This window comes from Rhinichthys klamathensis, unplaced genomic scaffold, assembly GCF_029890125.1.
Source record: "Rhinichthys klamathensis goyatoka isolate OS25496 unplaced genomic scaffold, OSU_Roscu_1.1 h1tg000429l_1, whole genome shotgun sequence".
Taxonomy (NCBI): domain Eukaryota; kingdom Metazoa; phylum Chordata; class Actinopteri; order Cypriniformes; family Leuciscidae; genus Rhinichthys; species Rhinichthys klamathensis.
Window position 1 is genome coordinate 615,588 of NW_026606925.1, and position 144,179 is coordinate 759,766.

A 144,179-nucleotide genomic window follows, 5' to 3' on the forward strand; every position below is an offset into this window, starting at 1 on the left:
TATGGCCAGATGCACTTTTATGATGGATAGATGCACTTTTATCATGGACAGATGCACTTTTATCATGGACAGATGCACTTTTATCATGGATGGATGCACTTTTATCATGGACAGATGCACTTTTATCATGGACAGATGCACTTTTATCTTTGGACAGATGCACTTTTATCATGGACAGATGCACTTTTATGATGATAAATGCAATTTTATCATGGATGGATGCACTTTTATGATGAATAGATGTACTTTTATCATGGACAGATGCACTTTTATCATGGCCAGATGCACTTTTATCATGGCCAGATGCACTTTTATGATGGACGGATGCACTTTTATCATGGATGGATGCAATTTTATCATGGACGGATGCACTTTTATCATGGCCAGATGCACTTTTATCATGGCCAGATGCACTTTTATCATGGCCAGATGCACTTTTATCATGGCCAGATGCTCTTTTATGATGGACAGATGCTCTTTTATGATGGACAGATGCACTTTTATCATGGACAGATGCACTTTTATGATGGACAGATGCACTTTTATGATAGACAGATGCACTTTTATGATGGACAGATGCACTTTTATCATGGAAAGATGCAATTTTATGATGATAAATGCACTTTTATCATGGAAGGATGCACTTTTTTGATGGATGGATGCACTTTTATGATGGATGGATGCACTTTTATGATGAATAGATGTACTTTTGTCATAGATAGATGCGCTTTTATTCAGATTCAGATACCTTTATTAGTACCCAAGGGGCAATTCAGTTTTACAGCCAACCCATCCGTAATAATAATTAAAATCCATTAGAACACAATCAATAAAAGAGAGAAAAAAAAAATAATCACATCCACACATTTACACATGGGCCAATTAGTATCACACACACACACACACACACACACACACACACACACACACACACACACACACACACACACACACACACACACACACACACACACACACACACACACACACACACACACACACACACACACACACACACACACACACACACACACATTCACTTGCCAGTGACTGAACAGAGCAATGGAAAGCAAGAACCAGTTCTGAGTAGTTATGTATTTTCGTTTAGCAGTCTTATAGCAGAAGGAGTGAATGAGTTGGCATAGCGGTAAGTTTTCCGTATTGGCACATAATATCGCCGACCTGACTACATGATAACAAATCCTTTACTGAGTACATGATCTGGTAGGCACAATGCATCTCCGAATGACGAACGTAGACCCTTCGTTCCGTCTAATAGCAATAATCCATTTCTTTTTTTGGTCTTCATTCAAAGGATACCCGTGAAAAGATAAATAAGGTTGTTTTTGCTTAGAATTGCTGCACTGAGGGACACTACAGCAACACTTATTCTTGGACTCGGCCATTGTTGTTGTCACCGGAAGTTTACCCGGCGTCGGTGAGCACCGGAAACACAAAACCCGGAAGTGTGAAAAAGGCTTATAACAGTCAATTTAATTTATTAAAGGAAATTACTATAGCTATGTTGTATTTTTCTTAAATTTGTACTTCAAATATAACTAACAATATAACTATAATAAACTAATAATGAACTAATAACTAATAATTAACTCATAAATTCAACACAATCTCAATTGCAGGTGATAATTATTTTAGATTTTGTTGAATTGGTAGCTTGAATGAATTCGTACGATTTCATTTGTACATTTCTGTATGATCTGCTTAAAGAGATAGTTCACCCAAAAATGAAAATTAGCCAATGGTCCTAAGTGTATATGACATTCTTCTTTCAGATGAATACAATCAGAGTTATATTAAAAGATGTCCTGGCTCTTCCAAGCTTTATAATGGCAGTGAATGGCCGTATATGATTTTGGAAGTCCTTAAGAGCGCATTCATCCGTGATAAAAGTGTTCAAAACGGCTCTGAGGGGTGAATAAAGGTCTCCTGAAGTGAAGCGATGCGTTCGTGTAAGAAAAATGTCCATATTTAAAACTTTATCGATTAAAATAACTAGCTTCCGGCAGACGGCCTACACAAGTCGACTAACGCCACAAGAGCAACACTTGAGGATGTGTGACGTGGATGTAGGAGTAGCGTAAGCTTTGAGCTTCTCGTGGTTCAAACGCACAGCGCTGGGCAACCGCGTTCGTCATTATGTTGTGCGTCAAGGTCAAGCTTGACCAACTTGACCTTACCAGAGTAGTGTGGAGGACTTTTATGATGGACAGATGCACTTTTATGATGGATAGATGCACTTTTATCATGGACAGATGCACTTTTATCATGGATGGATGCACTTTTATCATGGACAGATGCACTTTTATCATGGATGGATGCACTTTTATCATGGATGGATGCACTTTTATCATGGATAGATGCACTTTTATCATGGACAGATGCACTTTTATCATGGATGGATGCACTTTTATGATGGACAGATACACTTTTATCATGGACAGATGCACTTTTATCATGGACAGATGCATTTTTATCATGGATGGATGCACTTTTATCATGGATGGATGCACTTTTATCATGGACAGATGCACTTTTATCATGGACAGATGCACTTTTATCATGGACAGATGCACTTTTATCATGGATAGATGCACTTTTATCATGGATTGATGCACCTTTATGATGATAAATGCAATTTTATCATGGATGGATGCACTTTTATGATGGATGGATGCACTTTTATGATGGACAGATGCACTTTTATCATGGCCATATGCACTTTTATCATGGCCAGATGCACTTTTATTATGGCCAGATGCACTTTTATGATGGATGGATGCACTTTTATCATGGACAGATGCACTTTTATCATGGACAGATGCACTTTTATCATGGATGGATGCACTTTTATCATGGACAGATGCACTTTTATCATGGACAGATGCACTTTTATCATGGACAGATGCACTTTTATCATAGACAGATGCACTTTTATGATGATAAATGCAATTGTATCATGGATGGATGCACTTTTATGATGAATAGATGTACTTTTATCATGGACAGATGCACTTTTATCATGGCCAGATGCACTTTTATCATGGCCAGATGCACTTTTATCATGGCCAGATGCACTTTTATGATGGACGGATGCACTTTTATCATGGATGGATGCAATTTTATCATGGACGGATGCACTTTTATCATGGCCAGATGCACTTTTATCATGGCCAGATTCACTTTTATCATGGCCAGATGCACTTTTATCATGGCCAGATGCTCTTTTATGATGGACAGATGCTCTTTTATGATGGACAGATGCACTTTTATCATGGACAGATGCACTTTTATGATGGACAGATGCACTTTTATGATAGACAGATGCACTTTTATGATGGACAGATGCACTTTTATGATAGACAGATGCACTTTTATGATAGACAGATGCACTTTTATCATGGAAAGATGCAATTTTATGATGATAAATGCACTTTTATCATGGAAGGATGCACTTTTTTGATGGATGGATGCACTTTTATGATGGATGGATGCACTTTTATGATGAATAGATGTACTTTTATCATAGATAGATGCGCTTTTATTCAGATTCAGATACCTTTATTAGTACCCAAGGGGCAATTCAGTTTTACAGCCAACCCATCCATAACAATAATTAAAATCCATTAGAACACAATCAATAAAAGAGAGAGAAAAAAAAAAAAATCACATCCACACATTTACACATGGGCCAATTAGTATCACACACACACACACATTCACTTGCCAGTGACTGAACAGAGCAATGGAAAGCAAGAACCAGTTCTGAGTAGTTATGTATTTTCGTTTAGCAGTCTTATAGCAGAAGGAGTGAATGAGTTGGCATAGCGGTAAGTTTTCCGTATTGGCACATAATATCGCCGACCTGACTACATGATAACAAATCCTTTACTGAGTACATGATCTGGTAGGCACAATATTCTGTCTGCCTTTTGGACAGCTCGTGTTTTCCATCATTTCATTTGGTACCAGTGATTTTTGAGCATACCTTAAAGGGTCACTTCACCCATTTCAACATTAATCTTTATTGAAAGTGGGTCATATATGTAGTCGAAATGTAAAAGAAATTTTGAATTTGGTGCCCTCTTGACCGAGAAAAGACAGAAAATAAATTTTGGGGGCATTTGTATGTAAGACAACAACTCCCACAATGCACCACGTTGCACAGCTCCGCAAGCCACTCCCACTAATCCAGAACAGCACAAACATCAGAGAAAAGAAATCACTCTTCCGTCTACAAGGCTAGCTGCCAAAAGAGTTTGAAATTCATTTCACACAAAATGTCTAGTTAGTTGGCTGTGGTGAGCAGGACGAGGGCGAGGGACGTGAGAGGACGGCGCGAGTGATAATGAATGACACCTGTGAGATGCAGCGGTCTCATATCTCTCACGGAGGAGCGGAGGCATAAAAGGAACAGGCCTGATTTTGTTATGTTTTGTTTGTTTCTGTTGTGTGTGGCCAGCTGGCTTATACTTTTGTTTTGTATTTGTTTATTTTACTATTAAAATGTTTAAATGTTTGCCGGTTTCCGCCTCCTTCCCACAACAACGAACCCGTTACATTGGCAAACTCATTAGCAAATTACTCCTCGTTTGTATTTCTTTCTATATGGTGAATTATTGCATGATACCGGGATGTTCAGTCGGTGCGAAACTAGGATGGTTCACATCACAACTCAAACGTCCGTGTGCTCGTCTGATTCAGAGATTTCGTCCAGGAGAAATTGCCATCGTTGAAATTCTCTGCAGCAGACGGACTCTATCGGTGTCCGTACAGCGAGAGCACAGGCACCAGCAGTCCACCCAGCTCGAGCCAGTCCGGGCTCCTCGTCCGCCTCCAGTCCGCCCAGCTCGAGCCAGTCCGGGCTCCTCGTCCGCCTCCAGTCCGCCCAGCTCGAGCCAGTCCGGGCTCCTCGTCCGCTCCAGTACGCCCAGCTCGAGCCAGCCGGGGCTCCACGTCCGCCTCCTGTTCCTCCATCAGCCTCAGCTCGAGCTCGTCCGGGCTCCTCGTCCGCCTCCTGTTCCTCCATTAGCCTCAGCTCGAGCTCGTCCGGGCTCCTCGTCCACCTCCTGTTCCTCCATCAGCCTCAGCTCGAGCCAGCCGGGGCTCCTCGTCCGCCTCCTGTTCCTCCATCAGCCTCAGCTCGAGCTCGTCCGGGCTCCTCGTCCGCCTCCTGTTCCTCCATTAGCCTCAGCTCGAGCTCGTCCGGGCTCCTCGTCCGCCTCCTGTTCCTCCATCAGCCTCAGCTCGAGCCAGTCCAGGCTCCTCGTCCGCCTCCTGTTCCTCCATCAGCCTCAGCTCGAGCTCGTCCGGGCTCCTCTTCCGCCTCCTGTTCCTCCATCAGCCTCAGCTCGAGCTCGTCCGGGCTCCTCGTCCGCCTCCTGTTCCTCCATCAGCCTCAGCTCGAGGTCGTCCGGGCTCCTCGTCCTCCTCCTGTTCCTCCATCAGCCTCAGCTCGAGCCAGTCCGGGCTCCTCGTCCGCCTCCTGTTCCTCCATCAGCCTCAGCTCCAGCTCGTCCGGGCTCCTCGTCCGCCTCCTGTTCCTCCATCAGCCTAAGCTCGAGCCAGCCCGGGCTCCTCGTCCGCCTCCTGTTCCTCCATCAGCCTCAGCTCGAGCCAGTCCGGGCTCCTCGTCCGCCTCCTGTTCCTCCATCAGCCTCAGCTCGAGCTCGTCCGGGCTCCTCGTCCTCCTCCTGTTCCTCCATCAGCCTCAGCTCGAGCTCGTCCGGGCTCCTCGTCCGCCTCCTGTTCCTCCATCAGCCTCAGCTCGAGCAAGTCCGGGCTCCTCGTCCGCCTCCTGTTCCTCCATCAGCCTCAGCTCGAGCAAGTCCGGGCTCCTCGTCCGCCTCCTGTTCCTCCATCAGCCTCAGCTCGAGCTCGTCCGGGCTCCTCTTCCTCCTCCTGTTCCTCCATCAGCCTCAGCTCGAGCTCGTCCGGGCTCCTCGTCCGCCTCCTGTTCCTCCATCAGCCTCAGCTGCTCTTCACTATACGGCGGCTCGTAAAGATAGCCACGAACATCGGATTCGAGCAGCAGAATTTCAAAATCCTCTTCTTCCATATCATGTTTAGTTTCTTCCGTCATTGTCATAACTTCTATCTCCACAGCGCTTGTTAGCTTAGCTTATAAACAAGATGGCTGATATTGATTTCAGTATCTACAAGGTAAGTCCCACCCACTGATCTGTGATAGCTCTGTTAGCGCATTAGGTCCAACCCCCTATGGGCGGGTTTGAAAGGGTGGGAACTAGTGCTGTAGTCTTTACAGAAATCCCCCCCTCTTACACTTCCTCCTACAATGACGTAAAATGACGATTTTTGCGTCATTGTAGGAGGAAGTGAAAAAGGTAAATAGTGGATTTCTCTCGTCTCAGGGGAAAATGAGAGAGTGTTGCACGACCATTCAATAGTATGACTGGGTTTCTAACAATGGAAAGCTTAATGCAAATGGGTGAAGTGTCCCTTTAACAATGTCGCTCAAACTTTTTTTATCTTTCACAGCTAGTCCATTAAACCAACACAGGAAAGAAAATGTTAATATGCTCTCAGGCCTGATAGTATGTACATACAATTCTTTTACAGACCCCAAAAGAGTTAAGCTTCCTCAGGAAGTATATTCTTTGGTTTGCTTGCTTAATAATGCTATCAATGTTCTCACTGAATTTCAGTTGCGAGACAAACACTGTGCCTAAGTATTTATATGTTTGAACTATTTGAACATTTTCATTATCTACTACACTCGGTTTTGGTTCATCACTCTGCTTCCTAAAATCTATGAATACTTCTTTAATTTTTGACACATTTAAGTCAAGGAAGCTGTCATCACACCATCTGACAAATTCCATAAGGGCACTATTGTGATCAGATTGGTTGCCCTGTAATAGGGACAACAGGGCTGAGTCGTCTGAAAACGTCACCAAATGGCTATTCTCCCAAGATGACCTACAGTTGTCAGTGTATAATATAAAAAGCAAGGGTGAAAGCACACAGCCCTGAGGACAGCCTGTGTTTGATACTAAATACGATGACAGATGACATATTACCATTTACATAGACCTGCTGCCTTCTATTTGTTAAAAAATTTAAAACTAATAATAAGATCTGCTCCGGGAACTTAAAATGTGAGGCAAATCGTTCAATTAGGATGTGGGGCTGCATTTTGTTAAAAGCTGACCTAAAGTCAGCAAATAAAATTCTTATGTGTGATGCAGATTTCTGAAGATGTTTATACACCCTGTCAAGAATGAAAAGCTTTGCATCCTCTACCCCCTTGCCTGCTTGATATGCGAATTGTAGTGGATCTAATTTGTCTACAGTTAGGAGAATGATTATGTCCTTTACGATTTTTTCAAAGCATTTGTAACACCCACTCGTCAGAAGTGTATACAACAAAACTGAATGCTTGACTCAATGCACTCAACAGGTAGCAACTACAATTTGGTTCAATACAATGAGCCAGATCAATGGGCCAATCAGAAGATACCAAGCTCGAAGGAGGCAAAGCACACGCAAAACAAAAGTTTGTGGTTTTAGATTTTTTTTTTGTTCTATTTGCTGTTCTGATTTTTTTATTTTTTTTATTTGTGATGATGCAATGAATGTAGTGAACCGTAAATAATAAATAACAAAGATAAACCAAATGAAATGTCAAACTTTTAAAAAAAAAAAAAAAAAAAAAGGAAAGAAATACAATATGATCAACCCAAATCAAGTTCTTATTTGAAAGAAATTGCTAAACCCCAAAAAATACAAAAATAAAATCTTCAACAAAACGCTTTCTTTCTTGGCTCTTTGGTTGATAAATTTCCTCTTTTTTCAGCTTTTCTTGGTTTCTCTAATTTAAATTTGACTATTTGTTGTAAATTATTAAGTTTAGTTTCGATTTAAGGTCCTAATTTTCCTGTATTTACTGTAGTTTAAACCAATTGCTTCAAATACAAACTCAAATCAGTATTTTAACCCAGATGATTCAATTAGAGCTACAGATTGACATGAATTTACCTAAAAAATGTACAGTATGTAACCAAATAACACTTCTTTTTAGATATATATATATATATACAAACCAAACTGTAAATAAGGTCACACAACTGCAAAAATAAAGATTATACACACTTCAGTCCCTTCGATAAATCCAGTTCAGGAAAAATATATTTAAGTGGATGAGAAGGTAAGAAGTAAAATATCCAAATTCAGTCCAGGAGGCTCGCCATCTTACTTTTCTCTCAGCACTGCTTGATGAATCCTCATGCACGTAAATGCCAAACTTCCACACAAACAACAAAAACTGGCCTGTACACACAGGATAACATTTTTAGAAACTCATTTTTAACTCTGTTTCAACAGTATTTACTATTCAAACCATCATTAATGTTCATTTACAACATGGGCCATACTTCATATCACTTAATTTTAACACACATATACAGTTGTAATTCATCACACATATGAAAATAAATCCACAACTCACCGCTTCCTCTGAATTAACAGTGTTCTGCTAATATTTTCTCCAGATTACTCCACGAACTATAGCGATGACTCAACTAACTTTGGCTCGATATTCTGGATCAACAAGGCCATAACAGGTAAGCTCTTTCACAAAACTTCTCAAATTGACACTTAATTTAACTTTAAATAACTTTTATCTGCTTGGTTTAGTAATCGTTTGCTGATTATTTCTCAAAATTAGATCGTTTATCTCAAATTTATTAAGCATTTGTTGACATGCGTTTCTCTGTCTCATCTCCCTTTCAATCTCGTCCGCGTCTCCAGTGGGCGGAGTTAGCATCGCTGCTGATCACACTCGATTGGAAGATCTACATCTGCAGTGCAGATTCCAACTCTAATTGGATTAATTTTACTGCAGTAATTAGCATATTACTAATATAATTAATAAAATCATTTTTATTTATCTCAATTTTCTTTTATCACCGTCTTTTTTCCACATAAACAGTTTTACTGGAAAATATTTGTTTCTATTTACTGCAATTTGACTAATTTGAGTCTGGGTTACACATTTCATTACCAGGGAAGTCAGTGCAATTGGTCTAAATTCATTGAGGTCTTTAGGAGATTTTGTTTTAGGGGTATTACTGTTGATGTTTTCCAAATGTCAGGTATATCCACACTGTCATCACATTTTTGAAAGATAACTGTGAAAACCTCACTAAGCTGCTTGGTGCAATGGTGCAGTGTGCAGAGATGGCATCAGGACCAGCAGCCTTTCCCTTTTTTGTATTTTTAAGTAGTGTTATGACTTTTGTCTGTTGTATTTTTATCCCTCTCTGAGGGGTTCACGTCTCTCTCAATGTGACTATACTATCTGAGAAGGACCTTTCAAACCTGCAGAAAAATGTATTAAACGTATCTGGCAAATCGCCGTCGTCTATGCCATTCAATTTTATTTGTTGCCTTGTTCTGTGTACACAGGCTGATTAATGGCTGCCATAGTTTTAATACCTTGCCAAGCTGCCTTTAGATCCCCACTGTTATATTGATTTTCAATTTTGTTCTTATACTGAATTTTTGCTTTCCTAATTTCATTTTTGAATTCTCTTGAGACAGCTTTTTTCTCTACATGGGGCCGTTTTCACAAAGAATTTCATCTTACCACTAGGAGTACTCCTAAATCGCACTAAAATATTTTAGCTAGGAGTTTTCTCTTAAAAGTTATTCACAACGCCTTTCAGACCTACTCTTAGTAAGGAAAAATGACAACTCCTAAACTAAGAGTGAGTCTTCGTTGCTATGGATGACGTCACTTCTCATGCACGAGCTTCCTCGCAGTGATCACGGTGATTGGTTGTTAGATGACAGGGCCATCATGCGGAACACAACACAGACGCAACAAATCATGGAATTACCACATCTAAATATGTCTGTGTCCTACACAAAATAATAATAGTAATGACATCGAAATGCATATATAATGACATGTTTGTGCAGGCCCCAGTGAAGTGTGATTCTAAAAAGGCAGAGAGAGAGAGAAAAGTCGTGAATTAAATTAAATTAAATCAAGGTAGCCTAATACCCTAATGAAAACCGCCTCTTGCCTAATAATGAAAAAAACGACACTTGCATTAACACTTGCTTGGTTAATTGACATCCTATTAGCCTAAATAGACTACTTAAAGCAAGGAAATGTTGCTCCAATTGAAGTAATGTAGTTGAATGACGGTGGATTATGAACTCGCCAAAACGGAAAAGACTGGACGCAGGATCAGTTACTGCTGCTGGCCCAGCTGGTGCTGAAAAAAAAAACATAATAAAAGTGAAATTCGGCACTGGGATATCAAGCAAAACTAAGCGTGAGACATGGGAGAGGATTTGTTTGCAGAATGCAGCATTCCCGCTTGTGTCGCGGACCCCGGACGACTGCGAGAGGCGGTGGGATGCGCTACAATCCTTTGTGAATTGGTCTTAGTGAGTTAGGAGTCCTTTCGACTTCTTTTAAGCTGTCCCAGACTTAGGTGCTACTTTTAGGGCTTAAATGCTTCGTGAATTACTCTTGGTGAAAAAAATTAGGAGTCCTAAAGTTAGGAGTGACACGCCCATTATTTTTAGGAGTTGCTATCAGAGTACATAATAATCAGTATATAATCAGAACCCAGAAACAACCATAAAATGCTCTAAAATAAAAACATTTAACCTTACCACTGCAAAAGAAGAAAAACTGTTTTAAAGCAGCGTTTATCATCAATGTGACCGTAATCATCTAAAGCGCCACACATGTCTATGCCCAATGAGTTATCTGGTTGTACTACAGCCCATGGCAGAGGGGAATAAAGGCTTGTGCGAGTCTGATTCAACCACTTCCACGAGTCCCTGAACAGACCGATCCAGGCACAAGTGTGTTGCTGGATCATGTCGGTTAGCTGTAGATTCACATCCCTGTTCTTCACGGTGAACAAGTCTGAGTAGTTTTTTCTGCAGTAACTCTGAGCTTCGTTCCAGGACATCAGTGGATCAGTAACTAGTACCGGGTGTCTTTCTGTAAAACATCAGAATAACTGATTAAGGTCGTTGGAAAAGGCTTTTTTACTAACTCCAACATCCTTGGTGCAGCGATGACGTCAAAACCCGGAAGACTAATTTGCAAGTGGTTTTCCTATGGGGTTTTATAATGGGTTTTTTTCTTGAAGGTTTTGATCTACAACGTAAATAACACAAACCCATATCAAAAACGTGAATTTTGAATCTGTTATTTTTATTTTTAAAAATGTATATTTCTAATACGTAATTAGAAAAGCATGTTTGGGGTGTAAGTGTTTGCAGTTTGTGTCGAAAACGATCAAGTATAGACCTTATTCACAGCAGCGGGAATGAAAGTGAGGCTGTGAGGGATAGACACACATCTCATTTAATGTGTTTTTAGATTGTTCTGCTGACGAAACACTGCAAAAAGATCTTATCAAGAAATTTCACTAGACATAAGACTCTAGACAGCATGAGCTGTGGGAATTTTTTTTTACAGCGGATGCCATTAAAAACACTTTAAGTCTATAATTCCTTACAGAGTTGCTTTCATTCCCATCGTGGCGCTGCTCTGAATAAGATTTATTGTCAAGTTGTGTTTACCACAGGATTTATTTTACTCATAAATTAAAAATACCCCTATTATAAAACCCCATAGGACTATCACACAGCATATTGCCTCAATTCACTGTTTGCCCTTAGTGCAGACAATATTACTGTATTTGTTGCTATTTGTACTTGACGCAAACACTATTTGCACCATTACACTGAATACAATTTAAAAAAACTGCTGTAGGATTTACTTAGACACCATTCTCATTTAGAAATTGCCAGTAAATAATAACTAAGAATCAGCAAGTAAAACATTGAATTCAAAGTGAAGTGTTGAATAGGGGTGTAACGATATTTGAACCGAACCGAAAAACCGCGATACACCACCCACGATACGTATCGCGATACTCTCATGGTGAACCGAACGCGCCCCGCCCCCTGCGGCCCCGCCCAGCCCCGGCTCATTGCACCTCATGTGTTATGTGTACACAACGAATACAGGGCTGTTGCCTAACCACCATTAACCACATATAATCGCAATAAGCTCAGTGTTTTGTTACTTTTGATAATAAGCCAGGTGAAATCTTTCAAATTATGTCTATTTGATCACGAAATGCAAACAATAAATGCCGTTTTGGCGCTCTTAGATATGGCGTGACAGATATCACTGTATGCATGCGGCAGCGCGGAGCGCGATCATCTCTTCCTCAGTAACAGAATAAACATGAATGGACACCCGAAGGTATGTTGAAAGATACAGTATACTTACTGAAAGGCATCATAACTCGTGTAAACACTCAATCAGTGTTTCAACAGCGGAAATACGTCAATAAAACGCTTAGTTTTTCACATAGCTTTATATTTACCTCAGGCAAGTCATTCAGTGTCCACAGCTTGCTGGTTTGCTAACTATTTCACTAAATAAATGATATATATTAGCCTATATATTATATTTTACTTAACCTGTTTATGATGTCTTGATTATTTAATGTATGTTTAAAATAGTTGTCATGAAAATAACAGCAACTGTGTAAATTATTATATGACAATAACAAATTAGAGTAAAAACATGTTAATGCAAAAATTGCCTTATGTGCAGTTTACATGTTTTCATACAATTTGTTATTTGAGTGTTGATTATTATTATATAATTTAGGTTAAAAGTCTAGGCTCTGTTGTTAAGCTTTAATGTTATAGTAATGTGCAAGTAAGGGCTGTAGTTTACAGCATTAGCAGATAATTTTGTTGTCCTTGAGAAACGTTTACTTGTAATTGAATTAATTTAAAGACAAGGACACAATTTGTTCATTAAAGCACTGTTTAATAAAAAATAAAAGCAATTTTAGCTTTCTAACCCCCCCCACCCCACCGAAATGAACCGAACCGAACCGAACCGAACCGAGACCTCAAAACCGTGGGACGAACCGAACCGTCTGGTTTGTGTATCGTTACACCCCTAGTGTTGAAGTAGAAAGAGTGAAATGGTATTTTCTTGTAAAAGTATATGAGTCTTTCTTACCGCTTTGACAAATAATGGGACATCTGAGATTACAGCCTTTGTCTTGGCAATATCCATTTGAATTAAGAATTGCACAATATTGGTTCCCTCCATAATTATTTGGCTGAGCAGAATCCCATTTCGTGAATGTGACTTTTTCATCTTGAAAAGACCAACGCCAGCTGTTCACATCATCATACAGTCCGATCCACGAGTGAAACTGTAGTCCAGCTCTTAACTCGTTTAATTCGCTCCACTCTTCATCAGTCTGTACAGTGGCCAAGTCAATGTAGTTCTGTCGACAGTAATCTTGAGCCTCGTCCCACGTTTTATACTCTCGGATCAGAATATATTCACGCGTGCCGCACAGAATCAGTGAGAGAAACCCTGCTGAAGAAACAAGAAATTTCTCTAAAAGCAACTAATTATTCAGCATTCAGGTGTGACTTAAATAGAATAGACAGAAAATTCAGAGTCCATCTTGCATGTGAAAAATGAAGACAAAAATCATGGTGTACAAAATCTCCTCAGCTAATGACGCGCAACAAATGAGTTTTTACACAAATGCAGACAAAATCAGAGAAAGAAGGGAGTGATTTGCATGGGAAATCATCAACACTTCAAGTCAGTTCAAAGCTAGACTAAAAACACATCTCTTTGACCTAGCATACACATAATACATTATCGACTTCTATAATTCAATGTTAGGCTGCATAGATTAGGTCAGCCGGAACTGGGAACACTTCCCTTAAATCCAGATGTACTTGTTACATCATAAGAAGAATGGCATCTACGCTAACTTTAGTGTCTTTGTTTATCCCGAGGTTTTCCCGCAGCCTGCCGGATCCAGGCCGTATCCAGATCTGACGAAGGAGATTCGCCTGGACCCGATGACAATGCAGTGCTGAAGTGTCAACTATCCTCTCCCTATGGAGGATCCCTATTCCACTCTACAGATAAAGCGCTGTGAATTTCGGTTCGCGTACCTCGAAGTGATAAAATAAAACAAAATTCTTTATCAAATGTGTAGGCAAGACAAGTAGTTTGTTTAGGCATGGTTTGTAGGGAATTACAAACCTGCGCACATATATTCAAAAGCACATACCGTAAAACTTCAAATAATAGCCGAGTCCCAAATAGACGCCTGTCTCTATACACACCTGGTGTGGCTGCAGGTTTGGGTAAATAAAGGCCGGTCTCAAATAGAGGCCGGGTCTGTTTTTTAGTTTCGGGTTGTATTCAATCCTCTAAAACTGCCAGATCGCCCGCTTTTTGGCGGCCGCCAAAGCACATTTTTGTCCCTCCAAAGCCTTTTTTTGATCGATGAGTGATGTAGATAGAATGACTGCTGCGCTTGACAGGGCGCGTTACGAGCAGAGAGAGGGAGAGAGAGAGAGAGAGAGAGAGAGAGAGAGAGAGCCCCAGCCGCACGCGCACTCTCCCGTCTTCAAACAACACGAGCGCTGTCTTGTTCTCTCTCCCTCGCGCATATTAATCCAAATCAATTGACGCGATAGTAAAAGGTCGGAAGACCGCAGTTTCACGTGGAGCATTTGGAGATTTTTAGAGATTAGAGACAGGCCTATACACTCAATGAACAACATCTCAACACTAAATTATAAAGGCCTGTCTCATATAGACGCCTGTCTCAAATACAAGCCGGTGCAGTTCGACGATTTGGGTAAATAAAAGCCAGGGCTACTATTTGAAGTTTTACGGTAACTATAGAATCATTTCTTAATGCGCACGTGAACGCCATCAGCGTTTATCACAGGTTAAGTTTAAAGTCTGTTTAGAGAGAACGGTGTCGTCTTACCCCCAATTTCCACCAACTGCGGAACGGCTGCGTTCCGACTCCGTCCCAGCTCCGGCGACCGCAGCCCTCCGGAGCAGATACGCAAAGTTTCTATTTTTGCCGGATGCCGGAGAGCGCCGCAGGAAGTCGAGCACAGAAACAAAATAAAACATCCGGTAATTTTCAAAATAAAAATATACTTTTTCCTTTTCCAACAAGAACAATAGTAAACTTTATTTACACAGCCTACTACTTTTCCAATTCATTCAAAAAGGAACCCAAAATAAACATTTAGCATTTTATAAGTTGATTATATAATTATAAACATTGTAAATCTTTAAAAAATATGAGTGAAGCTCGACTAAACTTGGATAGCTCTAGCGAATATCAGATTGTAGGGATTTAGTGTGTGAGTTACACGCGTGCATGATCTTTTTTTTTCATGATGCACGAAACGGGAGGGAGGGGCGAGCTAACTTGGTTTGTTTAGGATCTCGCTTCAAACACAAACAGAAGTGACGTCACCCACAATCGCTGATACAACCTTTAAGTTTATCTCTGTAAAGCTGCTTTGAAACAATCTACATTGTTAAAAGCACTATATAAATGAAGATGACTTGACTTGGGCCCCGTCACAATATGAGCAGCAGCACTATGAAGTGAGTGTCATCTAGTGCATATACACTCACCTAAAGGATTATTAGGAACACCTGTTCAATTTCTCATTAATGCAATTATCTTATCAACCAATCACATGGCAGTTGCTTCAATGCATTTAGGGGTGTGGTCCTGGTCAAGACAATCTCCTGAACTCCAAACTGAATGTCAGAATGGGAAAGAAAGGTGATTTAAGCAATTTTGAGCGTGGCATGGTTGTTGGTGGCAGACGGGCCGGTCTGAGTATTTCACAATCTGCTCAGTTACTGGGATTTTCACGCACAACCGTTTCTAGGGTTTACAAAGAATGGTGTGAAAAGGGAAAAACATCCAGTATGCGGCAGTCCTGTGGGCGAAAATGCCTTGTTGATGCTAGAGGTCAGAGGAGAATGGGCCGACTGATTCAAGCTGATAGAAGAGCAACTTTGACTGAAATAACCACTCGTTACAACCGAGGTATGCAGCAAAGCATTTGTGAAGCCACAACACGCACAACCTTGAGGCGGATGGGCTACAACAGCAGAAGACCCCACCGGGTACCACTCATCTCCACTACAAATAGGAAAAAGAGGCTACAATTTGCAAGAACTCACCAAAATTGGACAGTTGAAGACTGGAAAAATGTTGCCTGGTCTGATGAGTCTCGATTTCTGTTGAGACATTCAGATGGTAGAGTCAGAATTTGGCGTAAACAGAATGAGAACAAGGATCCATCATGCCTTGTTACCACTGTGCAGGCTGGTGGTGGTGGTGTAATGGTGTGGGGGATGTTTTCTTGGCACACTTTAGGCCCCTTAGTGCCAATTGGGCATCGTTTAAATGCCACGGCCTACCTGAGCATTGTTTCTGACCATGTCCATCCCTTTATGGCCACCATGTACCCATCCTCTGATGGCTACGTCCAGCAAAAAGCTCACAAAGCTCGAATCATTTCAAATTGGTTTCTTGAACATGACAATGAGTTCACTGTACTAAAATGGCCCCCACAGTCACCAGATCTCAACCCAATAGAGCATCTTTGGGATGTGGTGGAACGGGAGCTTCGTGCCCTGGATGTGCATCCCACAAATCTCCATCAACTGCAAGATGCTATCCTATCAATATGGGCCAACATTTCTAAAGAATGCTTTCAGCACCTTGTTGAATCAATCCCACGTAGAGTTAAGGCAGTTCTGAAGGCGAAAGGGGGTCAAACACAGTATAAGTATGGTGTTCCTAATAATCCTTTAGGTGAGTGTACATGAGTGAGTGAACATGAACACTGAGGTCATGAGCTCAACTGGCACAAGCATTTCATCTAATCTTTTAGAAAATGATTTAAAATAAATTAAATTGTCAGTGGTTCCATTAATGGTATGGCAACGCCCAATAATATTTTTGTTCATAATGATTAAAACAAATAATACAAAACTGAAACATTGAAAAGACTTAATATTTAGTTTTTATTTTAGTATCTTAACCCTATAAAACCTGCTTTATTATATTTGATAAATTAATTTCTAAGGCCTGAACGACGTGAAAGAGAGTTCACATGCGGTCTGATCGGCGGCTTTCTGTGTGCGCCGACAGAAACCATGTGTTTGAGAACTGAGAGAACCAAGAGAACTGTGTTTAGAGTTCTGCAAAAGTTTGTTTTACACATGCAAACTTGAGAGTGTAAAGCATATAAAGTGCTTGCAGTTCTGCAGACTTGCAATGTCACTCGATGCAATAGCTCTCAATCAACAAATATGTTGTCATCTTCACCATCACTGGTTCTTATTTGTATAATGGTGATAAATGTTACACAAATAAAACTCTTTTCTTAAGCAAAAGGGCAGGGAAATGAGCCTCAAGTGCTCATGCAAAGTAAATGGGATGGTTCAATGTAGTCATGAACTCATCATCGGTGTCCACAAAAATAAAAAACAAGAATTTGTACTACATGTGTGTATATAGTCTGTGCTATTCAACACTGAAGCAGGAGGGAAGATGCGTGTGGATTTAAATGACAATAAAACAGACTGTATGTGTTCTTGAAATCGTGATGAAACAGAAGTAGCAATGATTTTTTCCTCCTGTATTGTGATGTACATCTGAGTGAAGCTTATGTCGAAAAATAATGAAATGTAGGGCGGGGTCTTGGTTCTATATACCAGCTGTTGATTGGATGTTGAGATGTGGGCGTGGCTCAACAGAGGCGGATCTGAACACAAGCTATCAGTCCATTGTGGGCGGGGTCTAAGCAGACTAAATTATTGGAGGTTATTTTTTTAAAGAAACATGCAGATTGACCACAATAAGACCAATAATATGCATTTACTGGGTTTCCATGATCAGATTAATCAAAACAAGCTGTGAGAAACGGCATGTCTCCACTTGTGAGCTGATTCAACAGCAAGAACATGAATCACTTGCTTATGTTTATGTAATAGTCCACATTAACTCTTTTTTTTTTTTTTTTTTTTTTTTGCGAAATGACTTAAAAAACCCTCTAGACCAATTTCTATTGGTATTGAAAGTCCAGGTAAACTCCATGCTGGTCATAAATTCATTTTAAATGATCTGGAATCTGGTTTATCTGATTGCAAATGTTATGCCTGATAGTGATTATGGCCGCTCTTTGAGTTTACCTTGATGGTAAATTTTGTCTAACAATATAATATACAGGTCCTTCTCAAAAAATTAGCATATTGTGATAATGTTCATTATTTTCCATAATGTAATGATAAAAATTAAACTTTCATATATTTTAGATTCATTGCATACCAACTGAAATATTTCAGGTCTTTTATTGTTTTAATACTGATGATTTTGGCATACAGCTCATGAAAACCCAAAATTCCTGTCTTTTGCATATTTCAGCCGACCAATAAAAGAAGTGTTTTTAATACAAAAAAAAAAAGTCAACCTTCAAATAATTATGTTCAGCTATGCACTCAATAGTCAATACTTGGTCGGGAATCCTTTTGCAGAAATGACTGCTTCAATGCGGCGTGGCATGGAGGCAATCAGCCTGTGGCACGGCTGAGGTGTTATGGAGGCCCAGGATGCTTCAATAGCGGCCTTAAGCTCATCCAGAGTGTTGGGTCTTGCGTCTCTCAACTTTCTCTTCACAACATCCCACAGATTCTCTATGGGGTTCAGGTCAGGAGAGTTGTTGGCAGGCCAATTGAGCACAGTAATACCATGGTCAGTAAACCATTTACCAGTGGTTTTGGCACTGTGAGCAGGTGCCAGGTCGTGCTGAAAAATTAAATCTTCATCTCCATAAAGCTTTTCAGCAGATGGAAGCATGAAGTGCTCCAAAATCTCCTGATAGCTAGTTGCATTGACCCTGCCTTTGATAAAACACAGTGACACCAACACCAGCAGCTGACATGGCACCCCAGACCATCACTGACTGTGGGTACTTGACACTGGACTTCAGGCATTTTGGCATTTCCTTCTCCCCAGTCTTCCTCCAGACTCTGGCACCTTGATTTCCAAATGACATGCAAAACTGAGCAACAGTCCAGTGCTGCTTCTCTGTAGCCCAGTTCAGGCACTTCTGCCGCTGTTTCTGGTTCAAAAGTGGCTTGACCTGGGGAATGCGGCACCTTTAGCCAATGTCCTCCACACGCCTGTGCACGGTGGCTCTGGATCTTTCTACTCCAGACTCAGTCCACTGCTTCCGCAGGTCCCCCAAGGTCTGGAATCGGTCCTTCTCCACAATCTTCCTCAGGGTCCGGTCACCTCTTCTCGTTGTGCAGATTTTTTTGCCACACTTTTTCCTTCCCACAGACTTCCCACTGAGGTGCCTTGATACAGCACTCAGAGAACAGCCTATTTGTTCAGAAATTTCTTTCTGTCTGACCCTCTTGCTTGAGGGTGTCAATGATGGCCTTCTGGACAGCAGTCAGGTCGGCAGTCTTACCCATGATTGCGGTTTTGAGTAATGAAACAGGCTGGGAGTTTTTAAAAGCCTCAGGAATCTTTTGCAGGTGTTTAGAGTTAATTAGTTGATTCAGATGATTAGGTTAATAGCTCGTTTAGAGACCCTTTTCATGATATGCAAATTTTTTGAGACAGGAATTTTGGGTTTTCATGAGCTGTATACCAAAATCATCAGTATTAAAACAATAAAAGACCTGAAATATTTCAGTTGGTGTGCAATGAATCTAAAATATATGAAAGTTTAATTTTTATCATTACATTATGGAAAATAATTAACTATCACAATATGCTAATTTTTTGAGAAGGACCTGTAGTATAGTGTCTTATTTTGTCTTGGCCAAGAAGACACTCTTGTAAAAGAGTTTTTATTTTTCTGGTAAAATACAGGTTAATGATAATTAAGTAAATTGATACTTGTGATGTACACTTTTATAGTATACAACGTTTTCTACATAAATAAAGGTAAATAAAGCAATAAAGGTAAATACATTCATTCATACATACACAGTGTTGTGGGTAACTCATTACAAATAACTTGAGTTAAAGTAATCAGACTACTTTTTCAAGGTAACGAGTAAAGCGTTACTTTTAAATTTACAACAAAATATACTTTTTCCATTTTAATGTACAAACATATATATATAATTAATTTGTGATATACCCGTTTTATAGTTTTTAACTTGTGATTTTACCATCTTTTTTCATGCTTTTTGTATTACGTCGATCTGTTATACATCTGTAAGATGTTCCTTTGTTTAAATCCTTCCACACACACACACACACACACACACACACACACACACACACACACACACACACACACACACACACACACACACACCATGTTGGCTGTTGTTATGTATGTTATGTTGGCCTTGGTTTTCGTTGTATCTGTCACTTGTAACTAGTATTTGTTTGCATTGTTAAAAAATATTAAACCAGTTGCTTAAAAAAAAGAAACAAAAAGAATGATTCCCCCTTCTATGTATAGCGCTTTGAGTGCCGAGAAAAGCGCTATATAAATGTAATGAATTTGTATTATTATTATTATTGATACATTGGCATACGAAACGTTTGAATGCAGTCTATTTTCTATTTTCATGCTCTCTGATGCTATTTGAATAAAGAGCCTTATATTGCAGTAATCAGTCTCAGTGTTGTACATACAGTACTAGACTAAATGTTTTGCATAATGTAATAAAGAGCTATTAAAAGGCAAGTAAAAAAAGATTCTGTGAGCAGAAACTTATATGCGTGTGAGAAGCATCAGCCTTCAGTTGTCCGAAGCAGGTGAAGTTGGTATTTTTTGCAATTCTACATTGCATTTTTCCAATTCAATACCTTTTCTACATTATCAATACAAGGCTTTGAGTTCAAATGTACCTGAGCTGATGAGGAAAACCCTCTTGATCATGATTTCCAGTGCGATGGTCTTGTGATGTTTTCAATGGTCTTGGATTTGATCTAGAAAGAATCTGGCTTATGAAACGTTTGAATGAAGCCTGAGAGTGTTTCTACTAGTAACAATGAGTTGCAGAAAAACTATCCAGCATTTTGTGATCTTGTCGTTTCTTTCTTTCAGTGAACAAACCAAAGATGATGCTGTCGAGGATTCAGCTCGTTCTGGTGCTGGGTGAGTGTTAGTGTGGGAAACTGCTGTCAGGTCAACTTACCACCGCTGATTTTCCTGCTGTTACCATCGACAGGAATGCTCTCGAAGACCTTGTGCGATCCGTATCACTTCGTTCTGATCGAAGAGCTGAAGACCTGGCCGGAATCGCAGTCGTACTGCAGAGAGAAACACCTGGATCTGGCTACGGTTCAGAGCGACAGAGACCGAGAGAAACTGAAGAAAGCGGCAGACGCTGTGAACTTTGGCTCTTTTGCCTGGATTGGCTTCTACAACGGCGTCCTCACTTGGCGTTGGTCTTATCTAAATAAGGTGATAAGCTATGAAAAGTGGGATTCCAACGAGCCGGACACGTCCCGCACAAACGAGGCCTGTGCATTTGTTAACGCAAACAAAAATTGGGGTGATACAACCTGCCTTGATGAAAAACACTTTTTTTGCCAAACTGGTAAGAAACAATGCAACACATTCACTGACAATCTGGATGTCTGCTTAGGTTCTTGTGCAAAGTCGTTTCCCTCATAATATTTATCCTTAACCCGATCTAAATACGTGTTTAAAATCTTGCTTTTCAGCCAAAACATCCTTATAATGAGATGCATTTATCTGAGAAGCAAAACTGCACTGGATATTAACACTTATTTTAGCATAAATAAGTTCAAATCTTCCACTTGTTTATGCTTGAGCAGCATAATCTTGTTTTCCAGCGAAAACATCCATAAGATACAATAAGTACATGTACTTTAGAAGCAAAATTGCATTGGATTTTAACACTTGCTTTCACAGAAAATCTCAAACAAATTGGTGCTTGAAATCAAAAATATCTGCCAGTGCAACAGAGTCCAAGCAAATGTTTTGAAGGCAAATCCCAATATAAGACCTGCCCATACTTATTTTTCATGAAGTTAAGCTTCGAAACCTACTCATGCAAAGCTCATGCAAACAAAGCGCAACATGAAGCAGTGGCTTGTCATTTCACATATGCTTTTAAAGTAGGAATGCACCGATATGAACATTTTAGTCGATACCGATAACCGATAATTCTTTATATTTGAAAGCCGATAACCGATACATTGGCTGATAAATCTGAATCCACATTTTTATATAATTTTTGAGAGCCTGATTACAAAAACAAAAGTCTCACCATCAAAATCCATTTCCCAAACACACAATTATAATGTTCTTATGCTCATTTTATGTAGCCGATATGACAGACTTGCACTACTTTACCGTATTTTCCTGTTTTGAAATGATTCTGATCATATTTCAAGCAATTCAAAACCATCATGTTGAACAGTCATATCTGAAGACTTTCAGCTGAAGGAAATTATTTATAAGCTTTAATACATCTGCAAAATTTTCTTATACATATATCGGCCGATATCGATATATCAAGCATCCCTAATTTAAAGCATTGAAAAAACATTCAGCATGCACTTTTTATTCAAAGCAATTTGCAATTGATGAAAGCAATTTATCATGAGAGCCAACAATGTAAAGTTGCAAATACAAGCTCGATTAGTACAAAATCTCAGACTCTTCTTGTGTATTTCAGAAGAGGTGAATAAAAAACAGACCATTCAACACTAATCACACACACACAAAAAATTCTAACTAAGCAATATTCTTTTGAGGATGAGTTTTAGGTCATGTTTTATCACACTCTTTCTTCAGATTGTCAAACATGTTTCAATGTCCTGACCACACATCTGACTGACTCCTTACAGACAAGAACAAAATCGCAGACAAGTTTAAGTACATCCAAACGAACATGACGTGGCGTGACGCTCAACTTTACTGCAGAACCAACTACATAGACATGGCCACGATTACAGAGGACGCGGAGAACAAGGCCCTCGCAGACATTATTACTGAACACCGCGGTCTGGACGCCTGGATCGGCTTGTCCAAGAACTTGTGGCTCTGGTCGGATCAGACAAAAGTGTCGTGGTCTTCGGTCAGATGGCAGACTGGACAGCCCGATAACACTGACGGCCAGGAGGAGTGTGTGTGTGCCGGGACTGAAGGAGAGATGGCGGACGTCTCCTGCTCGACTCCTCGGTTCTTCTACTGCAAAACCCGTGAGCTCCTGTGACTCTCTCATGTGCAGTGTGTGGACGCAGTACACCATCTGTATGCGGTATGAATTATTAATTACAATAATATGTGTTTGTTTCTCTTAGCTGAGGTTAGGAAAATGAAGCTTGTCAGAGTCGCAGTGAAATCAGCTGGATATCTGAAAGAATCTGCTGTGATGGCGGCTGTCGAAACCAAGGTGAGTCGTTGCTGCATGATCATTGATATACATGAATAGTTTTTGTGAATATTTTGTGAATGGGTTTTTATTTTTATATTTTCCATTAATTTTTTTTGGTTTTGCCATTTTTATTAGTTATATCTATACACATACACACAAATACACACACAATATCATAATATATTTATACACTGTTTATATATATACAATTTCAGTTTTAGTTGAAGTCGTTTTAGTACTTAACCTTAAACCAAAAGAAAAATATATATAAAATATATATAAAATTACGGCTGTCAAAGAATAAGTGTTTACAAGACACCGTTTTCAACTAAAAACGTAAAACTTTTTATGTGTTTTAGCCGTACATTTACACGACAACGGCGCTTTAAGGGTGCCTGAAAACAACATAGAATTTATTACACATAAACTTTTAGGCTTCAACGGCCATCATTTGTTTGTTCAGAAGCTGCATCTGAATTGGTATTTAGATATATTTGCAGGCCAAAACAGCTTGGCTAACAACATTCTTCAAAATATCTTCTTAAATTATATATGCAAAAGAAAGTCATACAGGATTGTAAATATTAAATGAACTATCCCAAAAATATGAAGTTAAATAAATTATACTCTAAGAAACTAAAACTGCCATACGGGACGGTAAATGTCTAAATGAGTAAGTCATTCATTCGATTCGTTCAAACGGCTGATTCATTCAGGAATGAAGTAAATGGCTCTGTTTGTGAATGAGTCATTGAATCATTGGCTTACCCATTCAGTGGTGTGTTTCCCGAAAGCATCGTTAGCCAACTATGGTTGCAAGTTCCGCCGTTATCAGCAGTTCAACGAGTCGTGTTTCCCGAAACCATCGTTCCAACAAACATTCACAAACAACACCTGCGTGACATCATTGACCGACGTGGCTGAACGACCAACTCGTGACAATATGGAAACAGTCGTGACTATAGTTGATTTCTTCAACGCTGCATCGTACTGTGACAGTGAAGCATCGAGTTACGGCTTTGTACGGGAAACACACCCCAGAAATGAACAGAGACAGTTCTGCTCTGAACAGTTCTGCTCTGGCTTTCCAGGTAATGTTTTCCCTCAGTCTATATTCACTGATCGCTGATGAACTCTGGCCTCCAGGTGAAGCAGATGCTCTCGGACACCGGATCCACCGTAACATGGCGAGTCCGTCCTGATGAAAAGATCTTCCAGATGCAAGAAAATAACACACAAAAGACGACAACCGCATGTGAAGAGAGAGATCCGTGAAACGCTAGACACGTACAATAACTCCTACAAACGGTTATGAATCTTTAGAGTAATATAATGATATTAATATGTTTAATCAATCACATTGTTCATGCTTTGATGCTTTACATACTGCACAAATACACGAATAAGAACTTACAAATAAGATTAAATACATTTCAAGTTACTGATGAACTTTTTTCTTTCTCATTGTATCATTGCTTTAATTTGTTTACGGAAGTTATAATAATCTAGTCTTGGGCTCCTCTAAGTACCAAGCAATTTAGTGTTAAATTTTTTGTGAAAACCTTGGAAACACTGGATAATAACATTTGAAAATAACACAAAAACGAATGATTTAGACTATAAGTATTTTCCAGTTTCTGTTTTTATCAATACATTCATCAAAAGTGTATTCTTTGTCCTGCAACTGCTTTGTGAAACCTGTATTATATTAGAGGAAGGATAGACATTGAGGTCTTTTAGTAACTCTGTCATGGAAACTAGCATCTATAAACCTTAATTAAACAATGCAATAATCACGCTGTGCAATAATCAAGTTTGATATTACGCTGTACCCACATTGGACAATGCAATAATCACGCTGTGCAATAATCAAGTTTGATATTACGCTGTACCCACATTGGACCGGTTTGGTAACTGGATTGATTCATTCGGCACGACCCTCACAGTGCATTATGGGTATTCTCTAGCATTGAGCGTACTCTAGCATTGCTATTGTGGTGCATTGTGGGATTGAATGAGTGCACTTGATAATGTCCACTATGGTTTCGGACACCACTACAAATGGCTAAAATAAAGTACTATTGAACTGTTAATGGGGGGAATTCAGACACAGCCAATGTCCCTGTGGCTTCTGAACCGAACATATGCCAGGACACAGGATTTATCATTCTGGGGGCCCTAAGCAGAGTCACGGCTTGAGGCCCTAACATCACCTAAGTTTACTTTGAGCTGCACAACAGTAATACTGGATAGAATTGAGACATTTAAAGGTGCTGTATGTAACTTTTTCACTCTACCAAAGCATAAAGATATCATAATATGTTTGCAGATATTGAGGAAACATGTTAAGTTCACATACTCGTTTCTCTGAGAAACACTTCTACAGTCAGTGATTTTACTTTGAAATGTACGTTTACAGGTTTGTTATTGTTTTGGTCTGTGGGACTGTACGTTGCCAATTTGCCAATTTTCATTGCCCATTGCACTCGTTCCTGTTTGCTGTGCTCAAACTGGCGACCCGTGTGAGCGTCGAGTCTGAGGAGGCGGGGTGGGAGAAACGACGAACTCCGATATTTTGATTTCGACTGCAGTACCTATTTCCACCACTAGTTGTCATTCTTACAGACTGCACCTTTACGTTTATAAAAACCAAACCAAACCAAAGCACAACCCCGCTTGAGAGCCAGTTTACCAGCCACTAGTTAAAGTCCCCCTGTGGTGAAAATCAAGTTTTTAAATTTTGTTTATGTGTCTATGTGTTGTTTTTAATACGCTTTAAGACACTCCATGTGCAAATTCATAAGTCGACAGCTTTGCTGAGTATTTTCTGCTTAAAACTGCAGTGAACCAAAGACAGTCTCAAAAACACGGTTTGAAATCGCTGGTGTTTCTGACGTCACAAACGAACTTGTAACCAATCAGATCAACGTGTGATCGTCAACCAGTGGATCTCTGAGCTGAGTGAGTGAGTGGAGGCGGGGCTCATTTGAATATTTATAGAACCGCACATACTAAATGAGGCAAGGGTGTCGAGTTACATTCAAGATATTTTAAGGCATAAAGATGTTGTTTTTCAAGGAAAAAACATTTGGTTTCACTTTATTTTGATGGTCCCTTTAACACATTCTGTTGACTATAAGTAACGTTGCACCTACAGGTCAACTAACTCTCATTAAAGTGTTAGTTGAGTATTAATAGACTGGTGGGGTTAGGGAATCAAGTTGACATGTAGTTGCAAAGTTACTTATAGTCTGTAGAATGTCTGTTGGAGGACCATCACAATAAAGAGTTGGCAGATATTAAGCAGACAATCTACTAATACTCTGATGAGAGTTAGTTGACATATAGTTGCAAATTTACTTATAGTCAACAGCACGTTCAAAAGGGACCATCAAAATAAAGTGTTACCAAACATTTAAATATGTCATTTTGGTGATCAGAGATGAGATTTAAGGGATAAAATGATCGACTCAGGGGGACTTTGAGTTTCACAACAGGCTACTGGTCCTGGGGGTTTATCCAGTTTATTTGGAGTGGTTGGCCTCCATACAGTTTCTGACTGAATCAAAACACATTTCTATAGTAAACAACTAAATCAAATAAACAAATTTTATTTTAATATGTCTCATTGAGAACAACCAAATGAGATTACTTGACTTGTCATGTGCATCCATCGGATCAGAGATGATTTCCATGTTTTTTGCTTTTGGCTAATGGGCTTTAGACTGTAGGAAAGAGCAGATCCATCACTGTCATCGGGTAATGAAGTGCTTTGCATGAGGGCTAGATTATTACAGAACGCCTTATGTGCTTTAAACTCGAAAACAATTTACCACGGCCAGTTACTTCAGGCAAAAGACCCTTCCATCAGCTGTACTGAAACCAGTGGCATTGCAACACTACTTCTCTTTGCTCATTATTAAATCTCTGGGTGAAATGTGATTTATATAATTGAAATAGTGTTAGTTTGTTTACAGATCAATTACATTTTAAAATAGCTAACCAAAAATATGTTCTACGAATGTTTTGCTAACGATCCATTAAGTTGTGGAAACGGACGTTCGTTTTTTTTTTCTTGGTTATGCGAACGTTAAGTGAAAACTATTTTTTTCTTCAAACATTATGGGAATGTTTCCTTTAGATGTTCTCTAAATGTTCTGATACAAGTAGTAACATTGAAAAAAAACATTAGATGAACGTTTCAGAATGATGTATAAACATGAATTCGGTTAAGTCAGTTTTCATATATGACATAATTCTCAAGAGAAGAGGGTGAGATTTTAAGCAAAAACAGTCAGTGTGTGTCAAACTTTTCCTCCTTTCCCACGTTGTTCAGCGCTTTGAAAACTACATGTCGATCAATAACGGATTTTGCAGATACAAATAAGTGTCACATCCACAAACAGAGAGGAGAGTCTCAGCGTTTCACTTTCCTCCATCACTGCCGTCACACACTGCAAACCTTCTGGTGTAGGATTTACTTCGAGACCATTTTCACTCAGAAATGAGAATGAGTCACCTGTGATTTTGCGTAATGGCCAGAGGCAGGTGCCAACCTCTCATCATTATACAAATGTGCTCTGACAGGTGAAAGAGCAGATGAGGTGTGCAGAAACACATTCATTCACTGCAGAACACTTATTCAGGAGCTTATTATTATTATTTACAGCCTTCTCATGTTTACTAAGAAATTTATAAAAAAAAAAAAAACGGTGAAAAAACAATCTGCAATGTGTAGATTGCGCATGAGCCGTTTCCATAAAGTTAGCAATTGTTGAAGATGAACATATAAAATACCACAAAATTATACACTTTTTTTAAACTTTTTTTTAATAAATTTAAAAAAGTTTTAAAAATGAAAACTTTTTGAAAAAAAGCCACGTGTTCAATTTATGACCTACAGAATTGTGTTTTGAAGCGGTCCAAGTTAGTTTCTCAAGCTGGTTTTAAACATCATGACAGTAAAGGTGTTACGAGCACTGCTGAAGTTTTGCATGTTAAAGAGAATATTAAAGCTGAGGAAGACTCATAAAACCATGAGAGGAGAAAAGAGGAGGAGAACATCACAGGTTTGTGTTTTAAAAAACATTGGACAATAATCAATCAGTAGGGGTAAATGCATTTATGCTGATATTGAGAATATTGTAATCTTGTCGTTTCAGATAATGGAGCACAAACTATTTACACTCCTCGTTTTAATTGGTAGGTTTTCTTCAGTGTGTGTGTGTGTGTGTATGTACAAAAATATCTTCTAAGAGCGTTTTGCTGACATGTTATTTCTGAATGTTCTCTGAAAGTTAAAAATTTCCAGTTTTTTTAAATGTTTAAATGATTACGTGAACATTAAAACGTTTTAGAAATGTTTTCCCATGAACATGAATAAATAATGTAAATAATGTTTTTGCGCTAAAGTTTTGAGAACATCATTAAAAACCAGATTGTTTTGATAAAGTTGTAGATCCACTTGCAGGCTTTATTAACAAGAAGAGCGTAGTCAATCACCAGCAAACAGTAACAGAAGGGCCAGGCAATAGAGTATTCCAAACAGAAGAGATTCGAAAAAAAACCATTAACTCAGAATAAGTGGCCGTGCTATTAGAAGTATAATGTTTGTTGTAAAAATCCTTAAAGCGGGCATTAATATCCTTGGGGTTCGTTAACAAGATTCCATCCTTAGGTTTATCCCCCGTTTCAAAATGTCTCATTCTCAAGAAAAGGTTATTTATTTGACCACCAAGAATGCAGCTGTACTCGTATTTAAGCTTCATTATTTTGTTATAATCGTCAGATGACTTTGACTCCTGATATGTCAAGTCAAGGGTCGGAAGAACACTTTGTATCTCTAAAAGTCGTTTCTCTCTTTCCTTTTTGAAGCAGATAATCTATCCAAGTAAGTCTAAATAACTATTCAAATCTCCCCCAATTATTATATTGGAATTATTCCCATCAGGAAGTAGGTCGAAAACCTTCTTGAGAAAATGAGGGTCATCAGTGTTTGGACCCAAGGGGGTAATCCACCAGCCGGAAACTGAAGTCTCCCCGGGCGCCGCCATTGGCTAGCAGACCATCACCTGCTGTTAGCATCCCATTGACTCCAGTTCATTTTGGCGTCACTTTGACAACAAACAACTTTACATCTGAGGCGTTTAAATACTCCATTTGTCCATTGTTTATTTCTAAAGAAACACGACAATGTATAAAAGGCTCCATTACCTTGTATCTTACGTTATGGCCCGGTAGTTTTTGTAAAAATAGGCTAACTTAAAAAATTGCGTCATAACTAATGCCAACTCTGCCGCACAGTAGAGAAATTACCGTATAGACAGAAGTAGAAGCTCGCGCACAATCGTGGGGACGGAGGCATAAAGTCGAGGGAGAAGCCCATAGAGTCATAAAGTGTCTCCTGCTGCTCATGGACAACTCCTACTCACGCTCTCCGCCTCTGTGAGATCCGGAAGGGAATGATTCAGATTCCTCTTGGCACAGCTACTAGAAGACTTACAGCTGTCAGACAGGCTCACGTCACATCTCCGTCGTCAAGCTCAGTGTGAGCCGGCGCAGTCGCTCAGCCATCAGGAAGAGAGTGCTTCTAATGGGCTTCACTTTTCTCCGTTGAAATCTATGGGGTTGCTCTGTCCATTTCTTTTACTGTCTATGGTTGGACCAAGCGTGCCGCACAAGCCCTGCAAAGTGAAGCCGAAACGTCTCGATCGCCCCCCGGTGGCCGGTCCTAGTATAGGTCATAAACCCCGCCTCCCTGTGATATTCAACGGGACGTGAGACCAACTAAACAATTAAATTACATTTCAAATATCTTTTTTCCAAAGGTGGTTTCTGTCGTTTGCTGTCGTTTTTATCACGCTGATGTAAGTTCAAGTGTTTTAAAAATAAGTTTGTTGTGAGTTAGTTACGTGATGCTATAATAACGGTCGTGTGACATCATGATTGACAGCTGTGATTGACAGGTTCTCTGAGCGAAGTATCACTGAAGCACCAACAGACTTTTTTCCGGGATCTTCGGAGGACCGAGGAGATTGTATTTTCTTTATTTTAACAAGCCTCTTGTCGTAGTGCAATCAACAGACATCTTTTTTTACAGTCTATGGTTTGGACCATAGATGTTCAAGAAAGTCAACAGAAACGAGTTTATGGTTCCAACATTTTAATCTGTCATATTATTGTCATGTTACAGTGAATCCCACCTATGGGGCATGTTGTCACATTTCACTTCCATTCTTTCGGGGTAAATCAAGAAAAAAGTAAACACTGCATTAAAGGGATAGTTCACCCAAAAATGAAAATTAGCCCATGATTTACTCGCCCTCGAAACCATCCTTGGTGTATATGACATTCTTCCTTCAGACGAATACAATCAGTTATATAAAAAAATGTCCTGGCTCTTCCAAGCTTTATAATGGGAGTGAATGGCTTGAGAAAATTTGAAGCCCAAAAAGTGCATCCATCCATGATAAAAATACTCCACAGGTTCCGGGGGGTTAATAAGTGAAGCAAATGTGTTTTTGTAACAATTTATAACTTTATAATCTAAAATAACTAGCTTCTGCCAGACAACCGTACGCATACTACGCAAGTCGACTTGCACCAAATTTAGATTAAGATTTAGCGGCCAATATATCGGCCATCAGATATAAATAATTATCGGTTATCGGTATCGGACAAAATCTTCATATCGGTGCATCCCTAGTGCAGTCAATTTTATTTTCATCCTTAATTGGCATTTTTTTCTAGGTTGTTCCACCTCACCAGCCTATCAGCAGCCTGAGAACGTCTACTACTTCGTGTCGGAAGCGAAATCGTTCTCTGAAGCGAAGCTGTACTGTAAAGAGACCTACACAGACCTGGCAACTGTCACTAACACAGATGATCTGAGGACACTTCAGACCGAACGGGTCCCGTATGAGGGCGCGTGGATCGGGCTGAGGGAAACCAAGGCTCCTCTCTGGCACTGGGCTCTGGCTGACCCTCGCTTTTACAGAGACACTGAGACACAATACAGAAACTGGGCAGCTCTCGAGCCCGACAGCGGTCTGAACCAAGACTGCGTCATCATGACGTACAGGGGGGAGTTCGAAAACACCAACTGCCTCGATATCTTCCACTTCATTTGTTATGATGGTGAGTAATATGTCAAAAATATTATATCAGGATTGTTTCTAGGCAGGATCAGGATTCTGTTTCATGTTGGTTTTTAAGACCAGGTTTTTAAGTTTCTGAGACACTGAGCAGAACAGCCAAAATAATTACAAATTACAGCCCTATGGAACAAACCATCTGAGAAACAATCCTGTTTAATATTTAAAGAAAATCACTAAAAAGTACTAAAATGACTAAAAATCACTTTTATTATCATTAACTAAAACTAAAACCATTAAAAATCGTTTAATTGCATACACATAAAATAAACATTACCTGAAATAAAATATTTTTTAAAACATTTAAAATTATAGTTTAGCTCATTGCCAAGGCAACATTTATCGTTTAGTTCAACTTGAAGTACTAAATGCCAAAACCAAAATTTCTTAAAACTAAAATGAAATCTAATTCAAAATGATATAATCATTGTCAGGGTTTTGTTCTGTTTTGCTTGTGTTCACGCTCTGTTTGCTCATTTCAGTCGACGCAGTGTTCAAATGTGTTTCTTTGATTCACCTATTCACATATCATTTTGTAATTTTCGTGTTTTTGTCACTTTTATTCGTTTTTCTTTATGTGTCTATTGTTTTAGTTAAACCTAATGAAAATGAGAAATGATAGACATTTAGCTGAAATATTTCAGTTAAAATTTATTTTATTTCAAGCAACAAAGTTTTTTGGTAACACTTTAGAATACGGTTCCTTCGTTAATGAATAACTACACAGGAACAAATGAGTAACACAATATTAACAATCTAGTAACTACTATTAACTAAAAAGAAATTCTGATTAACAAATTAGTAAGTAATAGCGCACAGATGAAAGTGGTAGTTCACTATTAAATAATCAATAACTACTTTTTTTAATGCTTCCCAGAGAACTACTGTAAGAATCATGGTAACTAACTAGTAATGACTCAAGTGTTACTACATACTTCTAAAGGAATGACTAATTATTTGGATCCGTATTCTAAAGTGAAGATCATGGTAACTAACTAGTAATTACTTAAGTGTTACTACATACTTCTACAAGGAATTACTAATTCTTTTAAGCTTTGAGGTTTTTGGTGAAGTTTTAGATAGTAATTCCCATAGAAGTATGTAGTAACACTTGAGTCATTACTAGTTAGTTACCATGATTCTTACATGAAAAGCCAATCCTAAAGTGTAGAATCTAATCCTTCACAAGATATTTGCACACACGTATATGAGCTAGGAGACATAAATAAAAACATATTTTTTTTGCGAGGTAGGTTAAATAATAAAATCACTGTATATGATATTTGGATGGCTGATAACTCAATATGTTCCAGCCGTCACCGTGACTCTGGACAATTTTCTGGCATTCCTCTGGACTGGCATTGAATCACTACAGGACAAGTAAGGTCCCGACAACTGCATTTAAAAAGCCATTTCTTTAAAATTATTCAGTTGATAAATAGTTCTCTAGGAGAGAGCATAGGCTAATTATTTCCCAAATCATAAGTCTGCTATGCTATTACATATTGATAAACCTTGTGTATTTGTTTACAGTAGCAGTTAATGTTAATGTAGTGCTAGTCATTTGTCCTGCATTAGTTATTGATTAGTTTTGCGTGAATTATTAATCTTTTTCAGTAGTTATCTGGGAAGCATTAAAAAAATAGTAGTTATCAACTAGTTAATAGTGAACTACCACTTTCATCTGTGCGCTATTACTTATTAGTTAATCAGAATTTCTTGTTAGTTAATAGTAGTTACTAGATTGTTAATATTGTGTTACTCATTTGTTCCTGTGTAGTTATTCATTAACGAGGGAACCGTATTCTAAAGTGTTACCAGTTTTTTTATGCTTTTAGTTTTAGTAAACTATAATAACCCTGGTAACCGTTGTTAACCTGCCTCTTCTGCTCCTATAGCCGCCGACATTGAGCAGCAGTACGTGTACATCAGTCTTCTGTTCACGTGGAGAGGAGCTCAGAGTTACTGTAGACAGTTTCACACAGATCTGGCCAGCGTCAGGAACCCGGACGAGAACCTTCAGATCAAGTGGCTCATTCCCAAACTAGGGTTCGCTTACATCGGCCTTTTCCAGGACTCTTTCAGCTGGACCGACAGAAGCGAGTCTGCCTTCAGAAACTGGGATTTGTTTCAGCCAGATTTGTTTGGAGAATGTGTTGCAATACAGGAGGACAAATATTGGAAGACTGAGCTCTGCGGGAAACTGAAGCCATTTTTCTGCTATCGCAGTGAGTGTTTCCTCACTAATTATTATTATTATGATGAGCCGTGTCATAGCTGATGGTGAAGTGTCGTAAGGCGACAGTTCAGACAAAAAAAGGATAATTTTGCTGTAATTTTCATAATTTAAAACTCTGGTGCTGTTCAGCCATTTTCGACTGAAAATGTAACGTGTTTTTTTTTTTTTTTTACTTCATCGGAATGGTACGAAACTTGGTAAAGGTTTTGGCACTTGCTGTGTGAACACAAATAAATCATGGACGTGATTCGAACAGGTTAAATAGTCCTGAATATAATAGTCACACTTGTACCGGAAGGGTAATCTGTCCAGTTAATATTGGTTTCTATACTCTATGTAAAGCTAGATTTTCTACACTTTATAATTTCAAATTATTTTATTACATTGTAAAATCCTTTTTTTTTTAAGTGCCGTTCAAAACCGGTTTGACTGTGTTCTGTGAAACAAGATATTTTAAGAAAGCAGCATCAATATCTTTGAGTGTGAATCACTTTAACTTACAGTTTTAGAGTGTTTTTAGTCAAAACTATATTGTAATGTTTAGTTCCCTCTCAGTCGAGAACGGAGGACATAGTCGACGTCGACTGAATGGGAATCACGCCAGGGAGCCAATCGTCTTCGAGTACTATTGATCGAGCCAATGGAATTGGCGTGCGTGACTCACATCACACACTCCGCCCCCGCGACACGGGTATAAATACGGAAGTGGATGCACGCATTAGTTGCCTTTCGCTTCGGAGCCGATCGTTTGATGTCTCTGAAGAGTGCTGTTGTTTACAACGAGCGAGTGTGTCTGTGTTCTTCTGGAAGACCCTCCCAGTGCTGGTGGTTTCTACAGCGCGAGTGCAGAGGTGATTGCGAGCTTTGAGCTCTTAACTACTGTTTTAACAGCAACACATTTCTAAATGTTTGTGTTTGTTGACGGCTGGTTAGAAGGCGGAAAAGTGAGTGCTTCACTGTTTCAGTTCACTGTTCAGTGTTGCCGCGGTCATTCCCCTGTGTGCTCCGGCACTGGTGATGGGTCCTATTTCCTGAAAGAGCAACACGGGTGCGTTTGCGTCTTTTTCAAGATGTCATTCCACCTGTGTGTTTCTGGATGCGGTCGTTCCCTTTTCCTCTCTGACGGTCACAATTGTTGCATCACGTGTTTGGGCTTTATGTTCCCATTGCGGGAATATGACTGTCGCTGTGTTGAGATCGAGACTCACCTTCTTCCGCGAAACAAGAGTCCCCATTACCACGCCCCGCCTTCGGGTACTGCGTGGGATGGGTGATAGGAGGATAGTGTTGGATGTCTCGCCCGGTCAGGCCCGTCGCCAAGGGGGGGCATTAGGGGGCCGTGCCCCCCCAGATGACACAACGTGCCCCCCTAATCATATGGTCATTGAGCAAACTTACTATTGAGAGTAAAAAACGTATCCTATCCACGTATTCCATAACGAAATGTCGTCAGCAGCATTTAGCACACATGTGCACAGTGCACTAATCTCTGTAATTTTAGATAACACATTGTCTTCAGAAATATGAAAATTAGTCGGAGCGTGTAAGGCTCTGCGCAAGGTTTACCTTCCCCTGGCCAAGCGGGCTTGTTGAATTTTCTGATTCATTTGCCTGCTAAAAACAGCCTCTTTCCACGTAAAAAAAGGTAATTTTTTCTCAGAATTGCGTGATATAAAATCAAAATGGCAAGTTATAAAGTCAGAGTTGAGTGATATACAGTCACATTTGCGTGTTATAAAGTCAGAATTGTGAGAAAAACTCTGAATTTAGAGAAATCCATGTGAGAATTGTGAGATAAAAAGTCGCAATTATCTTTTAATTTTTTTTATTCCGGGGCGAAAACAAGCTTCCATATACTTCTGATTGCTTTTAGAGGGAAAAGCTGTCCATAAATGCTGGTCTAGGATCAGTTTTCTCCGTAATAAAAGAATATTGGCTAAACTCCGGTGTTTTGAGCGGTGAGTGGATTAGTTCTACGCGTGTGCAAATCCTCTCGTTATAATAAGCAGTTATGCTATGCAAATAAGGCATTATTGTGTATCAGCTTTACCGATAGCCTAGGAACTTTTTGAGATCGCGATGAAGTTGTATAACCGCTTTTTAAAGATAATAAAATAGGTGCTCTTTGCGAGCTTTCTGCCATGTCAAATCCTGCATATAGCATAGTAAATGTTTTTAAAGGGGAAGCGCATATCCTCATGGTGTTGGTTCACCCTCCGCCTATGATCAGAAACTTAATATTTTGTGTTTTGGTGTTGTTTAAATATAGAATTTGGTCTATTTCAGTTATTAGACTAAATAGAGGATGTTATTGTTTTTGTGACTGTCTGTTTTTTAGATCATAAAAAGTGTACCCCCCCCCCATGAAAATGAAATGCCCCCCCATTCTATATGTTCTGGCGACGGCCCTGCGCCCGGTAACCATTCCCTGTGGAATGCCTGTGGAACCATTCCCTGTGGAAACCATTCCCTGTGGAATGCCTGTGGAACCATTCCCTGTGGAATGGTTACTCCTCATACCGTAGCCGTTGGAGTCCCCCGTGGAGCGTGCTGGTCCACCTATAATGGGTGGGTTGGCCATTCCACCCGGGGCACCCCCAGAGGACAGGATGCCGATTGCAGCATCGGAGGGTGAGCTGGCCTCTGGAGATGATGACTCGACTGCGTTATCTCCCTCTGGGAGCGTAACGTTGCCCAAGCCGGATCCAGAACTGTCAGCTATGATGAATTGGGCCGCCGAGGCTGTCGGGCTCGAGTAAAACCTTCCACTGTGTCTCGTTCAGTCTCGGTTGGATGATTGGTATCTCGGTTGGTCGCTGGTTCTCAACCCGCCACCCCAGTGCCCTTCTTTCCCGAAGTGCATGGAGAGCTTACTAGGTCGTGGACGGCACCTTTTACTGCCGAAAACTGCCTGAGTGGTTCTCCCCCCCTCGCTACCCTTGAGGAGGAGCGGTGAAGGGTTATGAGGCTATCCCTCCAGTGGAGCGGTCCGGCCGCTGCTTCTGGGGGATCCTTGTCTCCCCTCGCAGGCCTGTGAGCTCGCATCAGGTTTGACGGTCAGAGCTTACAAAGCTTGCGGGCAAGCCGCCTCCTCTTTGCATGCCATGGCGTATCAGGCCAAGACACTCATGGACATGCACAAGGGTAGTCTAGACCGAGTGCTCATGAGTGAGATCCTCACTGTTGCTGACCTCGCCCTCACGGGCATGAGAGTCGCAGCGTGCGCGGTCGGTCTAGCGATGTCCACCCTAGTGGTCAAGGAGTGCCATCGTTGGCTCAGCCTGGTTGAGATGGCAGATGCGGACAAGATTCGGTTCCTGGTCTCCCCAATTTCCCAGGTTGGGTCATTCGGCGACGCGTTGGAGAGCTGCACCCAACAGCTCTCTGCCGCCCAGGCGCAGACGGAGGCCACCCGCCACTTCTTCCCCGGCGGCCCGCTGTTGCCTCCACCCCGTGGCCGGTGGGAGTTCCTCCGCCTGCCTGTCGCCGAGGCAGGCCCTGCCTCTAGCCATCTCTAGCCTCCGCACCACAGGCTATCCTGCGTGTTGCGTTTGAGGGTTCGAAGTATCAGTACAGAGTCCTATCCTTCGGGTGCTCCATAGCCAGTTGGTACTTCAGGTCAACTGGGAGAGAGTAATCTCGCCCACAGGCTGAGTATCTCTTTTCCGGTATGGAGATGGATTCGGCCCAACATGCCTCTTCAAGAAGAGTGTGCGTCTGGTCAGTGCTATATAGAAGTGAGAAAGGGTCCCACTGAAAGTATTTTCAGAGGCTCCTGGGGCATATGGCAGTTGCAGCTGCATGGCTTCCTCCATATGAAGACCGCTTCAGCACTGGCTTAAGGTCGAGTCCCGAGGTGACCGTGGCAGAGCGGCACGCCCGGTGTGACAACAGATCAGCCCGGACTGCCGCCAAACCCTCAGCCCGTGTTCAGACCTTTCATTCCTCCGGGCCAACCGCTGCTAGAACGAGGTACACTAACACCGACTGAGGGGCCATATACAAATCACGCACGCCAATTCCATTGGCTCATTCAATAGTACTCGAAGACGATTGGCTCCCTGGTGTGATCCCCATTCAGTCGACGTCGACTACGTCCTCCGTTCCCTCCTTCAGGGAATGGTGGGTTGCATATGCAACCAGGACGTTCCGGGTGAGAAGGTTGATCTTGTGTGCTGTTGTTCAGGTGAGGTTGTGATGAAGAGGCAGATACTGAGACTGGAGGTGAAATCTGCTCTGAACGTGAACGATCCTGATATGAAGACGGCCATCTTAGCCGAGGCGAGTCCCACACACACTGCTGATGACTCAACACACACTGCTGATGACTTCACATATATGTGTTTGCTATTTGTCTTGAAAACAAAGAGTTTGATTTTGTTATTCATTTCTTGTTATGTTTTGGAAAGTTTTTCATTCATAAGTGCAGATGGTTTAAATCTAAACCCAACTTTAATCAGTGGATGAATGAGGTTAAACTCTAAAAAATTAAAACCAGAAAGCACTTAAATAGATGTCTCTTGGGTACGTTTAAATTAATTTTTATTAATTTATTTTTTTAGTGATTTTTATTCATTATTTGTTTTATTGTGATTTTTATGTTTTGGTACTATCTATGCTCAACCTAAGGCTGCACAATTGCGGTAATATTCAGAAATTAGATTTGTTTGTGTTGTTGAAGAATAATAAAAATAAAAATAAAAAATTAAATAAAAAGCATAAATGTGTGGGATATTTACAACTGAATATTTGACCACTGCACCATTAGTGTGTGACTCTGTGTGTGTGTGTGTGTGTTTCAGATCCAGCAGAGGCTGCAGACACTGGGAGTGAGGAACATCACGGCACTGGAATGGAGAGAAACAGTGGATGGATCGGTTTTCCAGAAGAACCGGAGTAGAACCGCTGCAGATCCGATGAAAGGGAAGAGATGAGATACATATATATACAGTCAAGTCAAGCTTCATTTATAGAGCACAAGTTTAACACAACGAAGTTGATCCAAAGTGCTTTACAATACAATACAATAAATCAATAAAAAGAAAATGAAGAGAAAAGGAGTAGGAGAAAAAAATATATATCTATATATTCATATTAAGCACTGTCTTAAAATATAGTATCCCTGAATCTCTATGAAGATATAGAATAACTTGCTTAGATTATGAAATGACACATGAAGGCCTGTATGTATTTATTTATATTTATTTACAACAAATGTAGTGTTGTATTATGATTTCTGGTTATGGATGTTCTGCGTAATAAAGTATGGGAGTAATTGTGGACATTTCATGGTCTTGTGTTCAGAAACTAAATGAGATGTAGAGTTAGAATAACAATGCTGAATGCAAATAATAAAAAGCAACTAACCAGATAACAGGTTTATACTCAATCTAAAACTATTACAAACAGCATTTTGCTTCTGTATTTGCTCTATAAGTATTATTTACATTTATGCATTTAGCAGATGCCTATATTCAGTGTCACAGAGCTCTGGATGCGTAACACACTACATGACCAAAAATACATCAGTAGCTGAAACACACAAACAAGACTCACTCTCTCTCTCTCTCTCACACACACACACACACAAACATAGAGACAGTCACTCAACGCCACCTACTGGAGTAAATGTGTGTCTGTATCAAACACACACACACTCACTCGCTCACTCACATACACACACACACACACACACACACACGCGCGCGCACGCACGCACGAACGCACGTACACACACACATACATAGAGAAAGTGTCTCAAACACACACACACACACACACACACACATACCTACTTAACCACAATGTGAGGACGTATGACTGGGAACCCTACCTTTAGGGACACCCCTTTCTGAAGGGTCTAGAGACAAAAGAAAGACATGACTGCACTTCTGGAGAAGCTGTCATCACACTTATCACTTGATTTTATTAATAAAAGTCTTCCTTAAAGACCTGACATTTTGCCTTCACTTTAGGGACAGTATTTTTTATGTCCATTTTGGGGACATTAAACACAAACTCTGATCAAGTCATACTTTGAGGACCATGGTGATACACAGACTCTGGTTAAGTCATACTTTGAGGACCATGGTGATACACAGATTCTGGTAAAGGTATAATATCAGGACTTTGTTGAGATGGTATATATTTAGTGAGTAAACAGTTTTTTATTTTTATTTTTATTTCGTCAAGATCACAGAAAATGGGTAGCCAACATTTTTGTCTGATTTGTAGCTTGAGATGAAGTGTCCTTCACTGCTCAGTTGGGGAATGACAATTAACATTCAGAAATATTATTCATTTGACTGTATTTGATTGATTGACTATCAGAGAGAACCAAAGATGGAACTGAAGACAATAGTGTCATTATTCAGCTCAATTCTATTTCAACTGTAAAACAGCTCTACAGAAGTCATTTAATAATTGCTGAAATTTTACAAGTTATGTGCCTGAAGTAGAGGTCAGCACAGGCTTTAAACTTAAGCCCAAACCCGGCCCGTACCCGAAATCATTTAACCTGACCCGAACATTACGGTTATATTTTAAGCCTGAGCCCGACCCAAACCCGAGGTCCGTTTCTCAGTAAATTGCTTTTTTTTTGTGCAATATGCTGTATTTTATGATTGCTTGCCACGATAATTAAAAAAATAAGCTACATGTACAAACACCGTTTCACCAAGGCACATCGGCCCCTCATCAGTCAGCACACAAGAAAAAAAAGAGAAAAAGCACAGAACTTACTAATTACGAAACTTTGATGAGGTTGAAAAGGTGAAACAGTCATAAATTCCCCTGGAACCCAAACATTAAACTTCATAAAGTTTGCGCAGTTGCACAACTATTTACACAAATATAGCCTATCCTTCTCAGTCCGAGTTATGAATGAAGGGAACAGCATCGCGAGCTGATGTTTCAGCGCATCCTCTGACTGCGTGTTGTGACTGAAATTGTGTGTGCGGGAGCACATGCACAAAAAAGTTTTGTAAAATGATATATGATAAAATAAAAATGATTCATATATCATTTTACAAAATTGTTTTGTTTGTTATTTCGATCACATCACAATCAGAGGAGGACGGCTGAAACTGCACACATCTACTTTCTCTCTCGCGTGATCGTATAATTACGATCACAACACAGCAAGCAGCCGAGCACACGGCACGCAAACTAATATATATATATATAGCCTAAATAGTTTTTCTAAGACCACGGCCTGCATCCCTCTAGTTAATTTAGCATCGACTGCAAAATAATCATTATCACAAAAACATCTTGAGTCTTTGGCTACTCACTGGTAGCCTGGTTCTACCAGACTCTCGTACATTTCATTTGTACAGAGAGTCTGGCCTCGCTCCATTGAGAAACGTTTACTTCCTTGTAGGCGGGTTCTCTGTTAAAGTTCAAAACTATTGGATCTGCCCAGCGTCACTCAGGATCTGCCATAGCCAATCGCTAACGTGTGGTCGTGACGTATGTCATGCGCCGTAACCGGCTGGAAACAACAAGTCCGAATTCCATATTCATAAATCTAAATATCTAAATGCTAAACCTCTCTTTCTTATATTTGTGAAAGAATTTTAAAAATACCTCTTTTCAATTAAGTTGTCTGAGAACAAAAAAAGCCTTAAAAACATTAACTGTTTGTAATTATTTTCCTTTTTCAGTGTCATGTAATTCTCTTAACTTGTTCATGTTTATTTTATATTATCCTCCTACTGTTTTATTTTTGTTTTGTTTTTATTATTATTTTTTGTTTGTTTTTGTATTATGTTTTCTGTTATTACTTGTGTATTGTTTTAAGCAATAAAAAAACAAGTCCGAATGATCAGAGGATTATGTTTAGAATAAGATGTCTGTCAACGAGAGCTGCATGTTTTGTTCATCGAATTTAAGAGTTCAAGGAACAATTCTAAATTCTAAATGTTTATTTGACACTAAGGACAGTGATGTATTCAGTCAACTGTCGAAGCTGGGTGTAATCATTAACAATACGCCGCTGCGGTCGTTTCGGATCTGCCGCAAATGCTGTACAGTGATCATCGTGCACGCCGAGCTGCCCAGCACCAACTCCTAACCTTTCTGCCTCCCTCACTTGGTCCTCCATTAGTGCAACAAGAGGAGACGACAACAACTATCGGCTTTGCATCCTATCGTTCGCCTTAGCTAACTCATTCACCACTAGCGGAGTGAGCTGGAAAATTAAACTTTTCCCGAACCCCTTGGGGAGGAGGGCCACAACATCATGGCCACCAACAACACTTAGCAAACATTGATCTTGCTCCGGCTTTAACTTCTGGATATTCGGCAGTTTTGCAACAACGGACCGAATAGATTTTCTCACGTCTTTCTCCGCTGCCATTACTGAACTCCAACTCAAACTGACGCGCTACATCAACGTCATCGTTCTCAGCCACTCCCTCTGTTCGCTGATTGGACCGGTAAAAAAATTATTTCTGGAAACCAAAGTCTACAGCACAATCCCAGACGTAGTACTGAAGGAAAATAAAATTGAGCGGAAGTGCGTAGGAGGGCGGAGCCAGGCTAACTCACTGGGGCTTTAACACATTAGTCATGTTCTTCTGTAAAGTGTAGTAATTGTCCAAAAAACAAACAAAAAAAACACACACTTCAATTAAATGACTCTTTGGGGACTTGATAGACACACACACACTCCGATTAAATGACTCTTTGGGGACTTGAGAGACACACACACTCCGATTAAATGACTCTTTGGGGACTTGAGAGACACACACACTCCGATTAAATGACTCTTTGGGGACTTGAGAGACACACACACTCCGATTAAATGATTCTTTGGGGACTTGAGAGACACACACACACTCCGATTAAATGACTCTTTGGGGACTTGAGAGACACACACACTCCGATTAAATGACTCTTTGGGGACTTGAGAGACACACACACACTCCGATTAAATGACTCTTTGGGGACTTGAGAGACACACACACTCCGATTAAATGACTCTTTGGGGACTTGAGAGACACACACACACACTCCGATTAAATGACTCTTTGGGGACTTGAGAGACACACACACACACTCTGATTAAATGATTCTTTGGGGACTTGAGAGACACACACACTCCGATTAAATGACTCTTTGGGGACTTGAGAGACACACACACACACACACACACTCCGATTAAATGACTCTTTGGGGACTTGAGAGACACACACACTCCGATTAAATGACTCTTTGGGGACTTGAGAGACACACACACTCCGATTAAATGACTCTTTCGGGACTTGAGAGACACACACTCCAAGTAAATGACTCTTTGGGGACTTGAGAGACACACACACTCCGATTAAATGACTCTTTGGGGACTCGAGTGACACACACTCCAATTAAATGACTCTTTAATATTAACAGTCTTGAACACATTGTGTTGAAAGTACACATTGCAGTTAATGACAGAAATTCAAAAACATAAAAAAAAAAAAAAAGAACAATGAAAAATCAATTAACTTGGAGGTGGGAATGATTCTCAGTGCACAACCATCCTCGATATTTCCTCCATCCACCCATCAAAATCTCTACCTCCTCCTTTACCTTCACTCCTCCCTCTTTACCTTCACTCCTCCCTCTTTTCAACCTCTTTACCTTCACTCCTCCCTCTTTTCCATCCTCTTTACCTTCACTCCTCCCCATTTTCTCCCTCTTTACCTTCACTCCTCCCTCTTTTCCATCCTCTTTACCTTCACTCCTCCCCCATTTTCTCCCTCTTTACCTTCACTCCTCCCTCTTTTCCATCCTCTTTACCTTCACTCCTCCCTCTTTTCTCCCTCTTTACCTTCACTCCTCCCTCTTTTCCATCCTCTTTACCTTCACTCCTCCCCCATTTTCTCCCTCTTTACCTTCACTCCTCCCTCTTTTCCATCCTCTTTACCTTCACTCCTCCCTCTTTTCTCCCTCTTTACCTTCACTCCTCCCTCTTTTCCATCCTCTTTACCTTCACTCCTCCCCCATTTTCTCCCTCTTTACCTTCAATCCTCCCTCTTTTCCATCCTCTTTACCTTTACTCCTCCCTCTTTTCAACCTGTTTACCTTCACTCCTCCCTCTTTTCAACCTGTTTACCTTCACTCCTCCCTCTTTTCCATCCTCTTTACCTTCACTCCTCCCCATTTTCTCCCTCTTTACCTTCACTCCTCCCTCTTTCATCCTTTACATTAGCTGTGTTGGACATGGGCTGTGGCTGGATGTAACCGATCGGTGAGAGTTGCCGTGTGGAGGCGGGAGGAGCTGAAAACTGAGACGTGAGTTTGACTCTTTCTGCTTCCCGTAGTGACGCTTGCGCTGTGTTTGCATACTTTACCACAGCTGAAGTGGAATAAATGCATTATTTGCCAAATACACCGATATTTCAGAGACATTTTGATTCAATACATGTACTGCTTAATACAGCGTCTGTTTGTACAAGAATATAGTTCAACATAAGCCTAAATCCCAATGAAGTGGGGTCTACATTGTATCAGTTTTATTTTGATAACCATGACAATATAACATCGCGACTACATGAAAAGAGCTTTCACTGTTATAAAAAACAGATTTGTGCGGTGGATTCGGCAAATCGTGGATCAGTTGTGTCGTCATCAGAGCTCGTGAGTCGCTCTGGAGAAACTGCTCTGGCTGAGTCCTGCTCTCGAATCGCTCTCGCCGTACTCTGAGACCATACGTCACAGTCACGGGGCGTCGCTGTCTGAAGCCGTACACAAGCTCTAACCGTCATGCACTGCTCAAGTCAGCCGTCTGTGCAGCGCTGTCCAACAAGTTCAACAAGCATAAAGCTCTCCTCCCTCTTTACATCATCTTTATATTCTCCTCCCTCTTTACATCCCCTTTACATTCTCCTCCCTCTTTACATCTTTTACATTCTCTCCTCCCTCTTTACATCCCCTTTACATTCTCTCCTCCCTCTTCACATCCCCTTTACATTCTCTCCTCCCTCTTTACATCCCCTTTACATTCTCTCCTCCCTCTTCACATCCCCTTTACATTCTCTCCTCCCTCTTTACATTCTTTCCCCCCTCTTTACATTCTCTCCTCCCTCTTTACATCCTCTTTACATTCTCTCCTCCCTCTTTAAATTCTCTCCTCCCTCTTTACATCCTCTTTATATTATCTCCTCCCTCTTTACATTCTCTCCTCCCTCTTTACATTCTCTTCTCCCTCTTTACATTCTCTCCTCCCTCTTTACATTCTCTCCTCCCTCTTTACATTCTCTCCTCCCTCTTTACATTCTCTCCTCCCTCTTTACATTCTCTCCTCCCTCTTTACATTCATTCTCTCCTCCCTCTTTACATCCTCTTTACATTCTCTCCTCCCTCTTTACATTCTCTCCTCCCTCTTTACATCCTCTTTATATTCTCTCCTCCCTCTTTACATTCTCTTCTCCCTCTTTACATTCTCTCCTCCCTCTTTACATTCTCTCCTCCCTCTTTACATTCTCTCCTCCCTCTTTACATTCTCTCCTCCCTCTTTACATCCCCTTTACATTCTCATCCCTCTTTACATCCTCTTCTCCCTCTTTACATTCTCTCCTCCCTCTTTACATCCCCTTTACATTCTCTCCTCCCTCTTTACATCCTCTCCTCCCTCTTTACATTCTCTTTATATTCTCTCCTCCCTCTTTACATTCTCTCCTCCCTCTTTACATTCTCTTTATATTATCTCCTCCCTCTTTACATTCTCTCCTCCCTCTTTACATTCTCTTCTCCCTCTTTACATTCTCTCCTCCCTCTTTACATTCTCTCCTCCCTCTTTACATTCTCTCCTCCCTCTTTACATTCTCTCCTCCCTCTTTACATCCCCTTTACATTCTCATCCCCCTTTACATTCTCTCCTCCCTCTTTACATTCTCTCCTCCCTCTTTACATTCATTCTCTCCTCCCTCTTTACATCCTCTTTACATTATCTCCTCCCTCTTTACATTCTCTCCTCCCTCTTTACATTCTCTTCTCCCTCTTTACATTCTCTCCCCCCTCTTTACATTCTCTCCTCCCTCTTTACATTCTCTCCTCCCTCTTTACATTCTCTCCTCCCTCTTTACATTCTCTCCTCCCTCTTTACATCCCCTTTACATTCTCTCCTCCCTCTTTACATTCTCTTCTCCCTCTTTACATTCTCTCCTCCCTCTTTACATTCTCTCCTCCCTCTTTACATCCTCTTTACATTCTCTCCTCCCTCTTTACATCCTCTTTACATTCTCTCCTCCCTCTTTACGTTCCCTCCTCCCTCTTTACATTCTCTCCTCCCTCTTTACATCCTCTTTATATTATCTCCTCCCTCTTTACATTCTCTCCTCCCGCTTTACATTCTCTTCTCCCTCTTTACATTCTCTCCTCCCTCTTTACATTCTCTCCTCCCTCTTTACATTCTCTCCTCCCTCTTTACATCCCCTTTACATTCTCATCCCTCTTTACATCCTCTTCTCCCTCTTTACATTCTCTCCTCCCTCTTTACATCCCCTTTACATTCTCTCCTCCCTCTTTACATTCTCTTCTCCCTCTTTACATTCTCTCCTCCCTCTTCACATCCTCTCCTCCCTCTTTACATCCTCTTTACATTCTCTCCTCCCTCTTTACATCCTCTTTACATTCTCTCCTCCCTCTTTACATTCTCTCCTCCCTCTTTACATCCTTTACATTCTCTCCTCCCTCTTTACAATCTCTCCTCCCTCTTTACATTCTCTCCTCCCTCTTTACATCCCCTTTACATTCTCTCCTCCCTCTTTACATCCCCTTTACATTATCTCCTCCCTCTTTACATTCTCTCCTCCCTCTTTACATTCTCTTCTCCCTCTTTACATTCTCTCCTCCCTCTTTACATCCCCTTTACATTCTCTCCTCCCTCTTTACATCCTTTACATTCTCTCCTCCCTCTTTACATCCTTTACATTCTCTCCTCCCTCTTTACATCCTTTACATTCTCTCCTCCCTCTTTACATTCTCTCCTCCCTCTTTACATCCCCTTTACATTCTCTCCTCCCTCTTTACATTCTCTCCTCCCTCTTTACATCCCCTTTACATTCTCTCCTCCCTCTTTACATTCTCTTCTCTCCTCCCTCTTTACATTCTCTCCTCCCTCTTTACATCCCCTTTACATTCTCTCCTCCCTCTTTACATGCTCTTTACATTCTCTCCTCCCTCTTTACAGTCTCTCCTCCCTCTTTACATCCTTTACATTATCTCCTCCCTCTTTACATTCTCTCCTCCCTCTTTACATTCTCTCCTCCCTCTTTACATCCTTTACATTATCTCCTCCCTCTTTACATTCTCTCCTTCCTCTTTACATTCTCTCCTCCCTCTTTACATCCATTACATTCTCTCCTCCCTCTTTACATTCCCTTTACATTCTCTCCTCCCTCTTTACATCCTTTACATTATCTCCTCCCTCTTTACATTCCCTTTACATTCTCTCCTCCCTCTTTACATCCTTTACATTATCTCCTCCCTCTTTACATTCCCTTTACATTCTCTCCTCCCTCTTTACATCCTTTACATTATCTCCTCCCTCTTTACATTCCCTTTACATTCTCTCCTCCCTCTTTACATTCTCTCCTCCCTCTTTACACCCCCTTTACATTCTCTCCTCCCTCTTTACATCCCCTTTACATTCTCTCCTCCCTCTTTACATCCTCTTTACATTCTCTCCTCCCTCTTTACATCCTCTTTACATTCTCTCCTCCCTCTTTACATCCTCTTTACATTCTCTCCTCTTTACATTCACTCCTCCTCTTTACACCCCCTTTACATTCTCTCCTCCCTCTTTACATCCTCTTTACATTCTCTCCTCCCTCTTTACATCCTCTTTACATTCTCTCCTCCCTCTTTACATCCTCTTTACATTCTCTCTTTACATTCACTCCTCCTCTTTACATCCCCTTTACATTCTCTCCTCCCTCTTTACATTCTCTCCTCCCTCTTTACATCCTCTTTACATTCTCTCCTCTTTACATTCTCTCCTCCCTCTTTACACCCCCTTTACATTCTCTCCTCCCTCTTTACATCCCCTTTACATTCTCTCCTCCCTCTTTACATCCTCTTTACATTCTCTCCTCCCTCTTTACATCCTCTTTACATTCTCTCCTCCCTCTTTACATCCTCTTTACATTCTCTCCTCTTTACATTCACTCCTTCTCTTTACATCCCCTTTACTTTACAGATGTAAAGAGGGAGGAGAATGTAAAGGGGATGTAAAGAGGGAGGAGAATATAAAGATGATGTAAAGAGGGAGGAGAGCTTTATGCTTGTTGAACTTGTTGGACAGCGCTGCACAGACGGCTGACTTGAGCAGTGCATGACGGTTAGAGCTTGTGTACGGCTTCAGACAGCGACGCCCCGTGACTGTGACGTATGGTCTCAGAGTACGGCGAGAGCGATTCGAGAGCAGGACTCAGCCAGAGCACTTTCTCCAGAGCGACTCACGAGCTCTGATGACGACACAACTGATCCACGATTTGCCGAATCCACCGCACAAATCTGTTTTTTATAACAGTGAAAGCTCTTTTCATGTAGTCGCGATGTTATATTGTCATGGTTATCAAAATAAAACTGATACAATGTAGACCCCACTTCATTGGGATTTAGGCTTATGTTGAACTATATTCTTGTACAAACAGACGCTGTATTAAGCAGTACATGTATTGAATCAAAATGTCTCTGAAATATCGGTGTATTTGGCAAATAATGCATTTATTCCACTTCAGCTGTGGTAAAGTATGCAAACACAGCGCAAGCGTCACTACGGGAAGCAGAAAGTGTCAAACTCACGTCTCAGTTTTCAGCTCCTCCCGCCTCCACACGGCAACTCTCACCGATCGGTTACATCCAGCCACAGCCCATGTCCAACACAGCTAATCACTCTTCACTTTATCATCTTTACATTCTCTCCTCCCTCTATAACAGAAATATCAAAAAGTTTAACATGACATTCCATCCAACTTCATTGCAACTGAACAAAGAAAACTGAATAAATGAAATTAGACTATATTACTATCCTCTACTTCTTCATTAGCTTTCTTATACTCTAACTTTTCACTTTATATTCTGTTTCATTCCATCCTCAGAATATTTCTACACCTTTATCCTCATTTCTTTTAATTAAGCTCAATTTCTTACAAAAAGAGCATAATATGCAAAGTGTTGAAGTGTTGATGGCTCCCTACAAACCACCCTTTCTTTTAAGAGTCGTGATCCTGTTCCGCACATAATTTTTCACACCAGTCCATGTTCGCTGCTTCAAAGCTTCTGGCTCTGCGTGAATGCATCTTTCACAGTCTTGCTTACCAGGAACTTTGCATGTCTTGATGAACTTCATCATGTGTCTCTCTACTGCTTTTACCTCACTGTCCTCCCATTTCTTTTTTGGAGCGTGTGAAGAACCTATGAAATAGTTAAAAAGTAAATTCTCATTACAACTAAATCGGTGAGTAAAGACCAAATCAAGATTGTGTCCTCATGTGTTGATTATTTGAATTTGGCTGGATATTGCTGCTTGGAGCTAATTCATGTTTATTTGATTATTGTTGTTTGTGCAGTTTAGAGATTTTTCTTACATTGATCCACCTGTGAAACAGATTGATCAGATTGAACAGGTTGAACAGGTTGATCAGATTGAACAGGTTGAACAGGTCGATCAGTCTCTGCTGGTGCTGTTGTCTGAGATAGGTCACTGTAGTCCTCCTCATCACTTGACATGGAATCACCTTGGGCCTCAAGTTGCTCTAAATAATTAAATGACAATAAAATTAACACTATATTGCTTATACTTAGTATCTGTGACATGATGTGTTTTGCAAATAAGTACAGCACAGATACACACAGACTAAATATACTCATACCATTTGGGTCAATTTCAATGTCATCAAGTTTCTTTCCTTTGTAGTCAGACAGTGTTCCTTTCTCCATGGCCATTAGGACTTTACTCATTTTTGCCAGCTGCAGTGTTCCCTCTGGTAACCGGTAATACTGTCTGTGGATTCTGATATCGTGACCAAGGAAATCAGCCAGTTGGTCTGCTTCATTCTCATCAAGGTTAAGAATTTTAGACATGGTTGCTATGTGTTTCCTGAGCCTAGTTGATGACAGTGCTTCAGGGTTCTTTATGCCACATTCGCAAGCAGCTTTGTTGATGCACTCTCCACCTCTGTAGGCTGACATTGCTCCACATCTGGCAAACATAAAGGGATTCTCTGCTGGAACACCACAAAGCTCCCGCGTTTCAACGAGCAGCTCCATGGCAGAAACCATGGAAGGCTTGAGGAGCACAGGAACCTTTCTGCCTCGTTTACCCCGGATCTCAACTCTTGTGAAGTGCAGACACAGCTTCCTCTCAAACTCAGACAGACAGATGGCAATGTCTTTGTGTAGCTCAGAAGAATCCCTACTTTTAAAAGCTGACAAAAGCATCCGGGATACCTCACCTTCTCTCCTTCGGTTGAACAGGATGACCTGGGACAGTGTGACCTTGGCTAGAGCAGAGTAGCTGTCAGCAGAAGGGCAAGTTCTGAGCTTACTTAGGAGCCCATCGTGTTTCTTTTCAAGATGTGTGTGCAGGACTTTGACATCCTGAGTGAAAGGAATGATCTGTGGTGTGTTCCACTTGGCTTCTTTCAATGTAGTTATAGCACCAGCAGAAATGTACTCATTCCACCTTGCCTGGTGTATTTTCCTGAAGTCTCGGGCGCATTCAGCACGATCATGATCTCCATACATCATGGCATTGCTCTCAACAATGCTACAGACCTTGTTTAAAGAATGCCCAAGTTTGAGAGCTAAAGAAGGAATGCGGTAGGAGTTTTTCTCTTCATTGTAGCCACATAAAACTTTAACAGCTGCTATGACATGTTTGAAGTTTGCTGGTATGAAGAAGTCTACCATTGTTCTCAGTGGGGTAATCTTCCTTGCTTCAAGAAGAAGTCTGCCTACTTCTCTCATCTTCTGTCTGATGTAGTCATGTTTGGTCACATCAGACCCCATCCTGTTGAACATGTGCTCCCCCAGCTGCATGATGCATCTGTCAGTATGAACTACACGCGAAACTTCATCATAGTTCATAAAGGACAGTATTTTCTTGAAACCTTTGCTCACTTCTAAGCCAACTGGTGTGTTTAAAGCACACAGAGATCGAACTCTTTTCCTGCCCTGGGCATCATCCTCTTTAGGTTTAAGGGGACAGTTTTTGATATGCTTCCAAAGGCTATGCTTGTTGTAAAGCCCTTGGCAGTAAATGCAGTGAATAAATTCTTTGGCTCTTTGTCTATTTTTTGGACGGTAGCAGGCAATCATCTCCCCATGTCCTTGTCTCACCACATCTGTGTTGTGGGCAAAGTTGCCCCTTTTTCTAAGGAGGTTTAACTGGACTTGTCTTTCTTTGGAATGTTTTGGAAATGCTATTGCCTTTACAACCCCCACTTCGTTGCGATGGACAAATTCAAGGTGTCTTGCCATTTTTGAATATGGCTTAGAGCAATAAAGGCAATACTGCTTCTTGTTGTACGCCTTGCGTTCCTGCTTTGGTGATGGCATTGACTGAATAAAAGTCTTTTCACCAGACAAAGTGTTTGTCTCTTTAGATTGGCATTTCATCTTTTTTGGTGATGGTGCGGTCATAAATTGATCAGATGAACTACCTGCCTCGTTGGGAGATGTTGGATGTATCAAAGCACTTTTGACCATGTCATGTCCAGAAGAACTACCATCCGATTCATCGGAGCTGATTTTTGGTATGTAGTCAACATCGCTGTAGTCTGTGACATCGCTGTAGTCTGTGTCACAGACGGAACTTCCGGAATACTGAATGAGAGAATTTAACACTTACTCAAGGCAGTGGTTGCTGTAACATTACGTTTCATCATATTGCGGATACTATTATGCAAGCCAATTCATAATTATGCAAAAAAAAATTGCATATAAAGTATCACATGGCAAGTCACATACCTGTCTTTTTCTTGATGGCCTTAAAGAGGATATCTGGAAGAGGATGAATACAAACCAATATAAATGATATATAATTTCATATAATCTATTGTTAGTTCTACCAGTGCAATACACCCCGACCATCCCAATAATTCAGCAAATGAATCTACCCACCTCCCATGAGAGTGTCTCAGACACCTGTGATGAGTGAACCACTGGTGTTGACACAGCACAAGGTGAAGATAAGGGTGGAGCAGGCGAGGATGAGGATGATGAATGCTGCGCATAAGGCGATGAGGGCTTCACAGGCGAGGATGATGAAGGCTGCACAGGCGAGGCTGATGAAGGCTGCACAGGCGAGGCTGATGAAGGCTGCACAGGCGAGGCTGATGAAGGCTGCACAGGCCAGGCTGATGAAGGCTGCCCAGGCGAGGCTGATGAAGGCTGCCCAGGCGAGGCTGATGAAGGCTGCCCAGGTGAGGATGATGAAGGCTGCACAGGCGAGGATGATGAAGGCTGCCCAGGCCAGGCTGATGAAGGCTGCCCAGGCCAGGCTGATGAAGGCTGCCCAGGCGAGGATGATGAAGGCTGCCCAGGCGAGGCTGATGAAGGCTGCACAGGCGAGGATGATGAAGGCTGCCCAGGCGAGGATGATGAAGGCTGCCCAGGCGAGGATGATGAAGGCTGCCCAGGCGAGGATGATGAAGGCTGCCCAGGCGAGGATGATGAAGGCTGCACAGACGAGGCTGATGAAGGCTGCCCAGGCGAGGCTGATGAAGGCTGCCCAGGCGAGGATGATGAAGGCTGCCCAGGCGAGGCTGATGAAGGCTGCACAGGCGAGGCTGATGAAGGCTGCACAGGCGAGGCTGATGAAGGCTGCCCAGGCCAGGCTGATGAAGGCTGCCCAGGCGAGGCTGATGAAGGCTGCCCAGGCGAGGCTGATGAAGGCTGCCCAGGCGAGGCTGATGAAGGCTGCACAGACGAGGCTGATGAAGGCTGCACAGGCGAGGATGATGAAGGCTGCCCAGGCGAGGCTGATGAAGGCTGCACAGGCGAGGCTGATGAAGGCTGCACAGGCGAGGCTGATGAAGGCTGCCCAGGCGAGGCTGATGAAGGCTGCACAGACGAGGCTGATGAAGGCTGCCCAGGCGAGGATGATGAAGGCTGCCCAGGCGAGGCTGATGAAGGCTGCACAGGCGAGGATGATGAAGGCTGCCCAGGCGAGGCTGATGAAGGCTGCCCAGGCGAGGCTGATGAAGGCTGCCCAGGCGAGGCTGATGAAGGCTGCACAGGCGAGGATGATGAAGGCTGCCCAGGCGAGGCTGATGAAGGCTGCCCAGGCGAGGCTGATGAAGGCTGCCCAGGCGAGGCTGATGAAGGCTGCCCAGGTGAGGCTGATGAAGGCTGCACAGGCGAGGCTGATGAAGGCTGCCTAGGCGAGGATGATGAAGGCTGCCCAGGCGAGGCTGATGAAGGCTGCACAGACGAGGCTGATGAAGGCTTCACAGGCGAGGATGATGAAGGCTGCCCAGGCGAGGCTGATGAAGGCTGCACAGGCGAGGATGATGAAGGCTGCACAGGCGAGGCTGATGAAGGCTGCCCAGGCGAGGATGATGAAGGCTGCCCAGGCCAGGCTGATGAAGGCTGCCCAGGCGAGGCTGATGAAGGCTGCACAGGCGAGGATGATGAAGGCTGCCCAGGCGAGGCTGATGAAGGCTGCCCAGGCGAGGCTGATGAAGGCTGCCCAGGCGAGGCTGATGAAGGCTGCCCAGGCGAGGATGATGAAGGCTGCCCAGGCGAGGCTGATGAAGGCTGCCCAGGCGAGGCTGATGAAGGCTGCCCAGGCGAGGATGATGAAGGCTGCCCAGGCAAGGCTGATGAAGGCTGCCCAGGCGAGGCTGATGAAGGCTGCACAGGCGAGGATGATGAAGGCTGCCCAGGCGAGGCTGATGAAGGCTGCCCAGGCGAGGATGATGAAGGCTGCACAGGCGAGGATGATGAAGGCTGCACAGGCGAGGATGATGAAGGCTGCACAGGCGAGGATGATGAAGGCTGCACAGGCGAGGATGATGAAGGCTGCACAGGCGAGGATGATGAAGGTGACGTGGGAGGTGTTGATGTTGATGAGGACAGGGCAGGAGGGCATGAGGTTGATGAGGCCATTATAGAGGTGGACACAGCACAGGGTGCTGATGAAGAGGGTGCACCAGATATGGATGCGACTGAGGATGACTGTAACAGTCTTGATTGAAACCGCTTCTGCAGATATATAAAGAGATATTTAGCTTAAACAAGAATAAAATGACATTAAAAATATTGAAAACTGTGGCACCCATATAAAACAAAACAAACACACTGTAGGGGTAAACAAAAAATAAAGAAACGTGTTTTGCACACTTCAAAGCAAAGATCATTAATAAAATAAAAAACAACAAAATTGTGACAATAGTCAAATTAATAGTTACACTGGTTCAGACATTAAAACTCTGAACCAATAACTACTTAAATGATTAGTTCACTTCAGAATTAAAATTTCCTGATAATTTACTCGCCATCATCACACCATCTAAGATGTTCATGTCTTTCTTTCTTCAGTGTAAAAGAAATGAAGGTTTTTGAGGAACACACTCCAGGTGTTTCTCCATATAGTGACTTCAATGGGGTCCAACGGGGGGGCTTGTTTGTGTGATAGACATTTTGAACAATCTTTAATGACTCGTGACTACTGAGTTGTCTCAGAGAGTGATTCTTTAATTTTGTGTTGACTGCGCACACACAACATCCTATAGGTTCTGTACTGGAAACAGAAATGATTAGTTAAATCACTCGAGTCTTTGGGTCCTTCGTTCTTCCCATCAGTCCCATTGAGGCTATGCTGTCAGTACTGGAAAGATAAATGATTAGTTCACCTCTCAAGTCCTCGAAGACTCAAAATATGAACTAATCAATTCTGCATCCAGTATTGACTGCATAGCTCAATGGGGCTGCCACGTGATGAACGAATGACTTGAACCCGAAGTCGATAGACTCGAAACGTGTACGTATCCGGTACTACAGACTGCATAGCTCAATGGGGCTGCCACGTGATGAACGAATGACTTGAACCCGAAGTCGATAGACTCGAAACGTGTACGTATCCGGTACTACAGACTGCAAAGTTAAGTTTATGAGGATGTCACAGGATGAACGAACGGCTTAGATCGGGAGGTGAGGTAACTAACAGACTGCATAGCCTGAAGACCCAAATAAATTAATGAATCATTTCCGTCTCTCATAATTTGGCCTTTTCCTTGCATCGCACTTTTTTTCTTATTCTAAATGCGATCAACATTTGATGTGTTTGGGGAATTTGGCTACCATTTTAAATACATTCTACTGAAATGAACAAAAGGTTTTCGAAAAAAGATTTGTTAATTTTGATGAACGAGATTCAAAGATCCAAGTCAGTAAAATGATCCGAACGTGCCACAACTATTACACACGTGTGCTGGATGAAGTGGATATGCACCTGTAGTCAACTGGTTGCCTGTGTTGTTCATTATTTTGGGGGCGGAGCAATGAAGGGAGGTGTGTGTTTGTTTGGCTGTCGATTTTAAATATCAACAGTGTTTATCAGAAATCACTGACTGCACTTTTAACTAGCTGGCAGTAAACATCAGTAGATCGCTGCTGCATGTATGAGATGGTTACCGTTTTATTCCTTGATGTTCTTGCTTTGCCTGACAGCTTATGTGGACCCTTGCTGTTCACCTTGTCCAATTCAGGAAAGGGAAGAGAAGCTGCACAATGGGGCTAAGAAAGCAGGAAATATTTGTGAAGGACAGAAAAACTTGTTTATGTTCATTTCTCTAGCTGTCCTACACTTTAACTATCATTTCTTTCACACACATCTCTAAGCTGAAATAGTCAATAATATAATGATACAGATGTTTTAAAGTGGACCTACCGATTTCTGCGGGCCCAAACTGCTGGCTGGCTTTTTATCAGTGGATTCTGCTGATGCTTGATTTAAAGGCTTCAGAAATATGAGACCACAATCACATGGTAACTAATCAGAATGACAGTAAAAGATTATCATGAATTACTGATCAATCTCTTTAGCATTTTCTTGATAGTACCTTGACTCGCCATGGCCAATCTGAGTCTCCATAATTGTAAGTGATTTCTTCTCCTGGTAGAATGTCTCGTACAGCAAAGAGACACAGGTGAGGTTTTCTGCTCACTTCAACGGTTCTCATTTTGCAAGTAGGATTTCTGGTCTGATCGTTTACAAGTCTTCCCAAGGACAACCCGTCTTCTTTAGATGCATCCATGCTATAAAGACATCCAATTATCACTCAATACTTGTAATCTTAGTATACATGATAGAAATGTACAGTTATTTTCTATAAGTGGTTCTGAACCCCAGTCCTGGGAACCCACCGCTCTGCATATGCTGTATGTCTCGTGTTTTAATCCAGCTGATTCAGATGAGGAGTTTATCATCAGAACACGGCTCTATGAACTCAACTGAGTGTGTCTGGTGAAGGAGACATACAGAATCTGCAGAGAGGGTCTGAAAACCACTGATATATATGATAGTGTACTGCAACATCCTCTCAGCTCTCAGATAAAGCCATCTCAAATTAAAGGGATACTTCACCTCTGCGAAGATGAATATGTATTTAAAATGGGTCATTTATGTAGAAGAAATGTGAAATTATTTTTGAATTTGGAGCTTTCTACTGTAGACTGAGAAAAGCCAGAAAATGTATTTTTGGCTTATGTGGATGAAAGACAACAACTCCCAGAATGCACTTGCTTCGCTGCCCTAGGAGGCCACGCCTACCGGTAACAGAGCGCAGTAGTTAAACAACAAGTATAGGCTACTAGTGAGTTCGAAAATGTGTTTTGAGATCGCCCAAAATGTTCGGGATTCGGCTTTTGCGTTCTACAGTCACCATTCATTATGTTTACTGTGGCGAGCAGGACGAGTGAGAGCCGCGGGAGAACGACGCGAGTCATGTTTACTGTGGCGAGCAGGACGAGTGAGGGCCGCGGGAGAACGACACGAGTCATGTTTACTGTGGCGAGCAGGACGAGTGAGGGCCGCGGGAGAACGCGCGAGTCATGTTTACTGTGGCGAGCAGGACGAGTGAGGGCCGCGGGAGAACGGCACGAGTCATGTTTACTGTGGCGAGCAGGACGAGTGAGGGCCGCGGGAGAACGGCACGAGTCATGTTTACTGTGGCGAGCAGGACGAGTGAGGGCCGCGGGAGAACGGCACGAGTCATGTTTACTGTGGCGATCAGGACGAGTGAGGGCCGCGGGAGAACGGCACGAGTCATGTTTACTGTGGCGAGCAGGACGAGTGAGGGCCGCGGGAGAACGGCACGAGTCATGTTTACTGTGGCGATCAGGACGAGTGAGGGCCGCGGGAGAACGGCGCGAGTCATGTTTACTGTGGCAAGCAGGACGAGTGAGGGCCGCGGGAGAACGGCGCGAGTCATGTTTACTGTGGCGAGCAGGACGAGTGAGAGCCGCGGGAGAACGACGCGAGTCATGTTTACTGTGGCGAGCAGGACGAGTGAGGGCCGCGGGAGAACGGCGCGAGTCATGTTTACTGTGGCGAGCAGGACGAGTGAGGGCCGCGGGAGAACGACGCGAGTCATGTTTACTGTGGCGAGCAGGACGAGTGAGGGCCGCGGGAGAACGACACGAGTCATGTTTACTGTGGCGAGCAGGACGAGTGAGGGCCGCGGGAGAACGCGCGAGTCATGTTTACTGTGGCGAGCAGGACGAGTGAGGGCCGCGGGAGAACGGCACGAGTCATGTTTACTGTGGCGAGCAGGACGAGTGAGGGCCGCGGGAGAACGACGCGAGTCATGTTTACTGTGGCGAGCAGGACGAGTGAGGGCCGCGGGAGAACGACACGAGTCATGTTTACTGTGGCGAGCAGGACGAGTGAGGGCCGCGGGAGAACGCGCGAGTCATGTTTACTGTGGCGAGCAGGACGAGTGAGGGCCGCGGGAGAACGGCACGAGTCATGTTTACTGTGGCGAGCAGGACGAGTGAGGGCCGCGGGAGAACGCACGAGTCATGTTTACTGTGGCGAGCAGGACGAGTGAGGGCCGCGGGAGAACGGCACGAGTCATGTTTACTGTGGCGAGCAGGACGAGTGAGGGCCGCGGGAGAACGGCACGAGTCATGTTTACTGTGGCGAGCAGGACGAGTGAGGGCCGCGGGAGAACGGCGCGAGTCATGTTTACTGTGGCGAGCAGGACGAGTGAGGGCCGCGGGAGAACGGCACGAGTCATGTTTACTGTGGCGAGCAGGACGAGTGAGGGCCGCGGGAGAACGGCACGAGTCATGTTTACTGTGGCGATCAGGACGAGTGAGGGCCGCGGGAGAACGGCACGAGTCATGTTTACTGTGGCGAGCAGGACGAGTGAGGGCCGCGGGAGAACGCGCGAGTCATGTTTACTGTGGCGAGCAGGACGAGTGAGGGCCGCGGGAGAACGGCACGAGTCATGTTTACTGTGGCGATCAGGACGAGTGAGGGCCGCGGGAGAACGGCGCGAGTCATGTTTACTGTGGCGAGCAGGACGAGTGAGGGCCGCGGGAGAACGACGCGAGTCATGTTTAATGTGGCGAGCAGGACGAGTGAGGGCCGCGGGAGAACGGCGCGAGTCATGTTTACTGTGGCGAGCAGGACAAGTGAGGGCCGCGGGAGAACGGCACGAGTCATGTTTACTGTGGCGAGCAGGACGAGTGAGGGCAGAGGGAGAACGGCTCGAGTCATGTTTACTGTGGCGAGCAGGACGAGTGAGGGCCGCGGGAGAACGACACGAGTCATGTTTACTGTGGCGAGCAGGACGAGTGAGGGCCGCGGGAGAACGACACGAGTCATGTTTACTGTGGCGAGCAGGACGAGTGAGGGCAGCGGGAGAACGGTGTGAGTCATGTTTACTGTGGCGAGCAGGACGAGTGAGGGCCGCGGGAGAACGACACGAGTCATGTTTACTGTGGCGAGCAGGACGAGTGAGGGCCGCGGGAGAACGACACGAGTCATGTTTACTGTGGCGAGCAGGACGAGTGAGGGCCGCGGGAGAACGACACGAGTCATGTTTACTGTGGCGAGCAGGACGAGTGAGGGCCGCGGGAGAACGACACGAGTCATGTTTACTGTGGCGAGCAGGACGAGTGAGGGCCGCGGGAGAACGACACGAGTCATGTTTACTGTGGCGAGCAGGACGAGTGAGGGCCGCGGGAGAACGGCGCGAGGCCGGTGGCGTGATTACTGATGAGCGACACCTGTGAGACGAAATTTTCTTAGCAATGTTAAAATGCACATCAACCGATCACTTGTTTAGCTTTCATGTAAACACTACATTCAGATTCACCAATCGGAATGAATTCAGTTAGATTAAAAACAAAAGGTGTGCATGTAAACAATGAATGGCGACTGCAGAAAGCAAAAGCTGAATCCCGGACATCGACGGCCGGACATGTCCGGGAAAAAGAGGATGGTAACCCCTACTACTCAGCTTTCGCCACAGAACAAGAACCTGCTAGCTTAGCTTCCAGAAAAAGATGTCTGACACTATGTGTACATTGTGTGAGTGAGATCCCACCCTCTATGGGCGGGTTGAGAACATGCGGGACAGCCCCTACTACTGGCTGTAGTCTTTAGCCTCTGGCCAAAAAATCCTCCGATGACGCAAAATGACGAATTTTGCTTCATCGGAGGATTTTTTCCAGACAAAAAATACATAAATCTCTCGTCTCAGGGGGATATGAGGGTGGAAAGCATGGTAATTCGAAAATACTACAGGTTTTCTACTAATACAAAGCTTAATGCTAAATCCTGAACTATCCCTTTAACCATTTTGTTCTCTTTAGGGAATACAGAGAAAAACTCTGGTGCGGTTTGAATGAAATATGAGCATAACATGGACCAGAGACATATAAACGAACCAAAAACAGGAAGATGTGACCCTAAAAAGGACAAACTGGTCAAGCATAACAGGTTTGACGATAGAAATGCCAATCTGAACACTAAGCAGACCCGGACCAAACGAACCAAGCGAACAGAACTACAGGCATGAACACACCCTGAGTATTTTACAGTTCCAGATATTTTATCATCACTACTACATCAATCCAACAGTTCTTTACTCACCACCAATTTCTGCCATGCCACTGAAAATCAAACAGGAACGTGTTCTCAGCTTCAGTGTAGTGTTCAGTTCGAGCAAGACTCTCCTCTGAACTCAGAAGTTCACCTCTGTATTCAAGAACAAAATCCCCTCTGAAGAAAGCTCCAGTGGTGAAAACTCCACGCCCTGAAGAGGAGAAATTCATTAGCAGCAGTTTCTTTAATGTCAACTATTATTTTGATTATTACTAAAAGTTCTTAACCATATGATGTACATTATATGATGTAAAAGGGAAATTACTGTAGGAAAATAGTCAATAGCCAGGCTAATCTCAAAGTATGCTTTGCTTTTTATACTTTACATTATACTTTTAAAGGGGTCATGACATGAGACCAAATTTGCCTTGATCTTTTGGTATATAAGAGATCTATGTATTATTAAAACTTCCTGCAAGTTTAATAGCTTAAGATGCCCCCCCCCCCCCCATTATAAACGAAGCATTTATTTAATCAAGCTCTAAATACAGCTCGTTGTGGATCCATGGTACGAGGTGACGTCACGGTACGAAGTGACGTACCAGTCGTTTGCATATGACCGCCTCCAGCACAAGACAACTATGCCTCATTTCGCATCATCGCATGCGTTGTCATGCAGCGAGTGGGTCTGTTTACAAGAAGATTGCGATGCCACGCAGACGTGCTGTTCCTGGCTGCGGACAAACAACATGTTTGAATACGCCACCGAACGATCCAGGCGTCAGGGAAAGCAGTTGGATGCAGTTTATTTGCCCCGCCAAACAGGGGTGATTCTAGGATTTTATAAATGGGGGGGCCACAGGGTGGACCAAGGACCAGTCAGGGGGGCCCATGGGAAATCAGCTAGAAAATTCAACTAGAAATAAATACTTGTTTAGAAAATATTAAACACGAATTAAAAAATCTTTGCAATGCCCAGTGCCCTAATATAGATGGTATTAAATGTGGCACTGAACAAGAGCCTGAAAATCATTTTGTATTTAACATGGATTGGACCACACAGTTTTGTTCTTATAAATAAAAAAAACATCACCTAGGCATTAATTAGTCATCTAACATGCATTATTCTCAACACAAACATTGAATGTGTGTGTGAGTGTCGGTGAACGTTCTCTGCATGAAATCGGTCTCTAAAATGATTTCTTAAAGAAATCTTGGATGTCCTGTTGCGGTGTATAAATAAACAAAAACCCATTAAGTATCTAAATTACACAGTTGCATGTAGCTATGGTGTTAGTTAACATTCTCACATTTTAATGTTCACCACGGCACGACTTTTTTGGAAAAAGATTATTGTGCCTTTAGTATTTAAAACAACAGATAGAGTAATCTATTAAAAATCTATAAAAATTATCTATTTTATATTTATGTGGTCGTGCGCTGCCACGGAATCTCTATTCAGTCTGCCGAAATTACGTTAGCTGATCTAACGGTACTGGCTTGATCAGTCACACATGAAAGTAATCAGACTAACATACGGTGCAATATTTACAATGACGTGTCGAGGTATCTCTCTCTCTCTCTCCTACTGTTTTAAAAACGCGGACCTGTGATTTCGCTTTGCGAATCGCAAATCAAGCAGTGATTGACAGCGCTCTGATCCAATGGCGTTGGGCATTGTCAGGTTGACAGTAAATCTAGCCCAATGATGTTGGGGGGGCACCAGGGGGGGGTCAATCATATTCCAGGGGGGCCAGTGCCACCCCGTGCCCCCCTTCTAGACACGCCCCTGCCGCCAAAGCCTTATTTGATCGGTGAGTGATGTAGATGAGTGTGACAGGGCGCATGTTACTGAAAGAACGAGCAGAGCCCCGGCCGCGCGCGCGCCTTCAAACTGTCTTGCTCTCTCTCTCCCTCCCTCGCGCATATGCAGGGATGCAAACACATGTATGGTCCAAAAAGAGAGAGGTAATCGAAGCCCTCGCCCCGCAAATTTTCTTATAGAAAATATCCAGAAACTTACATTGCCACCAACCCCTGCCATCCCCGGCCCACCCCTATAGGCACATATAGTAAAATTAAATTCGAATAAAGTTGACAAAAAAGGTTTTATAAAAAGATAAACCTCATTCTTTTTATAAAAATGATTTAAAGGCTGAAATATACGAGTAAAAAAAGACAAATTACTTGACATGTACATTAACACTAGAACTCCCAAGGCAGTCATTTTGACTGTTTTAAAATTTTGCAATGTAATAACTTTGTTGAAATAAAACCCATGTAACTATAGGACCCTGACTTTTCCTAAATGTGTCTATATTTTATTCTATCATTGTTATTTTATTAAAATTACAAGACACAAAAGACTGAGTTTTGAGTATTTCTACCTTGAATGGTCATAACAGTCATACTGACCGTATGCATTACAGACCGTGTGTCGGTTGCTCCTTTTTCCTGCTCTTGAAGATGCATCACCGTTGACTAGCAACAATTTCTCTTGTTGTTTGTTTAGTCTATTGCAAAGCTGAAATCTAGCTTTAGCTTCGAGCTAAAACCAAATTGAAATATTGAAAAGAGAATATCAGAACAATGTCAGCAAGAAGAATGACTGCCACAGAGGCTTTAGCCATGCTTCAGAGCCTTGATGAGGCTGAGTGGTTGTTGGTTAACTAATACAATTTTACATACATCATAATTAAAATGTAGTGTTCTGATGTTTATTATTACCTATCCTAACATAACAGATCCATTTATTCTTAGATTTGATATAGCTTTTTGAAATGATATGCAAATAATGTATGAGCAGTCAGAATGACTGCTATGGCCATTATAGTAGTTATAGAATTCTGGGAGTCCTAGTGTTAATGCATATTAGCTTATATTTTATTATTAATAGTAAAATAACAGTCTGATTTTCCCGTGGCGTCTGTTGTTGCTATGCAACCATGCACTGCACTCTCCACAATGACAAAGAAGTTTTAGTAGGATTTTGACTGTACCACTTCTGCATGAGATGAGAACACTTTTTGAGAACACTTTTTAAGATGTTCTTGGGTCAAGAAAACGCTCGCTCTGTCTGGATGTGCTTAAATCCACAATAAGGACACTTTCCAGTCACACATGCTCACTTCAATAAGCCACAGAACGCAGGTTAATGTGTTTACATGCTGGGCAAATCTGGAATAAGGGGCAAAAATCTAGCGGTGTCGATTGGTTTATGCTTATGCCGTTTATGATGACCTTAGTCTGCGTTTACATGACCACACGCACTATGGGCTTATTGTGCATAATTGGGCTAAGAATGCGCAAATAAACACTGACTTTGGGTTGATGGAACCAGAAATGCAAAAATGCAACTGTTTTTGTTTTCGGGCTAATGCCTGCAGAACTCTATTCAGAAATCTTGACTGCACAATAAAAATAAATTATATATTAAATTATCAGTTTTGTAGAGTAACGTTATTACTGCTTATTCATAAATACTTGCCTTTATATTTGCTGATGAACTGCTCTTGAAGCTCAGGCTTGTCGGTTTCACAGGTAATGTGATGCTCAGCGTCCTGCAGAGGTTTCTTACGTCTTTTATTTCCCAGCATGGCGACTTACTTTCTTGAAATGACTGGGAAAAAAAAAAATATATATATATATATATATATATATATAATGTGAATGAAATAAACAAGCATATTTAAAAAATCTTGTTGATCTTACTGGAATTGTTCACCCAAAAACATACGTAATTAACATACAATTATGTTAAGTGTTCCAATTGAACCTCATGTTGTTCCAAACACGTGTGTTTTTTCTGTTCAACACTTAAGTATATATTTATATTATATCACAGAGCTCTATTCAATGACAGCACGTGTGACCAGTCTACAACAGGAATTTAGATTAAAAAAAGGCAATGTCAATGATGCCAAAAAACATTGGTTCTTGTGTGTCTTGTGACCACAATTGACATGAATCTACTATATTGATTAGCTACAGCATACAGGATATTTTCAGTCAATAACCAGCTAGATTTATATGGACTATTTCTAATGTGCTTTTTGTCTGCTTTGGACATTGAAACACACAATAAAAATACTATAAAGTGTCTATGTACCATCATTGGGCAAAAAAAGATAAAAAAGATAAATAATAAATCTAGAAAAAAACATTCCACTGAAAAAAAGATTTTTGGGCAAATATTGTATTACATAAAATTAAAAATATATCAAATAATAATGATATAAAAATATATAATTAATATTTTAAATCACAGTTGCAATTTGACAACACTTGAGAAAAACAATGATATAGTAGGCTATCACTGACTCGTTTTTTTTTTAATTTGTAGAATCTAAAGTACTATTATATAAGAAATAACAAAATTATATTTACTGGTCAATGCCTACAAGTAGGCAATATACTTTTTTCCTTATTGCAACAAATTATCAAATGAGAAACAAATAAAATACAATCGAGAAGTAAATAAAACCCTAAGCAAAAAATAATTAAACCACTAAAATAAACATACATCTTACTAACTTTCATATTTCACAATGTATTTAGTTATCATGCATTTTCAGGACAAGACTTCATCTCACCTTTCCTGCGTGGTGGAGGGTGGAGGGCTGTCGTCTGACTGTTTCGCGTCCCATTGTCACGTGTCTGCATTTCCCGGGAAAATACATCCACTGTCGCAGACGTGCGTAAATGACGTAGTTACGTATTTGGATTTCACGTTGCAATTGTGACTATTTATTTGACCGAATAGAAAACTCTCTGATGACAAGAATCTTTTTTTTTTTAATCGCAGTAGTGTTTCTTCTTCTTCTTCAAAAAAAAAAAAACTGTCGTGGATCAAGTCTTTCTAGTGGACAGAGCACATGATCACTTGTAAACGAACTCACCCGACTCGAACTAGGAACCAGTGCGCATGTCCGAACAAGCACAGGTTTAAAAGAGCAAAAAATGCAAAATGAGCAACCTAGATATCTTGAACAGACATCTTATTTTCTACTAATAGCATTTATTAATCAAAATAGTAAACTGATGTATGCAAATACACAGCAGGGCTGATATTCAAGCTGGTATAATATGTCTCTACTTTTGGAGTCTGTGTTGTTGTCAATTTATTCGAGTTAAGATGGGGGATGGGTGTGGATTATTTCGAGGCTCTAAATTAAACTTTAACAAGTACTTTAACAGCATTATCTTCTTTGTATTTCTTTCATAAATTAATGGTATTTTACATTACAGGGCGGAGAAGCTAATAGACCTTGTAAAAGTGCTTTAAAAACGCATAGCCACGACAGTTTGTGATCTTTTGAGCAGCACTTCTGCTTAGCTATCTACCTGTAACTGTCAGTCTGTTAGTTCAGCCAGAGACAAGTTCAACTCTCTGTCACTCCAGTCAGTCTCAGTGCTGTGGGGGAAGGGCGCGCGCGCGATCAGTCTCTCTCAGTGCTGTGGGGGAAGGGCGCGCGCGCGATCAGTCTCAGTGCTGTGGGGGAAGGGCGGCTGATCACAGTGTGAGCAGATCTCAGTCAGACTGACAGTCACAGGCAGAGCTAGGGTTAGGGTTAGGGTTAGTGCAGATCCAATGGCTTTTAAAATCAAATTAAGTACAAAATAATTATGTAAACAAACATTTAAACGTGTCAGCTTGATTCATGATTCTTTTAAACACTTTTTTTCTTTTGTATGACTATATGTAACTGCTCTGCCCCCCCCCCCCCCCCTCTCTCTCTCTCTCTCTCTCTCTCTCTCTCTCTCTATCTATCTATCTATCGATTTATATATATATATATATATATATATATATATATATAGGCTATATATATATATATTGAGAGATAGATAGATAGAGAGAGAGAGAGTGAATGTATGCTGTAACTGCTCTCCTCTATAAACAGTTCTTATCAGTCGCTTTGGTACATTTCTTGAATCATCCTTAAGATTTGCAAACAAGGAAAGTGCATTTCGTACAAACAGCAGAACACAATAGGATTACATGACAGCATTTTGACATTCTTGTTTGTGACACAAGGCACTGATATGTTCATTGATATATATTGTACTAAGGATTTTTAACAAGTTACAGGCTTTTGATGGTTGTCAATATAACTGTATCAGTATTTTGAGAAGTAAACACTGGCTACGATTTTGATGACAATGAAAAGACTGCACATTATCTGTATGACACATAAACACATGTACCCATTATGAGACTGGACTCACAGATACACTGTTGGTCTGTTAAAAAATGACAATGCCATTGCGATGAACAGACTATTCAAACACATACTGTATATGTGTGTGTGTTACATTATGTCTCTATCAAGTATATTTATATAGCGCTTTTCACAATATAGATTGCATCAAAGCAGCTTCACAGTATCAATCAAAACATAATAACAATGTTCGTTTCTTAGTGGAAAAACATCCACGTTTGGTAGAGCTGATCAATGGTATTAATGATTGGTTAATTAATTTGAATATCCCCAACTGAGCAAGCCAAAGGCAACAGTGGCAAGGAACCGAAAAACTCCATCAAGTGACCCGATGGTGTCCTAAAACTCCATCAGGGACCCAATGGAGAAGAAAAAAACCTTGGGAGAACCCAGGCTCAGTGGGGGCCAGTTCTCCTCTGGCGTTTATGAACTAGAGGCCGGATTTACAGTAACTGCAAGGTAAAAATGTATATGAATGTCTCTAAACAGACTTTAAACGTGAACCTGTGATTAACGCTGATGGCGTTCACATGCGCATTAAGAATTGATTCTATAGTTATGTGCGTTTGAATATATGTGCGTAGGTTTGTATTTCCCTAGAAAACCATGCCTGAACAAATTACTTGTCTATAAATTTGATACATAATTTTGTTTTATTTTATCACTTCGGGGTAGGTACGCGAAACTAGATTCACAACGCTTTATCTGTAGAGTTTATTGTTTATTGTTTATTATTTAGATCCCCATTAGCTACTCCATTAAGCAGCAGCTATTCTTCCTGGGGTCTTAACAATTTTTCAACAAAATATTAACATCAAGGCTGTACAACAATGAAGACAAATACAGAAGTGCACACAACATCATTTAAGATATCTAATTAGTGGGAAAGGGATCTCTATCACGTATTTTTACTGTCTCATGTAAAATGCAAGTAGACTCCACTGTAATACAGTAAGTCTACAGCTTATGGTGAACAGTACAGTATAGTGAACACTGTCTGATTACACGCATGTTCTGTCTATAAAGACTTGAATGTTTGAGGACACACACGGTTGTTCTCCCAACATTCAGCTCAGCTTTCAACCCGCCTCGGCCATGAGGTCATGAACATGATCTACAATATTGGCCCCTATTTCTTCAGAAACCTACAATCTCTCTGTTTTACCTCTGTATCCTTCCACCACACATCCTTACTCCTCCTCTTCTTCTTCTCGGCTGTTACCCTGTTGTTCTTCCATTCTCAGAGTGTGTATGTGTTGTGCTCTGTCTATATGGCTTCCAGAGGAAGCTTCATGAGATGCACTCTGAGCGATTATAGAGAACTGGTGATCATTGATTGATCTAATGCTTTACATTCCCCTTCATTAGTGAAATTCAAAATTCACATCTGCAATTCAGGACAAAAAAAGTATAATAGAATTGTATAGAAAATATGTTTGACAGTTTATGACAACTAGTAATTTAATGCCTATATGTTTTGAGGGGTAAGACTATTCAACAGAGAACCAGTATAATACATTTTGATCAACATGACATAAGCAATTGATAATGTAAGAAACAGCAGACACTTACATTTATTGCATGAATGTACCAAAGCATTTGCAATTTGTTCAAAAGAATGATAAACTGCTTTCATGATGTGCACAAGTGACTAGATGATGTGGAGGTTGAACAAGAATTTTAGTTGTGATTTGAGAAATGCACCAAAGCGCCTTAAAAAAACGTATGTAATTAGTGTAAACATTTAATTAATATAATAATATAATATGAGAATGTTTCATGCAGCTGCTCTCCTCTATATAATATAATATAAAATAATATAATATATACTACAAAGAGAATGTTTGCTGTAACTGCTCTCCTCTTTATATAATATAAAATAATACAATGCAATATAATATAATAAGAATAATGTTTGCTGTAACTGCTCTCCTCAATATAATATAATATAATATAATATAATATAATATATAAAGAAAAAAGTTAGCTTGTTTGCTGTAGTGAATGTGTTGCTGTGGTAACTGGTAACGGAGTCCTGTCCTGCTCGTGCGGGGGGTGGGGGAGGGGCGGTGGCCACTCAGGGAAATCACTGATATTATGAGAGGAAACGGCAGAACGCAAAGTAGGAGAAAACACTTCAAACAAATAAAATCACTCATAAAAGCAAGCGATTTAGCATGTTTTCACATCTTTTGGTGGCTTGTGTGTTTTTATTAAACAAACTTGGATGAATAAATCATCACATCCATATTGACAGATTTAAACAGCTGTTCCTCCGCTTTTGGAAGAAAATATGTACTTTGTAAATTCACATGACGTAATGTCTCTGTCTCTTCCCCGCTTCAAACTCGTTCCTACATGATTAATAAACTCCTATGTAAGTTACTGTACAGCTGTATAGTCTCGGTGACGCGCAGCAGCGCGATCTTCACACACACATAACGTTACACAGAGCAGACTCCGATGCGAGAGCAAAACTGCGAGGATTAAAGTTTAATAACATGCCCATATACATCGTGAGAGCTCCTGCTGCTCAGGGTAAATTAGTCTATTTTTATTTAAATAATAATTATTGCGAATTTATCTATTATTGAATGTGGATTATCTGTCAATTCATTCATAATAATGATATCGCCTCCGCTCCGCCATTTTTGTTGATGACGTGATGGCCTCAGATTGGTCAGATCATTAAGTCCCGCTCTCATAGTGGCTTCCTGCGCTCTGATTGGTCAGAATCCCCGAAGTGTGTATCTTTTCCGGAAGTGCAGTACTCCTAGAGGGCGCTGTGTTATACACACTTTAGTGGGGGGGCATACACACTTCACATACACAAATCACTTAAAACTGATTTTTTGGGACAAGTGAGATTTTAAGTCTGGACACCATTTTAGAGTATGCTGAATGCCATTATATAGTCAAACAAATGAGGACATACAAAATGTCCTCAATTTTTGAGGTGGTCCTCAGTTTACTGGTGTGTATCCTGGTGAATGTACCCAAAAGGGACATAAACAAACACACACACACACACACACACACACACACACATACATACACACACACACACACACACACACACGCACACGCACACGCACACAGACACACGCACGCACGCACGAATGCACGCACACACACACATACATAGAGAAAGTGTCTCAAACACACACACACACACATACACACACACACACACACACACACACACACACACGCACACGCACACAGACACACGCACGCACGCACACACACACATACATAGAGAAAGTGTCTCAAACACACACACACACACATACACACACACACACACACACACACGCACACAGACACACGCACGCACGCACGCACGAATGCACGCACACACACACATACATAGAGAAATTGTCTGTATCAAACACACAACACACACAGACGCCACACTGTTGTGATCTGATGGAAAACACATTTCTAGAGCAGAACAGTGTGTGAATATGATGTTGTTGATATGTTGCACTCTAGACTGCAGGATCATTGAAAGATTTTACTGCAAAATTAAAATTATTATTATTACAGTAACAATTTAGTGTTATTATATATACTGTACAACATTTAATCTCGTTGGCAGTGAATTTCCATCATCACCAGATTGATTTCCATCTCGACCTTCTCAAGGACAGTCCTGAGGCGCTTTATTCAAAGACTAGAAGCAAATCCTCACGGGTGAGTTAGGGAAATGAGTTAACTAGCCAACCAAAACATTCCTGATGACATCATTACCTGTAATGGTGTTCGCCTGGTGTAATTCTACACACATTTTGCATATGAGGACACTGATATCAATATCTGAAGCTCTATAGCATATAGCTATTGATAGTTAGACATAATGTTGTCATTTTACTCATTACATTACTTCACATTACAAAAAATGGGGTAATTCCTGGTATTCTTGGTTGGTTATTGTGTAAATACAGTTGGTTTATTATTAATATTATCATTATTATTAATATTGTAATTAATTTTACTCTATTCTATTCTTATATTTTGTATCTTATTGGAGCTGCTGTAACAATGAAATTTCCCCAGTGTGGGATTAATAAAGTTAATCAAATCAAATCAAATTCTGTGTCTTTTGTCCATCATAAAATGTAAAAAAAAAAAAAATATTAAGTTTTTAAAAGAGATTTTGTAATCATGATAATCGCATTTGAAAAACATATTCTAGTCAAGCTGAGGTAAATGCGTTTAACCATTTTATTTACTACATTATTGATACTTTAGTACATTTTTATTGTCGCTGAATTGATAGTATGTTTTTATGAAATTATTGTACCAAAAAAAAATGCTTAACAGGGTGGACAAACTGATAATAACAGTGGTATAAAGATGGATGGATAACTTTCTATCGCTCACATACAGCCAGCTACATAATTACTGTAGTTTGAATTGGATTTAGATGGGAAATGTATGGAAACTTGTTTCCGCCACAGAATAAAAAATAAAAAAGGTAATTATGACTTTTTATCTTACAATTATGACTTTTCTTCTCGCAATTGCAAGTTATAAAGTCGGAATTGTGAGATATAAAGTCAGAATTGTGAGATATAAAGTCACAATTGCAAGTTAAGTCAAAATTACGAATTATAAAGTCACAATTGCGAGTTATAAAATCAGAATTATGTGATAAAAAGTTGCAATTGCGAGTTATAAAGTCAGCATTGCGTGATATAAAGTCAGAATTGTGAGATATAAAGTCGCAATTGCAAGATAAGTCAAAATTACGAGTTATATTTTATTTTTTATTTTATTTTTATTTAACCTTTATTTAACCAGATGATCTCATTGAGATTTAAAACCTCTTTTTCAAGAGAGACCTGGCCAAAATGGCAGCATATTAACAGTGCACAGTTACAAATGCGAACACCAAGCACACGCACAACAAGGAACATTTAAACAAGATCCTCAAGATACATCAACAAACAACATCAGACTACTTTAAAGTACAATACCTACCATAGGTTTAAACTATTTAGTTATTTTAAAAACAATGTAATGTGTAATGTGTTCCAGGTGGCTGGGGCTGCATGACTAAAATCCTTCTTATCAAGCTCTGTACAGACAACAAGTACAAGTTACCAGAGCGTAAATTATAAGAACTAATGTTACGTGACATATAGGAGCAAAGGTAAGAGGGAAGCATATCCAGCATAGACTTATAAATAAAAGTACTGTAAGCCAATGTAGATGCCTCCTCACTGACAATGAGGGCCAGTTTGTCATTTTGTACAAGGTACAATGATGTGTTGATGCCTTACATCCAGTCACAAATCTTAATGCATTATGGTCAGGGCCGGCTCTAGCCCTTTGGTTGCCCTAGGCGAGATTGAGTTTTAATTTTCTCTCTGTTAAATTTGCACACTGAATATGGGTTGGAGCTTTTAATTTTGAACTCTCAAAGTGCACCAGATTGATGAATTTAACACCTGTCCTTTGGGATTCTCTGCCTCTTGAACTTAACCCTCCATGGGTCAAGTAACCATATTTAGTCACTTCCGCACACATTTAAAATGCCCTCCCCCTGTCTCCATTTGGAGTTGTAGAGTCATATGGTTTTCTCTCAGCCAATCAGGGGAGATCAAGGCATCTGACCAATCAGCAGTGGCCTGGAACACCTCAAACACAGCCATCTTGGAGAAATCATAAATATTGCTTTTTTGAACCTGGCTTCTCCCACAGCTATAGTAATAACATCATAACTAAACATGGTAAGTTGATGTAACTCACAAATTATTTGGTTGAATAGTTGTGTTAAAGATTAAGATTGTTTTTATTTCCATAGCATTTGTAAAAATTAGCTTAATGTTCGGCAGAAAACTAAAGACACCATAGTTGATCATATGCCCCGTTCACCTAAGTGGCACAAGTGTCCATTTTTAGACATATGCCTTATGAATGTATGTTTTTTTATTATAGGTAAATGGCATACACAGGTGCTTATTGTTAGTGTGAGGCCTATACTGTGTGAATTGATTTTAATTACTGAATATTGGTTTGTGATAAAACAGTTATGAGCAAATATAAGTGGTACTAACAATAATTATAATTGTATTTTCTGTTTTTATTGTGTTTTTATATTTTCTATGTCCATACTCTTTTCCCATTAGATCTACATTACACTGTTACTGTTTCTCTCAACAAATAAATCAGAGCTGGTTTAATATTGACTAAGCATATTACTTTTGCAGCTGTCTGCTCGGTTATTTTATGGGAAGAGGGAAACCATTGTTGTTCCCGTAAACCCTGCCATCAGCGATGATGATAGCTCAGAGGAAGAAGACAGATACCTCAAGACATAGATGTCTCTAAATAAATGTTCCTTGCAGTTTGTGCCTATAATATATAAATGTTCCTTGCAGTTTGTGTGTTTTTCTCATATTTTGTTAAAATTCACTTTCTGTAATTTATTTTAACAAGACGGGCAAGTGCTCATATATGGTAACTTCATTGACCTTGATTTGCAATGCAAAGATGAAAAAAAAAATTGAGAATTTCTTTTTTTTTTAATGTCCTGTAACATCCCCCATTAGCTTTCTGAGGTTAAAATTTAGAATTTCCAAATATTTAAATGAGTGCCCTATAAAGGGTTAAGGAAGCCCAGTTAAAGGTCAACTTAAGACATACTTTTTTAAACTTGCATTCACTTGTTGATGTGTTTTTTTTTTTCAACAATTGTCTATTGTTTAGGCCTATACAGCGCTTTGAGAAGCTGCTTTTAAAGGTGCTTTATAAAATAAAGGTTATTATTATTATTTTGTTACAGTGTATGTCTACATTACACTACTGCATAATAATAGTTATAATAATTATCCCATGACAGTAATAGCCATATATTGTAAAACAAATGCAATAATACAAATAAAAGAAACTTTCATAGCCTAATAAGTTTTGTACACATTTCTATACTTGAAAGCAAGTTATAACCCAGCGCCACCAATTAATTCAATTCAATTCAATTCAAATTTATTTGTATAGCGCTTTTCACAATACATATTGTTTCAAAGCAGCTTTACAGAAAGTGCATTTCAGAAATGTACATAGAATAATATAGTTATTCAAAATTAAACAAAACAAAACGAATGGGCCGCAGATGTACGAGTTTTATGGGCCGTTCAGACAAAAAATAAATAAATATATAAAAGTATTCGAGATGTATCGGCCCAAAAAGCACGTCGGCCCACCGGGAATCTCCCGGTAGTCCCGATGGCCAGTACATGCCTTTGCACAATACTAAGTAAATTTATTTCGTTTGACACCTTAATGGCTGAGATGAGAAGACTTACCTCTATACTGGGCTTTCTTTTTATCTTGTTCCTTTCTCCTTTTCTTCCCTGTGCACCAGAGGGTTTAGACCGCTTCATTTTCGATCAACGTGCCAGCACTTGCCTTGCCTAACCTAACGTAACGTAACGCAACGCAACGCAACGCAACTCCCCCTCCCCCATTAGGAAATGATCGACAATAATCATCAATTCAATCTAATAATCAAGTTGACAAGTAATTAAACGTGTGGCTGAGGGGCGCCTTAGGATGATCATGTATAATAAACATGTTTTATTTCGCTTGTCATTCTAATTGATAAATGGGAAGTAGGCAAAGGGCGAAACTAGAGGGCGCCTGCGCCCCCAACACATTTGCCGCCCTAGGCGATCGCCTAGTTCGCCTACAGCAATCGCCGGCCCTGATTATGGTAGAGAGTATCCAACAAAGACAAACATCGATCAGGCGCATTTCTATAGAGCAACTCACCGTAATCGAGTGCAGTGAGAAAGGTTGCAGCAACCAATCTCCTCCTTTTCCAAGAAAAACAGGCTTTGTTTCTAAAATAAAATCCCGTTTTTAATTTGAGCTTTTGTACCAGTTTATCAATGTGAAACTTAAAAGAGAGCTGATAGTCGATTAATATAGCCAAATATTTGTACAATTTGACTTGTTCGATCTGCTCACCATGTATAGTAAAAATACTTGGAAGACTGTCCAAAGACGACTTAGATTTTGAAAAAAGCATAATCTTAGTTTTCTCAACATTCAAAACTAGTTTAAGCTGATACAGTTGTACCTGAACATGGTTAAAAGCAGATTGTAAATAAGAAAAAGCTTGGTGTAAAGTAGAAGCCTTACAATAAATAACGGTATCGTCAGCATAAAGATGGAAATGAGCCTGTGAAATGTTATCACCCAAGTTATTAATATAGATAGTAAATATAATTGGACCCAAGACTGATCCTTGCGGTACACCACAAGATACACTCAGAGTTGCTGATTTGAAATTGTCAAAATAAACACACTGAGTTCTATCTGCCAAGTAGTTGGTAAACCAATCAACAGTATGGACAGCAAATAAAGTCAGAATTGTGAGATATAAAGTCGCAATTGCAAGTTATAAAGTCAGAATTGTGTGATAAAAAGACACAATTTGCGAGTTATAAAGTCAGAATTGTGTGATAAAAAGACGCAATTTGCGAGTTATAAAGTCAGAATTGTGTGATAAAAAGTCGCAATTGCAAGTTGTCAAAATTACAAGTTATATAGTCAGAATTGTGTGATAAAAAGTTGCAATTGCGAGTTATAAAGTCAGAATTGCATGACATAAAGTTGCAATTGCGAGTTACGTCAAAATTACGAGTTATATAGTCAGAATTGTGTGATAAAAAGTTGCAATTGCGAGTTATAAAGTCAGAATTGTGTGATAAAAAGTCAGAATTGCAAGTTATGTCAAAATTACGAGTTATAAAGTCAGAATTGCGTGATATAAAGTTGCAATTGTGAGTTATAAAGTCAGAATTGTGTGATAAAAAGTCAGAATTGCAAGTTATGTCAAAATTACGAGTTATAAAGTCAGAATTGTGTGATAAAAAGTCGCAATTGCAAGTTAGGTCAAAATTACAAGTTATAAAGTCAGAATTGTTAGATATAAAGTCGCAATTGCAAGTTAAGTCAAAATTACAAGTTATAAAGTCAGAATTGTGTGATAAAAAGTCAAGTCAAGTTAAGTCAAAATTACGAGTTATAAAGTCAGAATTGTGTGATATAAAGTCGCAATTGCAAGTTATAAAGTCAGAATTGTGTGATAAAAAGACGCAATTTACGAGTTATAAAGTCAGAATTGTGTGATAAAAAGACGCAATTTGCGAGTTATAAAGTCAGAATTGTGTGATAAAAAGTCGCAATTGCAAGTTGTCAAAATTACGAGTTATATAGTCAGAATTGTGTGATAAAAAGTTGCAATTGCGAGTTATAAAGTCAGAATTGCATGATATAAAGTTGCAATTGCGAGTTAAGTCAAAATTACGAGTTATATAGTCAGAATTGCGTGATAAAAAGTTGCAATTGCGAGTTATAAAGTCAGAATTGTGTGATAAAAAGTCGCAATTGCAAGTTAAGTCAAAATTACAAGTTATAAAGTCAGAATTGTGAGATATAAAGTCGCAATTGCAAGTTAAGTCAAAATTACGAGTTATAAAGTCAGAATTGTGTGATAAAAAGTCAAGTCAAGTCGCAATTGCCAGTTATAAAGTCAGAATTGTGTGATATAAAGTTGCAATTGAGAGTTATAAAGTCAGAATTGTTTTATAAAAAGTCGCAATTGCAAGTTAAGTCAAAATTACAAGTTATAAAGTCAGAATTGTGAGATATAAAGTTGCAATTGCGAGTTATAAAGTCAGAATTGTGTGATAAAAAGTCGTAATTGCAAGTTAAGTCAAAATTACAAGTTATAAAGTCAGAATTGTGAGATATAAAGTCGCAATTGCGAGTTATAAAGTCAGAATTGTGTGATAAAAAGTCGGAATTGCAAGTTAAGTCAAAATTACAAGTTATAAAGTCAGAATTTTGTGATAAAAAGTCGCAATTGCGAGTAATAAAGTCAGAATTGTGTGATAAAAAGTTGCAATTGCGAGTAATAAAGTTGCAATTGCGTGATAAAAAGTTGCAATTGCGAGTAATAAAGTCAGAATTGCGTGATAAAAAGTTGCAATTGCGAGTAATAAAGTCAGAATTGCGTGATAAAAAGTCGCAATTGCCAGTAATTAAATTGCCAGAATCACGCAATTCTGACTTTATAACTCGCAATTCTGACTTTATAACTTGCAATTGCGACTTTATATCACGCAATTCTGACTTTACAACTCGTAATTTTGACTTAACCTGAAATTGCGACTTTTTATCACACAATTCTGACTTTATAACTCGCAATTGCGGCTTTTTATCACACAATTCTGACTTTATAACTCGCAATTGTGTCTTTTTATCACGCAATTCTGACTTTATAACTCGCAATTGCGAGTCATAAAGTCAGGATTGAGTGTTAAATAATAGGCTATATTTTATGTGTGATCTAATGTTCAGCTTTTCTTTTTAATAGTCAACTTAATTTCATCCGTTATCAAGCTCAGCAAACACTGACACAGACACGAAGATGTACCTTTAATTTCCCCAAAACACCACAGTCATCATGTTTTCAAGTCATTTCAAGTTTGATTTTGACATGACACAAATCGTTAAAAGATTGCAATCTTGATTCAAACACCCACGCAATCTCATTCCTAAATGACCACGATTCTCCTGCGTCTATTAAAGCTTTGACAGAATCACAAAACTGCTGCTGACCCAGAGAGCCAGAGTTAATGTATAGGCATGAATATACAATATGAATATTCAAATATTTAAATGATCACAGAAGTACTGAGATAAAAGTTTATAGTTCGGATATAAACATTGATGATGTCTACGGAGGCGATCAAAATAAAGCAAATCCTTTTGAAAGTGACGACGCTTCATATAACGATTGTGTCAAATACATTGTTACACCAGTAGGTGGAGACAAGTGATTGTTAAAAATGTGTTTAATTAAATCATTCTTTAATCATTCAACCCAAGAGATTCATTGAAAAACACTGATTCATCCATTAATGATTGAGTCATTGAATCATTCACTTTAAAAAAAAAAAATTTGTGGCGAGGGGTATGGAAGTAAAATAATGTCAAATGTTTTTGAAACAAAAAGCATGTTGAATTGCACCAATTGAAAAAAAATATGCATTGCGTTAACCATGCTTGCATTTTAATCCATTGTATTTTTAAGGCTTGCATTTTTATGGGCTGAAATTCAACATGGTTGAATATTTAAGCTGTGAATATTTCAATTAAAAACATTTCAAACACATTTTCATTATTAAAAATTCAATAATCCATATTCACCTTTCATATTTCACTTCCAAAAGTTGCAAACTGTTTAAAAATACAACCTATAATATTCAACAGGCAATTTTCGGTCCTTTTTATTTCGCCCTGAAAATTCGCTTCCACAAATTCAGTGGTTCAAATTCAACAGAAAATACTACGTTGACATCCAGGAACTGCAGAAAAAGCAGTAGATTGCCGAGCATATTCTCCATCTGCTGTTAGTCGGCTTCACCAGCAGGGGGTGCAAGCGCGTGTTGACAAGCACCAAAGCAACAGCTAGAGACGAGAGGCCTTCACAAAACTTAAATTGCTGAAATGGACAGAGCGGTGAGTTTGTTTGTTGTTGGATGTCATTTTACTTTTGTTTCATTCATCTGGCCGGCAAGACCGTGGTACTTAACATGCCATATTATATATTTCCCTTTAGCAATTGCTTTTGGATTATGTTTTGGAAAGACTCCGTTCACGCTTGGAAAATGCTGTTGGACGACTGCCCCTTGACATGGACTACCTGGAGTTTATCTGCTCGCAAGAGTTGGTCTTTTTAAGTGCTGTGTCCAATTTAGTTACCATCCCACGTGATGTTTTCGAGGGCATCACAGAACTGCTAAGACTAATTCGACTAAACTTGTCAGACGTTGAGACGCGCACTCCGACTATTCTGCACCAGTCAGGATCGATGGGAAGGCCACGTCTTGTAATCTCACCGGACTATATCACCAATCTCCAGGACATTAACTGTTCTGTTTCAACCATTGCTCGCATGATTGGAGTAAGCAGGAGCACAATATTTAGACGAATGGCTGAATGTAACCTCTCCATTCGGGCAAGATATAGCAGTCTCTCGGATGAAGAGTTAGATGAGTGTGTGACAGATGTAAAGCAACACATGCCTCACTGTGGATACAGAATGATGAGAGCAGCTTTAAAAGCGCGAGGACACCAAGTGCAGTTTGACCGAGTCAGGGCAGCAATGCACCGGGTTGATACAGTGGGAGTCATGTCCCGAATGGCACAATTGGGCTGCGTAGTACGAAGGACATATTCAGTTTCAGGTCCTAGGTCAATAATGCACATTGACACCAACCATAAATTGATTCGGTAAGTTTGGTTTGTCAGGCTTGTTCACTCAGATATTGCATGTTGCAGACCTTATGATAGATAGATGTGGGCTTTTTAAAACATTTGCATGAATATTCTTCTTTCAGATACAATATAGTCATCTTTGGGGGGGTGGATGGCTTTTCACGCAAGGTAGAGGCCACTCCTAACTACTTTTTTTTAATCTATATTGACATATCACGACATGACACATTTTTTTTTTGACAGATAATGTACCTTGGTGCTTCATCTAATAACCTTGCTGCTACTACCTTGGATTTTTTCCAAGAAGCGGTCGAGACATTTGGCTTCCCTCTCAGGTAGGAGACAAGTCAGTAAGAATTGGATGCCAAATCTTGTCATGTTTATTTAGTTCAGTTAAGGTTTTTTTTCAAGTTAAGTGAATGAAATGATTTACATCAACACTTTTTATCAGCCTTTCTATATTAAAACACGATGAGAAACGTTTGCGCTTATTGTAACGTATAATATAACCTAACATAATTTATTACATGTAAACAGCATTTTTTTTCCATCCCAAGGGGTATAACTATATTTGTGAGAGCGTTTGTTTCCTTAAATTTCCATGTGTCCACTACAAGTAAGTAGTAATGCTGCTACAATACTGGTGTTGCCCTCTCTTATGTCATACCCCAGAATTCCCCCGGCTTACTTAAGGCACACACTAATCAAAATATATTATAATGCATTGCAGTCTGTGTATTTACCTGGCCAGTGACCACAGAAGCTCCCGTAAGTATGAATGAATGAATTTTAGACCAAGTTTACATCTGATGATTTTTTTTTTTACTCCGTACATTTACTGTCTGAATTTTACATTGAGTAAGTAACATTTTTTGAGAAATGTGTTCCAGTCGCTGTGCTAAAACACCCCTGTTCTTAGGGTACGAGGAGATCAGGGCGTCGAAAATGTGGACGTGGCTCGTCTGATGTTCACAGTTCGTGGGACAGAAAGGGGCAGCTTTATTTCAGGAAAGAGCGTGCACAATCAGCGGTGAGTTGTAATTTTCAAATAATGTACTTTGAATTGAGGTTTTGTTGAAAATATATTTAATTTTTTAATTAATTATCAACTTGTGCATAATACCTGTCTGAAATTCTTATATTTAATTGATGTATTTCTTTTCAGACATTGAATAAACATTTTTATGTTTGAAGCAGTTTATTCTCTGTTCAGGGGCCTCATTTATAAAGCTGTGTAAAGGACCTTACTAAAAGTGTATGTGCGCCCGTAAGCCAGAATCTGCGCAAAATTCCCTTTATAAACCCAGTCATGTGTAAATGCGTCTCCTGCCTGAAATAACCATACTTGTAACTTTCAATGCCTCGTTTTACTATGCATATCCTCATCTGCATATCATTCGCATATGCATATTTAATTTATCCACATGATCCCAAGTTTAACAGTACAGGACATTAGGAAAATATGAGATACAGATGCCTTGTTTTTGAATAAATCAAAAAGTTTTTTCTCAATCTTCTCCACTGTCCAAATAGTATTTTTAATTGCTTTATATTTTAAACAGAAACAGATAGGCCTTATTGTGCACTATTTATCATTATTTGCACAAACATATTTTCTCAGACCACGAGTTCTGCTATTATCGTGCACTAAACTGTAGTTAAAACATTTAAACTCAGCATGCCAAAGGAAAGTGTTCAAACGCATTGCATCCGCTACAAAAAATTATATGAATTAAAATTATAACTCCATTAATGAGTGGCACATTTAATCTAAATGTGTATATCAGATGTAAAACAGAGTTTAAATCAGTCTATTTATTTTTAACTGTTATTGTGAGCATGCATTGAATTTATGATTAGTACTCATAATGAAGATTTGAAGTGTTTTTCCTTCATCCGAAACATGGTCCCGTCGGTGTCGCCAAACTGCTCCGTCTCCAATATGTTCGTACGCAGGATCAGTGTTACTTAGTTGCACATTCTCCCGTCAAGCTTTTTTAAATAAATCACAACTTGTGCGTCGATAGTGGCTTACGAGCCGTTTCAGGGCCTGTTTTGTCCATACGCAGTGGTTATTAATGAGAACCCAGAACTGTAAGTTGGATCTTATTTATGATAGTAAATGCTCTATATTGCTGTTTTTAGGGATTAAGCATACCACACATAGACTGGGAGAGTAGTGGACTGAGTGTTGATACACTTTCCAGTATTGTTGTGCCTCAAACCGAATGCCCCCTGACTGATAAGCAAGTGGAAGCACTCAAAGAAACTGTAGACCAAAAAAGGACCTTCACAGGCTTTTGGCTGGGACATCTATCTAGCTGCACTCCATTTTTGCCAATCAGTTCTTATGGAATAATTGTGATGTCTTCTGTCACTATCAATTATAATTCATAATTTTAATCAACGATACCTGCTTAACATATATGAATAAAAACAAGAATTGCTGTCTGTGTAATTTGTACTTTTCCTATGATTTGACACTTCCTTCACTTAGTGATTAGTACAGTGGATTATGGGGGGAAAAACTTTATTCAAGAATTAACTACTGCTTACATTTAATATTTCTGATCCCACTGAACATGTACATATATGTACATAATATACATTATGCATACATTTCCAATTACAAATACTTCAAAAGATTAAAGTACTTCACAATATTCTGCAGATTCTGACAAGCTTTGGAACAATAGACATTCAACATTACTAAAACCACTGCATGAGCCCATGCATGAAAAATCCATTGTGGAACAGTATAAGCTTACAATGTAAGTGACTGCTTGTACATAACATTAACCCGTTACTTAAACATGGAATGTACTATGTCTTATAGGATAGTATCAAAAATATAACGGCATGAACAACATGCATTATGTAAAGCACAACTGGATTTTAAAGTATTGGACCTAAGTGTAATAATAACAGTATCTAATTAAAGTGTATATCAGTGTGTAACATATACTGTAAATGTCTAAAAATTACACATGGCCAAAACCATACTTGCAAGTGCCAATGCACATCATCAAATCATTTGTGAAGAACTGAAAATCGCTGTAGTGCCCTGGGAGCCGGAGAACACAAAAGCAAGTAGAGGATTTTGGGAGATCACTTTTTACAATTTCCACAGCCATATTTTTCTCCATCTGCTCCCATCCGACCCAGAACTTCAGAAGGCTTTTTAAGTCCTTGCTGGATGCTGCAAAAAACACAGAAATTATAATAACAGTTCACCCTAAAAATATAATTATCTTATTGTTTACTCAGTCTTACAGAATCTCAAACTGTTATGTAAAGTATATTGGTGTTTAGATCCATATAATATAATTTCAGGGGGTCCTAAGATTTAAGTTTTAAACAGGACACAAAAAATGGGGTAACACTTTATAATAACTTTAATAAATCATTAACAAACATTATATAATGATCAGATAATTAGTTAATATTCACATAGCTAGAAATATGAGATAATGTGCTTGTTAAAGGGATAGTTCACCATGATTTAAATCTGTTCATCATATAAAGCGATCGTGTCTCTTTAGAAAATTTGGACTAAACCGCTCAATTCATATGGATTAGATTTACGATTTCTTTATGAACTTTTTGAAGCATCAAAAGTGGTAGTTGCCTATCAGATGAGAGACAGAAATTGCTTAGATTTCATCACAAAGATTTTCATTTGTGTTCCGAAGTGGAATGACAGTTTTACAGGTTTGGAAAGACATGAGGATGAGTAATTATTATTCGAGTAATGAGACAGAATTTTCATTTTTGGGTTAACTATACCTTCAATGTTAACTAATGATCTGTTAATCATTATGTAATCTTTAATAAGTTTTTAAAAATATTAACAAGCATGTTATCTCATAGTTATTATATATATATATATATATATATATATATATATATGCAGTGCATTATATCAAACTACCTTGAACACTTCAACCATGAAAAGACTGGAAAGCACAAAAATTCACATTAGAAAATCAAACATGAATCTCCAGTAATAGGTTCTTACAGTACACATAGAATTCAACTGCTGTTAAAAAAAAAAAAAAAAATCTAAGATACTGCTGTACTCTTCAAACTCTGAGGCACATACCCGTCTCAATGTTATCAACTGAGTATTCGTCGTCATCTTCGTCATCACTCTCTTTAGGCCAGGAGATATGGGAAAGCAGCATCTAAACAAGTAACAGAATGATATGTTTCCCAAGAAAATAGCTACTGACATTGCTTAAGTGAAAAGTCCATTTGTAGTCCTCTTAACGAGAAGGAAGCCTTACCTCTGGAGTGCATGAGTCCTCTGATTCTTTGGGGAAGAATACCACATCCTTCCTCTCAGTTAGAAGAGCCCAAACAAAAGTGTCTTTCAGTCCTCGCCTGATTTGTTTGACTTGGCGTGTTCTTCTCCCAAGAACCTACAAAATACAAATAAATGGAAAAAATGTGTTATATCCAAATTTTAAAGTACCTAAAGGTCTTTCATTTAAATTTTTTTTTTTTTAAATCCACACCAGAGTATGTTATTGGTGTCCTGCTGTTATTCTTAAAATAAATTCTTATAATTTTACATCCTTATACAAAGAACATAAAATAACAACTGGCGACTGAAAATCTAATAAAATCACAGAAGGGCAAAGTTATGATCTACCGCCTCAAAGAAGTTTACAGTAAAATGAAACAGCCATAAATTAAAAAGAATCAGGATATCACATAACATTCGTTAGTAGCTCTGTGTGAAAGATCATGAATGCAATCTAAACAGTAAATGAGTAAAAAACTATTCTTATACTTGTGTAACCATTAGAATGTCATTAGAAACACATGATAAAAAATGCATCAATAATAAGTATTCAGGTAATTAGTTTCATAATATAATTGATATGTATAGAAATAAGGGCACTTTCCATTCTCAAAAACAATAACTACAAATTGTAATTACCGCATGTGACAGCAGACGTTCATAAAGCCACCTTGTATTTTCTTCTGTTGGACCAGGAAGATCCCAGGACAAACAAAGTTCCAAGACTTTACTATACTGGTCCTCATTCAATGGCCCACTGAGCTAAAAAAAATAAAATGAAGCATATTTTATATATATATATACACACACTTGCACTTTTTTTGTGTGTGTGCGTGTGTGTGTGTATATATATATATATATATATAAATAAATACACACACTTACCAAGTTGATGGTCTCTCGTATGTCAACTAGAGGTCTTCTCGGGTCCTAAAAACTGTACCCGACCCGAATCGACCCGAATCACTACTTACCCGAACCCGACGTGCATAAATTATTTTTTTTAAAGAAAAACCCGACCCGATACAGACCCGATAAAATTAGACCCGAGTCCGACCCGACCTGATGGCATTTCCTTTAGAACCCGACTGGACCCGAACGTAAACGGCATTTACATTGTGCACAGCCTGCAGCCCTGCGTTTCTCAAAAATGCACTTAACATAGGTTCAAGGTTCAAGGTTCAAGGTAGTTTATTTGTCATTACAATAACAAGTTATGTAATGAAATGCTTAGATCCCACCCCCCAACGTTGCCGATAAAAACCTCCTATCACATCCACATGGGTAAATAAATATACTAACAGTAAAATAAATACTGTGCAACTAAATAATATGTAAATAATAATATGCTAAAGTCAAGTTAGCTAAGTAGCAAATGTAAAATAAAAAGACAGTGATAAAAGACAGTCTATGTTTAGTGCAGAATGAAGGAAGTGCATTACGAGTTATTTAGTCTAACGGCTATGGGAAAGAAGCTGTCCCTGAACCTGTTGGTCTTGGTCTGGATGCTTCTGAGCCTCCTGCCCGATGGCAGCTTACTGAACAATGAGCAAGTGTAAGCGCGCTGAAGTGCTAAAATGTCAATCACACATCACTGTAACCCATTACGTCCAATAAAATTTGGCATAATGTTATTTACCGGACCATACGATGATTAGAACCACCATTCGTTTTCCCTGACATTTTTCGCAATTTCTGTTATCGCCTCCATGCTTTTCTGACAGTGTCGCGTATTTTTAAAATTGATTGACAGGCCTGGCTAAACGACAATTCAAATACTTGCATTTAGTCAAACATCCATCCACATGATGGCGCACTAGTTCTTCTTGGCAAAGGGAGGGGTTGGTTTATGTGGAGCGAGCGACTGAGTAAATAAATGCGGAGGCAACCGTGCTTATGCTTATAGCCCATGTGCATGTAGAAGCACGGATTCACTCTCTCACTTAGAAAAAGTGAGAGAACGGTGTCATAGAGTTGTTTTAAATACAGCAATTTTCTTAAATGCCCAACATAGTTTAAAAGAATTCGGGTCTTCTCGGGTCCATTTGGAAAAGGCATATTTATTTTAAATTACCCGAGACCCGAGGCCACTAATACCGAACCCGACCCGTGTCCGAGACACTCGTCGGAGTTTTGGACCCAAACCCGCTCGGGTCTCGGGTCGGACCTCGGGTTTTCGGATCCAAGTGGACCCGTGAAGACCTCTAATGTCAACATCTGGGCAGTCCTCCAATTGCAAAGTGGTTGTATCTTGAGAACCTTGCAGGAGCACATGAACAAAGGCTCTGCTGAGCCCTGCAAGACACGGGCCACCGTGCAGAAAGGAATGGCCTAGCATTCTCCCTGCTACTAGGAAGAGATCGCTTTCAATAAGGAATTGTGATGATGAGGGAACCAAGTGGTCTGGCTCTCCCTCAAAGAGGCAAGTAACTCCTGTGTTTCCTGTTGATTTAATTACATATCAGCATTAAGTAAATCCCATCAAAACAATTATTAAAAATGTACATTTTGCAGAGCAACTAATAAACTGCATACCCAAGTTCAAACTGAAACCATACTTCAGTTTTTCAAGAACTGTTGAAAACAAGTGCCTGGTGACTCCATCGCCAACTGCAGCATCTCCTAAAAAAATGAACATACAGTAATTAAAGCTGCCAACAATGAATACACTATATGAGATGCATAATTTATTGCATAAATAGTTCATCTTCTACAGCTGTACCTTGAAGTTGACATTTTACAGGACATGCCCACTCTACATTTCTTTGCTTGTAGAAGTTGATCAGTTGCCTCTCCTGTTCAGTACATGATCTCAAGAACATAAACATAAAAAGAGGTTTCCCTGTCTCGTGCAGTTGGAGAATTTCCTTTTTGTACAAGGTTGCAGCCATTTTTGGATCCAGATGGGTCTTCCAATCTGGTAAAAAAAAATATATAATAAATAATAATAATTAATCAAAACAGCTCTGTTGCACATCAACATAAGTGTAATATTTTTTCATCTTTACTTGTTTGCCAAAAATTCAAGATGGACTAAAAAATGAAGACTTCTTTAGAATGTCAGCAATAGAATGATTTAAGCAAACATTCATGTTATTCTGTTTAGCACTGCAAAAAAAGCCAAAGGAGAAACAGTTTAATTACCATTATCCATGCATGAAAACTCAGCAGTGTCATTCACTTCGTTATCCATACATGACAACTCCGCTGTGTTTGTTTCATCATCCATTGGTCTACAATATAGGAAAGGGGAAAAACTATTAAAATTCTGTTTCTAGTGTGAGGTAAAGTGTACTTTTATAAATCATATTATGTTTATCACAAAACTAATATTTTACAACTTGCACACCTTTCACCACATTCACTGGCATGCAATTCCAAGATGTCAAGAGGCATTTCCTCTTGACAAATAGGACAGCAACCCTACAATATAGACCAAAAGCACAAAAAAATTCATACCAATAAAAAAACAAAATGCACTTTTTTCCACTTCAGTTTACGATTGACCTTTTTTGATCGCATTGGGTCCAAATATATTTAGCAAGACATGCATTGTACAGAGAGAAATTACCTGTTCATTGTTCTTTTTCACACTTTCCACATCCTGACTTTCGTTTTCATCTTCGACCAAAACAACATCAGAACACGTCTTGATGTGATTTGTAAGGAGCTGAAGGGGGAACGATGTGTTGCACTTTTTGCATAATGCCTTAGGCATATTGCGAAATGCGTCTGATGAAGGTGGCAAGGGAGCAGTGTCCAGTTCATCTTGAAGTGGAGCAATGTACAGAATAGAATTCTCCCCTATTTTTGTCGCTTTAATAAGCCTGCCTGTGTACCCACAGTCTGCAGGTGCCACTAGGGTGAGCTTCCGACTTCCCCAACCCCCTGAAAGTATAAACAACAAAATTGTGTTTATTATATGTAAACAATAAGATGTAAATTTGAGTATATATTACTAATACTATAGCTCAACATATTTATTACGCCACCATCCAATGTAAGGTTTGTGCCACGGCTGCCCTAAACTAACAGTACTAGTGATTACCAAAATAATTTGTATGTTTCTCTAAGGGTTAATTCACCAGTATCTGTAAGCTCTTTAGTCACAGTTGGCTAAGTCAAAGTCCAAATTTGAATCCTATTTAACAAATTTGGGATTTAGAAGATTCAAAGATAGATCACACACAAGTTTCAACAAAGGCAAGTCTTTGGAAACAACCAAAAAGTATTTTTTGTTATTATGCATGTGAATAAAGACTATTTAGTTGTTTCAGTTTGTTGCTTATTATTCTAAAAATGACAATAATTATTTTTTTTTTTAAACAAGTTTTTGACAGACTCCTTAAATCTGTCACAATATAATTCACACTACAATCCTGAAGGGGGTGTGTGGTAATGCAATACTGTTTACTAACTAGAATTAGAACAGACGATCTATGCATAGAATACATTTTTTTAACCTGTCAGTGTTTTAAATGCAGAAAGGCATCATTAAAACAGATTGAAAAAAAAAATCTCATGAATCATTACGTTTACCTCAGGCAAGTACCTGAGTGACTCGCCATAGACATAAACAGAGAAGTAGCTCCCGCTACAATGTTCTTCTGCAAGACGCATGCAGTTCTGTTTATTAACTGCAAGAGCACCTAAAGTTACAGACTGCAGCTTAAAAAAGTTAAATTTATTTAAAGAAAGAGACAATTTGTTCATAAAAAACACTGTTTAATAAAAAATAAGAAAAAAATTGTAATTTTGTGTTTTACTCCCCTATGCTGAACCAAATCTGTACCAAACAGTATATATATATATTTATTTATTTTTTTGTTCCCTAATTATAAACTAAAGCAGATTTGTGAGTGTCATCAATAACAATATGTTTAATACTTAAACAACCAGTTACACTAAGCAGTAAATATTACCTGATGCTTTATACAGGAGCCAACCACCAGTTACCCCACCAAGTTTGCGATATAATTCGGTAAGTTTATCGCATAACTGTTAAAGAAAACAGGATTAGTTAATCTAGCTGCTATCGCTGCTCTTTATGACCATTCACAAAGATAATAATATGAACAGGTTCTTTTTGACATTAAGTGTAATGGCACATTACATCATATACTTGACCTCCTGATGAGTCATGTTTTCATCAAGAATGGCAGTTCTGCGTCCTCGTCCTGCCTGTGTATGGAGCAGTTGATCTGGGCCACTAGGGGTCCGCTCACATTGAGCCGGCAGCAGGTGGAACATGACCTGAAATGGTTTTGGTTTAATGGGCACAGGACATGTTCCAGTGAAGCGTCGTTTTCCTCTGCGATTTGAGAATAATCCAGGAAAGGACCTGTTGTAAACATTGTAAAATGTAGGTCAGAACATTGTAGATGAACAGACCTACAATTCATAACCAGGAATGCAATTTTTGTTTCTACTGACCTGGTCATTTCTGTTTGAACAGAAGATGATGGCTCCTGAGGTTGGACTCTAACATGAGTTGATCTGACAAACCAAAAAATGGTTTAATAAAGTTTCATAATGTACAAACCCGATTCCAAACAAGTTGGGACGCTGTACAAATTGTGAATAAAAAAGGAATGGAATAATTTACAAATCCCATAAACTTATATTTTATTCACAATAGAATATAGATAACATATCAAATGTTGAAAGTGAGACATTTTGAAATGTCATGCCAAATATTGGCTCATTTTGGATTTCATGAGAGCTATACATTCCAAAAAAGTTGGGACAGGTAGCAATAAGAGGCCGGAAAAGTTAAGATGATCACCAATTCCCCCAATGCTGCGGCGAGAAATAGTGGAGCAATATCAGAAAGGAGTTTCTCAGAGAAAAATTGCAAAGAGTTTGAAGTTATCATCATCTACAGTGCATAATATCATCCAAAGATTAGGAGAATCTGGAACAATCTCTGTGCGTAAGGGTCAAGGCCGGAAAACCATACTGGATGCTCGTGATCTTCGGGCCCTTAGACGGCACTGCATCACATACAGGAATGCTACTGTAATGGAAATCACAACATGGGCTCAGGAATACTTCCAGAAAACATTGTTGGTGAACACAATCCACCGTGACATTCGCCGTTGCCGGCTAAAACTCTATAGATCAAAAAAGAAGCCATATCTAAACAGGACCCAGAAGCGCAGGTGTTTTCTTTGGGCCAAGGCTCATTTAAAATGGACTGTGGCAAAGTGGAAAACTGTTCTGTGGTCAGACGAATCAAAATTTGAAGTTCTTTTTGGAAAACTGGGACGCCATGTCATCCGGACTAAAGAGGACAAGGACAACCCAAGTTGTTATCAGCGCTCAGTTCAGAAGCCTGCATCTCTGATGGTATGGGGTTGCATGAGTGCGTATGGCATGGAAAGGCACACATCTGGAAAGGCACCATCAATGCTGAAAGGTATCCAAGTTCTAGAACAACATGCTCCCATCCAGTCGTCGTCTCTTTCAGGGAAGACCTTGCATTTTCCAACATGACAATGGCATACCACATACAGCATCAATTCCAATATCATGGCTACGTAGAAGGATCCAGGTACTGAAATGGCCAGCCTGCAGTCCAGATCTTTCACCCATAGAAAACATTTGGCAGATCATAAAGAGGAAGATGCGACAAAGAAGACCTAAGACATTTGAGCAGCTAGAAGCCTGTATTAGACAAAAATGGGACAGCATTCCTATTCCTAAACTTGAGCAACTTGTCTCCTCAGTCCCCAGACGTTTGCAGACTGTTATAAAAAGAAGAGGGGATGCCACACAGTGGTAAACATGGCCTTGTCCCAACTTTTTTGAAATATGTTGATGCCATGAAATTTAAAATCAACTTATTTTTCCATTAAAATAATACATTTTCTCAGTTTAAATATTTAATATGTCATCTATGTTGTATTCGGAATAAAACATTGAAATTTGAAATTCCACATTGCATTCTGTTTTTATTCACAATTTGTACAGTGTTCCAACTTTTTTGGAATCGGGTTTGTATTGACAATGACATTCAGTTGAAATTCTTGAAAAAAAGTATTGCTATAGCCTACCTATTCATACTCTGACTCATTGAAGGTCCATCAGGTCTTTCTTGAGTCAAAAGTGACAAAAGGTGCCTTGCTGATCTCAGCACTTCATTGTCTCCCTTGTGAAACAAACACGACATGGATTGAAGATAGAAGTAGCTTAACAATATATCACGTCATCACAGATATCAAATTATTAATGCAGATCCAGAGCTGCATATCTTAAAAGCATTGCGGAGCTAACTTAAGTTGATCGTAAAGACTATTGGTGCCAATGGTTCTACGTTCACCTGCTGTTCACGATGCTTTTGAGATACACAGCCCTGGATAATGGCGGAGACAATTCACGTTATAACCATTTTTTACAGTCTATGGTTATAACACAGAGATTAACAGATATGAGAGATGTGATTTTTAATTTATAATTGCTGAATTTAATTTATAATTGTAATTGGGTTGTATTTAATGATGCTATATTTAAATAAAATTGCCTTTGCCATCATGTAAAACCCAGCCATCAATTTTAATACTCCGTCATAGTGACTAAAACAAACAATTTACTCTGTCTCAGTCTATTAACGTTACAGTTGTTTTACTAAAACGTAATATCAATGCCAACGGCGAGAGAATTTAGTTTAACAGTGGATCACCTTACTTTGCACGGGGGTAAAAATAAGTCTCATAAGACACTTGAGTAAACGCTCGTGTGTTTTGTGTCTTAATCAACCTTTTCCACACACATATAAATGATAACTCGTACTCACCGCTCTGTCCATTTCAGCAATTTAAGTTTTGTGAAGGCCTCTCGTCTCTAGCTGTTGCTTTGGTGCTTGTCAACACGCGCTTGCACCCCCTGCTGGTGAAGCCGACTAACAGCAGATGGAGAATATGCTCGGCAATCTACTGCTTTTCCTGCAGTTCCTGGATGTCAACGTAGTATTTTCTGTTGAATTTGAACCACTGAATTTGTGGAAGCGAATTTTCAGGGCGAAATAAAAAGGACCGAAAATTGCCTGTTGAATATTATAGGTTGTATTTTTAAATAGTTTGAAACTTTTGGAAGTGAAATATGAAAGGTGAATATGGATTATTGAATTTTTAATAATGAAAATGTGTTTGAAATGTTTTTAATTAAAATATTCACAGCTTAAATATTCAACCATGTTGAATTTCAGCCCATAAAAATGCAAGCATGGTTAACGCAATGCATATTTTTTTTCAATTGGTGCAATTCAACATGCTTCTTGTTTCAAAAACATTTGACATTATTTTACTTCCATAGAGGGGGGCGTGGTTTTGCGGAGTCTGAAGCGGGAGAGAGAGGACGGAGCAGAGCGGAGCGTAAGTAGGTCAAGTGCAGATGATGAACACCTGTGTCTGATTTCAGTAATTGGTGTGGAGAGACCGGATATAAGCCGGCGTGTGAGAGCGAGAGGAGAGAGAGAAACAAGCTGGGACCTCGCGTGTGCTGCTGTGGAAAGAGATTGCAACGAATTCTGAGTTAATGTGTTTTGGCTGTGCCTCTGTGCGCACCTTTTTGTTTATTTCTGAAGACGTGAATAAAAGTGAACGTCCCAGCTCAAGCCGATCCCTGTCTTCTTCCTTCCTGTCTCTTCGCGAGTCGAAACGCGACGACGCCGTGATCATCGGCACGTCCATGGTCCGCCATGTCCGCGCTACCTCAGGTAAGGGTAAGGTGCGCTCTCACTGCTTTCCTGGTGCTCGTGTTCTTGATATCGCTGCACAGGTTCCCGAAATCCTGACCGGGGACGAGCGCGTCGGAGCTGTGGTGCTGCATGCGGGAGGGAGCGACGTCAGGCTGCGGCAGACGGAGGTTCTGAAGAAGGACTACATGAGCCTGATCGAGGCGGTACGCAACACAGCGCCTGAGGCAACGATCATCGTGTCTGGACCGCTTCCCACGTACCGACAAGGACAGGAAAGGTTCAGTAGACTATTTGCACTAAATGAATGGTTAATGTCACTGTGTAATGAACAGAAACTGCTCTTTGTAAATAATTGGAATCTGTTTTGGGAGCGACCCAGGCTGTACCGTGCTGATGGCCTGCACCCCAGCAGAGCCGGAGCGGCTGTTCTGTCGGATAATATCTCCAAGACGTTACGCACCAGATGACTAATAAGTCAAAATCCAAATCACAGTCTTTGCTGTCCAAACTTAATTGATATACGTAGTGAAGAACATTATATAGAAACTGTGTCTATTCCTCGTTTAGTGAAGCCAAACAATAAATCTAGTGCAGGATCTAGCAAAAATCTTATTGTAATTAAACCAGAAAATCTAAATATCAGTGAACAAAAAGAATTTCTAAAGCTAGGTCTTCTAAACATTAGATCGCTCACACCTAAAGCGGTTATTGTAAATGAAATGGTCACAGATAATAATTTCGATATACTTTGCCTTACTGAAACCTGGCTTAAACCAAATGAGTATTTCGGTCTAAATGAGTCTACTCCGCCAAGATACTGTTATAAGCATGAGCCCCGTCTGACTGGTCGTGGCGGCGGTGTTGCAACAATCTATAAAGATATTCTTAATGTTTCTCAGAAAACAGGTCACAGATTTAATTCGTTTGAAGTACTTATGCTAAATGTTACGCTCTTAGATGTAAGAAAGAAATCCATATTATCTCTAGCCTTGGCTACTGTATATAGACCTCCAGGGCCATATGCTGAATTTCTAAAAGAGTTTGCAGACTTTCTCTCGGATCTATTGGTCAATGTCGATAAAGCAATAATTGTTGGAGATTTTAACATACACGTAGACAATAAAAATGATGCGTTAGGGGCTGCGTTTACAGATTTATTAAACTCCTTTGGGGTCAAGCAAAACGTCCGTGGTCCCACTCATCGTCTAAATCATACACTAGATTTAATTATATCATATGGAACCAATCCAACTGATATAGATATTATACCGCAAAGTGATGATGTCACTGATCATTACATGGTAACGTGCATAATACGTACTGCTGAAATATGTCATGTTGCGCCACGTTATAGACCAGGCAGAACAATCCTTCCAACCACTATAGATAGATTCTCAAATAGCTTACCTGATCTATCTCAGCTGCTCAGTGAACCCAAACAAACAGATGAACTAGAGGAAATGACTAGCAGTTTGAGCACCATTTTCACTAGTACATTAGATATTGTTGCACCAATTAGATTAAAAAAGGTTAAAGAGAAAACTAAACCACCCTGGTACAACAGTGTTACGCATGATATCAAGAGAGAAACTCGTAACCTAGAGCGTAAATGGAAACAAACTAATTTAGAGGTCTTTAGAATCGCGTGGAAAGACAGTATGTCACGTTATAAAAAGGCTCTAAAAACAGCCAGGGCTGAGCACCTCCGCAAACTAATAGAAAATAACCAAAATAATCCAAGGTTCTTATTTAACACCGTGGCTAGACTAACAAATAAACAGACATCACCAGAGCAAAATATACCGCTACAGTTTAGTAGTAATGATTTTATGAATTATTTCAATGAGAAAATAGAAAGCATTCGAAACACAATTATAAATGTACAATCCTCTATGGTCTCTTATGCTTCAACCTCAATTATGGCCCCTCTAGAACAACTACACCGCTTTGCAACGATAGGACAGGAAGAGCTAAATAAACTTATTATTGCATCTAAACCAACAACATGCTCATTAGATCCAATACCCACTAAACTACTGAAAGAAGTGTTACCTGTAGTGGAAGAGCCTCTTCTCAATATTATTAACTCGTCTTTATTCTTAGGTCATGTTCCAAGAATATTCAAGTTGGCAGTAATAAAACCTCTCATTAAGAAACCGCAACTAGATCCAAATAACCTAGCAAATTACAGACCCATTTCAAATCTTCCATTTATGTCCAAAATACTAGAAAAAGTTGTATCCGCTCAACTGTGCTCTTTTTTGCAAGAAAATGATATCTATGAAAAATTCCAGTCAGGATTCAGACCGCATCATAGTACAGAAACTGCGCTAGTTAAAATTACAAATGATCTACTCTTAGCTTCGGATCAAGGCTGTATCTCAATACTAGTCCTACTTGATCTTAGCGCCGCGTTCGACACTATAGATCATAAAATACTCTTGGATCGACTACAAAACTACACTGGTGTTCAGGGACAGGCATTAAGCTGGTTTAGATCGTACTTATCTGACCGTTATCATTTTGTCTCTTTACACGGGGGAAAATCAAAGTTAACGTCAGTAGACTACGGAGTACCGCAAGGATCGGTGCTAGGCCCTCTGCTATTCTCAATATATATGCTGCCACTTGGTAATATTATAAGAAAACATGGAATTAATTTCCACTGCTATGCTGATGACACTCAATTATATATTTCATCACGACCAGATGAAAACATTACCTCATCTAAATTGACAGAATGTCTCAAAGATATAAAATGCTGGATGACGCGTAATTTCCTGCTATTAAATTCAGATAAAACGGAGGTATTACTTATTGGTCCAAAAAACTACACACAAAACCTCTTACAATACGACTTTAATATAGAAGGATGTCCTGTTACTTTTTCCACTACAGTAAAAGACCTGGGTGTTATACTAGACCGCAACTTGTCTTTCGAAAATCATATTTCATCTGTTACAAGAACAGCCTTTTTCCACCTTAGAAACATTGCTAAATTACGTAACATGCTATCTGTTTCTGATGCAGAAAAGTTAGTTCATGCATTCATGACCTCGAGACTAGATTACTGTAATGCTTTATTAGCTGGTTGTCCTGCATCCTCAATAAACAAGCTACAGTTAGTGCAAAATGCAGCCGCTAGAGTTCTTACTAGATCAAGAAAATATGATCATATAACACCGATTCTATCATCTCTGCACTGGTTACCTATTAAGTTCCGTATCAATTACAAAGTACTACTACTGACCTATAAAGCCCTTAATGGTTTAGCTCCTATGTACTTAACGGACCTTCTTTCGCCCTACAATCCACCGCGTTCTCTAAGATCACTAAATTCAAGGCTTCTGGTCATTCCTAGGATATCGAAGTCCACGAAAGGAGGGAGGGCATTCTCGCATTTAGCTCCAAAACTCTGGAATAGCCTTCCCGATACGGTCCGATGCTCTGACTCGCTGACACACTTTAAAACTAGACTAAAGACGTGTCTCTTTAATCAAGCATTCACATAATGCTTACCTTTTAGTCCTCTGCTATGCCATACGGAACCGTTTGCCACTGAAACTGCTTAACGCACCAGTGGGGCTCGACAGCCTTATAGACAAACGGGTCGGTCCGTATGGTTGCGGTTGGGTTGCGGAGAGTTTGGGTTGCGGAGAGTTGTGAGATTATGGTTTTCTAACACCTACTCCCGTGTAATGGAAATCATTATGAACATCAGCTATGCTAATTATTTCCCATCTGCCTTTCTGCTGTTATCTCGGGACGCTTGTCCCGAGAAAAATGGCGTTCGTAGGCTCCAGTTTTGTATCCTGCCTCTCACGGGGATTTCGGATGCCCCAACGCCTGTGATGAGAAGACCGACGCCTGTGAAGAGACGACTCAACGCCTGCGAAGAGACGACTCAACGCCGGCGATATGTTATCCCCTTAATATTACATGATTAACTAAATGTATTTTTTCCAGGTACTTTCTGATATGCACTTACTGTAAAGCTTCTTTGAAACCCTATGATTGTTAGCCAGAGGAGAACTGGCCCCTGACTAGCCTGGGTTCTCCCAAGGTTTTTTTCTCCATCCAATCTGATGGAGTTTTGGTTCCTTGCCACTGTCGCCTTGCTTTTGGCTTGCTTAGTTGGGGATATTTAATATTCAACAATATTATTGAACTGTGTTGTACTACTTTCATGTTATCACTGTGAAGCTGCTTTGATGCAATCTGTATTGTGAAAAGCGCTATATAAATAAATGTGACTTGACTGTCTGAACTGAACCTTATCACATAATTCATTAAAATTAAATAAACATTTTAAATCGACTGCAGCAATTAACATTTAGTCAGAACCTCTAGTTTGTTTTTATTGGTTGTCTCTTGTCTTTTTCTTTATATTTCACAATGAAGATTTAACAAATTGTTTCTCTTAAATGAATTTAAATCCACTTATTACAGCTTAGCTGAGGCTGTTTGATGTTGCTTGTCATAAATGTGACATTGATAATATAGTAGAGATGCACCGATATGAAAATATTGGCCGATACGATAACCAATAGTTCCTCATATTTGAAAGCCGATAACTGATATATTGGCCGATAAATCTAAATCCAAATTTTTTAATAATTTTTGAGAGCCTGATTACAAAAACAAAAGTCTCACTCCCAATCACACAATTATAATGTTCTCATGCTCATTTTATGTAGCCGATATGACAGACTTGCACTACTTTATTGTATTTTCCTTTTTGAAGTGATTGCAATCCTATTTCACGCAATTCAAAACCATCATGTTGAACAGTCACATCTGAAGTGTCTCAGCTGAAGGAAATAATACATTATTTATTACATTTATTATATCCGTCAAGTTTTCTTATCAGGCCGATAAGGATAACATTAAAAATGAATATATATCGGCCGATACCGATATGGTGACCGATATATCGAGCATCCCTACACAGATTAAATAAATAATAACATACTGTATCTCTTTTTCTATTATTTTGTTGTGTCTGTATTACAAATGTCAAGGAGAAGCGCCCAGCATGCACCTACTTGTATTTGCATAGGTAAATAACTGCAGAAGAGTCAAGAAAGACGTTCAATTTTGCATGATCTGAAAAAATACCCTGCTAATCACAAACACATAATGCATTTACACAAATACAGGTGACCTCAAAACTAACAAAGAGCAAATCTTTAATGCTTTGCATCTCTGAACTCAATGTCATACTAGTGAAAAACAACAATGCAATAACTGCAAGTTAATATGAGAAGTAGAACTTTAAAGGAACACTCCGACTTTTTGGGAATTTAGCCTATTCACCTTATCCCCCAGAGTTAGATAAGTCCATACATACCTTTTTCATCTCCGTGCGTACTATAAGTCTGTTTGACGCACCCACCGCTAGCCTAGCTTAGCACAAAGACTGGATGTAAATGGTTGCAGCTAGCATACTAATCCAAATAAGTGACAAAATAGCGCAAACATTTTCCTATTTACATATTGGGATTTGTATAGTCACAGAGTGTACAAAAAACTACGTCACATGAGACAGACATATTTTAACAGTATAAATACTGGGAACTATATTCTCTGAAGGCGAAGCACTGCTACTTGGGCGGAGTGATAACCGCAGCACCTGAGACGTACCGTACCCAAACTCTGAACGAACTCTCTGCTCCTCACCACGGCGCGTCTCAGGTGCTGTGGTTATTACTCCGCCCAAGTAGCAGTGCTTCGCCTTCAGAGAATATAGTTCCCAGTATTTATACTGTTAAAATATGTCTGTGTCTCATGTGACGTAGTTTTTTGTACACTCTGTGACTACTGTACACAGCTGCAGTCCGTAGCTTTTTCCCTTTTTGTCGCCATCTCTGTTCGAAATCTGTAACTGCAGTGATTCGCGGAATTATCATCTTTACGTGGGTTGTAAATCGGCATGAAACAGTGCTGATGAACACAGTGTTTTGAGGCGAGTGCTGCTGTCAGTCACCGCGCTGTGTGGATACTGGCATACAGAATCACAGATTCACTTTTTGAAAGCTTGACCAACATAAGAATTTTCACCGGAAAATGTCTTCTGAACAAGTAAGTAACATCCATTTTTGTTCTGATCAACAAAGGGGGGAAAAGCATTCGACATGACAAGCGATCGTTAGATTTAATCAGCGCGATTTACAGCAACCGTGCAAATCATAGCCTACTTTGTTCTCAAATTGTTCATGTTAACAACATCAGCATTGCGTGACTAACGTTATTTAATGTGTTTTATGATTACCTGTGTAGATCAGAATTCATATTCTCCATAATAGCTAAACGAGAAAGGCACAACAAAGGAAACTCCATAACTGTGTGAATTAAGAAAACGTACTGTTACACGATTGAACTATTGAAATGTCTTACTTGTTCAGCAGAAAAAAGCCGTCTCTTCTTCCGTTTCGAACCCCTTCGGGAGTTCACACACCTTTCAAAAGCCCCACCGATGTGTATCCTTGTGTTTGCATGAGACGGTTTCTTTCTCTTTCCACCTTAAATCCGAAGTACGAAGTCTTTTGGGTTTTATAACTGGTTAATCTCCAGTTGACACTGATGATTGTTGTCTGGATCTTTCTGGATCCGCCATAAGTTTAATCATGTAAAGTGCAGCGAGAAAAGCCTATCTCTACATCTCGTCACGGGCAGTATAGCCGGCTAGCCGAAACTCCTTCTTTATGTGTACGGGTGTGACGTAATGACGCAAAGACATGCTCGAATTTCCCGCGAAAACCCACCAGTACCACTGGAATTAAAATCATTATTACAAGCTAACCGTTTTGAATCTAGCTATGGCAAGCAGATAGTTTTGAACACTGGCTGAAGATGTGTTTTTTTTTAAATAATTAATTTGGATTATTTTTAACTTATAAAAGTTACGGACTGGAGCTTTAAAGGAGGATGGATTTCAGAAACATCTGTAAATGATGAATAAAGTACTTTCTATCTTTCTGAGGCGACACTGTATGTTTTGCATAGACTTGTGAATAACTTTGTCCTTCATTTACATGCTCCACAAGAACATTTAAACTGAAAAATAAAGATAGATTACATGCACCACAAGCCACCTAAAACAATTAAAGTTCATCTGTTTATCTCTTCATATTAATTATTTGTCAAAATTATAGAAAAGAGGTTGTTATATTAGTTATGGAATCATGGCTACTATCCCCTGTTCAATGTTTTGATGCAAATTTATGTCTGATCTGCCACTGAAGACCAATCTGAGACCTATCTGAGAACAATCTGAGATCTATCTGAGACCTATCTGATACCAATCTGAGATCAATCTAAGACCTATCTGAGACCAATCTGAGACCTATCTGAGACCTATCTGATACCAATCTGAGATCAATCTGAGCCACTGAAGATCAATCTGAGACCAATCTGAGACCAATCTGAGACCTATCTGAGACCAATCTGAGACCTATCTGAGACCTATCTGAGACCAATCTGAGACCAATCTGAGCCACTGAAGATCAATCTGAGACCAATCTGAGACCAATCTGAGACCTATCTGAGACCAATCTGAGACCAATCTGAGTCCTATTTGAGATCAATATAAGACCAATCTGAGATATATCTGAGACCTATCTGAGATCAATATAAGACCAATCTGAGATCAATATAAGACCAATCTGAGACCTATCTGAGATCAATATAAGACCAATCTGAGACCTATCTGAGATCAATATAAGACCAATCTGAGATATATCTGAGACCTATCTGAGGCCAATCTGAGACCTATCTGAGATCAATATAAGACCAATCTGAGATATATCTGACACCTATCTGATATATTGGCCGATAAATCTAAATCCAAAATTTTTAAATAATTTTTGAGAGCCTGATTACAAAAACAAAAGTCTCACTGTGTCCCAATCACACAATTATAATGTTCTCATACTCATTTTATGTAGCCGATATGACAGACTTGCACTATTTTACTGTATTTTCCTTTTTGAAGTGATTGCAATCCTATTTCTGATCAATATAAGACCAATCTGAGATATATCTGAGATCAATATAAGACCAATCTGAGATATATCTGAGACCTATCTGAGACCTATCTGAGATCAATATAAGACCAATCTGAGATATATCTGAGACCTATCTGAGATCAATCTGAGACCGATACTCTGCAGGAACTAAATCATGGAACATTTAAATATACAGATGGCACTGGTATTCTTGTATATTAAACTAGTTTAAATGTGTAACATCTGCTTCAAAGTATAACGGTGACTCATGTGATAATTAGTGTTTCTAAGACGGTCTACCAAAAGACTCCTGTAGGAGGAGCCTTAACAAATGATTCAATGCACACTTTGCATATCTGAGAGTTAAACTCCCTCCTTGATGTAGATAACCCATTTAAAGAGGACAAGATTGAGAAACATCCTGATCACTCGCTCTCACTACAGGACCGGTGGGCTGAACTTCATCCTTCGAGACTTCATTCAGAAGAGAACTGGTAATTACGCTGTACTTTTACAGATGTAACTTCACACTTTCTCCACTGATTAATAATGTTGTAATGACAATTCCATCAACAGATTTTATGGATGTTTTGTTATTAATCAACTCTCTTTTCTGAGCATCACCTCTTCTTGTTGTCATTTACTGCATTATTTTCTTATGTTTCCATAATTAGACTACACGGCAAAGAACACATCCATAAAACATAAAATTATGTACTTTTCCTCATACAAATACATTTAACCTAAGAAAAATCAAGTCAATTTGTCAACTATATGCATGATATGTATTTTAGTGAAATAATTTTTTTGTAATTTTTATTTTTTCAGTGGCAAAACTACTGGCAAGATGATGGACCAAATGTGTCTTCCTCTGCTTTCTCTTTCAGGTAAAACATTATGCAAAACATTAAAATAAACAGAGAAATTAGCCCAATGATTTGCATATTTTTGCTGTTTTACATCCAGTGATATTACGACAAACTGTTCTGTGTAATATCCTACAAATCTTTGTAGAGTAGGGTTATCAACTGACAATTAAAGAAAGCATCTACTAAAGAGAGCCAAAGAAAAATTACTTCTCAAAAAACAAAAAGCTGTCCAGACAAGAGCCGTCACTAGCGGCCGATTATTCTGAAGCTTAATCAAGAAATAAACAAACTTAAATGACCAACAACAAAAAGAAGCGTTAACTTAATATAATGCAAGTTATATAGTTTGTGTTATTTTAAATCATTAAATCAGTGTGGATGAACTTCTTAACCAGAGAACATTAACACTGCAATTGTTGTTTTACACTTTAAATTACAATTTTAAAATTAAATCCTTATTCAATCATGGACAAACTATATTTTAAGTGCGCCTATAATGCTGTTTTTAATTTCCTCATAATACACGCAGCTCTTTTCTCTCGTTTGATATTTGCAGAGGTTTTACAATCACAAACAACTCTATTACACACTGCATGAAAGGGAATATATCCAGAAAGCATAATAGGAGCACTTTAATACCAACCTTTCTTTTGAAAGCCACGTGTCTAGTATCTGTAAAACTGCATTTTTCCATCTTAAAAATATATCTAAAATATGCCATATGCTCTTATTGGGAAATGTGGAACAATTAGTTCATGGGTTCATGACCTCAAGGCTAGATTATTGTAATGCTCTACTGGGTGGTTGCCCTGCACGCTTAATAAACAAACTACAGCTAGTTCAAAACGCAGCGGCTCGAGTTCTTACCAGAACCAGGAAGTATGACCATATTAGCCCGGTTCTGTCAACACTGCATTGGCTGCCTATTAAACATCGTATGCATTTTTTAAATATTGTTGATTACTTACAAAGCACTAAATGGTTTAGCTCCCAGTACTTGAGCGAGCTCTTAAAGCGTTATAGTCCTTCACGTCTATTGCGATCTCAAAATTCCGGCCGACCCAATAATATATTTTATATTATATAAAATATACTACCTAGAATATCTAAATCGACTGCTGTCGGTAGATCCTTTTCCTATTTAGCACCAAAACTCTGGAACAGTCTTCCTAACACTGTCCGGGAAGCAGACACACTTTGTCAGTTCAAAGCTAGACTAAACACATCTCTTTGACCTAGCATACACATAATAGATTATAGACAGTGTTGTGCTAGTTACTAAGAAATAGTAACTAGTTACAGTTACTTCATTCAAAAAGTAACTCAATTACTTTGTTGATTACTTACACCAAAAAGTAATGCGTTACTGTTAAAAGTAACTTTTTAGTTACTTTTTTAAAGAAAGTTCTTAAATGTTCCCATTAATGCCCTTTTATGCGTTATGGTCTATACAAACACAAAACTGACTTAAACAGAAAGACATTTTTAAACACTATTTTATTTAAGTCAGACCAGCACAAACTTAATATTATCCAGGATTTCTGAAATAAATAACAAAACAAGCATTTTTAAAGCTAGTGACTTGTTTGCTTTCTCAACATTGATATGTTCATGCAGCTGACAGTATACGTTTTTACCACTGTGGTTTTTACTGCATGAATTATTTAGGGATGTCACGGTACCAAAATTCCAGTAGTCGGTACCGATACCATTACAATTTTACGGTTCTCGGAACCAATTTCGGTACCACAGCAAAATCAGTTTGAACTATTTTACCAACTTATTTAACTATTTGGAAAAAAAAATTCAATTCAATTCAATGACTTTATTATTTATGACTGTAAATTTATGAAAGCATTAAAGGCTACATGCTGTTTAAACGAAAATATTGATGATATTGAGAAATATTGCTTATAAAAAAAATCAAGTGAAAAATAAGCAACCTTCTATGCACACATTATTATTATTAGTAGTAGTATTTTTAATTAATGGAGACGTAGTTATCGTAATCTATACAATAGACGTAATCTATTGTACAGTAGACTAATATAATTATTTCTGTCAATTTCTAAAACAAACTTTTATTTTGACGGGTTGCCGTGAAGACCTTTGAGTTTCTGTGCGTGTATGATATGACGATAGTTTTTCTCAAATGAAACGGTAAAATGCTCATGAAGTGACTCTCGGAGATGAATCGAATCATGAATCATGTCATCATTATCGTGAGGCAGCAGAGACTGACAACAGCGCGAGCGTCACTCGTGCTTCAGTGTGTGTGTGTGTTTGTGAAAGGTAACGTTAAATGAAACCGCGCGTCTGCGCCGCTCATTCACACAGAGACAAGCAGAACATGCAGGGTTAATATTTAAATAGTCTTTTTGCAGTGTAATATACACAGACACCACATCAGCAGCGCCGCTGGTCGCCATGTCTCAGCACTTTCATGATGAGGACGCAACTTCACGCCCTTCGTGCATGCATGCGCATCCAGAACTGTGTTTGACCGGGTACTCGGTAGTAGTCGCTACCACCGGTACTTGGTACCGTGACGTTTAAAAATTTTTGGGTACCGACTTGGTACCGAAGTACCGAATATTTTGACAACACTAGAATTAATATTTGAGCAATACAATTGTACTTTGATCATTCTTGTTAGTTCATAGTAGGCCTACATTAACTAAGGAGATACAAATACATCTAACAATGAATGATACTTCTACAACATTTATTAACCATATTTAATGCTAAAATTGTAATCTTATTGTAAAGTGTTACCATTTATATGATTCAAGCTTAAAGAAGATGGCCATATTTAAATATCTGCAAAGGCCAGAGCATTAAAATTACATAAATGTAGACCTATATTACATGTACAGTCTTTCACTTTATTTGCTTAAATGTTAGAACACTTGATTAGACTTGATGTCGGCTGCATGAACATATCAATGTAAGCAATCAATCACGTCACTAGTTTTAAAAATACAACTTCGCCGGCTAATGAATGCATAAAAGTGACCAGCTGGATATAAACTAATGCAAATAGATGGTAACAATTGCGACATAAAACATGTGGGTCAGGTCTGCGTGTGTTTTTGTCACATTGCTTTAATCGCTTGAGGTAAGTTAGCCGTTACTAATGTTATTCCTCTCAGACTCGACGGCAAGCTTCTGTTCTTTCTCTGCTGCTGATGCAGCATCTAGTCAAAAAATTAATTACTTTATAATGATATGGCAATGTGTACTTAAGTGTTCTGTATTCATACCGTTTCGCTGTTTGTGTTTTAAATGCGCATCAAGTGCTCAGCGCTCTCCGTGCAGCTTGTACGCCACTTTCAATTCAAGTGGCGTATATCTATACGCATTTTGAGCTATCCGCGTGTATGTCCACGCCGAAATCTTTTGCGTGTATGTCTACGCCATTAAATGTCCGAGTGATTCCGCGTGTATGTGTACGCCGTTAAATGTCCGAGCGAAACGAAGCAAAATCTATATCTACATCTGTGGAGCGATATTTCTTTTCCTAGGATGGTAGGAGAAGACTCATAAATGGTATTAACCCCAGTGACGGGTAGGTTTAGGGACGGGGTTGGGGTAGGTCATATATTTATTTATACATAATACAGTAATATAACGTTAAGTCAAAGGCGTTGATAATAACGCTGAAAAGCGATTATGCGTGTTGATAGCACGCCAAAAATGGAAATACGAATTGGCGTGTCATACATACGCCATTTCATGAGATCAGTCTGCCTACGTAAACAACTCAGCCAGTGAGTTTGTTATGTGTCCTCAGGTGTCCTCTCGCTCTGTACAATGCTAGCAGTCTCTTCAGTGCTCTTGTACTGTGTAATGACAGCGCACACTTCTCAGCCGCTCCAGCAACTTATTAATTTAAAAAAGTAACGGACAACGCGCCATATGGTAACGGTAACGGAGTTAATTTATTTAAAAAGTAATGCGTTACAGTATTAGTTACTGTCAAAAGTAACTGCGTTACAGTAACGCATTACTAGTAACGCGTTACTGCCCAACACTGATTATAGATGTGATAATACTCAGGATTCGTGTGTGGGTGATGGAAGAAGACTCAGGTTCAGCAAAGAGTGAAGCTCGTGCACTTTATTAGTAATGCTCTTTCCACTGCGCTCTCTGGCGCTCTCACAACTAACTCAGAATTGTGAACTCAATTCACATGTAAAACAAAAACTCTTCCCGCTGGCTACAGCTTCTCAGGATGCCGATGAAGCAACACTCTTTCCGCTGTTCACAGCTTCCCGATCTGCAGACACAAACGGCAGCTTCCCGATCTGCAGACACAAACGTGGTGTTTGTCATTTGCACTTGACCCACTTACTCACCGCTCGGTTCCGCCCTCGCTCTCCTGCTACAGACTTCGCTGAACCACGCCCCCCTCGCCACATACCCCCACCGCCCGTCTCAGGCCGGGGAGCCGTCCGGCCTGCAGCCTCCCCCCCCCCCCCTCCCCCTCCGGGAGAGGAAGTCGGCCACAGCCATCTGTGCACCCGGCCTGTGGATCACCTTGAACTTGAAGGGCTGTAAAGCTAGATACCAACGGGTGATCCGCGCGTTGGTATCTTTCATGCGGTGGAGCCACTGCAGGGGAGCGTGGTCCGAACAGAGGGTGAACTCTCGCCCCAGGAGATAATAGCGGAGAGTGAGGACAGCCCATTTGATGGCCAGGGCTTCTTTCTCAATGGTGCTGTACATAGTCTCTCTCTTTGAGAGCTTCCGACTAATGTACAGCACCGGCCGTTCCTCACCCTCCATCTCCTGGGTCAAGACAGCGCCCAACCCCCTGTCCGACGCGTCAGTCTGTAGTAAAAAAGGGAGAGCAAAGTTAGGAGCCTGTAACAGCGGGCCGCCACACAGGGCAGCCTTTATCTGGGTGAAAGCCTGCTGGCACTGTTCCGTCCACTGGACGGTATCTGGCGCTTCCTTTTTAGTTAGATCAGTCAGCGGGCTAGCAAGGTCCGAATAATTAGGAACAAACCTTCTGTAATATCCTGCTAGCCCCAGGATCTGTCTAACCTCCTTTTTGGTCTTGGGTCTCGGACAGGTTGCAACTGCTGCTGTCTTATCAATTTGGGGACGCACCTGCCCATGACCCAATTGGAAGCCCAGATACCTAACTTCCACGCTCCCAATTGCACACTTCTTTGGGTTAGCCGTGAGCCCCGCCCCCTCCAGCGACTTGAGGACAGCTCGCAAATGCTGCATATGCCGCTGCCAGTCGTTGCTATAGATGATAATATCATCCAAGTACGCTGCGGCATATGCAGCATGCGGCCGGAGGATCCTGTCCATCAAACGCTGAAAGGTGGCCGGTGCCCCGAACAACCCGAAAGGAAGAGTGACAAATTGGTTTAATCCAAACGGCGTCGTGAAAGCAGTTTTTTCTTTGGATATTGGAGATAAGGGGATCTGCCAATACCCTTTTGTCAAATCCAGTGTCGAATAAAAACGAGCAGTACCGAGCCGATCAAGCAATTCGTCAACCCTTGGCATTGGATACGCATCGAATTTCGATACGGCATTCACCTTGCGATAATCCACACAGAACCGAACTGAGCCGTCAGTTTTAGGCACTAAAACTATCGGGCTCGCCCAGTCACTGTTGGATTCCTCTATTACTCCCATATCCAGCATCGCAGCTAATTCATCCTGAACTACTTTCTTTTTATGTTCAGGTAATCTATATGGCCGGCTGCGAACAACCACGCCCGGCTCAGTCTCTACATGGTGCTGTATGAGGTTCGTTCGACCAGGGAGGGGCGAGAACACATGAGCAAACTCAGTTTGTAAATTTCGAATGTCAGCGATCTGGGACGGTGAGAGGTGGTCTCCACAAACGGCCAGAGCGGAAGATTGAGACTTTAGGTTCGCCTCTGGCCCGAGATCCTCCTCCCCACTCACCACCGTCGCCAGCATCGCTGACTCCGCCTCATTCCACTTTTTGAGCAGATTGAGGTGGTATATCTGATGTGACCCGTCCCTGTCTGATCGAATAACCTCATAGTTAAGATCCCCAATACGCCGTGTGACCACAAACGGTCCTTGCCACTTGGCGAGTAATTTAGAGCTGGATGTAGGGAGCAATACAAGTACTTTATCTCCCGGTGTAAATTTGCGTAGTCTAGCCCCCCTGTTGTATAGCCGACTTTGTTTGTCCTGGGCCTGTAACAAATTCTCCATAGAGAGCCGCCCCAGAGTGTGGAGTTTTGTTCTCAGGTCCAGGACGTATTGAATTTCATTTTTGCTATTCGAAGGTCCGTCCTCCCAAGCTTCCCTAAGTACATCCAGAACCCCGCGGGGCTGGCGTCCATAGAGGAGCTCGAAGGGGGAAAACCCCGTGGAGGCTTGGGGAACCTCGCGTACAGCGAACAAGAGGGGTTCTAACCACTTATCCCAATTTTTGGCGTCTTCCCGAACGAACTTACGAACCATGGATTTTAACGTGGGATTAAATCGTTCGACCAAGCCGTCCGTTTGTGGGTGATAGACGCTGGTACGAATCGATTTAATGCCCAGTAATTCGTACAGTTCACGAATTGTGCGTGACATAAACGCCGTGCCCTGATCGGTGAGAATCTCTTTCGGGATTCCCACCCGGGAGATTAATTGAAACAGTGCGCTCGCAACACTTTTAGCAGAAATGTTGCGAAGCGGCACTGCTTCGGGGTATCGCGTTGCATAATCCACCAGAACTAATGCAAAGCGATGCCCCCGTGCGGATCGTTCCAATGGCCCGATGAGGTCCATGCCAATTCTCTCGAAGGGGACCTCTATTAATGGAAGGGGGCACAACGGTGCTTTTCGGTTGGCCGGTGGATTCACCAACTGACATTCACGACAAGACGCACACCACCTGCGCACATTCTCGTGAATGCCCGGCCAGAAAAATCGGGTCATTAGGCGATTCAGTGTAGCTGTTTGCCCTAAATGCCCAGCCATCGGATTACAGTGAGCCGCCTGAAAAAGCATTTCCCGGCGGCTCTTTGGAACTAACAACTGAGTTGTATCTTGTTTTGTGTGAGTGTCTTGGGTCACCCGATACAACTTATCTTTTATCAAGGCAAAATAAGGATATGAGAGCGGTTGGTCTGGGTGGACAGGCTGTCCGTCGATCACACGGACCTGATCAAACGCATTTTTAAGCGTTTCATCTCGGGACTGTTCCAGAGGAAAATCATCACGCTCAAAAAGGATTTCCCTTTCTGAGGCGCTCCGTTCCTCTGAGACAGACCCCGAGGGTCCCGGCACAGCCTCGCCAACCTGAACGACCGCTCTCTTCTCCTGCCTTTTTATCCCAGAAGCACCCGTACATAAATAAGCCAATAATGTTTTAAACCCCGGCCAATTGGTTCCCAAAATTAACGGGTGCTGGAGGTGCTGGTTAACTGCCACCTCGACACTATGCTTTTCCCCCCGAAATTGGATAGTGACTGGCACTAAGGGGTAACCCACCACCTCACCGTGCACACACCGCACCTTAACCATGCGGCTCTTATCCAATGCCATTGGCTGAATCAAACTTTGATGAATGGAGGTCTGGTTACAACCTGAATCCACCAAAGCTTGATAGGTACCCCCCTTTACACTTACTGGAATTTGGTACAACCAAGCTTGATCGGGGGCAACCTGTGGCGCGTCGGGGACCCTGACCAGCGTTCCGACCTCCATCACTGGACACCTATCGATGAAGTGCCCAGGGTCCCCGCAACGCCAGCAGGCCGGCCCAGGCCTCCCCGCCACCCCAGTGGCGGGAAGTGGGTCAGGTGATTGACGCGAGGAGACCGCAGGGGCCGGTGCTGGCAGACTGCCAGCCGTCAATGGGGTTCCCCGAGACGGCGCACGCGGGGACGGGGCCGGCTCAGCTGCCGTGCCGGTCCTCCAACGGGGTGCCGGGCGAGGTATGAAGCCGCCTCGGGACCTGGGAGCAGGGACAGGGCGAGAGAGAGAAGAAGAAGGGAGAGACAGAGAGAGAGATGTCGGTAGGGGTTCGCTGACCCCTGGGCACGCCACCAGCTGGTCCTCTGCCAATTGGATGGCCTGGTCCAGCGACGTCGGGCGGTGGCACTGGACCCACTGTGCTGTCTTCTTTGGCAGACGGGCGATAAACTGTTTCAGCACCACCAACTCGATGACCTCATCGACGTCGCGGCGCTCGGCCATCAGCCATCTGCGGCACGCGTCCCGGAGCTGTTGCGCAAAGATGAAGGGCCGGCCGGATTCCCCGAACTCCATAGAGCGAAACTGCTGACGACTCTGCTCCGGGGAACGGCCGACCCGCTGAAGAATGGCGCGTTTCAGGTCTTCATAGACTAGGAGGTTGCGGACTGGCAACTGCTGGGCGGCGATCTGCGCTTCACCTGAGAGCAGTGGGATCAGACGCACAGGCCAGTCCGCGGGCGGCCAGCTCCCGGCCTCGGCCGACCTCTCAAAGAGGTCCAGGAATGCCTCCGGGTCGTCCTGGGGACCCATCTTATGGAGGGGAAGGGCCGTGGCCGGAGCTGACGAAGTAGACATCCGAGCCTCCCGGTCTAGCCAGCTCCGGAACTGCTCGCGGTCCTCATGCTGGGTCTGGAAGAGTGCCTCGAAACGGCGCTGTTGCTGGTCCTCCATCTTCAGCAGAGCTTCTTGATGTTGTTGGTGTAGTCCCGCGAACGCGTTGATGATATCCGCAAAAGGCGATGACAGAGTTGATCTGGCGGCGGCCTCTCCTTCCATCCCGGGTTTCGGCACCAGTGTGATAATACTCAGGATTCGTGTGTGGGTGATGGAAGAAGACTCAGGTTCGGCAAAGAGTGAAGCTCGTGCACTTTATTAGTAATGCTCTTTCCACTGCGCTCTCTGGCGCTCTCACAACTAACTCAGAATTGTGAACTCAATTCACATGTAAAACAAAAACTCTTCCCGCTGGCTACAGCTTCTCAGGATGCCGATGAAGCAACACTCTTTCCGCTGTTCACAGCTTCCCGATCTGCAGACACAAACGGCAGCTTCCCGATCTGCAGACACAAACGGCAGCATGCACGAGCTTCCAGTCCCTCTCTCACGGCCCGCTTATATGCGGTCTCCTCACGGCAATTACTGAAATCACAAACAGGTGTTTGTCATTTGCACTTGACCCACTTACTCACCGCTCGGTTCCGCCCTCGCTCTCCCGCTACAGACTTCGCTGAACCACGCCCCCCTCGCCACAATAGACTTCTATAATTCAATGTTAGGCTGCATAGATTTGGTCAGCCGGAACTGGGAACACTTCCCTTAAATCTTGATGTACTCGTTACATCATAAGAAGAATGGCATCTACGCTAATATTAGTGTCTTTGTTTATCCCGATGTTTCCCGCAGCCTGCCGGATCCAGGCCGTATCCAGATCTGACGAAGGAGATTCGCCTGGACCCGATGACAATGCAGTGCTGAAGTGTCAATTATCCTCTCCCTATGGAGGATCCCTTTCCCACTCTACAGATAAAGCGTTGTGAATTCCGGCTCGCGTACCTCGAAGTGATAAAATAAAACAAAATTCTGTATCAAAATTTATAGGCAAGACAAGTAGTTTGTTTAGGCAGTGGTTGTATGGAATTACAAACCTGCGCACATATTTTCAAAAACACATAACTATAGAATCAATTCTGAATGTGCGTGTGAACGCCGTCAGCGTTAATCACAGGTTCGCGTTTAAAGTCTGATCATTTCGAGGTGAATCAATCAAAATGAACTTTACCTGGAAATAACATTATTCAAGAACCGCTATAAAGCCAAAACAATCTCTGTTACCTTAAATTATATGTTTATCTCTGTAAAGCTGCTTTGAAACAATCCATTGTTAAAAGCGCTATATAAATGAAGGTGACTTGACTTGACTTTAAAATCAAGATGTCTTATTAAACAATCTCATATTTTAGCACTGCTTTACAACAGAAATACTACAGTGACTGTCATTTCTTAAACGAACATCAAAATCAAAGACAACAAGAACTTGTTTAACAATGATTTTAAAAAAAAATCCAGCCAAATAGAAACAAATACATTGAGTGTAACCTTTAAGAAGGACACTGGGGAAAATGATATATAAAAAGCTTGAAATGAGTGTATTCTGTCGACAGGACTCCTGTCACTAACTCTGTGTAAACCACACGAGTATGTTCTGATCCGAGAGTTAATGCCGTGGGGAAAAGCTCAAAATTACTGCAGGGAAAACCACATCGACCTGGCCACAGTTCAGAGCGTTGAAGACTGGACCACTCTGCAAGAAGTCGCGGATGAAGAAAAGTATCGTTCATTTTCCTGGATTGGACTCTACAATGACATCAACAGCTGGCGTTGGTCTTATCAAGAGGAGAGTGTAGTGTTTCAGTCCTGGTTTTCTGGCCAGCCGGATAACTACGGTGCGGGAGAGGAGTGTGTCACAATGTATTACACTGGATACTGGAGGGATTTCAACTGTGATGAAACAAGATATTTTGTGTGTAGCGATGGTGAGAAACACTCTTTATTGATGTGCATTATTTTTAGTGTATGCATTTATTACATATACATCTATTTATTTATTTAGCAGACGCTTTTATCCAAAGCAACTTTCAAATGACGAATAAGAGTATTCTTTCAAATGAGTACAACTTTCAAATGAGGAATTTATTTTTAATTTGGCAAATTGTCAAATTACCACAATCAGATGATTAATCAATAATCGTGACAGGCCTAATCACAGTATTATTAAACTTTATTTAAATATGAAAAAGGAAAATTTAGGGATGCGCTAATATGAAAATTTTGGCCGATACCGAAAACCGCTAATTCTTTATATTTGAAAGCCGATATTGTTGTAACGAGGCAGACTCAGAGAGATCCATTTGCAGCTTTTATTAAGAATAATCAAAACAGCCAAGGTCATCAATAGCAGACAGGGCAGAGACAAACCAGGTAGACGAGCAAAGGATCGGGGCAGGCAGCAAGAATTAAAGTCCAGTAAACCAGCCAGGTCAGGGCAGGCAGCAAGGGTTCAGCAGTCAAACACAGAAATCAAACACGGGGAAATAACGCTCAGAAATGATGGCCGGGGCAAATCAAGACTTCGCAATGTGTGTGTGTGTGTGGAAGTGGCTTATATGTGTGTGTGAATGAGGTGCAGGTGTGTTGTGCAATCAGTCCCAGGTAAAAGGCATTATGGGAATTGGAGTTCGGTGAAAAGAAGTTAATACTCTGGCGAAGGCTCCCTCCGGTGGTGAAGAGGAGGTGGAGAGGAAGCCTGCTCTGTAACAGATATATTGGCCGATAAATCCAAATCCAAATTTTTATATAATTTTTGTGAGCCTGATTACAAACACAAAATCTCAACATTAAAAGCCACATTACAAACACACAAAATGTTCACAATATAATTTTATGTAGCCGATATGACAGACTTGCACTACTTAAAGTCCCTGTAAAGGCAATTCTGAAAAAAAAATTCTAAACACATTATAAATGTTAGAAATGTATTGCTGTGAAGTACTGAATGGTGGAGTTAGACCGTTAAAGTAACAACAGATAGCTTTTCCTCTCTGGGTCCCCCTACAGTTGGGAAACAGTATTGTCCTCTAGACCTCTGTCATCCTACATGCACGTGCAATTGTTGACAACCAGGATAGCCCTGAACACTGTAGGAGGAGGTCACATGCAGGTGTTCTGCTTGCATCGCGTGTGAAATGTCTTCATCCCAGGTACAGTGGCATATATTTCAGCATGTCATATGAATATAATTTCATGGGTTTTATTTTTTTTCTAACGACAAATGATCGCGATGCTCACGTTTACAAGCCAGCGTCATTATAGTAGCCTAGTCTATTGGTTACCGTTTTACTGAATCTATATGATACTTCAATGCAATGTTTGAGTGGTTGATAATAACCATATATCGTCAATATTATAATATCAAGCTACCATAAATGAATCTGCAAATTTTACAAATCGATTTGCATTATAGCTTGAGGCAAGACAAATAAACAAATATCACAGACATGTTAGGTATCCTAAAATATGATTTTATTAATAATCTTCCTCCTTTCTTTGTACATGTTGAGTAGACTACACTTTTTAGGTCAAACATTTGCTATTTGCATTTCATCGATTGCAAAGTTCAAATCAGAACGAGAATACTAGCGATAGCTAACCATCAAAAACTAGAATATCGTTTACTAGCTACCAGATTGATAATTCGCTACTACTCTAGCGAATTAGAGAGGTTAGAGAAAGGCATTCTTTTTTCGATGGAGGGTTCGATGCTCCCTGCACACGCAAGGTCTCTCGCTCGCTTTCTCTCTCTGCCGTCCGCGCGCGTTGGAGCACAGTCTCTGTCTCGCGTGCGCGCTCGCTCTAGATTCCGGGAGATTTGAACTAATTTGCGGTATAACTTGTCGATCACGAGTGGCTCAACAGGTAGATCTATAGATAAACTCATCTTTCAGGCATTTGACCGACCGGGTTGACAATTTAGCGTGAGAAACCGGGGGTGTGGCGTACGTGTGAGCGTGTGAAACCAATCAAATGCGGGTGTCTCACGGCCAATGCGTGAGAGTTGGCAGCTCTGCAATGTTGATCCTCGTTCTGCCTTTAACGCGATCACTTTCTCTTTTTCTCTTTTTGCTTTGCTCCGCTAAAACCTTTGCTTTCTTGTTTTTCTGTGCTGCTTCGGCCATGACTATAACATTTGGCTCGCAAGTCCGATTTTAAGGAAGTGGGGGTGGTGGTGGAAGTGACGTATATGCCGTAAAGCAGTCGAATTTTGTAGTTCTCTTTGTTCGCCGGTTACTACCCGAAACCCGAAGTTTAAAAGTACGATTAAAAACGCTACAGACCCCGTCAGGCTATGGCAGACGTGTCATTCAACCTATTGTAAGTCGATGTACCATCACAAGAGACTTGGAAATATATTATGAAGGTTGAAAAGTTACCTGTTGTTACTTTAAACAGTTTTTCACCATTGCTGTGTTCCGGATTTTTTTGGCGAGGCTAAAACGGAGCTCGATGATGCACTGGAGCCTCTGAGCTCCTGGACACGCCCCTACTTGATGACACACTGGAGCCCTTGAGCTCCTGGACACGCCCCTACTTGATGACGCACTGGAGCCCTTGAGCTCCTGGACACGCCCCTACTTGATGACACACTGGAGCCCCTGAGCTCCTGGACACGCCCCTACTTGATGACGCACTGGAGCCCCTGAGCTCGTGGCCACGCCCCTACTTGATGACACACTGGAGCCCCTGAGCTCCTGGACACGCCCCTACTTGATGACGCACTGGAGCCCCTGAGCTCGTGGCCACGCCCCTACTTGATGACGCACTGGAGCCCCTGAGCTCGTGGCCACGCCCCTACTTGATGACGGACTGGAGCCCCTGAGCTCGTGGCCACGCCCCTACTTGATGATGCACTGGAGCCCCTGACCTCGTGGCCACGCCCCTACTTGACACACTGGAGCCCCTGACCTCGTGGCCACGCCCCTACTTGATGACGGACTGGAGCCCCTGAACTCGTGGACACGCCCCTACTTGATGACAGACTGGAGCCCCTGAGCTCCTGGACACGCCCCTACTTAATGATGCACTGAGGCCACTGAGGCTGGCCCCTCCCCTAACAATAGACAACATTCACATCAGTTTGCCGCTCAATTGCGAGTTACTGCCAGTACTATTATTAGTTACTACAGCCTACAGTTTGCTAGCTAGCTATGCCTTCGTCACGGAAATGCGTACTACCTGGATGCGATCATGTACAAAACAGATCGGTGTCCTTATTTAATTTTCCGAAAAACAATCACATCAAGAAGAGGTGGATTAATTTTGTGAAGAGCCAACCTTGATGGAGAGCTGAGGATCACCGTCAACACCCGCCTCTGTAGTGATCATTTTACACGGGAGAGTTTTATAAACTTTCGTGGGAGACAACTGGGATTCACTGACAATCCGCTGTTACTGGTGAATGGGGCCGAACCGACTATCTCCCGCCTCGGCCTTCATCTCCCCGTCAAGCAGGATCACCTAATATCACCATCGGCAGCTTTCCCGCGAGTGGGCGTTGTTTCAGCGCAGCCAGCGGACACGCCCCCACAGCGGACACGCCCCCAGCGTTTGAGAGCAGAGAATACTGCTAATTTTTTCACGATTTTGATTTTTACTTTTATTTACTGTTTTTAGCATTCAAATTTGGCTGGGTGGCTAATAACACATTTTTCTGTGGTGTGACAAACTCAGAACACATATTAATTTTGACTTTACAGGGGCTTTAACGTTTTTTTCCTTTTTTGAAGTGATTCCAATCATATTTCAAACAATTCAAAACCATCAAGGTAAACAGTGCACATCTGAAGTATCTCAGCTGAAGGAAATAATCCATTATTTATCAGCTTTAATATATCGGCCAAATTGTTTTATCGGGCCAATAACGATAACATCAAAAATGAACATACAGTATATCGGCCGATACCGATATGGTGACGATATATCGTGCATCCCTAGTATAAGGTAAAGTTGAACAAAATTGCTTTATTTTGAAAGGAAAGGGTAACTTGCAGTTCAGATGTTGATCAAAGGGCAAATTCAGTGGAGGATTCATCAGACCAATTTAAATGAGTCATTAAAAGAATCCATGTCAGACTTATTATTTTGTTAGGGACGCACGATATATCGGCCACCATATCGGTATCGGCCGATATATGTTCATTTTTAATGGAAAGAAAATAAGGAAATTTTGGTGCTATACTAAAGCTGATAAATAATTGATTATTTCCTTCAGCTGAGACACTTCAGATGCGCAGTGCTTGAACTGCTGGAAATATGATTGGAATGACATCAGAAAAGAAAAAATACAGTCAAGTCGTGCAACATTTAAGTCTGTCATATCGGCTACATAAAATTATCATGAGAACATTATAATTGTGTGTTTAGGACATGGATTTTAATGGTGAGACTATTGGTTTTGTGATCAGGCTCTCAAAAATTATATAAAATTTGGATATAGATTTATCGGCCAATATATCGGTTATCGGCTTTCAGATATAAAGAATTATCCGTTATTGGCCAAAACTTTCATATCGGTGCATCCCTAAATTTTATACTTAAAAATTTCTCAAAATAAACATAACATTCAAAATAGGACATTAAAGGGATAGTTCATCCAAAAATACAATTGTTTGTCAATTAGTGACCATCATGTCATTCAAAGTTTAAGAGGCTTACACTCGTTAAAGAAAATGATTTTTTGAAAATGAGCTTGTCATGCCTCTTGTGTTGTTTTTCACAGAAAGAACCAACGCAACAGAGAAACTGGTTGTAATCAAAAAGCAATTTACGTGGCTCAACGCTCAGAAGTATTGCAGAGAGCATCACACAGACCTGGCCACTGTTAGGAGTCTAGACGACAACAAACGGATCACCAGCTTGATAGAATCTTGGTTTGAGCCCTGGATCGGACTGTACAGGGACTCGTGGAAGTGGTCAGATCAGGCCAACTTTACTTCCTCAACCCAACTCACTGCTCAGAGACTCTACGGGGGGACCGAAAACTGTGCCGGTGTATATTATTATAGTACTTCTATTGACGAGTACTACTGCACTTCACTTTATTACTTCTACTGCAGCACTGGTAAGCCCTTTACCTTCGTTATTTTACTACATTAAGATATAGTAAAACTCAAAGTAAGATATTATGTGCTTGTCCTGCAGTGAAGAGTAAGCAGCAGGTGATCCGAGTGCAGGTCAAAGCCAGTGAGAACGCGGACGACGCTACATTGAGTGCACTCGTCTTAAACAAGGTGGGTTTATAATAATCAACAGACTAAAATAACTCTAAAATGTGTGATTGGACATGATTGGAACAGGTTAAATGATCCTGTAAACAATAGTCACACTCGCAGTCAGAAATGAGGCATTGGAAATTAATGCGAGACAAGTTTCCTCTAGTGGAAGTGTTTGGAACTGCAGCCGAACAACATCTCACTGAAAGATCATTTACTGAGAGATCAAGATCATATTTGGAGCACAACTTGTTTAAGTTTATGGCTTTGATTTTCTTGCAGTTTTAGAGTAAAGCATGATTTAGAAAATATATATTTCATATAAAATTTTTAATTTAATCTTTCATAACAATAAATGTATTTATTTTTTAAGTTCACTTTTTAAAACTTTTCTCACTTCAGCAATAATCTGCCGAGTGTCGTCTTTGAGAAGAGATCAAACTTCAGTCTGTCGCTCTAAAGCGTTCAAGATTCTCCACAGTTTAAGCTGGAAATTAAATTTTCAGGTCTATGCTCAGAATAAATGGATTATAAATACAGCGTAAATATAATTTAGTACCATAAAATCACTTAAAAATGCAAAATCTGAAATGAAAAACATTATCGAACTAAAATATAGTACATTCATTTCATTGACAAAAAAAAATCATTTTTGACGGACACACGAAGAGCAGCAGTAATGTATTAAACATGTATTACAGTAATGAGTCTAATGAGAATCATCACACATGTATTATTTATTAAGACCTTTTGCGACATTTGTTTTTGGCGACGAATGTGTTTAGATTTGGAAGCATTTGTTCAATGAGTTACTCGGTCCTTCGCGTAATGACAAACTAGCTTTGTGTTTTGAGCTTCACCAGTTTCTGCAAGATTTGTAAAGTATAAGATGATCATTTTGAGGAGAAATACATCACACTTGTTTAATGAAAGCCTGTTTTGTGGTTTAGTTACAGCAGATGCTGAGCGATCAGGACGTCACACTTACATGGAAGAAACAACCGAACGGAAAAATCTTCCAGAAGAAAAAGACCATACGGAAAACCAGTAATGCCAGTACTCCAGTTTGCTTAGTTACAGATTTATGAATTAAACTAGATGAATTACAACTTACAAGTAATTAGTCAAAAATACATTTACATCTATTCATTTAGCATTTATTGATGTAGCAGACAGATATGTACACCTGGATATGAGCTAACAAATGTAAACACTGTAAACTCATCATGAAGAATAAATAAAGGCCTTTGGGACGATATAAAAAACTGCATCAGATCTTCTCACAATAACATGAAACAGAAAGCACAACTGAATTAAACACTAGTGAACTTCACACAGATGACACAAGGTTCTAAAATATATATATATATATTATACACAGTGTTCTTCACGGATGAGATTCCTATTAAATCTATGGTATTTATAGGTAAACTATGGGACATGATGATGGTAAAAAAATAAATAAAAATTAAAACGAGATGGGAAGAAAAATTATGTCATTGCTTTTGTGTTAACTTGCAAAATATTTGAGTTCTTGGGGGTTAACACTGTTGAAATATATTCATTAGAATAAAGATATTTAAGTTTGAATAACTAATTTCATAGTTTAATAAATAGAATGTAAGGTTAAAAAGTTAAGATTCATTGACCAGCAATGAAGTTATGATTTTGCTCAATGAGAGAAATGCATATTGGGTAATGGGTAATTATATATGTTAAAATACTTTAACCCTCTGGGGACCAAGGGGTTTTTGGGGCCCTTGGGATGTTTTGACATGCACTGACATTTGTGCTTTTTTCAGTTATTAAAGTTGACTAAAAAGAGGAATAAAAAAATCTTAATGCCTTAATTTAAAAAATGAGGAAAACTCCAACCTTTAGGGACGTGAATAATGTCCCTGAATTATTTGTGAATGAATAATGTATCGCAAATAATTAAATGTTCTTCTTTAAAATACAGGATGCATATGTCTGGACACTTCTATCACACACCCTTCACCATATAGACATGGTTTTATTTCAGTTCAAAGTTAGAGTTGGAAACATCTTGAAAAGAAAATAGTCTTTTTCCATAAATGTCTTAGTTTGATCATACATATTTCAAAGTTGAGGATTCATTATTTTGATATAGCTTGCATTGGAACAAACATCTTAGTTGATTAGTTTATTGACAAAACATAAGCTTATTTGATGTATTTATTTTGAAGCTTATTTGATTTGAAAAACTTTATCCAAAACTAGTCAACGAAATGTTCTTTTATTTCGTCTGTAACAGGTGAATCTGTGCGTTCATTCATTCACACACACACACACACACACACACACACACACACACACACACACACACACACACACACACACACACACACACACACACACACACACACACACACACAGAAACATGATTCACATTTAAACAGTATGCTATTTTTCCGTTTACAGACACTAACGTTATTCTATATCGCGATTAGAACAAAGCACAAGCATAAAACACTTACACTTGTCAGCTGAATCTGTTGCTCCTCCTCGAAGTGAAAATAAACCAGCACTTCTGTGGTAAATGTCCCAGGATTATTCCTCATAGCTACGCAAGACAAATCTTAATCTGACAAAAAAATATAGTGTGTTTACAGCATTTGCCTGGGGGCGTTTATCTATTTTGTAAATGGCCTCAACACATTATCTTATGAATAGCCCGCTCTGCGAGTGGGTGTGAACAAATTAACGATAATGAGCTGAGACAGGAGAAACTGTACTTCTCTTTAGTTTCAGACAGATTACATTGCAGGAGAATATTTGTTTTAAATGTGAATTGTTTTATTTACAAGTAGAAATTTAATGCGTTCTTTAGACGTATGTTTCATGTTTGTGTGATAAGTATTAGCTGAGTTTCAGTTCATTTTCCAGACATGTTTCAGAAAGATTTTTGCGGAGACAGAGTGAGCTGAAAGCGCAGCCTGTTTATTTTATTTATTTAAAAAAACAAAACACAAGGTTTTGATGTTAATGTGAGTGTACACAAAAAAAGAAGACCCTCTATAGTTTATAATCATGTATTGATTTTGTTTATATGACCATAAATGACGGAGTATTTTAAGTCTATGTTGCTGCTATGTGAAGAAAAAAACAGCAAAACGCGCGGGTGCGTTCTTGATCCCCAGAGGGTTAAAGATGCCTGTAAGAATAGAAAAAAAAGAGTTACACAAATGTTTTGTGAATTTATTTTATTTCTGAAAGTTTTGTGAATGATCCAATCACATTTGAGGTCAAAGGAGAAGGAAGTGAAGGGAGAGCGTCGAAGAAGTGAGAGAAAAACGCGTGTGGTTTGCTGAAAGAGAAACACGGTTAATGTTAATGTAATGCACCAGTTTAGTCAAAGTGTTCAACAAGGACTCTTATACGAAACTTTAATGGTGACAATTCTGTCTGTGTGAGTGACCTACTCTGCACACGAAGACAGAAATAAGTTTAAGTTAGCCGCTGATCTAGTGGTTAGTGTTTGTGCATGGACTTTTCTAACAAGCTAGCGACCAGCGACCTCGATTAGCCGGCTATCGCGCCCCCTTTTTTTCTTATCAGTGCAAAAGAGACTCAAAATACTGATTTTGTATTTTTGTAAATACTGATACTGTTTATTTTGATCTTACATATAAGTGTTGTACATCATTAGATCCTGTTAAGGGTCTATTTTTTGTGGATACTCACAATAAAAACAAAGTGTTGTGCTTTTCGCCAAATAAAGAAAAAAAAACATGATGCGAGTTCTGCCTTCTCTCTGTCAGTGAAGTCCATTCTGAAACGCGTCCGAAAATGAACTGTAACTCAGCGAATACTCAGTCAAACAGGAATACAGGCACAGAGGCATGAAGCTTGAATTCTCTTCTTTTAAATGAAGTAATTTATATAAAAAAACAAATATTCTCAGTTTATGTAATCTGTATGAAAAGAGAGAAATTTCAGTCGTTTTCTTTTCAGCTCATTATAGCTCATTGAGTTTTAATGTGACCACGCCCACTGAGAGCGCGCGCTATTCAAACGCAAATAATCTGAGGCAAGCCACGCAAATGTGTCAACGCCCACAACAGCTGGATAAAACACATCAAGTTTAATACAAATAATTTACTTTACGTCGTCTTGCTAAGCTGTGAGGAATAATACTAATAATCCTGGAAAAACTTACCTCAGAAGTGCTGTCAGTTTTATTTTGAGGAGCAACGGATCAAGCTGATATGAAAGTAAGTTATTTATTCTTAAGTGCTTTGTTCTAATCGCGATATGGAATAGTGTCTGTAAACCGCAAAAGAATGTTTAATATATGAATCACGTTTCTGTGTGTGAATGAATGAATGCCGTTTATTCACACTCGACCAAGCTTGAACCAATCTATATAGGCTATAGCCTACTGAGATGAGTAAAAATAGACTGAAAAATGTTGAAATAAAATGTCTTTGTATAATAATAATTGTAGAAAGTGCTCCCCTTGGGCACATGGACTCTCCCAGTCACCCCTGTCATTCAGCGAGAAATGGACTATTCCAAACTTTCCACCGGAGTTCGCGAAGTGAAGGGGAAGAGAGTAGACGGATAATAAAGGGAAATGGAGATCGGCTGAATACTGTATATAGTTTGTAGAGTGAAATAGAGTGCATTAGCCCAAATCGAAGGAGATTTATCGATTGTGCGTGTGCGTGCATCACACTGTAAGTAATCACATAATTGTTGAACGTTCTCAGCGCATGCTAATCCGCCTGTAGCTGTGTTTACATTTAAGGTTGTTTACTTAATTATATTCTACTGCTGTGACATTACTGCCATTCCATTTATATTGATGTCATACGTATAATAGTTACATTTATTCCTTATAATCACCAATGCACGGTTGTATCTCAGGTCGCGCGCATGCGCTCAGTTGTTTACATCTCGGTTCGACCGCACATGCAGCAGTAGTCATGCTCGCATGCACAGCTCGTGCACAGCTCGTGTACAGCGTTAGCGCACACACATCCATTCCCACTTTTTCAAGTATATCATCATAGAGATTGTATTGTGTTATATTTCACCGCTATTCGTCAGTATTTTACCAAATAAGTTGTTTGTGATTTATATACATTTATATATATTTATATCTTTATTTTGTATTCACAGAACCACACATCTATGCACATTTAATAAACCTACGATTTGGAATATAACCTGAGTGAGACATCATTGTTCTGACCGGACAAACTGCAGCCTTCAGCCAAACCTGAACTAGCAATTAGAGTGAATACTCACAAGATTTTTCATGGTCCTTCGAGCCGGAGTGGTGAATTGCTACAGAGATGTCTCAACCCGAGAGAGAAGCGCCTGTCGTGCGTCCACGAAGACAGATCAACCCACCGACTCATTTAGTGGATTATGAGCTTGGTGAGCCATTGCCACATCGACAGCCATTCCCAGACTTCAGCCATAGCAGATTCCAGTCACCAAGTATGGTAGCACAGACCCGATCGTCTTCTCCCGTCATTCAAGAGTTAGATCAGGATAAGTGGACACTGAGAGATGAATGGCAAAGTGAAAGATCCGATGGGCGAGGAGAAGAGGAAGTAGAGCTTACAGCCATGCTGAAGGTGATGAAACGCGAGAACGCTGACTTGCGGCTACAAACCAGCCAGCTTCCGGAGATTATTTCAGCATTACAGGAGATGCGACAACAGAATGCCATGTTACATCACGAACTTCAAAGTCTTAAGGCAGAAAGGGGAGCCCCCTCCAGGCCAGTGACTTTACCAGTGCTATCTCCAGGTCCCTTTCCTCCTGTGGTGAGCCCTGAGACTCCACAACGGTTCCGTCCTACTCCAGCCCCACGGAAAACCCCCCCAACGCCGCCTACGGCCATTAGGGAGCTGTGCCCAGCTACAATAGATGAGCGCCTTGGATTAGCTGAGGATTTCAGAAACATGGACATTTCCTCCTCAATACCTGATAGAGTACCATCACAAGTGCGTTACAGCGACCCACCTCAACCCAGGTACGCTCGTTCCTCCCAACACATTCCAGCTTATCAGTCAGAGTTCAAGACCACAGCATATAACAGTATGCCACCTCCGCATCCAGGCCACAGACAAGAGTTTTATCAGCCTTCATCAATGCAGGAGAAAATGTACCGAGGCCCTGCTCCAACCATTCCCTTCCTAACATCCCCTGATTCTAGGGAGTTCTCTCGACTGAGAATAGCATTGGAGAACATTTTGCCTGAGGATGCAACAGAGCGATTCAAATATCAGATCCTCACTGACCATCTTAAGTTGGAGGAAGCCCTACTTGTGGCAGACTCATACAGTAACTCAAACTTTCCTTTCACAAACACCATGAGAGCCCTCAATAAAATGTATGGCCAGCCACATCAGCTAGCCTTACAACGCATTGCAGAACTGATGGATGGACCAAACATTCGAAGTGGAGATGTGAAAACGTTTCGCATGTTCGGACTCCAAGTGCGTTCCCTGGTCAGTATGTTGGAACAGCTGGGTCAGAAAGGCAATGTCGAGTTGGAGTGTGGATCACATGTGTCCAGACTGATGAGCAAACTGCCACATGATCTCAGGTCCAGTTTCAAGAGGTACACTCATCCTCTTCATGTCACTATCCCCACATTATTGGACTTTGCGGACTGGCTTGAGTACGAGCTACAAGTTCAGGATGACCACACTGACTATACCAGTCAGTCTAGAGTTTCGACAGTGCCGAGGAGGGAGATGAGGAGAGACTCTAGACAGCCCCGCAAACCCACTACCATCCTCCTTGGTACAGAGAAACCAAAGGCCAGCCCAGCATCACCAGTTTATCCACCCAAACCAATTGCTGCTAAGAGAGAAGGGGTGAATGTTTACTGTCCATACTGCGACAACAACAGACATTTCCTGAGCAGCTGTGAGAATTTTAAGTTACTCAACAAAGAGCAGAAGGTGAATTGGATTAAAGGCCAAAATAGATGCTGGCGCTGTGGGCGTGGTCATCATGCTGCCAATTGCACACTTAAAGCCCTCTGTCCATCTTGTAACAGAAAGCACTTGCTGGCCTTACATGATGTAAATGACCAGAGCAGAGCCACAGAAGAATCGGTTCCAGCCAGTGCAGTCTTGTATGTGGATCGTCCAACCTGTGACAATAAAATTCTGCTGAAGGTGGCTAAAGTTCTGCTCCGAAACGGCAACAAATCCATGGAGGCATATGCAATCCTCGATGATGGGTCAGAGCGGACCATCATCCTACATGAAGCTGTGCAGAAGTTGAATCTGAAGGGTCAGCCAGAGGACTTAGTTCTCCGTACAGTCAGGCAAGATACACAGACCCTTCACGGGGCGGCTGTGACCTTTACTGTGTCTTCAGTGGCTAATCCTCGTAAGGCTTTCATGATACGGAGCGCATTCACAGCCAACAGCCTGGGTTTAGCAGAGCACACGCATCCCGTCAAGGTACTCCAGAAGAAGTACAAGCATCTTGCAGGCCTGCCACTACAGCACCTTCACAAAGTGAAACCAGTAGTTCTCATTGGTTCTGACTGCCCTCACCTCATCACACCCATAGAACCAGTCAGACTGGGTCCACCTGGTGGCCCTGCTGCTGTGAGAACACGCCTAGGATGGACACTACAGGGACCAGCACAAGAACTAACCAGCAGACTTTCCCCACAGCAATGTCTTTTCACCAGCTTACGGCCCACTAACGACCTTTATGCGAATGTGGAGAAACTGTGGAAAATGGACATTCTTCCATATCAAAATGAGAAGGTACTGACAAGGTCTAGACAAGACAAAGAGTCCATCCAACTTCTCCAGGACAAAACCGTGAGGGTGGATGTTAACAGAATCCAGCGCTATGCGACCCCTCTTCTACGTGCCAAAGATATGCCATGTCTACATGCACCCAAAGAAGCTGTCCTGCCAAAATTAAGGGGAATAGAGAATCGGCTGAACAAGAATCCTGATCAAGCGGCGGCCTACCAAGAGGAGATAGTCAGGTTACAGCAAGCTGGCTACATTACAAAACTCACTCCTGAGCAGGTGGACTGTTCCAAAGAGAGCTGGTACATTCCACATCATTTGGTGGAGCATAATGGAAAGAAAAGGGTTGTCTTCAACTGTTCGTTTGCTTACCAAGGCCACAACCTGAACGAGTACTTGCTCCCTGGTCCACCACTCAGTCCTTCTCTTCTGTCAGTTCTTCTGCGATTCAGAGAACATTCCATCGCCATTAGTAGTGACATTCGTGGGATGTTCCACCAGGTGCGCCTTTTGCCTGAGGACAAACCACTACTGAGATTTATTTGGAGAAATCTTCAGAGAGACAAGGCACCAGACGTGTATGAATGGCAAGTACTTCCATTCGGAACAACGTGCAGTCCTTGCTGCGCAACATACGCGTTACAGAAGCACGTCCTGGATCACAGTGAGTCTGAAGACACACAGTTCTCAGTAGAGAAATCTTTCTATGTTGACAACTGCCTTCAGAGCTTCACCTCAAGTGAGACAGCGAAAGGTCTTGTAGACAGACTCCGCAGTCTCTTATCTTCCGGAGGCTTTGACCTAAGACAGTGGGCGAGCAATGATCCATCGGTCATCAGCCACCTGCCAGTTGAGGCTCGATCTCAAAGCAGCATCCAGTGGCTCAGCGAAGGTCACCAAGATGCACAAGAGTCAACTCTTGGGTTACACTGGCATTGCTCATCAGACACACTCTCCTATAAGCAGCGGCGGACAGACCACCCACTTCCAACTATGCGGAGCATATATTATATCCTCGCTAGCCAGTATGACCCCATAGGCTATATTGTGCCATTCACAACACGGGCCAAGGTGATCGTACAGAATTTATGGGACAAGAAAAGAGAGTGGGACGATCCCCCTCTGCCTGAGAATCTGTTGAACTTGTGGAAAGCATGGGAGAGTGAGCTGGATGGCTTACAGCACGTTGTTTTGCCGAGGGCTTACTGCAGTAAAGAACTGGATCAGCCTACCAGCATGAGGCAGATCCACATTTTCTGTGACGCCTCAGAGCGAGCCTACGGTTCCGTGGCCTACTTACGAACTGAAAACCTGGAAGGTAGAGTGGAAGTAGCCTTTGTAACCAGTAGATCTCGGGTAGCCCCAAAAAAGCAGCAAACCATTCCACGGTTGGAGTTATGTGCAGCACTCACAGGTGCACAACTCGCAAAAGTTCTGAAGACAGAGCTAACTTTGCCCATCCACAGTGTTACTCTGTGGTCTGACTCCACAACTGTCCTTACCTGGCTGCTGTCACACTCATGTTGTTTTAAAGTGTTCGTAGGCACCAGAGTGGCAGAAATCCAAGAACTCACGGAGTCTGATAACTGGAGATACGTGCCATCAAAGGAGAACCCTGCCGATGACATCACAAAGGGAAAACTGCTGTGTGACATAGGCCAGGAAAGCAGATGGAATAAGGGGCCAAAATTCCTCAGACAGACAACTGACCACTGGCCGGAGATGCCACCATTTACGACCATTGATCAGGACAGTGAACTGAGAAAGCCAATCTTCATTGGCCTATCAATCTCGACTCCACCTACTCCCGATCCACAGAAATACCATACACTTCCAGAGTTACTGAAGGCTTACATCCAGCATGCCAACGGGGCGGCCACCGATATCCCAACAGCAGATGACTACAAAGAGGCAGAAATTGCAGTACTCCATCAGAGCCAAACTGACTCATTTCCAGACGAACTGTCCTTCCTCAGAGCAGGTAAATCCTTGCCAAAAAATAGTCGCTTGCTGTGCTTAGCCCCGGAATTTGATGAGGACACCAAACTCATGCGCGTTGGCGGTCGTCTCCGTCAGATCAGCCAGCTAGAGGAAGATACAATACATCCTATTGTCCTCGACTCGTCTCATCCAACTACCAAACTGGTAATCAAGGACTATGATGATCGGCTACATCACCCAGGACCAGATAGGGTGTTTGCTGAACTTCGGAGGAAATACTGGGTGATACGGGGACGGGCTGCAGTCAGAAACCATCAACGACAATGTGCAGAGTGTCAGAGATGGCGGGGACAACCACATCCACCAAGAATGGCGGACCTCCCACCTGCCAGATTGAGGATCCATCAACCTGTCTTCTATTCAACAGGTGTGGACTGCTTTGGACCTTACACTATAAAGGTGGGACGCAGGAATGAGAAAAGATGGGGAATCATCTTCAAATGCATGACTTCCCGTGCAGTCCACATTGACATACTCACCAGCATTGACACAGATTCCTTCTTGATGGCTTTACGACGATTCATCTCTAGGCGTGGTAAACCATTTGAGCTCCTGTCTGACCAAGGCACCAACTTTAAAGGAGGAGAAAGGGAACTGAAAAAGTCATTCATCGCCCTTCACCCTGAGCTTCAAGCCCAACTCGCCAGCCAACAAATAAGATTCATCTTTAATCCACCCAGTTCACCCCATTTCGGTGGATGTTGGGAGAGAGAAATTCGTTCTTTAAAGGCTGCACTTCACGTCACCATTGGCAGCCAGACAGTCACAGAAGAAGTGCTGAGAACTGTCTTCATAGAAATAGAAGGAATCCTCAACTCCAAACCCATTGGCTACACTTCTTCGGACATCGCGGATCCAGATCCAGTTACTCCAAACATCTTGTTGATGGGGCGGCGAGATGCCTCATTACCGCAAGTGGTATACCAAAACTCTGAACTCCTGAGCCGTAAGAGATGGAGACATAGCCAGCTCTTGGCTGACCACTTTTGGAGGCACTTTATTCAGCACTACCTACCCAACCTCCAAATCAGACAGAAATGGAGGACTGAAGAAGCTGACCTGCAAGTCGGTGACACAGTCATGATCGTGGACCAACAACTGCCCCGCGCTCTTTGGCCCGTAGGGATAATTGTTCAGGTCTTTCCTGGGTTGGACAAGAGAGTCAGATCTGCGGAAATACAGGTTAACGGCAAAACTTACACCCGACCTGTAGCCAAAATTATTTGTCTGCCCTCTCTTCCCGACTAGCTTTAGATTTAATGTAGCAAAGTCACTTAAAGTTGGCAAATTCACACTGTGAATTTGGGGGCGGCTGTAGAAAGTGCTCCCCTTGGGCACATGGACTCTCCCAGTCACCCCTGTCATTCAGCGAGAAATGGACTGTTCCAAACTTTCCACCGGAGTTCGCGAAGTGAAGGGGAAGAGAGTAGACGGATAATAAAGGGAAATGGAGATCGGCTGAATACTGTATATAGTTTGTAGAGTGAAATAGAGTGCATTAGCCCAAATCGAAGGAGATTTATCGATTGTGCGTGTGCGTGCATCACACTGTAAGTAATCACATAATTGTTGAACGTTCTCAGCGCATGCTAATCCGCCTGTAGCTGTGTTTACATTTAAGGTTGTTTACTTAATTATATTCTACTGCTGTGACATTACTGCCATTCCATTTATATTGATGTCATACGTATAATAGTTACATTTATTCCTTATAATCACCAATGCACGGTTGTATCTCAGGTCGCGCGCATGCGCTCAGTTGTTTACATCTCGGTTCGACCGCACATGCAGCAGTAGTCATGCTCGCATGCACAGCTCGTGCACAGCTCGTGTACAGCGTTAGCGCACACACATCCATTCCCACTTTTTCAAGTATATCATCATAGAGATTGTATTGTGTTATATTTCACCGCTATTCGTCAGTATTTTACCAAATAAGTTGTTTGTGATTTATATACATTTATATATATTTATATCTTTATTTTGTATTCACAGAACCACACATCTATGCACATTTAATAAACCTACGATTTGGAATATAACCTGAGTGAGACATCATTGTTCTGACCGGACAAACTGCAGCCTTCAGCCAAACCTGAACTAGCAATTAGAGTGAATACTCACAAGATTTTTCAATAATAATGCATTTTATTTATAACGCGCTTTTCTTAAACTCAAAGCGCTACAATATACAAAAAAAACAAAAAAAAAAACAGTAAAATACAATAAAACAAACACATTCATTTGCAATAAGCAGCTCTAAAAAGGTGTGTCTTTAAAGAATTCTTAAACAGTCCAATGTTGGAGAGTCTCTAATTCCCGATGGTAAAGCATTCCGTAGACGTGGTGCTGAGACCGAAAATGCTCAACCACCCATTGATTTTAATTTATATCGATGCTGAATCGCTTTTTACGTTAAAACCAGTGTTTTGATTTCGATACGTGCTTGTATAGGCAGCCAATGTGTTACGTCCGACTGGGAATCAAAGCCGGGTCTCCTGCGTAGCAGGGCAAAGCACTACCTTGGTGCCACAATGTGGTGTATTCAACTCAAAATGCAGAAGGAGAGACAAGAACTCAGTTCAAGGGCTTTACTTGAAAAGCAGGGCAAAAGTATCCAACAAGGAATGGCAAAAACAAAAAGTATAATCTAGACAAAGGTCTGTCTCAGTCAGAATCAGTGAATAATCCAAAAGCAGGAGGGAAACTCATAATCCAAACAACAGGCATGTACAGGTCGGTAACAAACAAAAATACTCTGAATAATAACTCACAGACAGGTATAATCAAACAAGACTGCACCGGTGTCAACTCAAGACTGAACAAAGAACTCAAGAAAACAGGGGTTTTAAATAGGCAGCTTAACAAGGTTCAGGTGAAACTAATAAATCAATAATGAGAACATGTGGCAGGCATAAAACAACAACAACATAAAAAGAACACTGAGGACCTCACATGGCCAAAAAAAGGAACAATAGCCACATAATTCATGACACAATGCAAGTCATGGAGTACCGGGGAAATATGTTGTCGAGCAGGTGTATGTGTCAAAAGCCGGGCGGCTGAATTTTGAATATATTGTAGTTTTTTGATGAATCGATTTGGGAGACCAGCATAGAGTGCATTGCAGTAATCAAGCCTCGGCGTAATAAAGGCGTGAATAAGCCTTTCTGCATCTGGGAGCGATAAAAACGGTCGTAGTCTAGTGATATTTCTAAGATGGAAAAATGCAGTTTTTGATATCATTTTAATGTGGGCATTGAACATCAGTTCTGGGTCAAAGACAACGCCAAGATTGCGCACTTGTGAGGACGGAGTAACAAAGTCATGGCCAGTAATCAAATTTGAACTGTTAAGTTTAAGTAAACCCGTTGGCGTACCGACAAATAGAAGTTCTGTTTTTGATTCGTTAAGCTTAAGAAAGTTGTGCATCCAGGCTTTTATTTTTTTTTATAAACATGTATTTATTGAATTTTAACAATTAACAAGGTTACATGTTAATACATTTAACAAAGCGTATAACAATCAAACTATAAAGGAATCCACTCCCCCCACCCCAAAAAAAAAAACACACACTGGATAACGACATTATATAATCATACATAGCTTAGGAAGTACAGACAGTTAGGTACATATCACCTTCAAATTTCCAGAGTTTCCTCGGCCTCACAGTTCTCCAAAAATGCAAGAAAGGGATTCCAGATCTCTTTAAATTCGGCTGATTTCTTTTTCATTGTGTATGTTAACTTTTCAAGGATAAGGCATGCTGATAATTCTTTCAGCCAGCGACCAATAGAAGGGCTCTTGACATCTTTCCAACAGAGAGAGATCAAGCGTCTAGCTTGTACTAAGCATAAGTCTGTGATTTTCCTCTCTTTGCGGTTTAACATACAGTCCTTTTGGTACAAATTAAGAATGCAAAGTGCAGGATCGTCAGGCACTAGATTTAAGGTCATCTTAGAAATACATTTTCATCCAGGCTTTTATCTCATCCAAGCTGGTGGTAAGAGCTGTAACTGCAAGGTTTGGATTAGGGTGCATGCTGATACAGATCTGCGTATCGTCAGCATAACAATGAAACCCTAACCCAAACTTACGAATGATGTCACCCAAAGGCAACATATAAATGCTAAATAAGATGGGACCAAGCACAGACCCTTGTGGGACACCCTGCTGAACTAGTGTAGGTATAGATTTGTTTTTACACAAAGACACAAACTGGAATCGATTAGTGAGATAGGATGTAAACCATTCAAACGCAGTACCAGAGATTCCTAGCCATACAGACAATCTGTCAAGAAGGACAGCATGAGATATTGTGTCAAAAGCAGCAGTGATGTCTAACAAGACTAAAATACTACAGGCACCCATATCAGCAGAAATGAGAAGATCATTTGTGACCCGGACAAGAGCAGTCTCAGTACTATGACCTGATCTAAATCCAGACTGAAATGGTTCTAGGAGATTGTTCATGGACAGGTATTGCTGTAGCTGGCCAACTACAACTCGTTCCAGGACCTTCACCAGAAAAGGTAGATGGGCAATAGGCCTATAGTTAGACAAATCCTCAACATCACAACCAGTCTTTTTTAAGGACTGGTGTGATGGCAGCTAACTTAAGGCTGAAGGAACCTGACCAGTTGATAAAGAGTGATTAATGATACCAGTGATAGAGGGGCACAATAGTGTTAAACACTCTTTTTAAATCTCAGTAGGCATGGGGTCAAGAGAACATGTAGATGAATTCATAGACATGACCAGTTTTGAAATATCATCTGTGCTAATGTAGCTGGTTTAAAAAAATTGTGAAATGTAATGAAGATTGTTTGTGAACTTCATCAAAACTTAATTATTTTTGTTTTCATATTTGTGTGCTGAGTTGTAATCCGGTACAATGTACATAGTTCTAGTGGGAACCATTTGTGCAGAATATTGTTTTATATGGGGCACATATTGGTGACGCATACGATACCTCGTGCTATGTGCGGACAGCGACATCTTTAGAAGCACATTTGCCGCTGACGGGGTCGGGTGTGCTCTCTCTCGCTCATCTGACGAGCGCGCTGGTAAGAACATTTTGAAGTGTATTAAACTATGTAATCGACTTATTTCATGAGATAACAATGTTTAAGTGAAATGAAAAGTGGTGATGTCATGAAATTGAATGTAGTTAATTGCTTGAGTGTTTTACTAAGACTGGTTTTGCTTACTAGCTTTCTCCGTGCTGTATGAGCTGTATGAGACTGAAGGGGAGAGACGTGTATCCCACAAAAAAAGAATATATTAATTGTGCTCTGTATTTCTGCAGGTATGTTCAATTATTTATTGTGTTTTATGTTGAGAAATGTTTGATACATACAAAAAAAGTGAGGTCTGTATGCAAAATTGATGTGAAAGTTTATTTGTGTAATTAACCTGTAATTTTTGACATTTTTCTCCATCTAATGTATTTACTAATGCAAGTAAGTGGTGAAGAAATTATATTTTCCCTTGTATATTATTTTGTATGCCATTTAAGGGTGACCTGTGTTTTGTGGCTTACTATATTTTGTGATTTTAATTTATTTTATTATTTGTCCTATGTTTTGTAACTATTAGTTGATTAAATTAACATCTTAGAAGCACATTTGCCGCTGACGGGGTCGGGTGTGCTCTCTCTCGCTCATCTGACGAGCGTGCTGCTTTCTCCGTGCTGTATGAGCTGTATGAGACTGAAGGGGAGAGACGTGTATCCCACAAAAAAAGAATATATTAACTGTGCTCTGTATTTCTGCAGAATAAAGATCCTGAGACCTCTTCAATCGGCTTTGTCTTCATTGAATAGGAAACAAACACAACCAGAGTAAAACTGTTACACTAACAGTGACAAAATTAATGAAAGTAGAAGATAAATTTATAGGATGGGGCTCGTTAACCCTCTGGGGACCAGAAACGCGCCGGCGCGTTTTGCTCGTTTTTTTTTCACATAGCAGAAAAATAGTCCACACTACTGCGTTTTCGTTTAAAAACGGTGACCTTTTGCTACGTTTGCACCTCCCGTCCACACTAAAACGGCAAAAACGGAGACCCAAAACGGAGAAGTTTAGAAACGCTGCCGATCTGTTTTTCGTTTTGAATCTCCGGAGGGCGTTTTAGTGTAGACGGGTCAAAACAGAGGACTTTAGAAACGATGAGGTAGTAGAGGCTCACGCTCGGCTCTATGATTGGGTGTCATCAGTCATGGCGTATATCTTTGCTTGCAGCTGTTGTACAAGTAAATTCTGCATTTTACAACGCTATAACTGCCTACATGCGCCGGAGTCAAGCTATTATTCGAGCGATCTGTGACAATTCCCGTGTGCAGCGGCGGCGTTGACCATACATGGAGCGTCGGTTTGGGGTTAACCCAGAGCATGGTGGGATAATTTTATCAATGAAGTTGTGTTTACACCGGCACGCGCATGCCCAGTGTTGGTGAATGGTCACGTGATCCACGTTTTCAGTCGTTTTAATGTGGACGGAGATCAATTCTAATACGCAGCTAAAACGCTGGTGGGGACGGAGATCGTATTCGTTTTAATTATCCGTTTCTAAACTAAAACGCAGTAGTGTGGATGGGGCCTTAAAGTACTACTATAATTTCTGTTCATATAGAGTTAAGAAATATGAGAAAATAATCTGTTAAATGTCTACTTTTTTATGTGCCCACATACAATCGAAATAAAATATTGTGCTTTTGTAAAATAAAGAAAATAAACAGGGTGTGCGTTCTGCCTCTCGGTCACCGTGAACTTTGTTTTCTGGAGCACGTCTCTAATCTTCAACACAACTCAGCTAATACTATTCACCCAGCCATAAGCAATATATCTTTTAAATCATTTGAGTTTGTACTTTTAAATGATCCGATTCAAAACTAAAATAAATATTCTCCGTTTATGTCATCTATATAAAAAGAGAGACGTGTCAGCCGTTCTAATTATCTTTCTCTCAGCTGATTATCTCTGGTTATGTGACACGCCCACGGAGAGCACGCGCTATTCAAACGCAAATATGTGAAGCAACACATTGAGACGCGTCAACGCCCATAAACTCTGAAAACACTATATTTTTTTGTCAGATTAATCTACTGTCGTCTTGCGCGGCTATATGAGGAACAATCCTGGGACATTTACCACAGAACAAGTGTTGGTTATTTTCACTTCGAGGATGAGCAACAGATTCAGCTGAGAAGTAAGTGTTTTATGCTTACAAGTGTTTTGTTCTAATCGCGATATAGAATAACCTTAGTGTCTGTAAACGGAAAAATAGCATTCTGTTTAAATGTGAATCATGTGTGTGTGTGTGTGTGTGTGTGTGTGTGTGTGTGTGTGTGTGTGTGTGAATGAATTAATGAATGAACGCACAGATACGCACTGTTACAGACTAAATAAAAGACAACATTTCGACTAGTTTTGGATAAAGTTTTTACTCTAAAATAGACATCAAATAAGCTTTTGTTAGGAGTTTCTGCTCATATGTTAAATATATAGTATGTTTTGTCAATAAACTAATCAACTAAGATGTTAAAGTGTTAACAGTGCAAGCTATATCAAAATAATGAATCCTCAACTTTGAAATATGTATGATCAAACTAAGACATTTATGGAAAAAGACAATTTTCTTTTCAAGATGTTTCCAACTCTAACTTTGAACTGAAATAAAACCATGTCTATATGGTGAAGGGTGTGTGATAGAAGTGTCCAGATGTATGCACCCTGTATTTTAAAGAAGAACATTTAATTATTTGCGATACATTATTCATTCACAAAGAATTCAAGGACATTATTCATGTCCCTAAAGGTTGGAGGTTTCCTCATTTTTTTAATTAAGGCATTAAGATGTTTTATTCCTCTTTTTAGTCAACTTTAGCATGGGTGTGTTCACTTATTCTAAGCAGTGTGTGTGTGTGTGTGTTGTAAATAAATCCAAACAATCTAAAAGCCATTCTTTTTTAAATCTCCTCATTCTTTGTGCAAGGCTCCTCGTAATAGGGCCATTATGGGAGGGTCTTTGTCTTTCTCAGGTGTGAAATGCCACACATATTAATGAGAGATCACGCCTCCTCGCATAAAGCTTTCTCAAACAAAACGTCACGTTGTAACAGCCTGCAGTTACATTTGTCTTATTAGCTCTCTGTACCGTGTCATATTTGGTTCTACCACTGGGGGGTACTCTAGTCAAGAGGGTTCCTAGTAGCATAAAATGGTAGAAGAAGTAGAGTAGGGAGGAAGGATGTGTTATGCACATGGAGAAGCTTCCCTACCAGTGTGGTCGTGTTTTTCCCTGATTTGAGGAACCTGTGGTTCTTATGCTTAAATGTAAGTGTTCAGTTTGTACTTTGTTTGTAATAATAATAATAATAATTCATTACATTTATATAGCGCTTTTCTAGGCACTCAAAGCGCTTCACATGGAAGGGGGAATCTCCTCAACCACCACCAATGTGCAGCATCCACTTGGATGATGCGACGGCAGCCATAGTGCGCCAGAACGCTCACCACACACCTGGTGGAGAGGAGACAGAGTGATGAAGCCAATCAGTGTATATATATATATATATATATATATAAATGTAATGAATTATTATCTAATCTATGTGTAATGTTAAGTAATGTGTTTTCAAATGAGATGTAAATGTGTTATGGTGGCACTAAGTTTGTTTGTTTGTTTGATGCAGAGGGTTCATCGTGCAGGCATGAGGCAGCAACTCAACTATAACTAAACCCTCGATCAATATGGAATTAATTGTCTGCGTTTTATCAACAACACCTTTGTCATCTGCTGTTTGTGCCTTGAGCTATAGTTTGTTCCTAATATCAATCGCTGCTTGGACACTTGGATTCAGACCGTTGTGAACTCATCCGCTCTGCACTTAAGTACTGTTTCTTATTACTTGTGGGACTCTAGAGACTGAGCTCTTGGCTACCAAAGACATTATTTGAAAGAGCTGAATTATTCTGATGTATTGCCTTGGGAAAGAATGCCTCATGTATTGTGTATGGTTACTGACTGTATGGTGTTTTATGGTATAATACACATGGCTCATTGAAATGCGAAGTCTCTGGTCCCTCATTTTATTATGTAGCCTCCAAAGCTTTCTTGAAAGTAGATGTTACATAAAATATGGCGCCCGAACAGGGACAGAGAAAGGAAAAGGAAAACCTAATTGAATCTTGAATAGAGGCACAAGTTCTACTTTCAATGAGTCATGCATATGTGTTTATTGTGACCATATTTTTTAGGTGTCAATACATGGCAATCAACTTGGTGCTTTAAGGCTAAGGTTACTTTAAGTGTTTTGTTAGTTGCAAAATGGCCTTCTCACAAAGAGAGACAGAGGATAAAGATCCTGTAAGCCCAGACTATTCTTCAGAAACTTTCACTACACGTCGGGAGCCTGTCCGAGACCTTATTCATTCTCTCAGTAATTTATATCTGGAAAATGAGTCCGAAGATTTAGAACAAGAATGTGATTTCGATGACTCTTTGTTACCTCCTCCTCCTCCGTCAAATGAAGAAGATGAAAGTTTGTTAACAATGATAATGGCCTCCAGAATGTATAAAGTTGAATGTAGAGTGGAGGGTTTGGAAAATTCCTCTGATATCCATTTTAAAGATATGCAACACCAGTTAAATGTGCAAAGTAATCGGATGACGGCCATTGAAAGTCAGCTTCAACACATATTGAACCTCCATAAGGACCATCACACAGAGATACAGCGTTTAGAAAACTCATTATCCGCCAAGCTTGAGGCTGGGTGTGGCCAAGTAAAAGTCACTTTAGAGACCAAAGTCCAGGAGTTAGGACAAGCAACTATGGATTGCCTGAAACGGAGAGATGGCCAGCTGAGATCTCTAATTCAGTCGTCCAGGGGAGCCACTTCTACTCCCGATTTTAACCACACTGTAGCAACCCATAGTTCATTTCGACCTGTACATTGCCAGACCCCCATCAAACTAGAGTTTCCAAAGTTCGGAAGTTTAGATGGAGAAGATCCCATTACGTATCTGGAACGATGCGATGAGTATCTGGCTATACAGCCTTTGAATGATGTTGAGATTTTATCCATGCTTCCTTCTGTATTAACTTACACCGCTAAAGATTGGTGGCTGGCAGAGAAGAAGAAAGTAAAAACATGGTCACAATTTAAGACTGCTTTCCTTCAATCCTTTTTATCTGACGATCATGAGGTGGAAGTGGAGAGAAGAATAAGAGAACGAAAACAAGGAGCTGATGAGAGCATCCGGACATTTGCATACCAGTACCGAGCGTTATGTTTGAGGTTGAAGCCAGTGATGACGGAACGTGAAATCCTTCAAGCAGCACTTCGGAACTGTAATCCAAGAATCGCTAGTATTTTAAGGGGTACTGCAACTACAGTGGATGAGCTAGTACGGGTAGGAACACTCATAGAGAGAGATATTGGGGAAGAGAGAACTTTCTGGAGGCAAAGGCCTCAGGAAAACTCCTCTAAGTCTGCTGAAGCCAATAGGTACTCAAAAGGACGACAATTTAACCCGCATATTGCAGTTTTTTCAGAGAATGTTAGAAAGCCGATGTCTACCTTAACTTTACCCATAACCATCAAAGACCACCAATATCAAGCAATTCTAAACACCGGAAGCACTTACTCATTAGTACAAGAATCATGTTGGCAACAATTGTCATCTAGTGAAATTATGCAGTCAAGTAGGGGACAGTCATTTTCACTTGTAAATGGTCATGTATAGACAGCCTTAGGGAAGATGGCTTGGCAGGCTACAGTCCATGGTCACGACTATCCACTGAGGGCTTATGTGATGAGGGACTGTGATCTGACTTTCTCAGTTGTACTGGGCCTTGAGTTCCTGATGACTTCCGGTATCCGTCTTGATTTTAAAAATTCCACTTATACATTACCCGAAGATAGTGACACAATCTACACCTTTGACACTTCTTCACCCTCATCAATGGTTCAACTGCACCTTGCACTACCTTTAGTGCCATTGACTTCCACTACGCTAATGGCTGTAAAGGAGGTAGTGAATCGAGCTGACGCTTCTAAAGCGCAGAGGCGGCAGTTAGAAGGTTTAATGCTTGATTGGCCAACAGTATGCACAGATAATTTGGGACAGACTACTTTGATTCAACATCGAATTCATACTACTGATGAGATTCCTGTGCGTAAGAAAGCTTACCCTGTTTCCGTTACCAAACAAAAGTTCATAGATGAAGAGGTAGAGAATCTGTTGAACAAAGGCATCATAAGGCCATCTGTTTCTCCTTGGGCTGCGCCAATAGTCTTAGTGCCAAAGAAGGATGGTAGCACTCGCTTTTGTGTTGACTACCGTGGGTTGAATTCAAAAACTCCTCTTGATGGATTTCCGATGCCACAGATTCAAGATATCCTAGAATCCTTGTATGGAGCGACCGTATTCAGCACATTAGACCTTAAGTCTGGTTACTGGCAAGTAGGAATGGATGGAGACAGTATTAAAAAAACTGCTTTTGTCACCAGAAATAATCAATTTGAATTTGTTCGTCTTCCTTTTGGCCTCAAAAACGCCGCTGCAACATTTCAAAGGCTAATGAACAATGTTCTGAGAGATTACTTGGGGACATTTTGTTTTGTGTATCTTGATGACATTGTGATCTATTCCAGGAACATTCAAGATCACTTACAACATCTCAAGCAACTCTTTGCAAAGCTGGAAGCTTCCGGATTAACTCTCAATCTCAAGAAGTGTGGTATGTTGCAAAAGACCATTACTTACCTAGGACATGTTATTTCGGAAGAAGGAGTCCGTACTGAATCCTCAAAAATTGAAGCAGTCCGTGATTTCCCGGTACCCAAGAACGTCAAGGAGGTACAGAGATTTGTAGGCCTTGCAAGTTGGTACCACCGCTTCATTTCTCATTTTTCAGAGCGAGCAGCACCTTTGTACGCATTAAAGGGGAAGGATGCAGTGTGGGATTGGACAGTCGAATGTCAAAAAGCTTTTGATGATCTTAAAAGTGCCCTCCAACAAGCACCAGTTCTAATGCCACCTGATTTCACAAAAGATTTTAAAGTACAAACGGATGCTAGTGAGATAGGATTAGGAGCTGTTCTGACACAGGATGTTGAAGGCTTGGAGCATGTCATCGCCTATGCTTCGAGACTGGTTCATGGAGCTGAGAAATCATATTCTACAGCTGAAAAGGAGTGCTTAGCTGTGGTTTGGGCTGTAGAAAAGTGGAGACAGTATCTGGAGGGAAGAAACTTTGAAGTTCTTACAGACCATTCTGCCCTGACTTGGGTATTCAATCAACCCAAACCATCTTCTCGTCTGACTAGGTGGGCTTTAAGGGTGCAAAGTTTTAATTTCATTGACAAGTATCGGAAGGGATCTTGTAATGTGGTACCTGATGCTCTGTCCAGAGGGATACCTGTGCAAGAGGTGGTAGGCCACATTGCCATATGTCAACCTACAAAATCAGACCCTAATTTACCAGTCAGTTGGGATGAGATTGGAAAAGCTCAGAAGCTTGATTCTTCTTTACTGTCTTTATGCGAGTCAGCTAAACAAACTAATACTGATCCAAGCCGTGTTGCTTACATTGTTCAAAATGACTACTTGTTTCGTAGGGTACCGGACAAGCAACAAGGGTACACTAATCAGCTAGTCATACCTGCATCATTGAGGGAGGCATTTCTGTAATTCGCTCATGCAAATCCATTGAGTGGTCATTTGGGAAGAATGAAAACTCTACGGAGGCTACTCGACAATGTTTATTGGCCTGAAATTCGCAAAGATGTTTGGAGTTTCTGCAAGATATGTAAGACGTGTCAAGCCTACAAACCCAGAATTACTAAGCTATCTGGATTGTTGCATTCAACCCCAGTAGTGGAACCGGGATATATGCTCGGAGTGGATTTGATGGGTCCTTTCCCGAGAAGCCCTCGATCCAATGAATTTCTATTAGTCTTTGTGGATTATTGCAGCAAGTGGGTAGAACTCTTTGCTCTACGGTCTTCAAAAACTCACCTCATAACCAACATACTGATAAAAGAGATGTTCACACGATGGGAAACACCGGTATACTTGGTTTCAGACCGAGGACCTCAGTTCACTGGCCAGCTACTAAATGATACCTGTAAACGATGGGGTGTGGTTCAGAAACTCACTACAGCGTATCATCCTCAGACCAACTTAACTGAGAGGGTCAACAGAACCTTGAAAACGAGGATAGCATCTTATGTCCATGATAATCATCGTGACTGGGATAAGTGGTTACCAGAGTTCTGAAATGCTATAAATTCGGCGTGGCAAGAGAGTACCGCTCTTACTCCAACAGAAATTGCACTTGGACGTAAGTTAAAAGGACCTCTTGAATGGTTAGTACGCAAGGCGCCTAATCCCGATCATGTAGCCTATACCACAATCGAGAGACAGAGGGTTCTTCTTGACCAAGTGAGGGAGAAATCTAGTCAAGCACAGGAGAGGGAAGCCAAGTATTACAATAAACGAAGAAGGGATGAAACCTTCGAAGAAGGAGATCTGGTTTGGGTATTGACTCATCATCTTTCTCGAGCTGCTGATTACTTTACAGCCAAGTTAGCTCCAAAATGGCAGGGACCTGCAAAGATTTTGAAGAGAATGAATAATGTAAATTACCGGATTGTAATGCTTGACAATCCGAACCAATGTGATACTTACCATATTGAGAAGCTAAAAAAATTATTTGGGAGTATTTGAGACTTTTCTTTAGGGAGAGGGGTGTGTAACAGCCTGCAGTTACATTTGTCTTATTAGCTCTCTGTACCGTGTCATATTTGGTTCTACCACTGGGGGGTACTCTAGTCAAGAGGGTTCGTAGTAGCATAAAATGGTAGAAGAAGTAGAGTAGGGAGGAAGGATGTGTTATGCACATGGAGAAGCTTCCCTACCAGTGTGGTCGTGTTTTTCCCTGATTTGAGGAACCTGTGGTTCTTATGCTTAAATGTAAGTGTTCAGTTAGTACTTTGTTTGTATGTGTAATGTTAAGTAATGTGTTTTCAAATGAGATGTAAATGTGTTATGGTGGCACTAAGTTTGTTTGTTTGTTTGATGCAGAGGGTTCATCGTGCAGGTATGAGGCAGCAACTCAACTATAACTAAACACTCGATCAATATGGAATTAATTGTCTGCGTTTTATCAACAACACCTTTGTCATCTGCTGTTTGTGCCTTGAGCTATAGTTTGTTCCTAATATCAATCGCTGCTTGGACACTTGGATTCAGACCGTTGTGAACTCATCCGCTCTGCACTTAAGTACTGTTTCTTATTACTTGTGGGACTCTAGAGACTGAGCTCTTGGCTACCAAAGACATTATTTGAAAGAGCTGAATTATTCTGATGTATTGCCTTGGGAAAGAATGCCTCATGTATTGTGTATGGTTACTGACTGTATGGTGTTTTATGGTATAATACACATGGCTCATTGAAATGCGAAGTCTCTGGTCCCTCATTTTATTATGTAGCCTCCAAAGCTTTCTTGAAAGTAGATGTTACATAAAATATGGCGCCCGAACAGGGACAGAGAAAGGAAAAGGAAAACCTAATTGAATCTTGAATAGAGGCACAAGTTCTACTTTCAATGAGTCATGCATATGTGTTTATTGTGACCATATTTTTTAGGTGTCAATACATGGCAATCAACTTGGTGCTTTAAGGCTAAGGTTACTTTAAGTGTTTTGTTAGTTGCAAAATGGCCTTCTCACAAAGAGAGACAGAGGATAAAGATCCTGTAAGCCCAGACTATTCTTCAGAAACTTTCACTACACGTCGGGAGCCTGTCCGAGACCTTATTCATTCTCTCAGTAATTTATATCTGGAAAATGAGTCCGAAGATTTAGAACAAGAATGTGATTTCGATGACTCTTTGTTACCTCCTCCTCCTCCGTCAAATGAAGAAGATGAAAGTTTGTTAACAATGATAATGGCCTCCAGAATGTATAAAGTTGAATGTAGAGTGGAGGGTTTGGAAAATTCCTCTGATATCCATTTTAAAGATATGCAACACCAGTTAAATGTGCAAAGTAATCGGATGACGGCCATTGAAAGTCAGCTTCAACACATATTGAACCTCCATAAGGACCATCACACAGAGATACAGCGTTTAGAAAACTCATTATCCGCCAAGCTTGAGGCTGGGTGTGGCCAAGTAAAAGTCACTTTAGAGACCAAAGTCCAGGAGTTAGGACAAGCAACTATGGATTGCCTGAAACGGAGAGATGGCCAGCTGAGATCTCTAATTCAGTCGTCCAGGGGAGCCACTTCTACTCCCGATTTTAACCACACTGTAGCAACCCATAGTTCATTTCGACCTGTACATTGCCAGACCCCCATCAAACTAGAGTTTCCAAAGTTCGGAAGTTTAGATGGAGAAGATCCCATTACGTATCTGGAACGATGCGATGAGTATCTGGCTATACAGCCTTTGAATGATGTTGAGATTTTATCCATGCTTCCTTCTGTATTAACTTACACCGCTAAAGATTGGTGGCTGGCAGAGAAGAAGAAAGTAAAAACATGGTCACAATTTAAGACTGCTTTCCTTCAATCCTTTTTATCTGACGATCATGAGGTGGAAGTGGAGAGAAGAATAAGAGAACGAAAACAAGGAGCTGATGAGAGCATCCGGACATTTGCATACCAGTACCGAGCGTTATGTTTGAGGTTGAAGCCAGTGATGACGGAACGTGAAATCCTTCAAGCAGCACTTCGGAACTGTAATCCAAGAATCGCTAGTATTTTAAGGGGTACTGCAACTACAGTGGATGAGCTAGTACGGGTAGGAACACTCATAGAGAGAGATATTGGGGAAGAGAGAACTTTCTGGAGGCAAAGGCCTCAGGAAAACTCCTCTAAGTCTGCTGAAGCCAATAGGTACTCAAAAGGACGACAATTTAACCCGCATATTGCAGTTTTTTCAGAGAATGTTAGAAAGCCGATGTCTACCTTAACTTTACCCATAACCATCAAAGACCACCAATATCAAGCAATTCTAAACACCGGAAGCACTTACTCATTAGTACAAGAATCATGTTGGCAACAATTGTCATCTAGTGAAATTATGCAGTCAAGTAGGGGACAGTCATTTTCACTTGTAAATGGTCATGTATAGACAGCCTTAGGGAAGATGGCTTGGCAGGCTACAGTCCATGGTCACGACTATCCACTGAGGGCTTATGTGATGAGGGACTGTGATCTGACTTTCTCAGTTGTACTGGGCCTTGAGTTCCTGATGACTTCCGGTATCCGTCTTGATTTTAAAAATTCCACTTATACATTACCCGAAGATAGTGACACAATCTACACCTTTGACACTTCTTCACCCTCATCAATGGTTCAACTGCACCTTGCACTACCTTTAGTGCCATTGACTTCCACTACGCTAATGGCTGTAAAGGAGGTAGTGAATCGAGCTGACGCTTCTAAAGCGCAGAGGCGGCAGTTAGAAGGTTTAATGCTTGATTGGCCAACAGTATGCACAGATAATTTGGGACAGACTACTTTGATTCAACATCGAATTCATACTACTGATGAGATTCCTGTGCGTAAGAAAGCTTACCCTGTTTCCGTTACCAAACAAAAGTTCATAGATGAAGAGGTAGAGAATCTGTTGAACAAAGGCATCATAAGGCCATCTGTTTCTCCTTGGGCTGCGCCAATAGTCTTAGTGCCAAAGAAGGATGGTAGCACTCGCTTTTGTGTTGACTACCGTGGGTTGAATTCAAAAACTCCTCTTGATGGATTTCCGATGCCACAGATTCAAGATATCCTAGAATCCTTGTATGGAGCGACCGTATTCAGCACATTAGACCTTAAGTCTGGTTACTGGCAAGTAGGAATGGATGGAGACAGTATTAAAAAAACTGCTTTTGTCACCAGAAATAATCAATTTGAATTTGTTCGTCTTCCTTTTGGCCTCAAAAACGCCGCTGCAACATTTCAAAGGCTAATGAACAATGTTCTGAGAGATTACTTGGGGACATTTTGTTTTGTGTATCTTGATGACATTGTGATCTATTCCAGGAACATTCAAGATCACTTACAACATCTCAAGCAACTCTTTGCAAAGCTGGAAGCTTCCGGATTAACTCTCAATCTCAAGAAGTGTGGTATGTTGCAAAAGACCATTACTTACCTAGGACATGTTATTTCGGAAGAAGGAGTCCGTACTGAATCCTCAAAAATTGAAGCAGTCCGTGATTTCCCGGTACCCAAGAACGTCAAGGAGGTACAGAGATTTGTAGGCCTTGCAAGTTGGTACCACCGCTTCATTTCTCATTTTTCAGAGCGAGCAGCACCTTTGTACGCATTAAAGGGGAAGGATGCAGTGTGGGATTGGACAGTCGAATGTCAAAAAGCTTTTGATGATCTTAAAAGTGCCCTCCAACAAGCACCAGTTCTAATGCCACCTGATTTCACAAAAGATTTTAAAGTACAAACGGATGCTAGTGAGATAGGATTAGGAGCTGTTCTGACACAGGATGTTGAAGGCTTGGAGCATGTCATCGCCTATGCTTCGAGACTGGTTCATGGAGCTGAGAAATCATATTCTACAGCTGAAAAGGAGTGCTTAGCTGTGGTTTGGGCTGTAGAAAAGTGGAGACAGTATCTGGAGGGAAGAAACTTTGAAGTTCTTACAGACCATTCTGCCCTGACTTGGGTATTCAATCAACCCAAACCATCTTCTCGTCTGACTAGGTGGGCTTTAAGGGTGCAAAGTTTTAATTTCATTGACAAGTATCGGAAGGGATCTTGTAATGTGGTACCTGATGCTCTGTCCAGAGGGATACCTGTGCAAGAGGTGGTAGGCCACATTGCCATATGTCAACCTACAAAATCAGACCCTAATTTACCAGTCAGTTGGGATGAGATTGGAAAAGCTCAGAAGCTTGATTCTTCTTTACTGTCTTTATGCGAGTCAGCTAAACAAACTAATACTGATCCAAGCCGTGTTGCTTACATTGTTCAAAATGACTACTTGTTTCGTAGGGTACCGGACAAGCAACAAGGGTACACTAATCAGCTAGTCATACCTGCATCATTGAGGGAGGCATTTCTGTAATTCGCTCATGCAAATCCATTGAGTGGTCATTTGGGAAGAATGAAAACTCTACGGAGGCTACTCGACAATGTTTATTGGCCTGAAATTCGCAAAGATGTTTGGAGTTTCTGCAAGATATGTAAGACGTGTCAAGCCTACAAACCCAGAATTACTAAGCTATCTGGATTGTTGCATTCAACCCCAGTAGTGGAACCGGGATATATGCTCGGAGTGGATTTGATGGGTCCTTTCCCGAGAAGCCCTCGATCCAATGAATTTCTATTAGTCTTTGTGGATTATTGCAGCAAGTGGGTAGAACTCTTTGCTCTACGGTCTTCAAAAACTCACCTCATAACCAACATACTGATAAAAGAGATGTTCACACGATGGGAAACACCGG

General features: G+C 40.7%; 3 protein-coding genes and 1 long non-coding RNA gene across 4 annotated transcripts; 3 read left to right on the plus strand and 1 right to left on the minus strand.

Moving 5' to 3' along the window:
• Window positions 1-22,807: 22,807 nt before the first annotated feature.
• On the plus strand, window positions 22,808-38,619 carry LOC130071096 (macrophage mannose receptor 1-like). Its single transcript, XM_056235711.1, has 7 exons — window positions 22,808-23,117; window positions 23,220-23,311; window positions 28,456-28,495; window positions 31,043-31,429; window positions 33,345-33,674; window positions 37,872-37,966; window positions 38,488-38,619. Exons 1-7 carry the CDS (start codon window positions 22,808-22,810, stop codon window positions 38,617-38,619), a joined length of 1,386 nt encoding a protein of 461 aa, XP_056091686.1.
• Window positions 38,620-51,479: 12,860 nt separating this feature from the next.
• On the minus strand, window positions 51,480-90,440 carry LOC130071097 (uncharacterized). The gene is made up of 16 exons (XM_056235712.1): window positions 90,361-90,440; window positions 89,621-89,715; window positions 87,999-88,061; window positions 87,693-87,906; window positions 87,488-87,563; window positions 86,137-86,453; window positions 85,915-85,988; window positions 85,710-85,798; window positions 85,288-85,482; window positions 85,101-85,187; window positions 84,640-85,007; window positions 83,205-83,327; window positions 82,546-82,680; window positions 82,362-82,443; window positions 53,708-53,884; window positions 51,480-51,502 (listed from the first exon to the last, which is right to left on the minus strand). The coding sequence occupies exons 1-16, from the start codon at window positions 90,370-90,372 to the stop codon at window positions 51,480-51,482; spliced, it is 2,130 nt and encodes a 709-aa protein (XP_056091687.1). The 5' UTR covers window positions 90,373-90,440.
• Window positions 90,441-100,101: 9,661 nt separating this feature from the next.
• On the plus strand, window positions 100,102-111,352 carry LOC130071098 (C-type lectin domain family 10 member A-like). The gene is made up of 3 exons (XM_056235713.1): window positions 100,102-100,156; window positions 110,272-110,643; window positions 111,297-111,352. The coding sequence occupies exons 1-3, from the start codon at window positions 100,117-100,119 to the stop codon at window positions 111,350-111,352; spliced, it is 468 nt and encodes a 155-aa protein (XP_056091688.1). The 5' UTR covers window positions 100,102-100,116.
• A 22,470-nt stretch (window positions 111,353-133,822) lies between these two features.
• On the plus strand, window positions 133,823-134,777 carry LOC130071072 (uncharacterized). The gene is made up of 2 exons (XR_008803956.1): window positions 133,823-134,038; window positions 134,398-134,777. It is a non-coding gene; the product is annotated as an uncharacterized LOC130071072 (long non-coding RNA).
• The last annotated feature ends 9,402 nt before the right edge of the window (window positions 134,778-144,179 follow it).

What these genes read in the sequence shown, in the direction of transcription:
- LOC130071096 (XM_056235711.1), top strand. Translation starts at nt 22,808, where the DNA reads ATGACGTGGCGTGACGCTCAACTTTACTGCAGAACCAACTACATAGAC. An exon ending in TACACTCCTCGTTTTAATTG is followed by an intron (nt 28,496 to 31,042) that starts GTAGGTTTTCTT and finishes ATTTTTTTCTAG; the next exon opens with GTTGTTCCACCTCACCAGCC. An exon ending in AGACGGCCATCTTAGCCGAG is followed by an intron (nt 37,967 to 38,487) that starts GCGAGTCCCACA and finishes TGTGTGTTTCAG; the next exon opens with ATCCAGCAGAGGCTGCAGAC.
- LOC130071097 (XM_056235712.1), bottom strand. An exon ending in TGGTTTCAGTTTGAACTTGG is followed by an intron (nt 85,008 to 85,100) that starts GTATGCAGTTTA and finishes TTAAATCAACAG; the next exon opens with GAAACACAGGAGTTACTTGC. An exon ending in CACCTTCATCATCCTCGCCT is followed by an intron (nt 51,503 to 53,707) that starts GTGCAGCCTTCA and finishes TCTCTCATTCAG; the next exon opens with TATTCCGGAAGTTCCGTCTG.
- LOC130071098 (XM_056235713.1), top strand. Translation starts at nt 100,117, where the DNA reads ATGATGGACCAAATGTGTCTTCCTCTGCTTTCTCTTTCAG. An exon ending in TCCTCTGCTTTCTCTTTCAG is followed by an intron (nt 100,157 to 110,271) that starts GTAAAACATTAT and finishes TTCTGTCGACAG; the next exon opens with GACTCCTGTCACTAACTCTG. An exon ending in ATATTTTGTGTGTAGCGATG is followed by an intron (nt 110,644 to 111,296) that starts GTGAGAAACACT and finishes AATGAGGTGCAG; the next exon opens with GTGTGTTGTGCAATCAGTCC.